General features: G+C 43.7%; 9 protein-coding genes and 3 pseudogenes across 9 annotated transcripts; 7 read left to right on the top strand and 5 right to left on the bottom strand.

Moving 5' to 3' along the window:
- Positions 1 to 16387: 16387 nt before the first annotated feature.
- Positions 16388 to 17320, bottom strand: LOC137153314 (olfactory receptor 5V1-like). Its single transcript, XM_067548503.1, has one exon. The coding sequence runs from the start codon at positions 17318 to 17320 to the stop codon at positions 16388 to 16390; it is 933 nt and encodes a 310-aa protein (XP_067404604.1).
- A 16339-nt stretch (positions 17321 to 33659) lies between these two features.
- LOC137153308 (olfactory receptor 14A16-like) lies at positions 33660 to 34617 on the bottom strand (annotated as a pseudogene).
- Positions 34618 to 53487: 18870 nt separating this feature from the next.
- On the top strand, positions 53488 to 54465 carry LOC137153300 (olfactory receptor 10A7-like; annotated as a pseudogene).
- Positions 54466 to 60300: 5835 nt separating this feature from the next.
- Positions 60301 to 61272, top strand: LOC137153270 (olfactory receptor 11A1-like). The gene has a single exon (XM_067548418.1). The coding sequence runs from the start codon at positions 60304 to 60306 to the stop codon at positions 61270 to 61272; it is 969 nt and encodes a 322-aa protein (XP_067404519.1). The 5' UTR covers positions 60301 to 60303.
- Positions 61273 to 70102: 8830 nt separating this feature from the next.
- On the top strand, positions 70103 to 71053 carry LOC137153294 (olfactory receptor 11A1-like). Its single transcript, XM_067548467.1, has one exon. The coding sequence runs from the start codon at positions 70103 to 70105 to the stop codon at positions 71051 to 71053; it is 951 nt and encodes a 316-aa protein (XP_067404568.1).
- Positions 71054 to 81483: 10430 nt separating this feature from the next.
- On the top strand, positions 81484 to 82440 carry LOC137153289 (olfactory receptor 11A1-like). Its single transcript, XM_067548453.1, has one exon. The coding sequence runs from the start codon at positions 81484 to 81486 to the stop codon at positions 82438 to 82440; it is 957 nt and encodes a 318-aa protein (XP_067404554.1).
- Positions 82441 to 91107: 8667 nt separating this feature from the next.
- On the bottom strand, positions 91108 to 95564 carry CCNB1IP1 (cyclin B1 interacting protein 1). The gene is made up of 3 exons (XM_067548445.1): positions 95268 to 95564; positions 92847 to 93180; positions 91108 to 91307 (listed from the first exon to the last, which is right to left on the bottom strand). The coding sequence occupies exons 1-3, from the start codon at positions 95562 to 95564 to the stop codon at positions 91108 to 91110; spliced, it is 831 nt and encodes a 276-aa protein (XP_067404546.1).
- A 14829-nt stretch (positions 95565 to 110393) lies between these two features.
- Positions 110394 to 111323, top strand: LOC137153261 (olfactory receptor 14A16-like). The gene has a single exon (XM_067548406.1). It carries the CDS (start codon positions 110394 to 110396, stop codon positions 111321 to 111323), a length of 930 nt encoding a protein of 309 aa, XP_067404507.1.
- Positions 111324 to 117449: 6126 nt separating this feature from the next.
- Positions 117450 to 118409, top strand: LOC137153278 (olfactory receptor 14A16-like). Its single transcript, XM_067548431.1, has one exon. The coding sequence runs from the start codon at positions 117450 to 117452 to the stop codon at positions 118407 to 118409; it is 960 nt and encodes a 319-aa protein (XP_067404532.1).
- Positions 118410 to 122683: 4274 nt separating this feature from the next.
- Positions 122684 to 123612, bottom strand: LOC137153254 (olfactory receptor 4D2-like; annotated as a pseudogene).
- A 2814-nt stretch (positions 123613 to 126426) lies between these two features.
- On the bottom strand, positions 126427 to 127356 carry LOC137153241 (olfactory receptor 5V1-like). Its single transcript, XM_067548388.1, has one exon. The coding sequence runs from the start codon at positions 127354 to 127356 to the stop codon at positions 126427 to 126429; it is 930 nt and encodes a 309-aa protein (XP_067404489.1).
- Positions 127357 to 137627: 10271 nt separating this feature from the next.
- LOC137153321 (olfactory receptor 13A1-like) lies at positions 137628 to 138566 on the top strand. Its single transcript, XM_067548516.1, has one exon. The coding sequence runs from the start codon at positions 137628 to 137630 to the stop codon at positions 138564 to 138566; it is 939 nt and encodes a 312-aa protein (XP_067404617.1).
- Positions 138567 to 144179: the final 5613 nt, after the last annotated feature.

Here is a 144179-nt window from a genome sequence, read left to right as displayed (position 1 = left end):
CTTTCCTTTAAGGATGTTAGAGGTCCCCTGCTCCAAATGGGATACAGCAGAAATAGAGAGAGTTCAGATTTGGATGGGGGAAAAACAGATGGAAAGAATGAAAAATTATGTGCTGAGCAGATAGATGGAAATAAAAGGGACTGTTAAGTACAGCTAGCTGGGAAGATATTTTCTACCTTTTTGGATTTTCCTTTTCTTTCCCCCCCCCCTTGTAAAAACGCTGTTGTTAGTGACCTTTCTGTTTGCTCAAAAAGCTATTTCCTATAAAAATACATATTTTAAAAAAAGGGTATCAATTTGGACTAAACAAAAAGCAAAACAACAACAAAGAAAAAATTACCTCTTGTGGAAACTGGCATATCATTCATTTTGTCTTTGAACAGTCATCAGACATATTCCACTGGCAACCCCCCTCTCTCTCTCTCATATAGCACATGGCATTCAACCATGTACCCAGCCATGTCTAAGACAAATACCTTTCTATCAGACAGAACAAAGTAAATCCTCAGAATGGTCCACTATCAGCATTCATTCAGGAAAGAATCTTTGGCTTTGAAGTACTGAGGCTTTTTATTGTTTATTTCAGATCAATACGAACCAAGGGATTCTTCTTCTTTCTCGGTCTCCTCCCACTTTCCACTCCCTCGCATTTCATGGTTATTACAAACATTGTTGCATGTACTACCAAAGGGATCTATTAATCTGTTTATGTACCTGTGACCATAGGCATTTTTTCCCATTTCACTGTGACCCCTGAGCAGTCAATCCAGGTATTTATCTCAGGTGGTAAATGAGATCTCTTCTGACCAAGCTGCTTTTGTCTTTCTTTGAAACTGAAACGGAGTTATCCAGAGATTGGGTTATTCTCACAGTTTATGGCTGCATTATCTAGAGGTATCTGAAGTCAGCCTTTAGTTATGTGCAGTTAGTGACCTGATCTTGAAAAAAATATCCATAATATGACCGAGAACCATTAGGTATGGTATTCTGGGAAGCCATTCAGCTGGGAATCTGTCCCAAAGCAATAAAAGTTATTATTCACTCAGTCCTTGCAATGCAGGTCTCCCTCACCCCATCTACAGACCAGTCAGCCTCACCTCAGTTGCTGGAAAAATCATGGAGTAGGTCCTCAAGGAATCCATTTTGAGGCACTTGGAAGAAAGGAAGGTGATCAAGAACAGTCAGCATGGTTTCACCAAGGGCAAGTCATTCCTGACCAATCTGATTGCCTTCTATGATGAGATACTGGAAGTGGGAAAAGTGGTGGATGTGATATACCTTGACCTGAGCAAAGTTTTTGATATGGTCGCCCACAGTATTCTTATCAGCAATTTCAAGAAGTATGGGTTGGATGAAGAGACTATAAGGCAGATAGAAAGCTGGCTGAATCGTTGGGCTCAATGGCTAGTGATCGATGGCTCAATGTCTAGTTGGTAGCCAGTCACAAGCGGAGTGCCCCAGGTGTCGGTGCTGGGGATAGTTTTGTTCAACATCTTCATCAATGATCTGGGGGATGGGGCGGATTGCACCATCAGCAAGTTTGCAGATGACTCTAAACTGGGGGGGGAAGAGTAGATACGCTGGAGGGCAGGAAAAGGCTACAGAGTGTCTTAGACAAATAGGAGGGTTCAAATTCATCTCATAAAAGTCCACTCAGTCCTACTTCTTGTTCATCCAATCACTAAAACAAACAAATTGGTTTACATTTATGGGAGATAATTCTACCTTCCTTCTTATTTCCAATGTCACCTGAAAGTGAGAACAGGCGTTCCCACTGTTGTAGCCGGGTTGCAAGGTATTTATGTGCCAGATAAGCTAAATATTCATATTTCAACTTGTAGGCTCTAAAATTTTGCATTGTTTTGTTTTTGAGTGCAGTTACTTAAAAAACAAATCTGCATTTGTAAGTTGCACTTTCATGAAGAGACTACACTACAGTACTTCTATGAGATGAATTGAAAAACACAATTACTTTTGTTTATCTTTTTACAGTACAAATATTTGTAATAAAAATAATAATATGAAGTAAGCACTGTCCACTTTGTATTGTGTGTTGTAACTGAAACCAATTTGAAAATATAGAAAAACATCCAAAAATATTTATAATAAATTTAAATGGGTATTCTATTATTGTTTAATAGTAGTAGTAAAACTGATTAATCATGACTATTTTTAAAAAAATCTTAGTTAATTTAATTTAAATTTAACTTAATGTAATTTTATTTACTTATTTTATTTAATTTTAAATATACCATTAAAATATGTCTATATAACTTTAAAAACCAAGTCCTGGTTACTTTTGAAAATAGGACTTAGGCTCCTAAGTAACTTAAGCACTTTTTAAAATGTTACCCTTAGTCTCTTCCCCAGTCTATATAATGGGTATAATAATAACTCCCTATCTCACAGTGGAGTGGTGAGGATAAATATGATACTGACTGTGAGATGCTCAGATACTATGATAATAGGGTAATGTAGGGAACAGTGTTAAGATAACTCTAAATGTTTTGAACACAGCAACAATGGACAATACAGAGTACAGATACCATGTTGTTTACCACAGGAACAGGAATAACAACACTTAAAGGTCCCAGTTCTAATAAGCAGTACGCCTGGAGGAAATCCAAAACAACATTATTCACTTCACTGGAATAAAATTCAATTTACATTGGTTTAAATTAGAGAAAAAGTTGTATTTTATTATAATATGTTTAGACTTGCTGGGATAAGATTTTTATCAGTAAATATCAATAAACATCCATTTCCTCATACACACATAAATCGACAAAACGTATTTTCATCAATAATAATAAAAATTTACAAATAGACAAAGAAAGAAAAATATTGCTTGAGAACTTACTAAACTTTGATTTTAGAATATTTACTTTGTCTATTTTGACATGTGATTGACAAATTTGTGTTTTAATGATTATAAAGCTTTAACTTTTTAATCTAACTGTCTTCTGCCATTAAATAATTATTGCCTGACCCTCCCCCAAAATTTCCCTCAATTGTGAAAATTTAAATCAATAAAATTTGAAAAAAAAAATGCTTAAAACCCATAATTCTGCACAAAATTTAAATCAATAACAATTGAAAAAATGTTTAAAAATAAACCTTGACATTACCCATTGAAATTATTTTAAAAATGAATTCTGCCAAGTGTAAATATGCTATATAATATATATGTTATATTTTCAAAGCTACTTGTGGGTACTGAAATCCCTAGTCATAGAATCATAGAAGATTAGGGTTGGAAGGGACCTCAGGAGGTCATCTAGTCCAACCCCGTGCTCAAAGCAAGACCAACCCCAACTAAACCATCCCAGCCAGTGCTTTGTCAAGCTGGGCCTTAAAAACCTCTGAGGATGGAGATTCCACCACCTCCCTAGGTAAAGCATGTCACTTCACCCAGAATTCCCCACCAGAAATTTTAGGCACATGATCATCCTCTCTCCTCTCTTTACATTCATAGTGAGAACATTTTATTCCATAATTTCTTCAGGGCTACTTTCATGGTTTGCATGGGAGAGATGGGACTACTCTCAAGTTAGAAATACTCACAGGAATAAAGTTTTTCATTAAGCTATTTGCAGAAGAATATTGCAAATATTCACAGGAATTTTTTCATGGGACTATTCGCTTGAGTAAGGAAAACTCAGGTGAATAACAGTTTGCCTGGGATATGCATCAGGGCATGTTTCCTAAATGTGCCTCTATCCTTTTTTGGTAGGACCACCTCCAAATCCCTGCCCACCTGATAACTCCTCATGATGAGGTTGACCTGGCACCTGAGCTGATGACCTGGTAGATTCTAAACATGGTTTGTGCCTGCATGTTTGCCTGGGATTCTCAAGGAGCCTAATGGGGTTAGGAACCCAGCTCCCACTGGTGTTGGGTAGAAACAAGGCTCCTGACTCTTTTTGCCCCTTTGAAAAGCCCAACCTCAGTTTTGAAAAGTGACAAGTGATTTTGGATGCTCTCCTGGAGCCACCTTCAAGAGGCCCGATCTATAGAAAGTCCTGAGCACCTCACCACTCTCAGGCTCAGGCCACTTTTGGGGTGTCTCACTGTGGGCTCCCCATAAATGCGGTACCCAGGCTCACTAGCTGCTTCTGAAAACCCAGGCCGATGGCAGCTAACATTGTGTCACTGCTGGCCAAGGTGCAGGCTGGCCAGTCCTTCTCCTCCTGCAGCTGATCTGCCACCCTGATTTAATGCAATGCACCAAGCATCCCTTAAATTAGCTGGTGTAGCTAATTTGTCCCATCTTCCTCCCTCCAGCAATCTGTACTAGGATATTGAATAGAGGTTAGGCCTATGCACTGATCTGTCTGTAGGTCCTCTGACATTTCCCCCCCACCCCCGCCTCAGTCATCGTGGAATAGCTGCCCTAGTTTTCCCAGAAAACACGGTCATAAACACAGTGGTGATGGCTGAAATATGGATGCAGAGAGGTTATGGTGACCGTACAATGGACGGCGTTCCAGAGTTGGAGGGGAGCTTCACTAATTAAACGCATGACTATTTAATTAGTGTTAACTGTGATGCCACTTTAGAGTGGGATTTTCCAAGTGGCATAAGGGAATTAAGCAACTGACATTAAAAAAATAATGGGAGGTGGACACTGAACTCCCTCAAGCCCCTTGGAAAAGCCTAGTTTTATTAATTTTCTTTCCATTATGAATGAGTGTGAGACCTGACAATTCATCTCACATCAGAGCTGGTCCAAACTTCACTCTGTATTGCTGCTGCCAAACTAATTTGCTTTCTCCAGAGCCTCAGAGACTGTGCCTTTAACTTTGCAGTCAGCTTGAAACTGGGATCATCGGATTGGAAAAGTGATCCGTATCTATTTACCTTAGGTATATCTAAGGTGCCCATCACCTTGGTATCTAAGCATCTGGATAGCTACCTGATCTAGTGTCCAGATGGACTTTTATTATCATAATGTTATTGATCTGTAATTTGTATTGATTTATCCCTTCCAAACGAAGCTCTGCTAATTAGCTACCAACTAAAGGAAGTTAAGGTTAATGGGTCCCACGGGGCATTATTAAAAAGTCTTTGCAATAATCACGAAAAAGAGTTTCAACTTCACACGGGTTGCAGAGGGGATCATTAAAATTCAGTGGTTTCTAATGGTGTAGCAACGTTACGCTGGCAACGCTACACTCAGGACGAATTTGGCCCATTGCACCAAATGCCTTTGTGCTTACAGACTTCTCAGTAGTGATTAAGGCTAAAACGAACTTGGTGTTAAATTATAGCAACTCAGTGAGACCTTGTGGGATTCAGCAAACGAGGAGCAAAACTTTCTGGGCCGGATTCTCAGCTGGTGTAAATTGACATCGCCACATGCAAGTCAGTGGAGCGCGGTTGATTTTCACCGGCTGCGGCTCTGGTTCCATGAATTGATGGATGACTTCATTCTCACAAGAGGAATATCCCCAGTGCACATCCCCACTGAGTCCCGAGTAGCAAGCCGTGGAAATGTCTTTGAGGCCAAGGCAATGCTTCCTCAGGAGAGACAAAACAGCTTTTAACGCCGAATTGCTTCAAGGGGGATCCAGCCAGTCCTGTGTAAACATCAGGGGGCCAGATTTGTTCTGGGAGTAATTGCATGGTAGGCAGTGGGATTACACCATGGGTAAGCATGGCCCATGTGCAGAACCATCAGAACAGGGCAGGGCAGCACAGCTCAGGGAATGGGACGCAGACTGTGCTTCAAGTCCACGTCACGTTGGTTAAAATCAGCCACCTGGGGTGCTAGTGACCAGTTCTGGGTGTTGAAAGGCAGCTTACAAAGCCCTTGGTCACATCAGTGAACAGTTACACACACGAACTGTCCCACTGAAGTCAAGGGAGCTATTAGTGACAGTAACTTTTCACCAGTACGTGTAAAGGATTCACATTCTGACCTTTACTAAGCACTCAAGCCTCTGGGAATTTAAAGGCCCAGTCTTCCTTCCTCACTCACATAAGGAAGCACCGTACTCTGTGATTAGTCCCACTGATTTCAATAGGTCTACTCATGAAGTAAAATATTAGTCCACTATTCAACATCTGGCTTGTCGGCCTTGTGTTAATTTAGATGGAATATATGGGCCAAAGATATTAACAGAACTCAATCACTGTCCAACATTAAACAGTGTTAAACGAGGTTCAGCGTTTGGTAGACAGAGACCTCAGCCTGCTTAGTACCATGGCAAACACACCATGAAAAATCCTTTTAACCCTTTATTAAAGATACAGAAAAGAAAGGAAAATGGTTAAAGCATTTGAAATGTAACGTATTAAGTCAGGCTTTCATTTTAGCAACATCCCTTGTTTCCTTTCCCTTTAGCTGGAGAGAGTTTTTAGAAGGCATAAAACCCTTGCTTGACAGTCTCTTACATGGTATCAAAGATGGTAAGAACTGTCCTTTGGGGGAAAAGAGAGGATGCTGTTGCTGTTAAAGTCTGAACCCATTTCGTCCCAGATGGAATCCACCTGGAGCCAGTAGAGGGGCAATGTCACTTGGATCCCTCTCTGACCCAGGCTAGTGAAGACATCTTTCAGGATCAGGATGAAGAAGGCCTGGGGTTCCGGGAGATGATGGGGGTAGCAGCCATGATGGTGAAGTCAATTTCTATCCAAAGTCTCTTCCCTTAAGGACTCCAAAAGGGAGTGGAGAGTAGAATAGCCACTCCCCTCATTATTTTGTCCACCAGTTAGGCCTAGTTTCCCTCACACCAGTGTTGGTTCACTGATTTCTGGTTCACTTTTCTTGTTTACTAGGCATGATCTTAACACAGTAATTGAATTAGGCCTTTTTGTTTAGACTAATTCAAGTCTTTCTGTCTCTGTTTTGTACCCTTCCCCCTCGACGTTTGTTGTTCTAGGTTATTGTGGCATCTTTCACTCACTTCCCACAGTTAAACTCATGATTAGGGTAAAATTGTAGGCCCAGTTCTCACAAGAGTCTGGCACCAGAATCTGGCTCCTGCTTTGTTGTCCTGTGCAGAATGGATTGTGGGATGGGAAATTGAGGTGTTCTTGTGGGCCATTTAGTTCCCAGTCGAGCTGAGTGACAATTATATGGATGAACAGTTTATTTGCTGGAAAATGTTGTGTTGGGTCAATCTAAACTATTTGTGAATTTGTGCTGAATTTGCCAAATAGTTTTGTGAACATAAGAATGGCCAGAATCAGTCAGATCAATGGTCTATCTAGCCCGGTATCCTGTCTTCCAACAGTGGCCAGTGCCAGGTGCTTTAAAGGGAATGAACAGAACAGGGCAATAATCAAGTGATCCATCCCCTATCGTCCAGTCCCAGCATCTGGCAGTCAGAGGCTTAGGGACACCCTTTGCTAATAGCCATTGATGGAGCTTATCTAATCCTTTTTGAACCCTGTTATACTTGTGGCCTTCACCACAACCCCGGCAACAAGTTCCATAGGTTGACTGTGCATTATATGAAGAGGTACTTCCTTTTGGTTTGTTTTAAACCTGCTGCTTATTAATTTCATTGTGTGACCCCTGGTTTGTGTGTCATGTGAAGAGGTAAATAACACTTCCTTACTCACTTTCTCCACAACATGCATGACTTTATAGACTTCTATCATATTCCCTCTCAGTCATCTTTTTTCCAAGCTGAAAAGTCCCAGTCTTTCTAATCTATTCCATATCCTTTGTGACCCATATGTGCCTAGGGTAGCCAACTGAAAATGCCACGGTCAGGGCAGGCTGCAAAAGGAGAACAGATTCTCCCAGCACTGGTGGGTGACACTGAAGTCAGACTTCCCAACCAGCCACAAACAGTGCTTCTGATTCCCCACACAGGTTATCAAGAAGCCAAAATAAAATACACACAGCCCCCTTTACTGCATTTCAGTCTCTGGTTTCCAATCAGCCACTAGGTCCAGTAAAGAGACAAGTCTATGCTCTTTATCAAAAAGGTTTTTCCTGACCCCAAAGGGTCAGCCACAGCACCAGATCAATATAAGTTGAGATCTTACCCAAAATACCACGCTGCCAGCCAATCCTTTAGTAACTAAAACTAAAGGTTTATTACAAAAAGGAAAGAGTCAAACTATAAGAGAAATGTTAAAGGATTAAAGCAATCAGACACATACAATTGGTTTTAAAGTCTATATATACCAGGTTTCTAATAGAATTGTGGAGTTTGCAAGCTTGTATAATCCCTCTGGTGTACATCCAGTACCTGGATGGGTCTCAGTCCTTTGTTTCACAGCTTTAGTTCAGTTGTAGAGGAGTTGATCCAGAGGTAGGCTGAAGACTGAAGACAAAATGGATGTGGTGCGGCTGCCTTTTATGTCCTTTGGCCTTTGCCATGCTGCTTGTGGAAATTTACAGGGAAAAATGAGTCCAGGGTCACATGAGTGACTGGTGACTCATCAGGTGTATCCCTGGCTTCTCCCCTTGCCCCATTGTACCTGTGAGTTTCCTTAATGGGCCATTAAGCAGGCTAGTGCTGCAGCCATCCTGTCTGGGGTGTCGCCCAGAAACACAGTACAAATTGAAACACAGATACATCAAACATATCCATAACTTCCATTACACACAAGACATATGAACATAAACATGATCATCTTACTTAGTGCATTACAGCACTGGTCCTAGTACAGATCCCTGGGGGACACCACTATTTACCTCTCTCCATTCTGAAAAATGACCATTTATTCCTACCCTTTGTTTCCTGGCTTTTAACCAGTTATTGATCCATGAAAGGACCTTCTCTCTTATTCCATGACTGCTCAGTTTGCTTAAGAGCCTTTGGTGAGGGATCTTGTCAAAGGCTTTTGGGAAGTCCAAATATACTATAGCCACTGGATCACCCTTGTCCATCTGTTTGTTGACCCTCTCAAAGAATTCAAGTGGATTGGTGACACATGATTTCACTTTACAAAAGCCATGTTGACTCTTCCCCAACAAATCATGTTCATCTATGTGTTTGATAATTATGTGCTTTACTGTAGTTTCAACCAGTTGGCCTGGTTCTGAAGTTAGGCTTATTGGCCTGTAATTGCCAGGATCACCCCTGGAGCCCTTTTTGAAAAATTGGCATCACATTAGCTATCCTCCAGTCATCTGAAGCCCAAAGGAGTTAGGCACTCAAATCACAGGAAACTGGGAGTAGGGCACCTATTTGCCCTAGGGGCCTTGGAAAATTTTACCCCAAACACTTATCTCTGCAGACCCAAGGAGTCATTTACACCCCTGATTCTACTGTCACTGACTGTAAAGCTGGTGCAATTCCATTGGTGTCTCTGGATCTGCTCTTGATACAACAATGTATTTGATAGCCATTGACTGCACCAGAGTCACTCTTGATTTACAATGGAGTGAGTTGAGAATCAACCCAATTGGCTCCAGTGGGGTTACTCCTGATTTACATTTCACTGGGAGAGGCCCCTTCAACATTCAAAGTGAAATTCTAAATCAATTTCTATAAACCATAGCAAATGTCTATATGTAAACACTTGTATTTTGGGCTAAGAGTGGTTTATTATAGTTTATTTTAAGTGAATTATGAACAGGTTTAAGATACTCCAGCATAAACTATACACATTCTTGCACTGGTTTAACTAAAAGGCTATATTTAAACTGGTGCAAGTTTATGTGTAGACAAGACTTAAGAAAAGAATCAGGCCTACGGCTTTAGTGGCTTTCCTACTGATTTACATTGGAATGAGTGAGAGAAAACTAAGCTTCATTGATCCAACTGAGTTACTACTAATTTAAGCAGGGGTGAGTGACAGGAGAATCAGCCCATTAATTCCAGGGGAGTTATTTCTAATTTACACCAGTGAGATGGGAATCAGGCTTATTGACTTGAATGAGATACTCCTGATTTACACAGGATTGAATGAGAGGAGAATAAGGCCCATTGACTTCAATAGAGTTAATTCAGATTTACACAGGGGTAAATGAGAGGCTTTCTCCACCGGCTCCTCCCATCTCACCATGACCATCTTGTTCCACGGCTCTACCTGTGCCATGTACCTGCAGCCCAAGTCCAGCCACGAAGGCAATGTGGTTTATACAGTCTTCACCCTCACCTTAAACCCCTTGGTCTACAGCCTGAGGAACAAGGATGTGAAGGAGGCTCTGAGGAGATTGAGAAGGAGGAAAATATTTTCATAAACAATGGGACTGTGTTGGGTTCAGGGTGTCCCGTGGGAGTCAGTTTACTATGAATAAAGAACCATAGCCAAACTTCATTGAATCTCACAGACTGTACTCAGAGGTTTCAGTGCAATTGGTTGTATTAACTGACGGTTAAGGAATTTGGGCCAGACTTTTGAAAAATATTTGGGCACTTAGTGAGATTTTGAAAAGCAGCTGGTGTCTAACACAAATGAACTTCAGTGGGTGTTACGTACTAAGCGCTAGGTTCACAAAGAGTCTTAGTCTCCTACCAGCCACCTGAATCACCTGAATCCCAGAACCAGGACCCACTGGGATTCACAAAACCACAGTTCATCCACTCCCGAATCTTAAAGGCATTTAAATTCGGTCCTAGATGTTTGCAGTAAAAGTTCCCAAGCCGCCTATATTTCTGCAGTTGAGCATGCACACTGCAGACTCACTGTAGGTGAGGCACATAAGGCCCAGAGCACTGCATCACTGGGGAGAGGACAAGAACTCCTCCAGCTAATTACAAAGGAAGCCTGAACACCAAACTCAACTTGTCCCTTTGTGAATCTAGCCCCAATGGGAGTTAGGTGCCTAAAAGCCTCAAGCGTCTGGGCCTTAGTCCCTCTGAGTGCTTCCCACAAAATGATCGCTGCTGATTATTCCCAAAAAATATCTTCTGTACCCCTCTGTGTATTAGGGCAGACCCAAGGCAAGATACTACGGCCAGAAGGGACCATTTACAGGCTGCAGAAGGATTTATTTCCCCAAGGTATGTCGCTACACAGAGCCTATTTATTGGAAGTTTCACCAGAAGATGACAATTTACCCATTAATCCTTACAGAATTTCTATTCACAGTTTTTATTTTATGGCTAATTTTACTATGTACATGCCTTTAAACAGTTTTTAAATTATTATTTAAATATCAACTTTTTCTTTACAGACCCAAAAGTGAGGAGATCTCATTGATACTGGCACGTTGTTTATTTTAATCGAGTACACACTGTATTTCCATGTATTTACCCAAGGCAAGAAACTAAGGCCAGAAGGGACCATTGTGATAATCTAGTCTGACCTCCTGCACAACACAGGCCAGAGAACTCCCCCAAAATAGAGCAGATCTTTTAGGGGGAAAAATCCAGTCTTGATTTAAAGATTGCCAATGATGGAGAATCCACCCCCACCCCGGGCAAATTCTTCCATGGTTAGTTACCCTCACGGTTAAACATTTACACCTTATTTTCCAGTCTGAATTTGTTCACTTTGAACTTCCAGCCATTGGATCATGTCGTACCGTTGTCTGCCAGATTGTAGAGCCCGTTATCAAATATATTTTCAAAGAATATATCTGAGATTTTCAGTGCTGCCTAGGGGATTTGAATGCCAAGTTTTATTGACTATGGTGTGATGGATTTGGAGCTGCCTGTAATGATTTATGAATATCGTGTCTTGACTAGGTTCTTACATTTACTCCATGACTACACTGAGTTAATTCACTAGCAGGATTGTCCGGAAGTGCATCCAAGAAGAGGGATGGAAGTGGATCCTGATATACATCCCCCAGCAGACTTTTAGAAAATGCAAGAGCCATTCTCTGTGAAGCGCTGGCTCACCTACACTCTTGGGCCTACCAGACCAGATTCCCCATGAGTGACTCAGTCCCAGGTGGGAGAGGGATCAAAAGAATTGGGAGAGTCTAAAGAGACACACACTCCCCCAAGGAGAAGCAGAGAGGCCAGTGCTTGCTATGAGTCTATGAAACATTAATATGGCCCCCTGGTGCATATGTGTTATGACATAGACTTTAATTACACGTTCACTTTTTATTTTTTCAATCTCCATGTTTTACTGTAGGGTTTTCAGTTGGTTTTTTTTTTTTTTTTTTTTTGCATTTGTAATTTCCTAGGTTTCATAAAAAGCAAATTAAAACAAAAAAGAAAAGAAAGAAAAATAAAACAAGAATTGGATCATGTGGCACCATTGTGACTAGCACATGGTTCATCAGTAAGGTTACAACCTTCAGAATTAAAGCACAGACATCCATTATGGCAGTTAACACACTACGTGGTAGCAGTAGTAGGTTGTCATCCTATATGTGAGCCAGCCGCTAGAGGGAAATGAGCCATGCATCTTGCCAATGGGTATCACAGCTCTTTGCTGACAACAGAGGCAGGGCAAGATTCAGAAATCCTGCCTCTGTTTTCCCCAAGCCTGGTCCCTATAGCTCCTGTCCCCCCACAAGCATGAGCCCTTCTGTCCCAGCCATTACAGCCTATCCTTGACCCAGTTCCAATCCGTTTCTTCTGCCTTTAGCACCTGGACATAGTCCCAATCATCCCCCTTGGCTCTATGTTCCAGTCCAAATCCGCCACCTTGTCTTATTCTGCCTGCACCTCATCCCAGTCTCCCACCCAGCCCCATATAGCGGCGATCCCAGTCCCGGTCACACATCCCTGCATACCCCAAACTTTCTCTGACTCTCATCCCATTGACGTCAGTGTAATTACTTCTGATGTACATGAGGGTGAGTGAGTAGAGAAGTGGCTGGTTCATTTAATAAAGTTACTCCTGATTTACGCTGGGGTGAGTGAGATCAGATTCAATTCCAGATCTGCAGCAACACTGTACAGCACCTGGCACAATGGAGGCCCTAATCTCTGATTGAGGACTCTGAAGCCACTGCACTAGATAAATTAATAATAAGAGTGTCATTCACCTGTGCTCAGAGAGACAGCAAAATTCATACCTATCAATCTGCCACCAAATTCCAGTTTCACTGCTGTGAATCCAGATTCAATACACTTAGATGAGAGGTGCTTCTGCAGATGTACACTGGTGTAACTGAGAGCAGGATTTAGTCCCTTCTGACGCAGCCAATGCTCGAGCCATAGCTGTCTAATGACGATGTGTCAGAGGGTTAGCCTTACAGTCCTGCATGTGTAGTTACAAGAAGAAATTTTCATGGCGTGGGATTCAACCTGCAGGGCAGAAGATATGCAAGTTTAGAGTTCCTGGGGGACAGATCCTAAGCTGACATAAACTGACATAGTTCTATAGCCAGGGTCCAGCCCATTGATTTTCATGTCACTCAGTGATTTACATCAAAGAGGGATCTGGCCCTCTTGCCTCCAATGGAGCTAAGCTGAGGATCTGGCCCATTGTCTTCAATGAGCTATGCAGATTTACACCACCTAGGAGTCACGCCTACTGAGTTCAATACAGCCATATCAATTTAAAGCAGCTGGACGCACAGTCCAATAGTTGATTCTAGACATGTCTGTATTGCTTCAATTCATTCTCCTAAAGAGCCCAACGTGCCTTGGGGATCAGGTCCCTGAAGCCATGACTAGATGGAATTGAAAGATACCTGGTCAATTATCACCAGGAAGAAAAAAAAGCCCTTTGTTTCAGAGGAAGAGTAGAAACTTCCTGGCTTTGATTAGCCACACTAACAATTCTCTCTCTATTTAAAAGAGTCTTTAGATGGGTGCATTGTTACATCAAGTTGCAAATCTTTAAAAGTCTGGCATGAAACTACTATTTTTCCAAAATTAAGTGGAAATATATTGGAGGCAGGAGCAAATTACCTAGAACCGCAGTGAAAGAAAGCATAATGATAGAAATAATCAAACAGGTTGCCCCGGGGTTGGATTGGGGAGACGGAACCCTTTATTGCCTGCTCATTCCACCTCAACATTGCGAATGAGCAACAAGGGGGTTACTTTACAATTCTTTTATCCATACCAGTATGTAAATGTATACATTTCCAGCAACTCCCCATAGACCCATATTTGGTTACATCAACACCTATAAAATGAATATTAACAACTACATAATTAATATAATTATACCCGCCCCTGTTTGTTGTTTACAGGATGACCATACAGAGGTCAGGCACATCATCTTAAAGCCTATACATTTTACACTAACATTCTTTGAAGTAAAGGCATGCTGGGGGAAGAAGGAAGATATTGCTTTTTTCCCACCAAGGCCTTACTTAGAAGTAGAGATAATTATTTTATTAGCCTCATTCCCAGCACAGATGGCCAGGAAGGGAGGCAAAGAAGAAAAAGATAACAGACTAACTAAAATTCACACCAATTAACAGAAACAAGGTTTGCCCTTGCCTTGACCCCATTCCCTGTAATTTAGGCCTCACCACTTGTCCAGCTTTTAACTCTTTATTCTCCTACACATATTGAAAATATCTTTGACTATTTGCAAAGAGGAATAATTGGGAGAATAGGATCTATCCTATTCTATCCGACACCACACATATTTTTCTGCTTAAACAGAGAGATAGAGGAGGGGAGAGAGAGATAAAATATATATTTATGAGATAGGTAGATAGATAGATAGATACTTTGTGCTGGATGATAATAATGATATAATTTAAATAATATATTATTTATTTCCCCCTTATTTTAAATTATTCTGTTTTTGTAACCTTTGTACCTGTAGTACGATAGCTGGTCAGTTATTCTGGGAAGTAATATTCCTAATATTTTTCTAGATAAATTTTCAGTAACCATTCAAAGATTATAATGGTCCCCTCTGCCCTTAATAACACTCTGTCTATTGAGAGATTTTCAAAAGTACATGTAGACTTCTCGATGGGAGTCAGGAACCCAGCTACCATTTACGCCTTTGAATAGCTTCCTGTAAACGATCTATCTCACCCCCTTTCCGAATTCAGCCAGCTGTCTTGTCTATTTTTTCATCTAGGCACTTTTTGAAAACAAAGCAGCACATGCAATGCAGAGTATCAACCTCAGTGAGTTGAGCCCAGGTGAATAGTGCTGGATTGACATACCTGAAGGGAGAATCCCTTATTTAACCAATAACCACACTAGCAAGATAAGAAATGTCAGTGTTTGTTTTCTCTATTTTATACATACATACGTACATGTAAACTCCAAACAGCTTATCTTCTGGTTGTCGCAACAGGTACATTGTTGAAACGAGTGTTCCGTCACACACATAGTATCTCACAACCATGCAACACAAATACACACAAAAAGATACTCAAACACCCTGCAAATAAAGTGTTTCCTACTTTCTGTCAAAAGCAAGTTCTTCTTATATGCATCTACACAGCCACACAACATAAACACAGACACAGCTTCCAAACACTTTTCCTGCCAGTGGTTGTCATAAGGAAATCATAGCATCATATAAGTGTAGGACTGGAAGGAACCTCTATAGGTCCTTCCTCCCTTCCTCCCGTCTCTTCTCGCCCCCCTCTACAAACAACAAACCAGAAAACACTTAAGCATATGCCTAACTTTAAGCCCATAAATGTTCCCATTGAAGTTACTGGGACTATCCAGGTCCTTAAAGTTAAGTATATGCTTCAGTGTTTTGCTGGATCATGTCCAGAGAGAGAGAGAGAGATGTTTGTTTAGAAAGATAAATAGACAGAGCAGCAAGATGGGTAAGGTAATATATTTTATTGAGCCAATTTCTGTTGGTGAAAGAGAGTTTTAGCTATACAGAGCTTTTTCACATGTGTGGAAAAAATAGATACTCATTCTCTAAGCCGTGGTCTACACTTACCTGGAGATTTGGTGGCAGTCAAGAGAAGTTATGCAAGCTATTGCACTGCGCAGACGGGAACTGTGTTCCCATCAATGCAGCGCTACGCCACTTGAGGGGGTGGTTTACTAGCATCGACTTCCTGATCAACTGAGCACTGATTGCTCAATCGATCCAGAAAGATCGATCTGACGGCGGCAACTTTGCCACCATCATTATAGACATACCCTTAGATATTTACTCATCAACCTTCCTGCCCAGGTTTCCATCCGATGCCAGTTTTGGTGGTTGTTATTATTTCCGTATATGGACACAAGTCCAATAGCGGAAAAGAACATTTTTAGTTGTCATCTAAATTTTCAACAAAAACAATTTTCCTTTTAATCAAAAACTTGAATAATTTCAGTTTTCTGGAAAAAAAAAAAGACATTTGTTTTTGAGAAAAGCAAACACATTGTGTGAGAAATGGCTGGTGGTGGGTTTGTTTCTTTGTTTGTTTGAAACTGCAATTTTCCATTGAAAAAAGTTATGATGGAAAATTTTTGACCTCCCTATCCAAAATGTCTAGCAAATAGGAAGTACAACCAGAGGAATGATCCAACTACTAGTCAAAGTGATAGATGACATCAGAAGCTGGACCTTAATGTATTTCATTGCGGAGGAGAAAGAATTGAGCTGGAGATATTTACAATAAATCCATGTGCTTTATTCAACAGAACCTGCTTTTCCTCATCGTTCTCCAGAAGGCGCCTTTCACCTCCTTGTTCCTCAAGCTATAGATGACGGGGTTTAGCATGGGCGTGAGGACCGTGTAGGACAGAGAGAGAAACTTGTCTGTGGTTGGCGAGAAGGATGAATTGGGCTTCAGATACATAATGCCAGCAGAGCCATAGAAGAGTATCACCACCAAGAGGTGAGAGGAGCAGGTGGAGAAGGACTTTTGCCTGCCCTCCCCTGAATGCATCCTCAGGATGGTGGAGATTATGCAGATGTAGGACATAAGGATCAGCATGAAGGGGAAAGTGGCAAAGAGCAGAGCCATCATGAAGACGGCCATTTCTTTACTGGAGATGTCCCCGCAGGCCAGCTTTAGCAGTGGAGGGATGTCACAGAAGAAATGGTTAATATCATGGGATTGGCAGAAAGGGAGGGTGAACACCATGCTGGTGTGACCGAAGGACATGAGGAGACCACTGAGCCACGATCCGGCAGCCAGCCCTGAGGAAATCTTCCTATTCATAAGGACTAAGTAATGCAGGGGCTTGCATATTGCCACGTAGCGATCGTAGGCCATGGACAACAGGAGAAGACACTCTGACCCACCAAGGAAAAAGGTGAAAAAGGTTTGCACAGCACAGCCAATGAAAGAGATGGTTTTATCCCCAGAAAGCAGATTCTCAAGCATCTTAGGGACATTGACTGAGGTGTAGCAGATCTCCAGGAAGGACAGGTTCCTGAGGAAGAAGTACATGGGGGTGTGAAGGGCCGGGTCAGTCAATGTGAGAAGAATGATGAGAAGGTTTCCAACCAGGGTTACCATGTAGGTGAACAGAAGCACTGAAAAAAATACATGCTGAAGTCCAGGAACGTCAGAAAAACCCAGGAGAATGAATCCAGTGATTGTTGTGCTGTTTCTTCCCATTTTTTTCTGGGATATTCTTCATCCTGAAGAAGAAAGGAAACAATAATGTGTCACAGAATACTGTCCCACTCCCTCCATCATCAGCAGTCATATGATTTCTTCAGACAACCTTAGTCTTCCTGTGAATTTTAGGAAGCTAAGAAATTTGCACAATTTGCTGCAACCTCTGTCTCTAATTCACCATTGCTTTGAGCAGTCCTATGCATTAATTCTTAGAATCCAAAGGAATATCTAATAAGGTTTCAATTATTGGGTATTCTGTACTGGATTCTACAGCAGCTCACCAGCAATGCCGTGATGTATGTTTTATGTGGCTTTTATTATTACTTCTTTACTCCTTCCCCCCAGCTTTTTGTCTAAAACTATCATGAGGTCCAGCAGATTTTAAAACAAGGTTAATTTGGTAATTTGGAGGGGATGTGTCTCAAGAACCCCATAACCAAATGACTCCAATTGTGCAACATAATTTCCAAGCTGGTCCCTCCTTTTTTCAGCTAGGTCTGTCTATGCATGGGGATTTTGGAGCACTTTGTAAACTCACCCTTTAAACAGAGAACTCTATGAAATGTTAAGTTTGGCACAGCGTCAAAATGACCAAAAGTGCAGAAGTGACCAGGGATTTTGTGTGCTTTAATATCTTGAGAAAGGCAGGACCTGATTTTCAGGACTTCTGAGCATCCAAAACTAAAGTCAAAGCAAATGGGCCTAATCCTTCACTCTGCCACAAAGTCTATGAAAATTTTATTGCTTTGGGTGTGAGTCACCGCTGAGTTTCTATAGCTTTATGTCAATGTAGGTCCAATGGGCCAGAATCACCTGGTGTAAATCAATATGTGTATTTACACCAGATGAAGATCTGTCCCTTGAAATTCAAAGGTGCTACGATGGTCATAAACTGGTGTAGTGGAGTACAAGTAATCAAGACCTACAAGATTTCTGAAAATCAGACTACATTTTCCCAAGTTGGTCATCCAAACATTAAGGCATTCAGTATCTGTGGTAATTTGGGCCAAGGCTAATAAAGCAAGGGTTACACAATGCATAATAACTGATATATAATCAAGGGAAATTACCACTGTCCTGGATAGAAAAGGATGTGAATCAAACTCTGGATTACAAAAATCTCAGGATACAATTTGTTTGAAATTTGATCCTAAATTCAGGTTAGAATTTTTTAAGAGTCCTAATTCAACCTACATCTGAGATCCTACCATTCCCATATTTTGGGAATTCAAAGCCAATTTAAGATAAAAATTTTGCAACTGCCCCTGTCTTCAAATGACTGAAAAAGCAGCAGTTTTGTTCCGGGAACATGACCTGCTAATATGAACATTCTTATTATTTCTTGATGTATTTAAATACCAACAATATGCGTGGTGCTGTGCACAACTAAATTACCAATAAACCACTCCCTGGAAGAACAACTCAAAAACAGCAACAAGATAGATGACTGGAGATCACAGCATGGAATGATCATATTTGCAAACTGCCCACAGTGAAATGTGCAAAGATAAGGCTGACTTCTCACCAAATACAGAACTGAGGATCACAAACCAGCAGTGAAAATTGGGAGGCATAAAACAGTTTAAACTCAGAGAATAGAGATGAAAAATTGAAAAACAAAATATTTTAGATCAACCCAAAACAAAAAATTTCCAAAATTTTCTGTGAAATGAAAAAAAAATCAAAAGCTTTAATTTCAGATCGAATAAAACATTTAAGCTTCACCCAAATTGAAACATTTCATCGCCTTTCGAGGCTTCCTTTTTTTTAAAAAAAAAAATGGAAGTAAAATTTGAAATTAAGAGTTGTTTCAAATTGAAAAATCAAACTGTTTCATTTAGGAAACATCAACACTTTTTCAGAATTTTTTTTTCAGTCAGACAATTTGCTGTATGTAACATGAACTTGTGAAAATTTTGGTCAATTCTTACTGGAAAAAAAATTGCATCAAAAAAAAATAAATTTCACTCAGCTCTGGTAGTGATTATGCAGCCAAAGTGACAGAAGAGAGATTGTGATGGAGAGACATTTTTGTCTCCACTGCCCTTAATATGAGAAAGAGCAAGCGCCAGATTTCGCAAACTATCAGGAACCATAAAAGTCAGCCCACCAAAAGCAATGTGGAAAAATTGTTCCTAAACTCGGGGAGAAAGGCAGACACATTAACAGGCTACTTACCAGCCCACCAGTGGATCTGGAACAGATAGTTATAACAAAGCAGCACAAGGGATCATACCCCAAATGAAAGCTGATCTGAATATTTTTCTCCCCGGTGGAAAATTTAGATAAAAACAAAGAAAGACACTTTTATCTTAGACTAAGAGCATCTAAACTGGGAATTAATCAGAAATAGCTATTCCAGAATAAGTCTCTGTGTTTACAACTGTGTAAATCTTTATGGGAGTGTGTGAATGATTAAATCCCACTGAAGCCAATGGGATATCTTGTGATAGTTGGCTCCACCCTCAGAGGCAAGGGATTGCAGGACTTTCCTCTTACACTGTTCTTAGAAATAAGTGGCATTAAACAGTTGGAAGAAGAACAGAAATTTACAGTGGGAGAGTTGTCTACATACCGAAGTGCAGGAGTATAGAATCCTCGTCAACTAGCTGCACCAAGGACCAGTTCTTCATGCACCTCTGGAACAGAGGGCAGTGATCTCAACACACCCTGAAAAGGACGCCTTGGTTCGCCTGGCGGGAGGGCACGTCCTAGTACTTATCTGCACTGTCCCTTGGGGAGCTGATCTCCTAACCATTTCTTAATCTGAAGCCCTTAGGGCTCCAGTCATGGACCAAGTCCCCAGTGTGCTAGACACAGTATAAACACACAATAAAAAGACAGTCCCTGCCCCAAAACCTTGCAGTCTAAGTAATGTGTTAGTATAAGACTCTTCTACTTGGATTCAGCTCACAAAGGAACTCTCACAACAGAGCGTCATTTATTATCATTAACTCCCCATTATTAATGTGAATCACTTTTAATCATTAGGTATTATCGATTGCCCCACAACAGACGAGATCACGATTCAGTTTGTTCTCTGTGAGCTGCTCGGGGTGAGATAAGAACACTTTATCCCTGCTATGAAATTACACAAAATGGTTCTCCTCCTCATCTGGCTAGGCCAGCTCTTCCTGTGAGGGGTATGTAGTGTTGGCAGCAGGGCCGTAGACTCCCCTTACTTGCATTCAGAGTGTAAATGCAGCTGCATTCTGGCCCTAGGTGCACTGAGGTCAGGGCACGGCCATCACTCTTTGTAACTCAATTTTTTTTTAATCTCAGTCTTTAATGGACAGTGATTTCACTTGATGCTGTAAGTGTAAACTCCACTGTGACATTACCTAGGGTACAGGCTGGACTGATGAACAGTTGTGTCCCCTCAACTCTCCATCCTTTTACACTGCTTCGCTGTGGGAGCTACCACTCCTGGTCTGCTCACACACAATCTCCAGCATGTATGCTATACTATGTGAGTGCTATAACCAGCCACTCTTGAATTACAGCATAGACCAACACCAGCTTTCTCCTGGACAATAAAATTTCATATAAAGTCCGTCATTTTATTAATAGAAAATGATATGTCTGAATCCTATTATCCACTCTTATTATTATATAGTATCCAACCACTCTTGAGTTACACTGTAGAGCAACACCAGCAAATTCCCACTGCCAGATATCCCCCTGGAAATGTGTGTCTTGCATTGCCCAGCTTTCTCCTGGACAATACAAGCTCATATAAAGTCCATCGTTTTATTAATAGAAAATGGTATGCATGGATCCTTCTATCTCAAATGGAATTCCCCAAACACTTCAATTCAAATACACTGGTTTAGATAAAACCATAAAAGAAGTTTAAGTGCTTACAAGTAATGACGCATAAAAGTCAGAATTGGTTTCAAGAAAATAAAATCAATATGTAACTAATGCCTAATACAACAAGCTAAATAAATTCAAAGTGCAAGGACTAATAACAAGAACTTTTGCTATAAGCTGAGGATGCATCAATTGGAAGTGAAAAAGGAGAAGGACCTGGGTGTATTGGCTGATCACAGGATAACTATGAGCCACCAATGTAATGTGGCCATCAAAAAGGCTAATGTGGTCCTAGGATGCATCAGGCAAGGTATTTCCAGGAGAGATAGGGAGGTGTTAGTACCATTATACAAGGTGTTGGTCAGCCTTATCTGGAATACTATGTGCAGTTCTGGTCCCCCATGTTTAAGAAACATGAATTCAAACTGGAACATGTGCAGAGAACACCTACTGGGATGATCCAAGGAATGGAAAAGTTGCCTTATGAGAGGAGACTCAAAGAACTTGACTTGTCTAGCCTAACCAAAAGAAGGCAGAGGAGAGATATGATTGCTCTCTATCGATACGTCAGAGGGACAAATGTCAGGGAGGGACAGGATTTATTTAAGTTCAGCACCAGTGTGGACACAAGAACAAATGGATATAAACTGGCCATCAGGAAGTTTAGACTTGAAATTAAACAAAGATTTCTAACCATCAGAGGAGGGTCGTTCTGGAACAGCCTTCCAAAGGGAGCAGTGGGGGCAAGAAACCTAGTTGGCTTCAAGACTGAGCTTGATAAGTTTATTGAGGGGATGGTATAATGGGAGATCAGTGCTCCCCTCCTCCGGCTTTATCAGGGAGCATGGCAAAGTGCTCTGACTGGGTCCCTAGGCATTGGGGTCCCTGCTGGAACCACAGGGAGGGGAGCACTGATCTCCCATCCCCCTGGCTGGAGAAGGAAGCCACTGCCTAGGGACCCAGTTGGAGGGCACAGGGCTACATGACATGTGCAGTTTCCCTGCTGCAGCCTGGGGGACGGGAGATCAGCAAGGAGGCAGCCTCCTCGCTGAACTTCTTCTCTCTGGCTGCAGTGGGATGGGGGGCACTGCTGGTGGAGCATCCAGGACCCACCATGCTTGAGGAGGGGCAGGACACTATAAATCAGTGCCTTACGGTTTGGCCTGCACTTAGCAGGCCACCCACCATGACTTAGCTGCCAGGCCATGTGTAGTGACAGTCACTCATCTACACTAGTGATTTGTCTGTGAGTGTGTGACATACTGTGGGTGACTTGTAGGTGTAAAATAGTGAATGTAAAAATGAGAACAGAAGCATCAAAATGTTTCCTTTAAATATGTAGTGATTTGTAGTCCTTAATGATGCACATACTTCAATACATTTTTTTATGAGTTGATAGACTGGTGACCCTTCAGGGTTATAAAAATAATATTTGTGGCCCTCGAGCCAAAAGGGTTGGAAACCACTGCTCTATGTCATAGCAATAATACACTTATAAGCAACACCACATACTCATAACAGAATCAGGAGATACCGTCCCATCATGATATGACTCTGGAGGGGTAAGTAAAAACACTGACAAAGAAACCTCCAAAACCCCTTGTCTTTTATACACTATAATATAAAAGCGATGTTGTTCCTGGTTATCAGACCTTAGCTAAAGCCAGGGGAGGAAGTTAGGACTGAAATCTGTCCTCTGCCCCAGTCAATACAAGATTGATGACTGGGCCTCTTTCTTCAAGAGGTCTCCCACAGTATTCTTGCCATCAAGTTACAGAAGTATGGGTTGGATAAACGGACTGTAAGGTGGATAGAAAGCTGGCTATATCACCGGGCTCAACAGGTAGTGATTAATGGTTCGACATCTAGTTGGCAGCTGATATCAAGCAGAGTGCCCTAGGCCAGTTTTATTCAACATCTTCATTAATGATCTGGATGATGTGATGGATTGTACCCTCAGCAAGTTTGTAGATAACCCTAATGTTGGGGAATGGTCACTATGCTCGAGGGTAGGGATAGGATACAGAGTGACCTAGATAAATTGGAGGATTGGACCAAAAGAAATCTGATGAAGTTCAACAAGGACAAATGCAGAGTCCTGCACTTAGGATGGAAGAATCCCATGCATTGCTACAGACTGGGGACCGACTGGCTAGACAGCAGTTCTGTAGAAAGGGACCTGGGGGTTACAGTGGACAAGAAGCTGGATATGAGTCAACAGTGTGCCCTGGTTGCCAAGAAGGCTGAGGGAACTGGGCTTGTTTAGTCTGGAGAAGAGGAGACTGAGGGAGGATTTGATAGCAGCATTCAGCTATCTCAAAGGGTGTTCCAGGGAACATGATGCTAGGCTATTCTCAGTGGTGGCAGATGACAGAACAAGGAGCAATGGTCTCATGTTGGGGAGGTCTAGATTGGATCTTATGAAAAACTTTTTCACTAGGAGGGTGGTGAAGCACTGGAATGGGTTACCTAGGGAGGTGGTGAAATCTCCATCCTTAGAGGTTTTTAAGTTGTGGCTTGACAAAGCCCTGGCTGGCATGATTTAATTATGGTTGGTCCTGCTTTGACTAGATGACCTCCTGAGGTCCCTTCCAACCCTCATCTTCTATGATTCTATGAAGGTTTTCTTCTTATCTTACTTTGCCGTATTTCTTCCCAACTACTGGACTAAGCATTTTTTTCACACACCCATGTTTTAAACAAACTAACACTCGATTTCAAAGCTCACTACTAGTTTCACATAAATAACCTCTTTCTTTTCTCATTATCCCAGATTTTTTTTGGTCACATGATTTTGGGGCCTATTATCCATGTTAACATCCAAACTCAATTTAAAGCCATAGTTCATTCAGGCCCCGTGTAGGCCTACGGAGCCTTATCTCTGCCTTCTTGTGGGATGCAGTATTTGCGTGTAATTTTGTGGTAATTTTGCATGTAATTATGTGGTAGCGACCGCCTTGCATCCAAATTGACGTCTCTATGAATGCATCTGTTAATGTGAAAGCATTATAACCGACCCCACAGCAGGGTGCGGCATACTACACGCATCTGTAGAGTCTCCTATGGACTTGGAGGCACGTGCTGGAGGTAATCCAAGCACTCAGCTGTTTTGGCTGTTTCTTGTGGGAGGGTTGCTCACTTTGGTAACAGAGAGGATTGCACTAGCTATAGCTGCGAGAAATTAAGGTGCAGTTGCCCTCAGCACCGTGTCTGTACATTAGAACACAGATCGATAAACTCAGCACTCAATCCAGGCCCTACGGGCCACTGAGTACAAAGGTCTGATGGTGGGGATGCTTCAGCCTTGAGTTGGCGATGCTGACTTCAAGCCACCCTCTCCTGCAGAACCAACACACACTTCCCTGCAGATTGCCTGGGCAAAGTCCTTTCCTGTGGTCCGGGAACAAACCTACAGGTAAACCTGGTAAATAGCTGGGAACAAAACAGGGAAATAGCATTTCCCAGCCGGCTTGCTCTAATTTTTAAGTTACATCAAAGATGCCAGGAGCATGTGTATGGATTCCCTCTATAGCACTTCTACAAATTAAAAGATGAGAACGAAAGACTAGGTGATGCTCTCTCCCCACCCTCTGATGCCCCGGAAACTGCTCAGACCCACTTTCTTTTAGTTTCCCATCTATATTTTATTCCCAGCCATTCCACCAACCCAAGTACAGTGCAACATCAGCTGTTAACTCTCTACCCCTGTCAGCCCCTCTTTACCAGACTTCCAAGAGAAAGGAATCTCCCCATCTTGGCCACTCTTTCAGTCTAGCTTCAGTTAGCCCTATTCTTATTCCTCTTCCTCAGAACACTGTCTTCCTGGCTTTTATCAGGCTAGCCAGCTGAAGGCTAATTAGTTCCTTACTTCCCCCAGCCTCTCTTCATTAACAGTCTGCCATCCCTGGGAGAAGTAACTGAGGCTACAGTGATCAGAGTGCTGAACCATCTGTCAGTTATCAGCAGTCTGGCAAAGAAAGAAAGAAAGAAAGAAAGAAGCCTTCAGTGGACATGAAGAACAATTGATCACTGGCCTCTTTATGAAAGCCTTTAATATATTTAAAGATGTCATAAGGTCCACTCTGCCTTCTTTTCTCAAGACTAACCATGCCCGGTTTTTTCTAAACCTTTTATCATTTTTGTTGCTCTCTTCTGGACTCTCCCTAATTTAAACACGTTTCCTGAAGTGTGACGCCCAGAGTCATGCACAGTACTCCAGATGAGCTCAGAGCAAGACAACCACCTCGTTTTGTCTTACAGTTCTCCGTTTTTGCAATTCCATCATAGCAGGGAGTATGAGGCAGTCCTTGCTACAAAGAGTGCACGATCCAAACAGACAAGAGGCACAAAGGGTGGCAGGGGAAACAGGCTGGAAGTAACCAAGGTCCCAGAGCAGGTCATTGGTACAGCCAAAAATAGAAGGCTGCTTTCCAGAGTGCCCTCACCATGGGGCCACTCACAGATGACACCAACCCACCTTTGCAAAGTGCATTGTTATTCATGAGTGAATAGTGCTACAGAGCAGGTAACTGATAGTTCCTGCGGTACCCAGGCTCGTGAGATTTCTATAGAGAGATTAGATTTTTTTCTTTCTGACACAACTCACTACTGTCTGGCTTTAGCACGTGGAAACCTTATCTGTTCTTGCTAGTGGTCAGTGTCTCCACCTATCCAGCAACACCCAGGCCAGACAATCCCCTTCCTACCTACGCAGGCCCCACTCTATCTCTCTGTAGACTCATAGACTATAAAGTCAGAAGGGACCATTATGATCATCTAGTCTGACCTCCTGCACAACACAAGCCACAGAACCTCAGCCACCCAACTGCTGTAATAGATCCCCAACCTAAGACTGAATTACTGAGGTCCTCAAATAATGATTTAAAGACTTCAAAGTACAGAGAATCCACTAGCAAGTGACCTGTGTCCCATGCTACAGAGGAAGGTGAAAAAAGCCCAGGGCCTATGCCAATTTGTCCCGGGGGAAAATTCCTTCCCAACCCCAAATATGGCGATCAGCTAAACCCTGAGCATGTGAGCAAGATTCATCAGCCAGACATCCAGAAAGAATTCTTTGTAGTGACTCAGAATCCACCACATCTAACATCCCATGACAGGCCATTGGGCATATTTACCACCAGTAGTCAAAGATCAGTCAATTGCCAAATTAGGCTGACCCATCATACCATCCCCTCCATAAACTTATCAAGCTCAGTCTCGAAGCCAGCTAGGTTTCTTGCCCTGAATGCTCCCCTTGGCAGGCTGTTCCAAAACTTCACTCCTCTGATGGTTAGAAACCTGCATCTAACTTCAAGTCTAAACTTCCTGATGGCCAGTTTATATCCATTTGTTCTTGTGTCCACATTGGTGCTGAACTGAAATAACTCTTCTCCCTCCCTGGTATTTATTCCTCTGACGTGTTTACAGAGAGCGATCATATCTTCCCTCAGCCTTCTTTTGGTTAGGCTAAACAAGCCAAGCTCTTTGAGTCTCCTCTCATAAGGCAGGTTTTCTGTTCCTCGGATCATCCTAGGAGCCCTTCTCTGCACCTGTTCCAGTCTGAATTCATCTTTCTTAAACATAGGGGACCAGAACTGCACACAGTTTTCCAGATGAGGTTTCACCAGCGCCTTGTATAACGGTACTAACATCTCTCCAGCGCACTGAGTGTCCCTTTGCAGCGCCCAGCCCCTCTTCCACTGGATACTCAAAGAATTCACAGATTGACTGCTCGCGGAGACCAGCACACCCCAGCTTCCCTTCGGATCGCCATTCCCTTTAAAACACAGAATTTAGATATAGTTATAAAACAAGCAAAAGTTTATTTAACAAAGAGTGGAGGTTTAAATGATAGCAGGTAGAAATGTTGGAAACAAAGAGTTACACATGCAATAAAATCATAACACACCTTCTACAATCTAGCCTGACTTAGTTAGTTACTGCCAGGTCTTACAGTATTGCTCGCCCACGTTTTTCAGCCAGGTAGGCTGTGATCCATTTTTCATGAGACAGGCCGGACTCTCACCTACTCTCTTCAGAGAAGACTACCATCTCTCGCCTTGCAACTCCAGACAAATCATAACAGTCCTTAGATCTTCATTCATAATCCAGACCCCTCTTGCTGTGGTTTCCATTCTGTAGTTGTCACAATCTCATGCCACTTTTGCAACCTGGATTATTTTGTGGTTCTCTCTGCAAACAGACTTCCTTTGCAAGACAGTGATCTGCTTTGTGACTTTGGTCATTTGCAGGGTCTTCCCCTGCCACCATTTGCCTGTCTTCTCTATTTGGATTGTAGCAAGAACTAGCTCTTCGTATATGCTAAGATACACACCTAACCAGACAAAGATAAGCATCTCCTACTCCTTATCTGAACAGAAGCTGTCCAAACCCTGTCACTGCCTGGTGACCTGCTTTTAATTTGAAGGTTGAAGAAGGTAGTTTCCGGGATAGATGCAGAATTTCTTAAATATTATCCAGATGACCCGTACGCTACTGAATCTTGGTAGAGAGTTTACCCACCACCCTTTGGTTTATTGTTTGGGAAATAACAGGTCCATGGGATCCCTGTAAACCACCATACTCCTCCCCAAACTAGATGGCGCCCTGAGGTCCCTGGGTCTCAGTAAGCATTTGAGATTTATTTCCATATAAACCGGTGTGACCTCTTCAATTTAACCTAGCTAACTATTGGCCTGAATGTTATTGTGTGGCAGACAGTTCCACAAGAAAGTTATGAATTCTGAAGGGGGGAAAAGGTATTTCCTTGAACATTGATTAAAAGTGGTGGACAGAACAATGAATCGGGTCAAATATCTTTCATCTTTCCAATGCACTTAATCCTCATCCTATATTTAATACCAGCATCTGGCCCTCATAGTCCCCTGTGCTCTGCATAGAACAAATATTTTCTCAGTCTCCAATCCACTCCATTTGCCCTGAGAGCCCAGTCTGATGCATTTACTCAGGATGACTGACTAGTACCTTACTCCACAAGCAGTCAGCCCCAGTAGCAGCCTAAAGGTGCCAGGCAGCTTGAGCAAGGGTAGCAGAAGCAGGCTTTGTCCCTGGGTCAGCTAATGACCCCGCCAACCTCCATTTCTCTCCCCGCAGATGACAACTGCCACTTAAGCTCCAAGACTAGCCTAATGTACTTCATTTTCCTCAGGTTTTCTCACTGCTAAGACATGCAGATTCTCCTCTTCTCCCTGTTATTCACCTTCTACGTGTTGACTTTAGTCGGGAATAGCCTCATTGTTCTCATCACGATGGTAGACCCGGCCCTCCACTCCCCCATGGATTTCTTTATCAGGAACCCGTCCTTCGTGGAGAGCTGCTACACCTTGGTCACCCTGCCCAAGATGCTGGCCAACCTCCTCTTGGAAGATAAATCCATCTCCTTTGCTGGCTGTGCAGCCGAGACGCCACTACGGAGCAGGCGTCTGTAGTCCAGAACCAAAGCCAGGAGTCAAGCTGGACGGCAGGAGCTGGAGCAAGTAGGGCAGTAGGCAAGGAGGTGCTCGAGGCAGGGGCAGCTAGAACAAGGGAACACAGGATCAGGCAGAGTAGTGGACACAAGCATGACAAAGCTGCTGCAGCTGCTGGGTCAGGTGCCAGCCTGCCGGCCTCGGCAGCTCAACAGGAAACGTGGCTAATCAGACAGCTGCTGCCGGCCAGGTGTGCTGAGGAGACTTCCTGGGGATTTGCTCTGCTGCAGCCCAGATTCCTGACCCCCGGGTTCTCTTCCTGGCTGTGCGAGATAACCCAGATCCAAGGGCCGGGGCTGAGGGATCAGGATTTCTTGGGGTTCTGCCAGGCCCAGGAAGTGAGCTGGGGGTAGCGGGGAGAACCAGGGGCAGATGACAATACTGATGTGCTTTTGATGAGCTTGGACTGGCAGGTCAGGTTCAGATTTGGTCTCATTTTGGACTCAGCAGCCAATCAGCGTCCCCAGATTTCCACATCCCAGCTCCACAGCAACATGGGAAGTGATTGTGGCAGGGAGGGACCTGCTATAAACATCTCAATTAGAATATTCTGTTTCCTAACGTCACTGGGTAGTTCAGTATCAAGAGTCATGAGATCCTTATTTGTGCTTCACGGAATAGAATAAAATAGAATAGAATAGAATTCTAAGAATGTTTTTAGGTGAGTTCCAGAAAACCTCCCTTCACTTTTGAATTGCCTTCCATGTTTCCCACCAGAATCTAAACTGGTTGATTTTGTGGACCTTGACACCAGCTTTGCTTTTCTTCCAGGCTCTTTAGATTCCCCCTGCCCTGTTCAGGTGTTTCCTCTAGGGCCACTATCGCTACAGCAGATAAATATGGACTTTCGAAAGCACTCAAGGTTATAGGAGCACAAGTTCTCTTGAAAGTCTTTGATACCCATGGACTGCTGATCTGTTGAGCAACAAGAGGCGTTTTCTTGATTAATTAATTACCCCTGTGCAAAGCAATCACAGAGCTGATGTAAAATGCTATCAGAGAAGAATGATAGGGCCTGATTCTTCTCTGACTGACACCAGTGTAAATCAGAAGCAACTGCATTGACATCAGAGACATAAGTCAGAGGAGAAATAGGTCCTGAACATGTATATTCTCATTCAGAGGGGTGAATGATTGAAGAAGCTGCAAAACAGTGAACATTTATACTTCCCTCTCCTTCATAGAACTGGTCCATATAGAGTAGGCCAGTTGGCTGGTTGGTCTCCAATTTCTCTGTTCTAGGTACACTACAAAGACAATTTTCCCACAGACCCTTTGGCCAACTCCTGAGTCTCTCAATCCTGTTAGGGAAGGAGCCAAAATCAAAGTAGAGACTCCCGTTAAAGTCCATGAGCTTTTGAGCAGGCCCTGAGTTCTGAAAGGGTGAAACTCATGGCTGTTCAGAAGATCAATGCAAGGCCTGTGCACCACTTGCCTGCCAGCTAAGTCCTCAAAACATGGCTGAAGTGTCGTGCAGATGTTGCCTGATTTCTGGGTGTTTAGTCATTTGAATGGGGTTATAGGCTCGCCAATTGAACTGATCAGAAGATAATTAAGGTCTTGTTCCAGAATAGGGCTCCTATAGGGGCCCCGGGGTGCACGACTGATAGCCAAATTTGTATAATTTTATAAGCTTTTATTAAGATAACATAATATAATAGATAAATGACTGTTTAAAGGAAATGAATAATCAAATGGATAATGGATAGGATTACAGTCTTATTCTGAAGACATATGTAATATATATATTTATACGGTATGCTTTGGATTAATATACTCACACCCATTCCTGATGACCTGGTTGAGAGACATGTTTGGTTCCTCAGTTCTTGAGTGGAGGGGTGGAGGCGATCCACGAGAGCTAAGAGCTATAAGGCTAAGACTAAGACTACAAATAATACTCAGTATAAACTAAGAACAAAAGATTCTAACAAATACTAACTAAAAGAAGCTTAAAGAAGGAGTATCTGGTGATCACGCCCAAATAACACGGTTTGACCCTTTTTATACCCTAAACAATACGGGTCCTCCTTCGAAGTCTAAACTGGGCTTCTTCCCCTAAATTATTAGGGTACACTTATTCTACAGGCTGGCAGGTTCGTGCATATTAATGACATATCCATATCCTTTCCAGACGGTTCCAGATGGATCACTTATCTCACCTTTGTTATTTTTGGCCCTTTTGTGGGTTTTGTGGTGTATTTGTGAAGTTTACTTGGGGAATCACCTGAGACATGACCTGATGCCTCCAGACTTATCTAGGATAAAGGTTATAACCATGTATGTCTTATCCTTTAACTTATCATTATTAATCTGGGCCAAAGGTCCCGAACATATGTATGTTAACCACCTTAGCCTTCATACAGGACATGGCCTGTAAGGTACCTTGCACTGCAGTTATAATACATTAATATGAATCTATGACTCTAGTATAATAAAACAACAATACTAAAATCTATAAGGAAAGGTATATATATGTGCAAGCAAGCAGGCTAGTCCTATAGGCTACATAGGCCTAATGCTGGCACGCTGGGGAGGGTAATATTTCACCCCACGTGATGCATTCTGGACCCATCACTGAGAGCTCGGTGTAGACCACTTGGCCCACAAACAACTCTTTGGCTATCGCTGCGCATGGGTCATGTTTACCTGACCCGATGCGGATCAGTAGCGGGCGGAGGATTGTTGAAGTGCACACTTGACCTGGTCTGTGAATGGGCAGAGGGTCCCAGCTCCTTCTGGGGATAGTGTAAAAGAGAAGAACAGCTGGAGGCTTCTGGAGCAAGCTACACTATCATGGCTGCCGCCCTCACCATCTCCTGGGACCACAGGCCTTCATCATTCTGCCCCTGGGCAAGAGAAAGGGACCCAGATGACATTGTCACCCTTACCAGCTCCAGCTGAACTCCAGCCACCACCTGGGGTAACAGTTATTTCCGCCTTTGATACCATTTAAGAGACTGCCAAGCAAGGCAAGCCAAGCTTTTGCTTCTCAGACTGGGCAGTAATAACAACAACAGAAACAACGTTCCCTGCCCATCTCAACTAATTTTCTCTCTTTTCCCCCAAAGGATAGTTATTATTCTCTTTGATACCTCTAAGAGACTGTCAAATAACAGGGGCTTTTCCTTCTAAAAACAGCCTCCAGATAACAGGAAAGGGAACGAGGGGTGTTGCTAAAATGAGAGCCTGATTTAATACTTTACCTTGCAAATGCTTTAGCTGTTTTTCCTTCTTTTCTGTATCTTTAATACAAGGTTAAAAGGATTTTAATGGTGTGTAGCATGCTGAGGTCTCTGTACACGAAGTTCCAGACTTTCTTTAACACTGTTTATTGTAGGACTGTGCCTGGGTTATATTAACACATTTAGCCCATTTATTCCATCTAAATGAATACATTAGACTGTGGCTGTAGTTTTGTGTTAGGTTTAAAATGATTTAAAAGACACCTATCCAAGGCTCGAAGTCCTCTAACATATCATTACTAGTACAATAATATCCCAACAGCATCAAAATGATCCTTACAAAAGGAACTCAGCCACCCAGAGAGCTACAGAAACTCCTTTCCATCCCTTGATCATTGTGGAAAGCAAACCTTCAGCTCACTCAGAAAAACACATCGAGGAGTCGACACTTTGGCCTCCCAAACACAAGACAAACTATTGAAGTCCCCGACGTAACAAACATTTCCCGCTCCTGCGCAAAATAGAAAAAAAGAGGTAAAACCAAATTGTCCAACTGATAAAATGAAACAACACAAAAGGCAGATAAGCAAGGTGTGGCCCTTTATCCAGCTGGACAGTCACCTGTGTCAAGAGGACTCAGTCAATGGGAGCCTAGTACTTCCAAGATAACTGCATCTGGATAGTTTCGTTGTTTCTACCTCTGGGGCTCCAGGAAGCACTCCCCAGCTCAGATACTCTTCCTTTGGCCATAGGAGGCCACTCTCCCACTGCCTTAGATCTCAAAACCAGTGTCCAAGTTCTTTCAAGCCCCAGTCACATACACATGCTTTGCCAGAGCTTCACCAAGGCTGTGCTCACTTTTGGCTTCTAGCTGAACCCCTTTAAGAGGAACGTGGCAGGAAGGCAAGGAACACGGTTTTAGCAAAGGGAAACTTTATGCAGTCAGCCCTCGACAGACACAGGTCTTTAAAACAAGACAGTTCTGAGACACCCCCTCTCCTGGACTGATCTGACTGTTTCTGTGAGTCCAAGGTTCATCTGTATTTTAAGCTGGGCAGAGTCCCGTCTGCCATCTTGCTCCTGAAAGCCTTTTCTACACCTGGCCATGATTGGCCCCACGAGGCCCCAACAGTGGAATCGCACTGTTAAGTAGGCCCCAGTCTCTGGGCCGTGGGTTCAAACTGTGAAGTTCCATCTCTGACATTCATGCCTGTGGGCCCCCGCAACACAAAAACCCTTTTTTTCAGGAGGTGGGCAAGTAGCTGAGACCCCATAAAACTAAATGGCCCCAGACTCTAGTCTTGATGCTCTATCAATGACCGTCTTGAGTGAGATGTCAAACACCAGTTCCAGAGAGGTTAGCTGTCTGCACTGCAGCACAGTAGGCTGCCATTGATCTAGACCAGACTTGTGCAGTCACTGTGCCAATATTTCCACACATCCTACAACAGAGTTCACAAAGTGAAACCATCACACCCTACTCTGTCATACAAGCAAATAATTAACCAAATGCCATGGTACCCTGAGCAGAGATTGTACCCCAAAAAGGGTCAGAGACCTCATCAAGTCCACTGGGAACCTGATTATGGCTATTTATTTTAAGTGGAAGGTGCTCAGATAGTGTGATGGTGGGGGGCAATACAGAAAAAATGCTAGATAGATAGATAGATAGATAGAGAGATATGATTCTGCTCTTATTTATACTGGTGTACATATACAGTAAGTCCATTGACTTGAGTTTTTACCAGTAAAAATTCCCCTTTCTGCATTAACAGATTTCAAAACAGGTTCTCAAGGAGACAATAATGCAATCTGCTGATTATATTTAAAAAAAACAGAATGAAATCATGATCAAAGATGAAAGACGGACATTGTATTTTTTGGCAAATAACTTCCACCCTATCAGTTTCTTCAATGCAGCTTTGATCTCCTTGTTCCTCATGCTGTAGATGATCGGATTCATCAGTGGAGGCACCACGGAATACAGAACAGCCACTGTGAGATCCAGCCCTGACAGGGAGCTGGAGGTGGGTTTCAGGTAAGCAAAGGTTGCAGTGCAAAAGAACAAGGAGAATACAATGAGGTGAGGGAGGCAGGTGGAGAAGGCTTTATGCCGGCCCTGCTCAGAAGGGATTCTCAGCACCGTGGTGAAGATCTGAACATATGACACAATTATGAAAACAAAACAGCTTAAGCCTAAACACACACTAAAGGCAACAACTCCAGTTTCATAAAGATATGAATCAGAGCAGACGAGCTTGAGTAGCTGGGGGATTTCACAGAAGAACTGATCCACCCTGTTGCCTCCACAGAAGGATAGTGCAAATGTGTTCCCAGTGTGGAGAGTAGAGTAGACAACACAACTCATCCAGGCACTGGCTGCCATATGGATGCACACTTTCCTGTTCATCACTCTCTCATAGTGCAGTGGTTGGCAGATGGCGACATATCGGTCATATGCCATGATGGTGAGTAAGGCAAAATCAGCTTCAACAAATAACACAAAGAAAAAGAGTTGGGTGACACATCCACAATAGGAAATTGACCTCGTGTTCATAAGGGAGTTGGCCATGGATTTGGGGATGGTGACAGAGATGGAGCCGATGTCTATGATGGACAAATTCACCAGGAAGAAGAACATGGGGGTGTGAAGGTGGTGGTCAAAGGCAACAACTATGATGATGAGAAGATTCCCCAGGAAGGCTGCCAGATAAACCACTAGAAACACCACAAAGTGCAAAATCTGCAGCTCTCGCACGTCAGAGAATCCCAGGAGAAGGAACTCGGTCACGGTGGTTCGGTTGGACATTTCCTTCTCCATGCTTTGTGTCCTGCCTGTGGATGGAAGGATAAAGGCAATGGTCAAGATTAGAATGACAGAGAAAATGACCTAATTCTCTCTCCATAATATCTCATAATGGGAAAGTCAAGGGGGCACAACTCTCATCCCTTCCACTGACTAGGAGTGAGGAGTTCTCCTTACCCCATTAGTCAGCGCACTAATGAGATGCATTATCACCTCAGTGAATATTGGATTCTCTCCTCTAAACATAAGGGAGCTGGGTCAATTTACACCATCTGAGAATCTGGTCCATGGAGTGACTTGATAAAATGCACTATGGAGCCTGGAACAAAGGACAATCCAAATACAACAATTCTAGCCAATATGGTACCCAATTGTGACAAACAGCAGGCTGTAAATTTGGGCATGAAATTTAAATACTAGCATGGCTAATGCTGATAGTAACGCTCAAATATTGATTCCCACTTTCCAGAGAAATACATTGACTCACTCATCTTCTTACATGGCAGATCATATGTAATGATTCCACTCAACACCACTTAAATGGCCATCTATCTATTTACACATGGATGTGTGGCAAGACAAGTGCAAAAGCATAATTAGGCAGTCCAAAAAAAATATGAAAAGCAACTAACAAAGACACAAAATCTAAGAGCAATTTTTCTAAAGTGCTTCAAAAGCAGGAACCTTGCTAAATAATGAGTGGGTTTGCTGGATGGTCAAGCTGCTAAAGGAACAGTCAGGGAAGACAAGGTCATTTCAGAGAAGCTAAATTAATTCTTTGCATCTGTCTTCACTGCAGATGATGTGAAGAAGATTCCCACACATGAGCCATTTTTTTCAGGTGACAAATCTGAGGACTTGGCCCAGATTGAGGTGTCAACAAAGCAGGTTTTGAAACCAATTGATAAATTGAAGAGTAATAAGTCTCCAGAACCAGATGGTATCCACCCAAGAGTTCAGAAGGAATTCAGATATGAAACTGCAGAGCTACTAACTGTACTATGTGACCCATCATTTACATCAGTGTCTGGACCAGATGACTGCAGGATAGCTAATGTACTGCCAATTTTTAAAAAAAGATTCCAGAGGCGATCCTGACAACTACAGGCTGGTGAGCCTAACCTCGGTATGATGCAGACTGGATGACGCTATAGACATATAGCTATGAAATTAGGAAGGCCAACACAAAACTGGAGTTGCAGCTAGCAAGGGACATGAAGAGTAACAAGAAGGTTTTCTACAGGTATATTAGCAAAAAAGAAGAAGGTCAAGGGAAGTGTGGGCCCCTTACAGAATGGGGGAGGCAACCTAGTGACATGATGTGAAAAAAGCTGAAGTACTCAATGCTTTTTTGCCCTTCTTTTCACAGACAAGGTCAGCTTCCAGCCTACTGCATTGGGCAGTACAGCATGGCGAGGAGGTGAGCAGCCCTCAGTGCTGAAAGAACAGGTTCAGGACTATTTAGAAAGGCTGAATATGCACAGGTCCATGGGGCATGATGCAATGCATCCGACACTGCTGAGGGAGTTGACTGATATGATTGCAGAGCCATTGGCCATTTGAAAACTCATGGTGATTAGGGGAGCTCCCAGATGAATGAAAAAAGGCAAATATAGTGCCCATCTTCAGAAAAAGGAAGAGTAACCGGGGAATTATAGACCGATCCACCTCACCTCAAAAAAGTGATGTAGCAGGTCCTCAAGGAATCCATTTTAAGGCACTTGGAAAAGAGGAAGAAGATCAGGAGCAGTCAGCATGGATTCACCAAGGGAAAGTCATGCTTGACCAACCTGATTGCCTTCTAGGATGAGATGAATGACTCTGTGGATGTGCAGAAACCAGTGGACATGATATACCTTCACTTTAGCAAAGCTTTTGATACGGTCTCCCACAGTATTCTATTCAGCAAGTTAAAGAAGTATGGGTTGGATGAATGGACTATAAGATGGATAGAAAGCTAGTTAGATCTTCAGGCTCAATGGGTAGTAATCAATGGCTCGATGTCTAGTTGGTAGCTGGTAAAAAGTGGAATGCCCCAGGGGTCGGTGCTGGGGCTGGTTTTGTTCAACATCTTCATTAATGATCTGGAGGATGGGGTGGATTGAACCCTCAGCTAGTTTGCAAATGACACTAAGCTGAGGGGAGTGGTACATACCCTGGAGCAACGGGATATGATATAATTGTAGGAAAGTAAAGGCTTAAAAGCTGGATAAGTGGTCAGGCCTAAGCTACAGGGAATGAGGTCAAGGCAAGGGCAAACCTTGTTTCTATTAATTGGTGTGAATTTTAGTTAGAGTCTGGTATCTTTTTCTTCTTTTCCTCCCTTCCTGGCCATCTGTGCTGCAAATGAGGCTAATAAAATACCTATTGCTATTTCTGTGCAAGGCCTTTTGGTGGGAAGAAAACATTAAAATTAATAGGCTTCAAGGTGATGTGCCTGACCTCTGTATGGTCATCCTGTAAACAACAAACAGGGGCGGATATAATTATATTCATTATGTAGTTGTTAATATTCATTTTATAGGTGTCAATGTAACCAAATAAGGGTCTATGGGAAATTGTTGAAAATGTATACATTTACATACTGTTATAGATAAAAGGATTGTAAAGTAACCCCCTCGTTGCTCACTCACGGTGTCGAGTGGAACGAGCAGGCAATAAAGGGTTCTGTCTCCCCAGTCCACCCCCGGGACAACCTGTTTGGTTATTTCTAACAATAGTGACCTAGACAAATTGAAGGATTGGGCCAAAAGAAATCTGATGAGTTTCCAGAAGGCTAAGTGTAGAGTCCTGCACTTAGGACAGAAGAATCCCATGCACTGCTACAGATTGGGGACCAACTGGCTAGGCAGCAGTTCTGCAGAAAAGGAACTGGAAGTTACAGTGGACAAGAAGCTGGAGATTAGTCAACGGTGTGCCCTTGTTGCCAAGAAGCCTAATGGCATATTGGGCTGTATTAAAAGGAGCATTGCCAGCAGATCGAGGGAAGTGATTATTCCCCTATATTCAGCATTGGTGAGGCCAAATTTAGAGTATTGTGTCCATTTTTGGGCCCCCCCACTACAGGAAGGATGTGAACAAACTGAAGAGTTCAGCGGAGGGCAACAAAAACAATTAGGGGTCTGGGGCACATGACTTAAGAGGAGAGGCTGAGGGAAGTAGATTTGTTTAGTCTGCAGAAGAGAAGAATGAGGGGGGTTATGATAGCAGCCTTCAACTACCTGAGAGGTGGTTCCAGGGAGGATTGAGCTAGGCTGTTCTTAGTGGTAGTAGATGACAGAACTAGGAGCAATGGTCACAAGTTGCAGTGGGGGAGGTCTAGATTGGACATTAGGAAACACTTTTTCACTAGGAGGAGCTGAAGCACTGGAATGGGTTACCTAGGATGGTGGTGGAATCTCCATCCTTAGAGGTTTTTAAGGTGTGGCTTGACAAAGCCCTGACTGGGGTGATTTAGTTGGGGTTGGTCCTGCTCTGAACAGGGGGTTGGACTAGATGACCTCCTGACATCCCTTCCAACCCTAATCTTCTATGATTTTATGATTCTAGGATTCTCTAAATATGATATGTTGGGTAAGACTCAATATGGCTTTTATAAAGGGAAATCATGCATCATGAATGTACTAGAATCCTTTCAAGGAGTCATCAAGCATGTGGACAAGGGTGATCCAACTGACATAGTGTACTTGGACTTTCAGAAAGCTTTTGACAAAGTCCCACGACAACAGCTCTTAAACAAGATAAGCATTCAAGGGATAAGAGGGAAGGTTCTCTCATGGATTAGTAACTTGCTAAACGATAGGGAAGAAAGGGTAAGATTGAAAATTCAGTTTTCAAAATGGAGAGAGTAAATAGCTGGGTTCCCCACAGATCTGTACTGAGATCTTTGTGGTTCAACATATTCTTAAATTATCTTGGAGCGAACAATAGGATTTCAAAATTTGTAGACATTAAATATTACTTTGGATTCTTAAATCCAAAGCTGACAGAAAAAAGTCAGAAAGGGATCTCACAAAACTGAATGGGCAACAAATGGCAGATGGAATTCAATGTTGATAAATGCAAAGTAATGCACACTGGAAAGCATAATCCCAAAGATACATAGAAAATGATGGGGTCTAATTTAGCTATTACTAATCAAGAGAGAGATCTTGGAGTCATCTGTTCAATGTGCAGTAGCAGTGAAAAAATCTAACAGAATATTAGGAACATTAGGAAAGGGATAGATAATAAAACAGAAATATCATAATGCCAGTATATAAATTCATTGTACGCACACATCGTGAATCATAGAATCATAGAGTTGTAAGGGACCTCAGGAGGTCATCAAGTCCAACCCCCTGCTCAAAGCAGGACTAACCTCAGCTAAATAATACTGCATGCAGTTCTGGTTGCCCCATCTCAAAAAAAGGTATATTAGAATTGGAAAAGCTACAGAAAAGAGCAACAAAAATGGTTAGGTGTATGGAACTGTTTCCATATGAGGAGAGATTAAAAGACTGGGACTGTTCAGTTTAGAAAAGAGACAACTAAGGTAGGATATGATAAAGGTCTATAAAATCATGAATGTTGTTGAGAGAGTGAATGGGAAAGTGGTATTTACCCCTTAACATAACAGAAGGACCAGGGGTCACCCAATGAAATGAATAGGCAGCAGATTGAAAATAAATAAACAAAAGTACTTCTTCATACAATGCACAGTCAACCTGTGGAACTCATTGCGAGGGGTTTTGTGAAGGCCGAAAGTATAATTGGGTTAAAAAAAGAATGACCTAAAAGTTCACGGAGTTTAGGTCAATCAATGGCTGTTAGCCAAGATGGTCAGGAATGCAACCCCATGCTCTGGGTATTCCTAAACCTCTGACTGCCAGAAGATGGGATTGGACAAAAGGAGATGAATCACTTGATAATTGCCCTGTTCTATTCATTCTCTCTGAAGCATCTGTCAACAGCCACTGTCACAGACAGGACACTGGGCTGGATGGACCATTGGTCTGAGCCAATGTGTCATTCTTATGTTCTTGTTATTTAAGGCTCCAAATCCCACTGCATTTCCAGCTCTGCATAATGATGGGGTAGTAGCATCCCTCCGTTACTGCTGTGTTGTACCGTTTCCCTCTGGGACTTTATGTTTGTGTAGTGCGAGTAAGTGGCAGTCAGGAGACCTGGGTTCTGTTCTTGGCTCTGCCATTGACCTGCTAAGTGACCTCGCCTCCCTGTGCCTCTGTTTCCCTTTGCACCCTTTCTTCGTCTTGTCTACTAGGACTGGAAGCTTTTGGGAGGATGGACAGTGTCTTACTATGTGTCTGTTCTGTGTAGCTCTCAGAAGCATTGGCATTTAGCTGACAGCAGTGTGGGACAAGGGATACAATGGATATGTCCGAGGGCATGATTAAGATGGAAAGGTTTTGACTGGGAGCTTCAATGTTCTGTGTTTTAGCTTCAAGGTGTTAGTACGTTTAAAATACATTCTGGCTATCAACTTTGCTTCTCACTCATCTTAACCATCCTGCAACTACCCCTTTGTAACAGAAATAATAGAGGATGGAACAGAAGGGGTGTTGAAATTGAAATATTAATAGAAAATATTAATTTTCCGAACCCTTGCACCAAGTTAAGTTTCCAATTCGACGCAGTCAGACATTTGTGCTTTAATTATTGCAAAGGAAAATTGGGTTTTCAATTGAACACATGTTCATGGAAAGTCTCTGCTATCCTAGATATATATTTTGTTTTTCAGAGATAGCAGAGGCCAAAACTTCTTAGTTTTCAACAGCTTCTAGCTAAAATTGTCTTCTTCTCAGTTGCCAGAAAGAAAAAAAAATGTTTTTTTCCGAATTTCTATGAATTTTTTTTTCTGTTGCAAAATGAACAAATAAATAAGTCTGACTGGTGCCAAATTAAATTAACAGTAAAAGTCTCCATGAGTTCCTATTGTCATTCATATTTATGTTCTTAAATCTACCCTGTATATCAATACTCCAACATATTTAATTGAAAAAAGCAAACTTACCGTGTTGGTCTTTGTGGAATTTTTCACAGCTGGCGATGCGTTTGATCCTTTGGGTTCTGATTATTTTGTTGTTATTTATCTGTCTGTCTCTCATGCCCCCATCACTGTATTAGGTCACCGCCATTTCCATGTCCCTTAGCTGGAGTTGCTGGGCCCCTGCAGTTCCCAGGAGGCAGGGATCCACTCCACAGATGGGCACACCCTGCTCCCCTTTTAGGGCAGGCTGGGCTGAGAGGTGAAGAACTAAATGGGATGAGGAACTGAAAGCCCCGCCCAGCTGCAGATCTGAGCCTGGCTTGTGCAACCTTCAGACATGATCACAGCCGAGGACGTCCCTGCTCTGGGGCTTAAATATCTGAATCTCACCAGCTCTGATCTCACAACTGGAGCAAACCACCCTGGCAAGTTGCCCTAGCCAACCCTAGCCCCCCAGAGGTGAAACAGCACCTGCCCTGGATCTCATGTGGTGGCAACATCCCTGGAAGGATCCTTGGCTAATAACAAGGCAGGGCTGAGGCCCAAAGGGCATCCCAAGAGGGTTGCAGAATGGTTATAGTACCATCATGTGACCTGGAATAGGGTCACCAGAGAGAACAGTGGCACCAGAAGTTCAGCTGGCCTGGAATAGCCTGTTTCTTCATTAACTCCACATTATTCCCTCTGGGGGAGCAGATCTTTATTTCCCCCGGTGTTACATCAACAGCTCTAGGGATGCAGCCATGAGAGGAACTCACAGCTCTGGCTGCCCTGACTGGTTGAAGCAGGTCGCTAAGAGGTACCCAGAAGCAAACACTAAATATTAAGGGCCAAGTCCTCAGCTGGTGTATAGTGATACAGACCCACTGTCTTCATAGTACCTAGGGCTATTTTCACCCTGGGGATCTGGCCCTTTAGTTTCAATGGAGGAATGGCTAATTTACATCAGCGGGGCATCTTGCCTGTTACTCAGTTTTAAATCCATATTCTGTGCCTGTGAGTTTAAACCAAACATGAGACAAAAGTTCCGAACCCGTCTGCATGTTCTTAGCTCTTTGTCCCATGGGATTAATTACAAGAGTGTAACTTGAAAAGGTTATGTATGATTCATTCCCACTAGGGAAAGAACTTGGGAGGAATTCAGTGTTGCTAAGATTTTCTTTTTCTGATCTTCAATTTCTGTTACAGTGAATGATCTATGACTTGATGTCTTTCTTTCTTTCTTAGAAATTGCATTTTTTTGTACTTCAAATACTAAAATATAAGGCTTGTTTTACTGCAGATGCAATGCTCCATGACACTTAAAATGTTTAATTCACACTGGTTGTAGGTATGTCAGAGAGGTTGAACAAACATGATGGGCTACATCCCCAGATGGTGTAGATTGGCATATTGTGGTGAAATTGTGACAGTTTACATGAGCTGAATATCTGTACTGTGAAGCCTAGTTTTATGTTTATTCCTCCAACTGAGTTCTCATTGCTTAACACCACAATCCAATTTTAATATTCCAAGATTATGATTAATACAGAGAAATCTATTAAATGAGTACCCAGCTGGTAAATGAACCGATTAATATTATGGTGGATCATCAGCACCAGGATAATTAAAGGTGAGCCGTGACTCCTGTTTAAAAGTTGACCTTTCTAAGAACTCTAACATTGACATGCTTAGGTGGATTTCTTTGAAATTTGCTTGTCTTCAAGAAGGTTCAAGGTAGGGATATTGACTCAAATTTGGGATCATTAGAACTAGGGGCTGTGATGGATTTGTGGTGTAACAAAGAAGGATAAGATAAGGAATGAGTACATTCGAGGGACTCTGAAAGTGATAGAGGTAGCAACAAAGTTGAAGGAGAAGAGATTGAGATGGTATGGACATGTAATGCAAAGAGGCGAGGACCATGTGACGAGAAGAGTGGTGGAAATGGAGCCCCCTGGACCACGGAAGAGAGGAAGGCCAAAGACCCGTTAGAAGGATGTGCTGAAGACAGACATGGAAAGTGTTGGACTTAAGATAGAAGATACACAAGATCGTATCGGATGGAGAAGGACCATAATGAACCTGTTTGGCGACCCTGCTTAGTGCGGGAAAAGCTGTAAGAAGAAGAAGAAAAAGAACTAGGGGTTGTAGAGATAAGATCCCTAAAAACTAGCATTGTTTGTCATAAGTCATTGGAGCTCGGGGTTGCAGAGGTAAAATTTGGTGGCAAGGGTAGACATAGCCATAGACTCATCGACTTTAAGGTCAAAAGGGACCATTATGATCATCTAGTCTGACCTCCTGCACAACGGGTCAAAATGGTCTCAATCTGCCAAGTTTAATCACTCAGTCTTTGGGGGACCCTCACTGTATTTAAGAAAAGGTACACGTTTAACAGAGAAATAACTGGAGTTTTTCCATTCCAACCATTTTTTATGCTTCGAAGATTCACTCTTGTTAATGCTCTAAAATCCGACTGGTCCCACAGATTGTTTTGAAGTGTGGCGTGCCTCATAGGGGTATAGGCTAGTGTTAGTTATCCAAATCTGGGGTCTTTGGGCCACGGGTTCCTGAGTTATAGCCTTTCCCCACAGGTTCCTTTTGCTGCCTTGTACCATTAAATGGAGGGGTGCTAATGAGTGGATGAATCACAGAGCGTGCTGAGAAGGATGGCCGTGAATTCGCCCTTCAGTTAACGTAACTAAGGATCAGTTAATCACAAGCTCCCCTGAAGGGAGCTACTGTCTAAGTACGCAGGTGGAGCACATTGCAGGTGCAGGCTCCTTGCTGCAGCCAAGGGGATAGGAGATCAGTGTTCCCCTCCCCTTGGCTGTAACCGGAAGCATGGCAAAAGCCAGAGGGAGGGGAGCACTGATCTCCCGTCCCCCTGGCTGCAGAAGGGAGCCACTGCCTAGGGACCCAGATGGAGCACATGGTTTCCTTGCAGCAGCCAGAGGGACGGGAGATTTTCCTCACTCAACCCCTTCTCTCTGGCTGCAATGGGGGGGACGTGAGACAGGGCTGTTGGCAGAGACTGGCAACCCTGCAGGGTTGTAAAATTTATATTTGTGGCCCTTGAGCCAAAAAGGTTGGGAACTATTGCTATGGAGGGTAGCAGTGCTGCTGGCAGAGTCCTTGGCTATGTTACCTGTAGAGCCCTGCACTCCCTCCTTCCTTTCACACCTGCCCTCAGTGACCCTTCTGCATCCCTGACCCCTTCTCTCTCTGCTGCCAGGGACCCCAGCCGGATACCAGTGCGTTTTCAAAGTATTATTGCCAGAAATAGCATGTTTCAGCACAGTGTTGGTCAGGAGGTCTTAGAGGAGGTCAGATAATTTTAATTCGTTTTTGGATCTGCTCAGGAAGACTTGCCCATTTTTACCTAACTATTTTTCAGTGCAGAACAGCCTCTCAAACTTTGAAGACATGGAACTTGTTCAGAAAGAAAACAAGGAATCACCATCTTTATGGAAAATTTACAAAAATAGATTTTTTATTTTGAAATTTTTGTAAAGAACTGTTTTTTCTCTTATAGTAAAATTTCAAAAGCTTTTTTTCTTTTTACATAAATTTCAACTGCTTTCTTTCTTTCTGAGAAAAAAGGAGGAAATGTGAAAAAATCAAAATTTGTATATTATGAATGAACAGAATAATTTAAAAAATATCCATAAAAATGTTTCCCATTCTACTCCCATTCTATATCAGGATTGGCAGAAAAAGGGAACAAAGACAGTTTCAGTTTAACCTGTAAAGTTAAGGATAGAAATACAAATCTCATATAGAGAAAACTTAAACCGATTATTTTTGAAAGTAAGTTGTGAATATTATTAAAAGATTCTGAAGAGACTTCACATGATAAATGCAGAGAAGTCATTTATATATATAAGGGATAAAAGAATTAGCCATAAAGTAAAAGAATGATCTTATTGACGACTGGAATATTTGATAGTAATTTCTTCCTCACAATCAGTACATTAGTTATGATACATATTTTACACAACAGATTTTTTAGAAGATATTGATATTCATGGATTCTTTATTCGTTGAAGTCATTCTTAAAATAATTTTAACCAGCACTTGTCAGTGTCACAGCTGCAGCTGGGGGAAGCCATTTAGTGAGATGCCCCCATTTCCTCCTGGAGGGGATCTGGCCCATTTACCCACATAAAGCTTTGTCCTAGGCGACGGCTACACTGACGGTGGCAAAGTCTCCGCCGTCAGATCGATTGCTCTGGATCGACTGAGCAGTCAGTGAAGACCCGCTCAGTCAAGCCAGAAGTCGACGTAGTAAGACCACCTTCACAAGTGGCATAGCGCTGCGTCGATGGGAACATCGTTCCTGTTGGCGCAGTGCAGTGAAGACAGCGCGCAGAAGAGAAGCAGAGAAGTCGATGGGAGTTATGCAAGTTTTTTGCATAGCTTGCGTAACTCTCATCGACTGCCGCCGAATCTCCGAGGTAAGTGTACACAGGGTCTTATTTCCATTGATTGCTTTTCTTCTTTATATGAAGGTGTTGGGACGGTGCTGAATCACTATATAATATCACAATGGACAAGTTTGGTGAGCCTGAGTGCTAAAGGATTCTGGGAGCAGGGCCTCATAGCACTAGACTGTGGAAAATCACTGAGAAGGCCAAATTTGCACTTGGCATCAATAAGTGTGATAAATGTTTGTCCAGATCCTGTGTAAGCAGCTGTGCTGATGTGGAAGAACAATGGTCACCGTCAGCCAATGGCCAGTTCGCCTGGTGTGTACATGTGGAGGCATGTAATGGTGAATCTGGAGCAAGCTGACCTATGTCAATTGACCCTATGGAATGACGTGACATCAGGTGCCTGGAGGGGAGTAGTCCACGATAAGTGACTATCAGCCAATCCCTGCAGCCCCCTCCCAAATTATGAATTAATTGGGATATGCCACATAATTCGCTGGCAAGGCATATTTTGCATATTCTGGGGACATGTGACTTCTTTGAGAAGAGGGCATAAGTATTAGGAAGATCACCTGGTATCTAGCTTTTCTATCTGTATCTCGTATATCCAAGAGGGCCGGTGATACTGTTGGATAGAAGAAGGATTAAGACCCGAGGGCCCCGGGGTAACCTAGACCCTGCTCTGAGGGATCATAGATGAGAGGGCTTTGGGGTAGCCAAGACCCCACTATGAGGGACTCAGAAAATAGACCAAAGACCTGAGCGAACCTGAAGGAGGAAGAGACAACCGTCACCAAGAGTGGTAGCTATCCCACTTTCTTTACCAATCAGGATACTGTGTGGGGCCAGCATAGCTACTGAGGGTTTATGCTTGGGAAACTGAGGCTTACTAAGGAGAGGCATTGTATGGTCCCTTCTATTTGTCTGTGATATCTGCTTTTCAATAAACAATAGCTCTATATTGACGATATTGACGTTTGGTCTTCACTGGCATGATGACGGGGTGCTCATTTGTGGGCACATAAATTAATCTGTATTGGTCCCCGGCCCAACAGAAGGTTCTGACCCTCAGTCTATTATGCATCTGTGAGCTGAGATTCTCATGAGTTTTCAGGATTTGGTTTCTTTTGACCACACACACATTTCATGGGCCACATACATCTGCTCTCTGTTACGTCACTGAGATCAGGTTTTAACACAAATGGACAGTGAAAGATAAATGATGTCCCTCTTTCTTCCATGAGAAGAGCATTCTACTCATCAGTCTCCTGATGGCCTTCTTCATCTCAGTATTTCTCAGGGTGTAGATCATCGGGTTCAGCATGGGGGTGATTACAGTGTAAATGACTGAGACCACCTTATGCAGGGTGAACTGCATAAAGTGTGGATGAAGAGACTGGGTATGAACTGTAAACATGCCACGGTAATCTGGGTTCCACAGGTGGACAGAGCCGTGTGCTTCCCTTCTGTGACATGTGTCCTGATCTTGACTAAGATGATGGTAGAAGAAATAAGCAGAATGATGAATATTATTATGATCACCACCCCACTGTTGAAGACCATCTGCAGTTCAACCAAGCGAGTGTCAGTGCAGGCCAGTTTAATGAGCTGTGGGACATCACAGTAGAAATTGTCCAGGCTGTTTGGCTCACAGTACGGTAACTGGAGGAGCAGTCCAATCTGAACAGCAGAGGAGCCAATTCACCCAGCCAGGCCACTGCAACGATCCCCCGCACAGCCCTCGGTTCATGATGTTTAAGTACCGCAGTGGTTTATAGATGGAAATCAAGGACCTTTGACCCAGAGGTCTTTCCCAGGTAGTAATCTCAGAGTCCAGGGAAGAAAGAGGAAGGCGTTTGGTAAAACAATCAATAGTAGTGTGGGACTCCAGAGCCGCTGGGACAGGATAGTGGAGCTTTCTGCCAAAGGGAGACATCTGTCAATCACTACCATCCTCTGTTGAGGGTCAGATGACTTTTGTGTACAGTTTGTAAGTAAATAAACAACGCTGAGGATACGTCCACATTAGAAACGCAAGTTGACCTGTGTCAGGTCTACTTACAGCTACTGTGGTGGTTAATGTCCACACTCCCCTCCTTGGGGCGGTGGTGTGCGTGTCCTCCCCAAGAGCGCTTCCACCGACCGAAGAGGGGCAGTGTATGGAGCTGAGAGCCTGCCCACTGGCAGCTCCCTGCTGAGAGCCCGGCTGCCCCACAGGCTCCTGGCAGACTGCCCCCGCCCTGTTCCCTGTTGCCCACCAGGAGTGGGGGAAGATGCCTGGGGCTTCTCCCCTCCCCGTTCCCTGCTGGGAGCTGGGAGAAGCTACCCAGGGCTTCTCTCCCCCAGGGAGTAGGTCCAGCTACCCTGCTTCTCTCCCACCATCATGAAATTGAGAAGGCTCCTGGCAAGGAGTGGGATCCAAAGCCGCCCAGGCTTCTCACCCCGGCTCCCAGCCAGCAGTGGAGTTCAAAGCTCCCCAGGCTTCATGCCCTGGCTCCTGGCCAGGAGTGGGATCCATCTCTCCAGGGGCTCTTCCAGCCAACGACCGATGTAAGGGACACAGTGTCTACACAGACACTGCATCGTCCTAACTCCACCAACATAAGCCCTGCACCTCTCATGGAGGTGGCGTTATGATGTTGGTGTAGCAGGGAGCAAAGCTGTGGTGTTGTCACTGACATAATTAGGTTGACATAAGCGCTCTTATGTCGACCTACTTGTGTATTGTAGACCAGCCTTAAGAAACTACCCTGGGAACATGTCACTGATTTCCACTCCATGGGGAGAAGTGACCCGCTGTGCCTCAAAATCTGCTACCTCTCTACAAAGAGGCAACGCTAACAAATGCTTTGTCTACAAGGGAAATGTTTTGCCACTATGGATATGCTGACAGAGCCTCCTAATGTAGATAAAGCATATGGCACCAGGAGTTTTTCTGCCAGTATTAGATACATAGGGGAAACCGAGGCGTGCACACACTACTCAGAGAAAACATCAAGAATATCTCCACTGGGTTACAGGGGCTGAGCCGGGAAGGGCAGCCGGGGCTGGGTCCAGGAGACAAGGCTGGAGCCACTACACTGGGGGTGGGCAGGGCCAGAGCAGAGTTCGGGGCAAAGTGGGGTGGGGTGGCACTTCCTTCCCACCCCCCGTGGGGGCTGTCTGGCCCGGGCCCTGCCACATGTAGGGTGAACAGCTTGCAACAGTAAAATATGGGGACACATGGGGCAGGGTGGCAGACCGTATCATTAACGATAAGATTATGTCACAGAAGGCAGGGAAGTGACAGATTCTGCACTTCCAGAGACCTCCATGAAATGTCCTGCCTCAGCCCTGGGGCAGGGGGTTTGGAGCTCTCAAGAGTGGAGGGGGGCAACCTGGGGCTCCCTGCTGCTGCGGGGAGGGGGGGGATCTGGAGCTCCCAGCCTCCACGGGTGGTGGAGGGAACCGGATCTCCCAGCCACTGCAGGCAGATGGGGGACAGATTCAGTGTACCAAGCCCCTATGGGGGTCCCCCCAGTTCCAAGTCCTGGGGACAGCTGGGGCCCCCCAGACCCCAGCCCTCCTTGGATTTTTTTTTACCTGAATACTGAGTTAAATATCAGGACACCCCGATTTTATCAGGACGTCTGATCACCCTAGCTGCGGCCACCCAAAGTTCCGCCGTGCTCCGCTAGGGGGGTGAGCCCCACAGTTTGGGGGACCTCTGCCTTAGACACTCCAGCCTATATTACCACCCACACAAACTGGACTTAGTGGCGAAAGGTTATTAAAACCAAAAAATCATCACACATTGGTTACTACCCGCCCCAAAGGGCCAGTCACTTATCCCAGGTCAAAGTATACCCCAGGTCTCAGCAAGGACAAGGCTGACAGCCAATTTCTTTAGGAAACTAACTAAAGATTTATTAGCTAAGAAAAAGAAATGAGCGTTATTGAGAGGTGAAAGCAGATAAAATACATGACAGGTGATTCAAAGTTTGTAGTCCAAACACAGAGATGTAATGTCTGCGTTCTTCAGGGGTTCCCAAAATGGCTTTGGGATCCTCTGTCCAATCGCTTAGGGTTCCCCCCGTCAGATTCCAAGCGGCCCAGAGATGAAGGATTATTCCCTTAAACAAGTATTTATAGATCTTGTTCACAGCAAACCAGCTGAGAGGTGTCTCCACCCCCGTGAGTTTTGATGAGCAGCCACAGCCAATTGAGTTGTGAATGTCCATTGTTAACACAACAAGACACTTGCTTTGAAGTTAACATTCTAGTTTGTGTGCATGCACAAGTAATCCTGTCCCAGTGAGATACATAATGCAGCTGCAAAGCCATTCATTACAATAGTTGGTTTTGCATTCAGAAATAAATGGATATTGGCACTCTGCCGGACATTTTCTTCAGGGGAAGATGTCAAACTTGTACATCAGACTTCATGCTGAAGAAGCAATTTTAGAATCAAGTTGTAGAATGTACTGTAATACACACACATGAAATGATTATAAGACCATGAACTGGACAGTGTATAACATTATACAGTGTATAACATTATACAGTGTATAACTGCCAATGTATAACACTGTTGGCGACACGATGGAATCTGTACTTTTCTGTTGGTTGTCAAAGCCTCCAGTAGACCAGTGAGAGTCCTATAGGTCTGGTATAGGATTATCTCATGTCTATAACGGCTGTGGCACTGAAGATCCGTGTGACCCGGGCACTTTTCGGAGTTTTGGAAAGGAATTATTGGCACTTTTATAATTCAAGGTCACTGGCCTTCCATGCGTACATGCACTGCGCTTTTCCAAGAAGACTAAGGGAGTTCGCTCCAAAAGTCTCCTAGCAATGCCGTGGGAGCTGGGCGTGTGTTGTGTACATCGCCCCTCTTTGAAAATTCCAACAGAAATGGGCAAAGCACCTTGTTGTCCCCGCAATGCATCTGAGCAGCAATCGGGTGACATTTTCAAAAACACTTTGACTACCATCAAAAGTGACTTAGGAGTCAAAATCCTGTTGATTTTCAGTGAGACTCAGGCTGCTCAGACTTACTAACTGAGACACTTTTAAAAATGGGTCTTAGGCACCTAAATCACTTTAACCTGTTGAAAAATGTTACTGATGTTATTGGAGGGGGCCTGGATACATGTGAGGTTGCTGTTGGAGGCAATGGGAGGTTTGTTTAGAGCCCCTGCAAGCAGAGCTGGTGCTAGCCTATCAGGGGCCCTCAACAGGAATAGTTCCCTGCCCCCACATACTTCCATTTCGCTACCTCAAGCAATTGCTTAGTCTGCTCATGCCCAGCGCCTGCTCTGAATGCAAGCTGACACTTTCAAAAGTGCGTAAGGGAACTGAATGGGAACTCGGTGTCTAAACCACTCGGGCAGCTCTGAAAATCTCAGCTGTAAACATTGCTCCTAGAATTAGGGAGTTATTTCTCCCGCGTCAGAAAGAGCATTCACCCAGTAGACAGAGATTTGATTTCGGATGAAATGTTTTTTCTCTCTCCATGACCTTCCCTTTGAAACTAGAAGCTTGACTCTCCTGACATGGTCTGAAAATAAATCGAACGCCAGCATTTCCTTGCCTGTTACGTTCCCCATGCAGACGTGCCTTGGGAGACTGCTCCTTCTCAGAGAAGTCTATATAATGAATCAGAAAAGACTCGCCATTTGGCAGAGGGACTGAGACACAGGGCACATTGCCAGGCATGGCAACACAGCCTCCAAAGCTCTTCTGGCTTATGACATTCTATTTACTGGGCACATGGAAGTATGTGAATGCGGTGGGGAAAGAACGTGCACTGAATAACCTCGATCCTAGTCCCTGAAATCCTGAGTGAGTTGACAGCAGGCACTCTGGCTTGCGATAGACCTGCCTTAGAGGTAAATCAAACTTTTTTCCTCCTTCTTCCTTGAAACTCCAGGTTTTTGAGGCAATGTAAATTTGTTAGATAACTAATCCCATGTGAACCCGAGGGGAATTTGGTGAGGATCTCTCTCACACTCCCAATCCAACGCAACGTGACTGAATTTGAAAAAGGGTCAGGTCACTTCGAGTGTAGCTCCTCACCGGGCCCCCATCACCGTTGGTATCTATCCTCCCGTCTCCCTGTGAGGTGTTGTTATCCCTGCTTTACAGATGGGGCACCAACACACAGAGGGACATATTTATACAGGTATTTTTGCACCTAAATACACAGTCTCTCCCAGTGGGATTTGAAACCAATGGGTACTAGGTGCTGTCCCTACACAGACCCAATCTGCATGTTTAGGTACCTACCAGCCTTGAAAAATCTGAATGTCACACAAAGAGTTTGTGACGAAGCTGGAAATTGACCCAACCTCTCTCAAGTCTAAGGGGAGCTCTTCAAACGCTGGAGGGGTCTTCGTTCCACTTTAACTATGCACTCCCACTACTTGCAGGACTGTGTCCTTACTGGCAGCTCCCACCTCACTGGATGTTGAGAAGGGCAGTGAGATGATGTGGGTAAAGCAGAGCTGATATTTCCTGCCATGCTCAGTGTTCGGGGTTCAGACTTTGGCTAGAAATAGGCTTGGCAGAATTCGATTATTTTGGCCCTTTCACTGATTAATACTGGGGGAGGGGTATCTCTATGACTTTATACAATGTTACTCTATTTTAATTTTCACAGTTGGAGGAAATTCAGCAGCGGGTCAGGTTGGGGTCCTCAGGGTTAGGTCAATAGAACTGCGGGGATCCATTGGAACTGTGGGGGGGACACTGGTGGCTCCCTGCTGACCGCAGAGTCCAAGACAGCAGGGTGAAAGGAGCAGGGAAGGTGGGTGCTCTGGGCCCATGGAGCAGAGATCCATGCCCAGGAATGGGAGGGTGTCACTCCTGTGAAGCTGGATGCAGAGGGCCAAGCGATGGGCCGGTGACACCATCCCTGAGGCGCACAGCACGGGGGAGGCTGCACTAACGCAGACTGGTACTGGTATGTTTTAGTGTTAATTTCAGTCTGCCAGCTGATATAAAAGTTTATCGATATCTATAACTTGACATCGAACGCTGCCAAGTCTAGCTACAGCCTACAAAGAAGGCTAAAGGTGACAGTTGCTCACATCCCATTGAAAACACAAGGTCCCACCCTTGCAGTCAGTGGGAATTTTGTCTTAGACTTCAGGGAGAGAAGGCTGAGACTGAACAGAATTATTCCTGGGGTGTAAAATTAACTTTACCCATACCTCTACCCAGACTTGGGTCCTTATTTAACAGTTAAAAAGAGTTAGTCATGGCAGACTAGACAGCCACAAACAGAGAGGGAGAGAGAATTAATAGTTTTTAACCACTGATAAAGAATAAAATGTAGATCTTTAAAAAAATGTCGCATGGATAATTTTTCCATCAGAAAATGTCAGTTAATCGAGATCAAAATGTTCCATGGGTACATATCAGTTTCTACAAAAATGTGTTGAGAAAAATATTATTGTATGTAAAATAACATAAAATGAAATAAAATAATAGAAAAATAAATGGAAAATAAATGGAAATGATTATAAAAGAATATAATTCAAATAAAGGACAATAAAATATAAAATAACATAAAAATAATGTAAAATAAAAATAACCTAGGACTAAAGTTAAACACAGATAAATATATTTTTAAAAAGTCAATTTTGGAATGAAAACCAACATTTTAAATCATGGAATTGCTGAGGAAATGGAAATTTGGGTTCCATACCACCCATAGCATGAAAATAACACATTTTTTTTTACAAATTTCACATTTTATACTAATTTTTTTTGTAATAGAGGATAAGTTTCTAGCTAAAATCATGGTTTATAGCTGAACATTTTGGTTTTTGTTTATTCTTGATGAAGATTGGGTCTCTGTGTAGAATGTCCCACTGCCAGATAATGAAATATTCTCCTAGGAAAGACAGTATTTGTCTGTTTAGAATAAAAACATTCAAATGGCTTTGCTTGTTAACCTGCCCATTTCTCCTACAATTGACATGAAGTTAACCGCCCACCCTTTGCAATTTCCAGCTCTATCTGCTTGGTTTGTTTCTTTGTTGTGGCTAACCTTGAAATAAAACCTCCTGACACATGTCAGCCATGGAGCTGCACCCCAGAAAAGGACATTGCTTGGCTCTGATACACAAGAAAGTGAAAGGCGTGACTATCTGATCCAATATCTTTCTGGTGTTTCTCTATTCTTGTATCTGAGCCCACCACTATAGTGTTTGAGTGCGGTTTGCGATCTGTCCAGTTACTACAGGTGTTTCAAGAGCAACTAACATTTTGTTTAACCTGCCATCTGCTCAGATATTAAATCTGTCCCAGGGGTCAAGCGAGATTTCCCATTTCCCCATTTTCCCTCTCCTAGCCTCCACTCTCTCCTCAACTATTGTTCCGGTAGCCACTGGGAAGACAAGAAAATCATTTTATTGACGTTTTATTGAGTGACTCTTCTTCATTTATATCACAGGTTGAATTTCTTTCCTGTAGACACATGCCATGGGGAACCCAGAATAAGGAAATCAAACCACCATCACAGAATTCATTCTTCTGGGATTCGGATCTCTTCCTGAACTGCAAATCCTCCTTTTCCTGCTGTTTCTCTTGATCTACGCTGCCACGGTGGCTGGGAACATGCTCATCGTGGTGTTAGCTGTGGTGGATAAGCACCTTCACACCCCCATGTACTTTTTCCTGGGGAACTTGTCCTGCTTGGAGACCTGCTACTCCTCCACCATCCTGCCCAGGATGCTCACCAGCCTCCTCACTGAGGACAGAACTATTTCATTTACTGGGTGTCTCACACAATATTATTTCTTTAGTTCCCTGGCAGCTACGGAGTGCCTGTTCCTATCGATGATGTCCTATGATCGGTATGTAGCAATATGCAACCCAATGCACTATGCAGCCCGTATGAGTAGTGTGTCTTGCCTCCAACTTGCAGGTGGCTCTTGGGTAGGTGGCTTCCTATGTACTGGCATAATAACATTGTCAATATCACAGTTAACTTTCTGTGGCCCCCGGGGTATTGACCATTTCTTCTGCGATCTTATCCCGCTGATAAATCTCTCCTGCAATGACCCTCAGCTGACAGAAACGTTGGTTTTCGCACTCAGCCTGTTCTTCTTACTGGTCCCATTCCTACTGACCTTGATGTCCTACATCTCCATCATCGCCACCATCCTGAGAATCCCTTCCAGCACTGGGAGGCAAAAGGCCTTTTCCACCTGCTCCTCTCACCTCATCGTGGTGACCCTTTATTATGGAACTCTACTAACTGTCTATATGTTCCCGACGGCCAACATCCTGACAGACTTTAAGAAAGTTCTCTCTGTCGTCTACACAGTCCTGACTCCTCTGGCCAATCCCTTCATCTACAGCCTGAGAAACAAAGAGGTAAAGGAGGCCCTGAGGAAAGCTTGCAGGAAATTCATGTTTGGGCCGCACGAACCGATCAGTTGCCTCAGGTTAAAATGAGATGGATAGAACGTGGGTTGGGTTAGGGTCTCAGCAGAAGCCTGCTGTAGTCCCAGGGTCTGTTTCCATTAAGTTCACTGCGCTTCCTCATGTTATAGCTGGGGAAACTAAAGCGAAAAGAGGTGACGTTACCTGCCCACAGTCACTCAGTGGGCTAGTGGCAGGGCCAGGAATAGAAATCACTTAGGCAGAGTCCTAGTCTAGTGCACCGTCCACTCCACCAAGTCCACTTGTAATTGACAATGGGACCGAAAGCTGTGAGGCGCCCAACTCCCATTCACTGTCCATAGGATTCGGGTGCCTAACATCAGCCTTTTATGGGAAAACCCAGCCTGTACATGTCTAGCCAATCCAATCTGCTGAGAATTCCTTCCACTCCCAGGGGATGTTTTCCACCAGCTCCTCCCCATCTTTTACCTATTTCTAGGAGACCCTAAGAATTGTGGCTCTGTTATCAAAACATTGTGCAATAAAAGAACTAAACTAAGGCTTCTCTTCCTGTTGTCTTTCCTGTAATGCTTCCCACTAGCTCCCGCCTTCATGTTCAGAGTGAGGAATAAATGGGTCAAGGCTTGTCCACACGTAGAAGTTGCAACACTTTAACTATACCAGCCTATCAATGCCTGTGACAGGACCGCGGGCCCTTGAACTGGAGAGCCCGGGGCCACGCCAGCCCTGAGTAGAGAAGGAGCCGCAGCTGAGGGGAATCAGGCACTTTCCCATAAAGGGCAGAAGGGGGTTAGAGGAGGAAGCAAGCTCAGGAGGTGGAGGTGAGACTTGAGAGTGTGAGAGGCTCCTGCAGGATAGATCTTGAGATCGGGGAAATGCTCCAGCTGGGAAAAAGCTGCTAAGGTGGGCAGGACTCAGAACAGATGGCAGAGTTTGGGGTGATTGCAGCGGGAGAGAAGACTTCTGGGTTTAGTTTTGACCTTTAAGTTGAATTAAACCTAAAGGAGGGCTGTTGGGACTGGAGTGGAGAACACCTGTGTGGAGTTTATTGGGGGATGAAAAAGGGAAATCGAGGTGAGGGGGCTGCATTCCGGCTTGCCCTAAGGCCGCCAAGGGATGCCATCACCACTCATCTATTCTGACTGGATGCATTTATACTGGTGTAAAGCTGCTTATAGCCTAGGCAGGGTAAGGGGTGGCTATAGCATGTAAAGGGCACTAGGGGAAGCAGAGGGTAAGGGTGGGGGAGGGGTGGCTATACTGTATAATGGCCACTAGGGGCAGCAGGGGGTGGGGTAGGGGCGGTTATACTGTATAATGGGCTCTATCGGGACGCCAATGTTAACATGGACAATGTTTTATGCATCCTCATTAATGTTCTCTAGATGGCAGGTGCCCACTGGGAATGATGAATGGACAGTAATAAAGATGAAACCCGTGTTTTCCGTAAAAAAAAATTATTACTTAAGTGATTCAGAGTCAATAAATTTGGAATACAAAAATGAAGGCACAGTGTGAGAAGATTCAGATTTAGCCCTGTATTAAAGCCAATTTTTAGTTTCCATCTGTATCCTTCAAAGAGTTAGGCAATGGGATTTCATCCCTACCTGCAATATTTTTGCCAGAGCTTAATTTAAAAACAATACAAAAAACTGATTTTTTTAAAATGCAAATATGTGAACCACAGATATTCAACATTAGGCATTATGAAAACAAAGCTTCGGCAAAACAAAATTATTCACAGAGGTGATAAATTGGCCTGACACCTTATTAGGTGGTTAGGAAGCAAATTATGCTAAAAGAGGAGTGGGACTAACAATCTTTTAGTTTATTTTGCATTCAGAAATAAGTGGCTATTTGTATTCTTCCATAAAGGCTGGAACAAACCTTTCCTTCCGAGGAAGAAGTGACAGCCTGTCAAAAACGTCACGCTGAAAAAGAACAGTTTTGGGGTCAAGTTGCAGACTATGTTGCAATACGCACAAATGAAATGATCACATTCACTGTACCCAAATGGGACCATGAACTGTCTAGTGTGACTGTAGGAGACACTACTATACAGGACTGAATTAGTAATGTTCTCATAGCTATCATACACTCCAGCAGACCAGCGAGGGGCCTAGAGTTCTGGCACAAGATTATCTAATCTGATTAATTGTGGCCCTGTAGATCCCTGAAGCTTTTCAGGAACATGTGAAGAAACTATTTGCACTTTCGTAACCTTAGGTTGCTAGCAGTTCAGTGGGAGTTGTGTGTTTGTTGTATATATTGCCTGCCTTGAAAATCCCAACTGAAATGTGTAAAGCACCGTTTTGCACCTGCATGTTATCTGAGCAACAATCTTAATTTCCTCTTTTCAGCAATGTCTGACCAGGAGGCCTACAATTAAGGGTAAAATTTGGAAAAATACTTGACCACATTTCAAAAGTGATTTAGGCACCTAAGACCCATTGACTTTCAGTTACATTTAGGCTGCTAAACCTTCATAACTGGGACACTTTTGAAGATTGTGCTCTTAACGGCAGCACCCTGAATTCACCGGGGTATTGAGAGAGGTAGTGAGAGGATGTGGGTAACGCAGAGCTGACATTTCTGCTGCTGTACTCAGTTCTAGGGTTGGGACATTGGTTGAAGAAGATTAAAGGCGTTCAGTGTCCAATCCCATTGAAATCAGCGGGGATTTTTTATTTGAGCTCAGCAAAAGAAGGCTAAGTCTCAACAGAGTTATTCCCAGGAGTAAAATTAACTTTGCATAACTGCATTCAGGATCACGTCCTTACTTAGCAGTTAAGGGGGATTAGTAATGGCTGGCTGACAGACAGAATGTAGTAGCAGAGAGGACATCCACAAAGAAAAGGAGAGAGAGAATTAATATGTTTTTAACCAAAGAAAATGAAGAAAATATAAAGCTGATCAATAATGTCCTAATGGAAAGATTTTCCAACAGAAAATGCCAAATTGTCAAGATCAAAAAATTCCATGGGAAAAATTTGCTTAGGGAAAAAATCAATACGGTTTATTATTTTATAAAATAATACAAAATGAAATATAGTATACAAATGAAACAGTAGAATAGAATAGAAAATAAAATTAACATAAAAAGTAATAAAAATGAAATAAAACAATCTCATGATAAAATATAAAATAAATACACTTTATTTATCAATTCAATCCACCCCATCCTCCAGATCATTAATGAAGATGATGAACAAAATCAGCCCTCGGACCAACCCCTGGGGCACTCCACTTGCCAGCTGGACATTGAGCCAATGATCACTATTTCTTCAGGTTGATGAACTAGCCAGCTTTCTATCCACCTTAGAGTCCATTCATCCAACCCAGACTTCTTTAACTTGCTGATAAGAATACGCTGGGAGACCACATAAAGAGCTTTGCTGAAAACAGGGGTATATCACGTCCAACGCTTTCTCCACATCCACAGAGCCAGTCATCTCATTACAGAAGGCAAGCAATAATGAAATAATAGAATAAATTAAAGTAATCACTTCATTACTTTTGGGATAAGATGATCACCTGCCTGGGTCTCTGTATGTAGTCAGCCTTTTGGTGGAATAAGGAAACACTGTCTAAGGGAAGGACAGATGTGTGTATGTAGTCCCATAACACTTCTCTGCCTACATGCCATGAGCCAACCAGGAGGAAATGGGACAAAAGAGATTTTAGACATCAGTTCTGCCATACTTGAAATTAGACACAGATTTCTAACCACCAAAGGAGTGAAGTTCTGGAACAGCCTCCCAAGGAGAGCAGGGGGGCCAAAAAACCTAACTGGCTTCAAAACTGAGCTTGATAAATTTATGGAGGGGATGGTCTGATGGGACAGCCTAATTTGGCAATGGACTGATCTTTGACTACTGGTGGTAGATATGCCAATGGCCTGGGAAGAGATGTTAGGTGGGGTAGGTTCTGAGTTATTACAGAGAATTTTTTCGTGGATGTCTGGCTGATGAGTCTTGCCCACATGCTCAGGGTTTAACTGATCACCATATTTGGGATTGGGAAGGAATTTTCCCCAAGGGCAGATTGGCAAAGGCTCTGGGGGTTTTTCTACTTCCTGTGTAGCATGGGGTCACTTACTGGTGGATTCTCTGTACCTTAAAGTCTTTAAACAATGGTTTGAGGACTTTAATAACTCAGTCATAGGTCAGGGATCTATTACAGGAGTGGGTGGGTGGCCTGTGGCCTGTGTTGCGCAGGTCAGACTAGATGATCATATTGGTCCCTTCTGACCTTAGAGTCTATGAGTCTATACTTGTCTGTCCCTTACACAGCATATGCCCCAAAGTTGTCCATTGAGCTCAGTTCTGGACCTACAACTGGCACAATTTGGTCCAAAGTGTTGGTGCCTGTGGCCTAGAGCAGATGGCGAATCCTGCAACCGTAACTCTGCACTCCTTGAGTAGTGACCCAATGTGCCATAAACTCCAGGCTCACACTCTGCCTTTGCAGAGCGTCAGGCATAGGGCCCGGGACAGTTCTAGGACAGAGCTGGGACATGGAGGAGGAGTATGAAATAACAAAATATTCAGTGGCGCAAGAGGACTGGAGCTTGGGTATCCCACTTCCTACACGAGTGCCCTAGTCACAGGATTTCAGAGTAATTGTAAGTCTCTCTTTCTTTGGCCCGACGGATTTTTAACTATTTCACACAAAGCTTCAACAGGCCAGAGTGAGGGAGACCTAGGTCAGGGTCCATCTTTTTGTTCTGTGCTTGTACAGTGCTTAACACAATGAGGCCCTGGTCCATGTCTAGGGCTTCAAATAATAAAGTCTTTTTAGCACTGAAGCTTTTCCTTCTCTGTTCCATTCCCTTTTTGGCCAGAAGATGTATGGTTCTATTAACATATTGTCTACCCTCAACACACAAACAAAACATTGGATTAACTTTTTCTTCCCTGTAATTTAAAATGTTTGTTAGCAGAAGTCTCTAGAGAGCATTCACTTGTGGTGTTTGCAGGAAAAATAATTACTCCGGAGAGACATACATTTTCTGGTGAGAAATACAAAGCAAAGCAAAGGAAGAGTCTTGGCACAACTAGAGAATCCAGTCAGGACCACGCAGGTTTCATTACTGCTTTTTACTGTGGTATGTAGCTACAGATCCCCTACACATCAGTAGTCTGCAGGGGAGACGTACCTTGCGACAACCAAAATACATCAAGGGAGTGCAGATGTGAAACGGACAGCAGAACCAGGATGCTGTGCTCTGAAACACTGAGGGAAGAGGTCAAGTAACATCTTCCTCAATACTAGCCTTAAGGTAAGCAAACCTTTCAATCTTAACGTCATTAAAAAAAAATCATTCAGGAAAGGGAAGCAAATGTCACCTTGTCCATCCACACGTCCCGATGTAGTTTCATTCCGGCTGACCATATATCTTTTGTCAGGGCCAATGAAAGAACTGGGTGATAATAGAAGCTGAAGGATCCAAATAAGGGTTGAGGTACTAGAAAATTTGCCTTTAGAGTCTTGGTTCTTCACTGAACCCATTGGATGAGGGGCCTTATGGAACAGATATGGAGCCAAATTGGTGCTGCCACTGCTTGATAAAAATGAATCATAGAAGAGGAGGTTTGGAAGGCATCTCAGGAGATCATGTCGTCCAACCCCGCACTCAATACAGGAACAACCCCAATTAAATCATCCCAGCCAGGGCTCTGTCAAACCAGGCCCTAAAAAGCTCTAAGGACGGAGATTCTACCACCTCCTAGGTAACCCATTCCAGTGCTTCACCACCCTCCGAGTGAAAAGGTTTTTCCTAATATCCAACCTAGACCTCCACACTGCAACTTCAGACCATTTCTCCTTGTTCTGGCGTCTTCACATTATAGTGTACGTTTTGTTTTTTATTTCCTCTAGTTGCACCTCATGGCGAACCCAGAGCAGGGGAATCAAACGGTTCTCATGGAATTCACCCTGCTAGGATTTGGGAATCTCCAGGAGCTGCAAATTCTTCTCTTCCTGTTGTTTCTGGTCATCTACATTGTGACTGTGGCCGGGAACATTCTCATCATTGCGCTAGTCGTGGCGGATCAGCGCCTTCACACCCCCATGTACTTCTTTCTGGGGAACTTGTCCTGCTTGGAGTCCTGCTACTCCTCCACCATCCTGCCCAGGATGCTGGCCAGTTTCCTGACTGGGGACCGAACCATTTCCGTTAGCAGCTGCCTCACACAATATTATTTCTTTGGTTTCCTGGCAGCTGCAGAGTGTTATCTCCTAGCTGCGATGTCTTATGATCGGTATTTAGCGATATGCAGACCACTGCACTATGCAACTCTCATGAACAGCAGGTCTTGCCTCCAGCTAGCAGCTGGTTCTTGGATAAGTAGTTCTCTGGCTATTGACATAACAATATATTTAATGCAACAAGTAACTTTCTGTGGCTCTAGTGAAATTGACCATTTCTTTTGTGACTTCATCCAAGTAATAAAACTCTCCTGCAGTGACACAGGGATGATGGAGCTAGTCACCACCATGCTGGCTGCTATATGCACTCTGCCACCATTTCTACTAACCCTGGCAACCTACGTCTGCATCATCACCACCATCCTGCGAATGCCTTCCTCCACTGGGAAGAGAAAAGCCTTCTCCACCTGCTCCTCTCACCTCATCGTGGTGTCAATTTTCTATGGGACCATAATGATCGTCTATATCTTACCGAAAACTGACACACTGAGAGAGCTGAACAAAGTGTTCTCCGTCTTCTACACTGTCCTGACTCCCCTGCTCAATCCCCTCATCTACAGCCTGAGGAACAGAGAAGTCAGAGAGGCCCTGGGGAAAGTTGTCAGTAAATTCTCTGCTGTCAAAAGGATTCCCACCTTTCTCCTGTAGTTTGTTCAGTGCACGTCCAATAGGAATAAGCTGGTTTGTTGTAATATGTCCGAGTCACCGCTCTCACTGGCCGTCTGGCTTCTTAGGTGAGGTCAGTGACTGCTCTGCTCGCACTCAATATTGGGGCTGATATGTGTGCTGTCTGGGCTTAGGGATGCAAGTCTTTGTGGTTTGATTAGTCTGATTTTTGTCACTGTGCTGCTGTGCTGCTGTGCTGCTGTGGGTTGCTTTAAAAAACATTGTCAAGGAGACACCAAAACCTAGAGATGGCATCCTGTGCCCCTCCATTACTGTACTGCCTGTATTTACGTGAGCACGCGCTGTGTTTTATACTGGGCCCATTTATCATGGATTGCACCAGAGGCTCAATATTTCTTTTCATCCCTCTCCTTCAATGGGCAAAGCTAATGTGAGATGAGAATCGGGGCCCGTCGCCCAATAGCTTGGTAAGAACTGGAGCACTGAGGTGGGACAATAAGGAGGAAAGGTTGTTACTGTGATAATGGCACAGAAAGACCTGACTTCTATTCCTTGATTTATTACTGGAGTCCAGGAAAGCTGACTTCACCTCTCTGGACCTCAGTGTCCTCATCTGTACAATGGAGTTTCTCGAGATCCTTGTGTGAACGGCTGTTTTGATACCAGGATACCCTTGTTTTGCAGAGGTCCAATCTTCAAAGCTCTGACATCTGATCTGTCAATTATATAGCAGAGAAAGCACATGATGTCCACTCATTCCAGGTGTTGGGCATTTCCTGTGAAATGCTGAGCACCCACAGCTCTCCGTGAAACCAGCGGGAAGTGAGGCACTCAGCGTCCTGGAATGTCAAACCCAAGGTGAGCATGATTGTAGGTGAACACAGCCTGGTCTGTGCCAGCATCTGGCAGATACATCTTATTTCCCCAGAACTCCATCAGTTTCTGCATCAGCAGTTCATTGACGCCCATTAGTGTCTTTGTGACAGCAGAATATGCAGGGAGCCAGCACTGCTTAATTAGGCTTGGCAGGACTTGATTTTTATCAACGTCGGTAAACATCGATATCCCCATACGTCCACAAACCGACAACAAATATTTCTACACATAATAATCACAACGTGCAGGTAGGCAAAGTATGAAAAATGCTGCTTTAGAACTTACTGGAGTTTGATTTCAGGATATTTACTTTGTATATTTTGACATGTGATGTTGACAACTTATGTTTTAATGGTTATAAATGTTCACGTTGTAAATCTCAGTGTCTCCTGTCATTAAACAATTGTCTGACCCCCCCATAATGTTGCGCCACTGTCAAAATAAAAAATACACAATACTGTTTAAAAATGAATATCATTATCCATCAAATTATTTTAAAGGAATTCTGCCCAGCCTTGCTATAATTAGGATTGAGCTTCACTTTCTCTTTAAAGAAGAATCATTTTAAGTACTTATAAATTTGCCCTATCTCAGAGGTACCTAGGTAACATTCGTGTCTCAAATTTGAACCACATGTTCCTGAGACACAAACTTCCCTTCCTCCCCATGCAACAGCATTTGCAAAATCAAGCTGTTCTTCTAAGGATTTTTTTTTCCCAAGCCACTGGGGCTCTAACTATGGCTTGTATCTGCCCCAAACTTATCGCAGTCACTCAGGATCTATCTGCACAGCACCCACTGCCCCTTTGGGGTTGCATTCAAGAAGCTATTGTGACCCAGAGACCCCGGGGTGTGAATTGGCAGATGGCTCAAGTGCTCCATAGACTTCTACAGGGATCCTCTAAGTCACTTATATGCATAAGTGGGGAGAAGAGGGGTATATTAGGGACCCCCAGGTGCCACCCTGCATGAGGCTCTCCGTGAATCCGTCGAGGTTCTAGCAGATGCCCCGGGCAGGTCGATTCCCTGTCCGCAACTCGCTTCAAAGGGTGAAGAATGGGCCTCTTCACCTTGTGCTGGTAAGTGCTTTCTTCCGTGTTTGAGTAGACTGGAGTGTAACCATAATACCCCTCAGTCTGTAGCTTCAGCACTATTGGGCCCTCAGGTTATCACTGTGATAGGCATTCTCCTGGTGGGCTTATTCCCTGCCCTTCTAATTGCTAAATGCTGTTGCTGCTCAGATAACACTAACTATTGTGGACACTTTCCCCTTGTCTAGAATGCTTATTCCTATCTTCCTTGTGGATAGTGCCCTTTTTATACTTCTAACAGCATGGGTAATAGTAATATGGCTCTTATGCAAAGCTTGTGAAGATCTGTAACCTTCTATCTCAGTTTCTACCTCAACCTTAATATATATATATATATATATCTCTAAATAAATCTTTGTTTGGGTATTCCTTTGTCCGGTTGTTTCTTCTCGGCACTGAGATCCCAAAATACAAACTCTCTGCCCCTGCGGAGCACATTTGACTAAGGGGAGTGTTTGTATTGCCTATGGCCGGCAGGGTTGGGAAGATGACCTCCAGCAGGCACAGATGAGAGTTCTTCACACTCTGGGCAGGTGGTAACGGGGTGCTGCACAGCCCTGGGTACCACCAGGAGGCATCACAGCTATTGAGGGTTAAGTTAGGAACTCCAGGTCAGTGCATCAGCAAAGCAGGCCAAAGGGACTGAAATGTGCATGTGCAGCAAGATTAAATGTCTGTTGTCAGCTCAAACATTTGTGGGCAGTCTGCTGTCCCAGGAATCCGAATGGTGAAGGTGACACGCGAGGGTGGTTGTACCAAGATTACGCCCATGCACTGTGAGTTTCAGCCCTGTCCTTGGTAGTTCTCGGAGAACGGGCCCTGTGCACTGCCCTCCACCCCCGTTCTGAAGATTTCCTTTGGGAAGTTTTGCCTTGAAGCCAAAATTTCTGGTTTGATAGCATTATTTCACAGGGCTCTAAAATCCACATGTAGCCTCTGGTTTTAATTCAGCAGCATTGTCAAGTACATTAGCATTAATTAAACAGAGGGAAATTGAAAGACTCTACTAATGTGTTAGTAACTCAGCTCTCCGGCGCAATGGAACTGAATTTAATCTAAGACAAGCAAGTTGTCGTGTCAGTTGGTCAAGGGGTTTCTGACACACACTGCCTCTAATGTGTGCTGCTTCTTGTATTTCAAGATCCTTATTCCAGAGGCAGAGCTAGGAAATATTAGATGGTCAGGAGGGAGGGGGACTGTGTGGGGGCAGAGGGAATAGGAGATTGGTTTAGGGCTGTGGCAAGGGGAGGGAGGAATGAGGGAAATAAGGTTGTTGCAATATTCAAAAAAGGCAAGCAGGGTGATGGAGTAACTAAAGGCCAGTTGTCCTGAGATCAATCCAAGGCAAACTACTGGAAAAGTTGATACTGGGTTCAACTGATAAAGAATTAAAGGATAGGAATACAATTAATGCCAGTCAACATGGTCTGTGTAGTAAGGAGTGAGAGCTTAAGGCCTGCAACCTAGCAGAACAGGCTAAGACATAAGGCCTAAGTGGAAAAAGCCAAGTTAACAGGAGTGTAAGTGGAAAAAAACCAAGTTAACTGAAACCACCCTATGAGCTTACGACCTGACTGAAACTGGCACGTTGGTACTGCAAGCATACACATTTCCAAAATATTACTAATATTACTAAAAATACATAGCAGGTGCAGAAGGCACCAAGACATCCTGACACCAAAGAGATCACTGACTCCCTGAAATGACACTTTGATGGATAGCAATGTCTAATAAGGTGATAAATGGAGTTGTGTTGCCCAAATCATTTAATTTACGGTAAAGGATGGTTTTAGACTATGTCAAGAGGGTGGCAACTACCTACGTTGAAGGGAGACAGAACAAAATTGTCTGTAACAGTGTATAAAAGAGGGTGTCAGAGGGAAATACTTTGTTCGGCCTAGGGGATAACAGAAAGTCCCGCTGTTGGGCCGTGTCCATTGTTACACTGCACTAATATGGGGAGTAGACCCGTAGATACTCTATAGGTCGCTTCTCATTGTGTCTCAAGTGCAATAAAACCTTCCCCAGGTGCCTTTGTTGCTCAGCTAATCCGTGGTCATGTCGATTCATTCAATTGCAAGTGACATCCCGGTCACCTGTGCAGAGCTGGGACAGCACCTACACGGGGACACACGCATGCAGCCTACACTGACAAGCACTAGCAACAAGCAACACCGACAACAGTCTGATGGAAAACACATCTTGTCAAACTCACCTGATTTCATTCTCTGATTCCAACTTTGGTTGGCAATTGTAACTGTATAGAGGTAACAGACTTAGAGCTATGCAAGGTGTTTGATTGAATACCACATGATATTCTGATTTTTAAAAATAACATTAATCAATATCAGTAAAAGTAGCAGAGAAAGGCAGGACAAGAACCAGTGGCTAGAAGTTGAAGCCAGGCAAATTCAAATGAGAAATACGGCCCATGTTTTGAACAGTGTGGATGGTTAACCATTGGAACAAACTCCCAAGGGCCGTGGTGAATTCTCCATCTCTTCATATCTTCAGACCTAGACCGGCTGCTGGTCTGGAAGATGCTTTAGCCACACATGAGTTATTGGGTTCAAAACATGGGTAACTGAGTGAAATGGCCTGTGCTAGGCAGGAATCAGACTCAATGACCTAATCGTAGAATCATAGAATCAGGAGGTCATTTACTCCAACCCCCTGCTCAGAGCAGGACCAACCACAATTAAATCATCCCAGGCAGGGTTCAAGCTACACCTTAAAATCCCCTAAGGATGGAGATTCCACCACCTCCCTAGGTAACCAATTCCAGTGCTTAACCTCCCTCCTACTGAAAACGTTTTTCCTAATATCCAACCCTGACATCCCGCACTGCAACTTGAGATCATTGCTCCTAGTTCTGCCATCTACCACCACTGATAACAGCCTAGCTTCATCCTCCCTTAAATCCCCTTTCAGGTAGTTAAGGCTGCTATCAAATCCTCCCTCATTCTTCTCTCTGCAGACTAAGTAAGCCCAGTTCCCTCAGCCTCTCCTCATAAGTCATGTGCTCCAGCCCCCTAATCATTTTTCTTGCTCTATATCCTTTCTGTAACAAAGGTCCCAAAACTGGACACTATACTCGAGATGTGGCCTCACCAGTGTCGAATACAGGGGAATAATCACTTCCCTTGGTCTGCTGGCAATGCTCCTACTAATGCAGTCCAATATGCCGTTAGCCTTCTTGGCAAGAAGGGCACACTGTTGACTCATATCCAGATTCTTGTCCACTGTAACCTCCAGGTCCTTTTCCACAGAACTGCTGCCTAGCCCGTCGGTCCCCAGTCTGTAGCAGTGCATGGGATTCTTCCATCCAAAGTGCAGGACTCTGCACTTGTCCTTGTTGAACCTCATCATATTTCTTTTGGCCCAATCCTCTAATTTGTCTAGATCTCTCTGTATCCTATCCCTGCCCTCCAGCATATCTACCACTTCTCCCAGTTTAGTGTCATCTGCAAACTTGCTGAGGGTGCAATCTACCCCATCCTCGAGATCATTAATGAAGATGTTGAACAAAACCGACCCCAGCACAGACCCATGGAGGACTCCACTTCTTACCGGCTGCCATCCAGACAGCTAATGGTCTCTTCAGGCCTTAAATTCCATGAATTGCTGATAAATGGGGATGGATGGTACGGGAGAGGATTGAGGGTGGGGGAGTGTCCAGGGGAGTGTATGTTGGCCTGGAGGAAGGAAGAAACATGGGAAGGGGGACAAGGGTGCGGACGGTAGTTTTAAGGAGGTAGGGCTGGTCAGCTCCACATTTCCCTTTCTGGTGTGAAGCCAGCACCTCTTCCTCCTCCCCTCCCTTGCTCCTGTCCAACCTGGGTGGTATGGGGAGAGGTAAGGAGAAATGCATCTTATTCACAGCTCCATCACTCAGGGCAATCGTCAGGAGACAGAGGGACGAAGGGGGTAATTGGGCAGCAGCGGCCCCAGCCCCAGTCAAGATCCGGGGGTGGCCGTGCTTCTCTGGGGGTTGTTGGAGGCCCAGTACAATTTGAGTTGCTTGACCACTGTCCTACAGGCTTAGCATAGCTTCAGTTGCTTGCTTGGCTATTCTGACCCCTGTAGCATGACATCTTCCAGTAGGTAGAGACTGAATAATTTTATAGATGTCTCCGTTTCTGCAGAGCACATAACAAGACAAAATACAGATACTGTCTGCTTGCAACTGCACATAGATAACGGTGATGGGAACAACAAGTTACCCTTGAACGTTGCGGGGTACACTGTTTCATTGCCAAGGGGCACACTTTTACTCCGCCCCTCCTATCACCAGATGTTGTTTTGACAACCCCAATTATATTGGTGAGAATGGAATGTAGTTAAGGGTGGAAACCCAATGTAGATAATTAGCATACATGATAATGAGAGAGAGATAATTAGGTGCAGGTTGTTTATAAAGGGTATAAGTAGTCACCACTTAGACAAAGGGGTGTGCTCCATCAACACCTGACTCAGTGGGAGGTGCTGCCCATTGGACCAGAGGCCATTGACTCCCTGGCAGGGCCCCTGAAGAAAGCCGTTCCTGTATACAGCCTTCTGAGTGACTGCTTAGCTCTCCAGGCTTAGTGAGTATGATATACTGTAGTTAATTTTAGACTTTGTAACTAACTAGTATATTATAGAAAACTTTGCACATTAAACCTTATTGATCTGCAAATTGGGCGTCCCGTGTCTCACTGGTATCCACACTGATCACAAAGAGTTCAGAATCAACAGGGTTGTTTGATCACCTGTTCCTGCCCCGCATGGCTGGGCCTGGTCCACACACTTTCACTGACCCCCGCCTGCAGGACTCAGTGCTCAAATGAGGTATCCTCGATCTTTCAAACTGCATCTGCACCTATCCTCATCTCACAGCAACAGCCCTTCGCAAGCTGCCCCCACGAATCCCTGAACCACTCAACACAACTACGTCAGATGGAGTGAATCTGCTTGGAGCACATGCAGACTAATGGAACACACACCAACAATTCTCTTAGCCCTTCCTCGTACCTACCAACTCTGGATTCATAGATTTTAGGGCCAGAGGGAACCAACAGGATAACAAGCCAGAGAATTTCACCAGTCGCTTTTGCATTGAGTCTAATAACTTATGTTTGACTAATGCATCTTCCAGTCTTGATTTAGAGACGTCAAGCGCTAGTGGATCCACCACATCCGTTGGTAGTTTAACCTTTGCACCCCAGTGCTGACTCATACGCAGCGGCTAGGTCAGCTCTCGGAATCAGCGTTAAAGTCAGGTTGCGGTGGCAAGGGTGTATTTTAACTCTTTATTTCCTGGCTTTCAGAGGTTTAAGTTTAATGACTTTCCCTATTCTGGAAGGGCATGAAGTACCTCTGGGCAACCTTAACTCTGCTTTAACAAAGTTTTGGGGCATTCAGTATATCAGATAAGGAGACAAAGAATGGAGAAATGTTTTTTTCTTTGAGGTTAGAAGTTCTCTACGCCCTCCAATCATTCCCTCTGAGGTTAAAAGTTTGACACTCTTAACAGTGCCCCAGTTTTCCCACACATTGATTTAAAACCCCATCTGCAAAAATGTCCCGGGAGATTTCACCATTTGGCATGAAGGATAAATAAGCAGACAACAAAGACAGTCACTTTTATACAAGGCACAGCGTACACCAAACAGGCAGCAAAACCAGGAAATCCAGACTGGAATCTACTCACTGAGAAATTCAAATACAGGGAGAGGTGTTGTTAGAAGATGGATCCTGACCCTTGACATGAAGAACGAAGGGCTCATATCAAACAAGTCCAACGTGAAATAGACCTGATTTAGAGGTGATTTTACCTTCATTACGCTTTTCAGTTAAATCAGAATTGCACATGAACAAAAGTGGGCAGCTGGTAACTTCCATCCTCTCTGCTCACTGCTGTATTTTACCTTTCAGGAGGGGATCTGCCGCACTGAGTTGTTGAGAAACTTAGTGATAGATAGATGCTAACAATTTTTAGCTGCATGGGCTGAGATTTTCATTGCCTCTTTACAGGGCACCCAGCTCTCCTAGGCAGCTTTGGAAATCTCTGACTGAATAGTAAACTTTGGAACCATAGAAATGGCTACATCGGATCAGATTACTGATCCACCCAATGCAGTGTCTTATCTCCAGTGGTTACATGCACAAGCTAGGTGTACAGAGCAACTTTCTCCCAAGCCACCCATTTAATTTGCCATTTAATTGGCTTATACTCTAAAGGTAGGGGGATTTATTTCCCTTCCAAAACTCTGAATCTTATCTTTGGTTTGTTTTTGAATTCTCAATAGTGTAACTCTGGCCATTTCAGTTATCCTTAAGCTCAGTGCTCTTAAATCCTGGTGTGCTGCTCATGGCTTGCATTCTTCAGCCCACTACTGCATGGGGTTTGAACAAACAAAACACCATCATAGAGAATACATTTAAGGGGCCTTCCAAATATTTTAATGTTCTAGAATCTGAGGAATTCATGCAGATCCATGAAGCTGATCGGTTTTTTAAAAGCAAACACAAAAATCAAATAAAAGATTGTTGTTGTCCATTACAAAGGGCTTCCAGCGCTTTCCAGGCAGTTATTAATGCTGATATAACCAGCTGATATAACCTAGCCTGACACTTCACGTCATTAAGCTCAGTGTCCATACAGAATGACAGTTTCTTTAAGCTGCTTTTCCAGAAGATCAATAATCTGTTACAGAAATTGAGTTGTCTGTCAATTTACACCTGGGATTGTATTCTCCACCCAACCATTCATCTAGTAACCTTCAGGAGAAGACGTTACAAAAAAGAAATGTATGACCTTATTTGCTGACAATACATGAATCTTTAGATATATTTTTCATGTTCTCTTCCAGGGTATGTTGAATTTTCTCTAGATACTTCTCATGGCCAACGCAGACTGGAGCAATAAAACAGCTACAGCATTCATTCTCCTTGGATTCGGGAATTTTCCTGAACTGCAAGTTCTTCTCTTCTTTCTCTTTTCAGTGATCTACATTGTGACCATGGCCGGGAACATGCTCATCATTATGCTCGTTGTAATTGATCAGCACCTTCACACCCCCATGTACTTCTTCTTGGGGAACTTGTCCTGCCTGGAGACTTGCTACACCTCCACCATCCTGCCCAGGATGCTGGCCAGTCTCCTGACGGGGGACAGAACCATCTCATTCAGAGGCTGTATTGTGCAGTTTTATATTTTTGGAGTGCTAGTTACTACAGAGTGTTTTCTCTTATCTGCGATGTCTTATGATCGGTATTTAGCAATATGCAAACCCCTGCACTATGGAGTCCGTATGAATGGAAGATTCTGTGTCCTGCTAGTGGCTGGGTCTTGGATAAATGGCTTTTTGGCTATTACCATGACAACATCTTTGATGTCACAGTTGCCTTTCTGTGGCACCGGTAACATCGATCACTTCTTTTGTGATTTCACCCCTGTGGTAAAGCTCTCCTGCAGTGACACACGCCTAGTAGAATTTTGGGGTTTTGTCCTATCAGCTGTATGTTCACTGCCCCCATTTCTACTAACTGTAACATCCTACATTTGTATCATCACCTCCATCCTGAGAATCACTTCCGCCACTGAGAGGCAAAAGGCATTTTCCACCTGCTCCTCGCACCTCATTGTGGTCACAACTTTCTATGGGACCCTGATCATTGTTTATCTCCTACCCAAAACGAAGATACTGAGAGACTTGAACAAAGTGTTCTCCGTCTTCTACACAGTCCTGACTCCCCTGGTCAACCCCCTCATATACAGCCTGAGAAACAAAGAGGTAAAAAAGGCCCTAAGAAAAGCAGTCAGTAAATGTATGGGTTTTGCAAGAATTTAGAGAATATAAGGCATTGTTTTAGCTGTCAATGAAATGGCAATAAACTGCAAAGATTTACTGAATGCGGTTAACAGATTTTTCTTTTTGGTGTTGTATGGTTGTGACACCGAGACAGAAAGGATTAACTCACAAGCAGGCTTAATGACCAAATTAAATCTTTAAAGACATTTTAGAAAAGTATTGAAATAGTAATAAGGGCCATTCCTTGTTGATAATTCCTGAGCTATGTTAAATAAGCCATAGTGTTTGAAATGCAAACCTGCATTGTAGAGAAATAGAAGTAAATACTAATGATATTTGCCTATGTTTGCCTATATCTTTTTAGATATTAACAATGTGATTTCATTAGCTTGCAGATGAGAAACTTCTTTTCCTGCCGGTTACTATGTTCTGTTGATTCAGAGATCAAAAGGGAATATCAATATTTCAATGAAACTTGGGTGTAATAATATCATTGTCTTTATTTCTTTTTGAAGTTTGTAGTAAACTACGAATGGCTTGAAATGGATAAGTACCTTATGCTAATCAATGCAACTAATTACCTATGTACACATAGGAAATGGGAGGTTTTACTGCAAAACGACGATGTACATTACCTATTCTTCATTCAAGGAAAGTGATATATCAAGAGGCTATGGTAGCCTGGCAGAAACCTATAAAAGACTTCAGGGCCTCAATCCTGTCATCTCAGATCTGCTTAAGCATCAGCAGAGGAAGTTCAAGTCGCAAAACTGAGATCTCAGTGCATGCCCTGGATTACCCTGCTATTTCTCATGGAAGAATGTAAACTCTTTACACATGGCCTGCCTATCGGACTATAATCTATGGAATTGATTCTGATTCTGAAAGAACTTTTCTCAAGTCAACAGCTCAACATCCCTACTGTAAAACTGACCTAAGAACTTTATTCTTATCTGTATGTATAATGATCTTTAATCACAATACTCCCTTTCTTTTCTTTTTTAATATATCTTAGATTAGTTAATAAGAATTGGCTGTAAGAGTTCATTTGGGTAAGATCTGAAATATTCATTGACCTGGTGGGTAATATGTCTGATCTCTTGGGATTGGCAAAACTTTATATATAATGAACACGATTTTAAAATAATTGTCATCATATTTGACTTGGCTATCTGGATTGAAGCCCAGAGCTGGATTGCTTTAAGGGAACTGTATTTTTGGCTTGTGGGTAACCAGTAAGGTATTGCAGAAGTTGTTTTGTTGCTGGATTGGAGAATCTACTTATTAGAAACAGCCACAAGTTTGGGGGATCGTCTGCCCTATTCTTTGCAGTTTGCCCTGATTAATCAATCTCAGCGTGTGCCCCCTCATCCCCATCGAGCTACCACGGTCACAATGGTAGTTTCTTCAGAATAGTTAATGATGACGTGTAGCAAAGAAGAATGAAGCTGCTAAACTCAATAGAGCGAGATAATCAATATTTGTCCAGGGTCAAAATCATTGTAAAATATCTTAATCCTGCTGAAATGAATGGCAAAATTCCTATGGACATCACTGAAGCAAGATTTCACTCATTAAAATAACATGCCATTCACATGTAATTTATCCATTGTGCCTGCTTTGTATTGTACTTAACAAGTGTTAAATAAACAGCTTGGAAGGATTACATTTTAATTGGTAAATATCAGTAAACATTGATTTCACAAACTGAAAAAAATATTTCCATCAAAAATCACAGAAATCTACAGACAGGCAGACAAAGAAAAATGTGGCTTGAGAACTTACTAGAGTTCAATTTAAGGCTATTTAATTTGTATATTTTTGCAAGTGATGTTTACGATCTGTGTTTTAGTGGTTATAAAGCTTTAGCTTTTTTAATCTTAGTGTCTCGAGACATTAAATAATTATGGTCTAGTTTTGTTCAACCCAAAACCATTCATGAATATGAAGTAAATTCACTGAGTAGCCCCAGGTCTTTTTGTTTGTTCAGGATAGATGCACAAGGGGATTTAGGAATCCTTCACAAACAGCTGAAGGATGAGGTGCTCCCTAGAATCTTTATCCTAGAGGTTAGGTCACTCCCCTGGAAAATAGGTGACCAAGGGTCTGAGACCCACTCTGCCTGATGTGGATAATGGATTTGAACTTGGACTCCCGTGTCTCAGGTGAGTGCCCTAGCCGCTGCCTGGGGGCTTGGGTGGGGGTCGGAATGGATGTGTCTCAGTCTCTCCTGGTGAAATTCTTGCACTTTGTGCAAGCAATTAAATAATCATTGGAGTAGGGACTTAAATGTGGTTTTTGCACCTCCCAGGCAAATGTTCTAACCACCAGGCTATGGAACCACACTTCCTCTCTCTCTCTGGCCCAATGACCGTTCAAGTGCTCTCTCATCACAGACCACAAAGAGATCTGAAACAAGCCAGAGAAACCACCAGAGAATTCTTCCTGTGGAGGGGCAATCCCCAGTCAGGGCAATGTCAATGGGCTGTCTGATGGGGATAACAACCCTAGTGCTATCACCAGAGAACTGAGTATCAGAGTATAACAGCTTCATGTTGCTATCAGCTAGATGAATTGCTCCTTTAGGTCAAATTGCACATGTCTGGCCTGCGTATGAAGGTGTCATGTTCAAAACCTAAGGCTGTTAAGTGTGATAAGTTGTTATAGTTACACATAACAGAAATTGTGTGTGTGTGCACGCAAGCGAGAGAGAGACCCTTCTACCATGAATTATGGCTGATGAGCCAAGTGTCCTTTATACAACCAATGAAATTGTTGCATGCAATTTAACTGTAGAGTAAGAGTGGTGATTGGTGGAGTTACTCTGATATCACAACAGTCTAGGTCTCTCAGCATGGCATAGATACACACCTTGCTGTCACACAGCAGTAATTTGTGAAGTCGTAACAGCTAAAAACTTACACATTGGATGGTAACAGACTGTCAGTTTCAGCAATGATTGAACCTAGTGATATTCTGAACAAAAAGATCTGGTTCCATCACTTCACACTGACTCAACAGACGCTCCAGGCTGCAGTATGACACAAAGATAGAGTAACGATCATGGCAATCTATCTATCTATCTATCCACCTACCTATCTATCTCTCTATCTATTCCCATATACACCATCTATCTATCTATCTATGTGTCTGTCTGTCTGTCTGTCTGTCTACATATACATATATACATTAAATTCAAATAAAATCACATCAAATAAATAAAATACTCTAGGGAATTCCATTTAAAAACCTCTATGTTGAGGCTGGAATTTTCTAACGGGCTTAAGGAAATCCAGCACCCAAATCCTATGGAATATCCTTGTGAGTTGGACCCCAACATATCTTTGTCTGTTTTGAAAATCCCATCCCATTATATGCTCTTTGGCTGAAGTTTTAATGCAGCCACTGAGCTATCCAGTTCTTTCAGGCAGCTCTGAAAATCGCCATCCTGCACCCCTCGACCTGTGACTGTGTGCATCTCTCTCATCTGTTTCAGCACAGAAGAGAAAATGGCAGCTGATTCCCACAGAATAGATCCTTAGCTCCAAGCTTTGTGAGTCCATGGTCCCCTTCCCAACCTAGGTCCCAAATCTGGACCCTGCCTTAATCCAGCCCCGGTTACAGAGCCACATACACCCTGACAACACTGGAACATCTGCCTGAGTCAAAACTGAGGGTTTCATACCCAAATTACCTAAGGGAATGGTAAATTTCCCAGACCTGAATTCCATAAACACGTTCATTCTGGCAGTGTGAAGAGACTTTAAAATGGGTATAAATTGCATTATACCCACTTAATACCTCCTGTAGCTGCTGAATGGTGTAAGAGATCTATAGTGTGAATGAGTGCCTAATTTCCTTCACCTCCTTTGAACATCCCAGGCTAAATCAAGATTGGGTGTCTTTCTAAAAGACTTGCTCTAATTCTGTGCAAGCTATTGGCCTTCATTCATAGATTCCAAGGCCAGCGGGGACAATTGTGATCATCTAGTCTGACCGTCTGTATAACACAGGCCAGAGAACGTCAGAAATCACAAGGTGAAATTCTCTGGCCAGTGCCATGCTGGTGGTGAGACTAGCTGGCCTTTAAATCTCTGATTCTCCATCAGAATGCATTTCCATTGGAAAATGCCAACTGGTCAAACGTGAAATGTTTCTTGCAAACACGTTGATGTTTTCGGTGCACTGAGCATTGATCTCTGCTGGACTCATGGCTGAGGCCAGCACCTCTGAACACCAGGCCCAAAGTGTCTGAAATTGGGCTCCTGAAAACTGGCTGCACCCAAACTCAAGGGCCGATTATACCTTAGTGTAATGCAAAAATGTGACTATGAAGAACATTCTAGACATGGATAATTAATTGAGTCAGACAAACCAGATTATTCGTGTTGCTCAAAAATTTTCCATTAAATTTTTTTTCAGAGAATTGAGAGTTTGATTAAATGAAATTTTCCATGGAAAGTAAAGGTTTCCCTTGCAAATTACTGGTTTTTCATCAGCAAACAAACCTGAAAAACAAAAAATAAAATTTTGGAAGGTTGCCATTTTTTTCTGAAAATGTTTTAGTTTTCAGCTATTTTGGGCCAAAAATTGTTCAGTTTTCAACTGAAATTTTTTAGATTTTTGATTGTTGAAAACTGAAAAAAATATTTGGTTGGGGAGGTGTCAATGTTTTCTTGACAAGAAGTCAAAATTTTCCCTTGGGAAAAAAACAAAAATCTATTCTGACCAGCTGTATAGCTTCTTTGTTTGTCAAAACCTGTTGCGACCTGGTGAGTAATGAGAGGTTGATACTGAGTGATTGTTCTGTATTTCCAAAGTCTCATATATGATATTCCAATATTTTCTTCTGTCAGACCATCATGCCAGCATGCAGAAGGCTGAGATTTTTCTTAGGTCCCTAGAATATTTGGATGCCTCAATTCCCATCAGTTTTGACCACTGGGCTTCCAAATTTCTTAGGCAGCTTCAATAATTTCATATTGCTATGAGTGTAGCTGAGTTCACAGTTAAAGTGGTACACCTTTTGTGTGTAGAAAATGACTTCTCCACAATGGGATTTGCAGCCATTTAACTGAATCAGGACTTGCTTTGGAAATTTAATCTGATTTATTTCAAGCAATGCACACCCCATTAATGGGCACTTTTATTTTCTTTTAAGAGTGGCTTGCTTTGGTTTAATTTAAGTCAATTAGGAACAAATTTAAGCTAAACAAAATGAAAATTGTTCAGAGAAGAGCTACAAGAATATGTCAAGGTCCAGAAAACCTGCCTTAGAGTGAGAGATTGAGGAAGCTCCATCTATTTACTTTAACCAAGAAAAGATTAAGAGTAGAGCTGATCAGGAATTTTTCTGCAAAACTTTTTTCCGGTCGTAAAATGCCAACTCATCAAAATCAAAACTTTTCACTGGAACTTATCAGTTCCAATGACAATGTTTCTCACGCCGCAAACGAGAGCCTAGAGTACCCAGTAGTGGATGTTGGCAATGTTGGTTCAAGATCTTACTATAAGGCAATTATTTTTACCAAGGATATGGACCCTGGACTTCAGAAAACCACTTTGACTCTCTCAGGGAGCTGATGGGCAGGATCCCCTCAGAGGCTAATATGAGGGGGAAAGGAGTCCAAGAAAGCTGGCTATACTTATAAAAAACCTTATTGAGGGTGCAGGAACAAACCATCCCGATGTGCAGAAAGAATAACAAATATAGCAGGCAATCAGCTTGACATAAGAAAGAAGTCTTCAGTAAGCTTAAACACAAAAAGATAGCTTACAAGAAGTGGAAGCTTAGCTAGATGACTAGGAAGGAGTATAAAAATACTGCTTGATCATTCAGGAGTGAAATCAGGAAGACCAAAGCACAATTGTGGTAGTAGATGACAGAACTAGGAACAATGGTCTCAAGTTGCAGTGGGGGAGGTCTAGGTTGGATATTAGGAAAAACTTTTTCACTAGGAGGGTGGTGAAGCACTGGAACGGGTTACCTAGAGAGGAGGTGGAATCTAGATCCTGAGGCTTTTAAGGTGCAGCTTGACAAGGCCCTGGCTGGGATGATTTAGTTGGGGTTGGTCCTATTTTGAATGGAGGTTAGACTAGATGACCTCCTGAGGTCCTATCCAACCCTAATCTTCTATGATTTCATAAATGAGCATAATTAATTATTAGAACATCTTATCCAGTGATATGGTGAATTCCCCATCGCTTGGAGTCTTTAAATCGTGACTGATTTTTTGTCTTTCTAAAAGAAATGCTCTAGCTCATACCAAATTTATGACTTGATACTGGAGTATCAAGATCATTGCCCTGTGATTTTCAGGAGGTCAGAGTTCATTTATGAATGGACCCTTCTGCCCTGACAATATATGAATTTATGTATAAGCCACTTATAGCCTGCAGTAAGTGTGTCCACACTGGGGTTTGCACCAGTCAAGCTAAACTGGTTTAATTAAAATGCTATACATTTGTGTGTAGAGAAGGCCTCAGTTTAAAAACTACAATTTAAGTTAAACTCAGCTCTATTTCTGTGTGTGGAGAAGGCTTGGAAAAGAGACAGAGAGAATATCATGCTCTTAAAAACATTTAATGTCAGTACAAGTAGGAATGATTCTTTCCCGTTCCCAAGAGACATAAAGATGATTTAATAAACCCATCTGAGATCCAAAGCTCTTAGCAATTCAGGGACTCTGTCCTCAAAGGCCATGATTTCAAATATAAAGAGCATACCCTGCAACCAATACATGTTGTCATAACACAATCCATCTGCACACCAGAGTGTTAGACTTTTCTCTCTCCCGCAGGCAGTAGATTTGGTTCTAGTACTTGGAACTAGCTCTGATTTCAATTGGACCTATTTGTTTCATGAAAATAGATTTAATTAAAAGTTTGCTTGCTGATATTCATACCTGAATTGTTCTCTTTTTTAACCTATTTTTCTATCTTTGAATAAAATAGGAGAGGAAAGTGACTCAATGATGCCAAAACCCTGAAACCTGCCTGGGATTGATCAGGTAACTGTATGCTATTTATATTGTATTGCACCTTGTGAGATATGCAAGAAGGAAATTACTACAAAAGCGACAATATTAAAATGTTGCCATTTTCCAAAGTGGCCTATAATTTTGGGTTCCTTGCAATTTGTGTGCCCAACTTTTGACCAGTGTCAAAGCTGATTGGAGTAATTCCATTGGCTTCTTTGTAGAATCTGACCAGGAATTGTCTAATTGAGGAACCAGTGCAAAATATGAATCTATGGCCGATTTACTGAATTATAATGGATTCTAATTCTGATCTTAATTTTACCAGTTTTACATTAGTATAACTTCATTGTTGGTCACAGCCGCATCTTCCTCTATGAACTCCCGGACACATGCATTGACCCCTATACAAAATGCTGCCCCGAAACACCTCTTTCTTTCCTATCTCTCTTATCATGTTATTTCCCTTGGAATCCTTCCATTGGCTTTCCAACCAATATTGTATCATATTTAAGCTTCTTTTCGCTACCTTCGAAGCTCTACATAGCTCTGTACCTCCTTACTGATCTCTTTGTCAAGCCTCCGGCCCCTTCCACTAATCCATCCAACCTCACCCACACTTTTGACAGTCACTCAGTCACCTCCGTGCCATCTTCCACTCAAGTCACCTCTTTATAGTCCAGCCTCCCTGAGTGCCTCCTGTTCTGTCCACATGTGAATCCTTCAACACGCAGTTCTGCCACTCTGGTTTTGCTGAATCTTGTTGATGTAGCTGCATAAATGAGGGTAAATTGTATATATGTTGCCTCTGGTTATTCCCTTTCACCTGACTTCTGTCTATTTGTCTATCCTTAAATTGGGCAGGGACTGTTCTTCTTAAGAGTTTGGAAAGTACCTAACACATTGAGAGACATACTCTTCTTAAAAAAAGGATGATATATTATTAGATATCATTATATAAAGTATCATATTCCAATTGTTACAGTAATTATTATAACTACAATGAACTTGAAAGGAGTTTCTCCTCCGTGGGTGTTGATCAGCATAACTCCACTGACTTCATGAGAACAACTTTGCTTTATACCAGCTACAGACTCACCCCTGCTATCTTCCTATCTACCTCTATCTGCCTGTCATACCACAGCCTTTGACATCTGCAGAGCTACGGTGGTGTGAGATCAAAATCAGGCTCAGAACGCTTTATCTTAAAATATATTTTCTAGAGAAAAATAGTCCAGTCCTACTCATGCTGAAGTCAATGGGAGTTTTGTAATGGACATCAGTGGGAGCATATAGAGTGCAAATATCAGTTAACTACAGAGAACAAGAAAAGCTGTCTCCTGTACATCTTGATTCAAGTTGCTGGTGGGAGAACAGTCAGAAATCTGTTAATCTTGGGATAACATTAAATAGAACAGGAGTCCTTCAGGCTTGGGAGCACCTCCTCGCAGTCGTGGTGTTTAACAGTAATTTCTGTTTTAATAATATCATCGAGATATAAGGGCCCTCATTCTCCACTGCCTTGCACTTTGTGTCATCCTTATCCTTTGCACAAAGAGAGTGTACAAAATAATTGATGATGGTTATTGTTTCCAAGATGCCTATCTGCTCTTCTAGTTTCCTAATACCTTTAAAATCTGGTCTTTTGATTCTTTTGAACATTTCATCCACTCTCTAGACATCTGATGATAACACAGACTTCAGTGAAAATCATCTCTGATCCAGCTGTACATTTTCTCCTATTTAGAGTCCTCCCTCTGCCAGCATTGGATGCTGCCCCTCGATCTCACCCAGACCAGATTTTCCACTAAATACCTTCTAACTGAGAGGTGAGTGTTGACAGAAGTACGTTTGACTGGCGTGTTTTGGGAAGGGGTTTTCAGAGGAACCAAAGAGAGTTAGGCATCTAAATCCCACTGGTTTGGGCACCTGAATTCCATAGGCTTAATTTCTCCAGCTTCCCCACTGGCTTATTTCTCTTTTATTTTATTTTAAAGAAAATGATCAGAAATGAAGTGCTGCATAGAGAGCACCTTTGGCGATGGAAAGGAGCAAGAAGAGCTAATAGAATTTGTTCTCGTGATTGTCATATATTCATAGATTTTTAACGCCAGCCGGGACCGTGATGATTGTCTAGTCTGACCTCCTCCATCACACAGTTTTGGTGTAAAACGGTGCTGCTCCAGTTACAGCACAATGGAGCTGGGGTGATTTTCACCATCTCAGGGTCTTGTCCTGGGTTTAATGCTGATGTTTTACTGTTATCTTTTGTCTGGTACAAAAAGTAAAAAGTACTGGGCGCCCTGATACAAATCTGGGCAATGCAGCTCATTATCCTCAGCCATGGGATTTGGAGAGCTCCTGGATGTTGCTCTGGATTTTCACTCCTCTTCCCAAAGTTTTAGGGAGCAAGGGATCAGGTCTCAGGTTCTGCTAAAATTTTCTCTCTCTGCCTCCTCCTGTCCAGTTCTTAACTCCAACACCTCAATCGGAGACCCATTTCGAATCACTCTCTCTGTCACCTCTTTCTCGCTTCCGATATGTCTTCATTTTAAAGCTGTGCTCCCCCCACACACACACACTTGGGCAGGCTGTACCCCGGCGGCTGTATTGCCTCAGGCTCTGAAAGGCTAAATGCAATAACAATTTCAATTCAGTGAGACTTCATCAGCACCACACAGAACTTCATCTTGTTTCATTTCTGGTGTGAAAAGGGGTTATTTAAAAATAGTTCCTTTGCAGAGATAAAATAGATTTAGGTATTACGGGCCAATGGGATTTAGGCACTTAAACTGATTAAATGCTGTTGTCAATCCCACTAGGCAACTATCTGCATCTTAGATGTCTAAATACTTCTGGAAATCTGAACCCAATTTTTTTATTTAAGATAAAGAGAATTATTGACAATTCAAACTATATTCTCACATAAATATTCAAAGTCATTGGCAACTAATAAAAAGATCTGGGGAACCAGCAAAACTGAGACAGTACAGATTGTAATACTCTGTGAGTTACAGGTGGGATTTTTGTAGTTTAATGGGAATTGCATGACAAACTCCCATATGCCCACAGCAGGTAAACATATAGGTGGGAATATTCAAAGCATCCTAATAGACTTGGATGCTCAGTTCCCGCTAAAATTAATGGGAATTTGACATCCAAATCCCCTAGGCAGCTCTGGAAAATCCCATCCAACATTTTTGTGACAGTTACATGAGCAATTGTTCTTATTTCATTCCATTTGGCCCATCTTTCCTTGAATACTTCCATGATTCATCTAATACAGGCAGTAAGACATTTCATTTCTCTCAATTCGTTGTTGGTGGTCAACCATCTTTCAGTAGAGGATTTTGGTTTTGCAACCATAGGAATGAAAGCCATTTATTGATGTAGGACTCCACTTTAAAGGCTGGGTCTAGTCCCAGAAGCTTTCTGGTTTATTGTCTGGCTGTGCTTGATTTGTTCACTGGGCTTTCTCTAGACGCTGCACACATGGCAGATGTTGAGAGAGGAAATCAAAGTGATGTTACAGAATTCATCCTCCGTGGCTTCAGGATCCTCTACCCATTCCAAATAGGTCCCTTTGTGCTGGTTCTGCTAACGTACATCATCACCGTGGCTGGGAACACCCTGATCATTGTCACAGTGCTGGTTGACCGTGGACTTCACACCCCCATGTATTTCTTCCTAGGGAACTTGTCCTGCTTGGATATCTGGTACACGTCCAACATAGTCCCCAAAATGCTGCAAGGCTTCCTGGATGAGAAAGGCGTGGCCATCTCCTTCAGCAGCTGTGTCACACAGCTTTATATCTTTGGCTCCCAGGCAGCCACTGAAAGCTTCCTGCTAACGGTGATGGCATACGATCGCTACTTAGCAATATGCAACCCACTGCGCTACACGGCCCTCATGAATGGGAGGGTGTGCATCGAGCTGGCTTCGTGCTCTTGGCTGGGGGGCTTCCTCTTCAACCCGATGATAATGGCCTGGATCTATAGGCTACGTTTCTGTGGCCCAAATGAAATCGATCATTTCTTCTGTGACTTCATGCCCCTAGTAAAGCTGTCGTGCAGTGACACCCATCTGATCACCTTAGTGGCCTTCTTGCTCTCAGCTACAGCCACCTTGATCCCCTTCCTCCTGACCCTGGTATCCTACACCTTCATTATCGCAGTGATAGTGAAAAACCCTTCCAGCACCGGGAGGAAGAAGGCGTTCTCCACCTGCACCTCCCACCTTATCGTGGTCAGCACTTTCTACGGGGCTCTGTCCATTGTCTATGTGGTACCGACGGCTAGTGCAGCTGTAAATCTAAACAAAACATTCTCCCTTCTCTACAGTCTTGTCACCCCCTTGCTCAACCCCCTGATCTACTCCCTGAGAAACAAGGATGTGAATGACGCCCTGAAGACAAGGGCCTCTAGACTGATGGATTTTCTAAGACGATAGACAAAAAAAGGGAGTATGGAGGAGTAAAAATGAAAAATACTGGGCTGCATTCCCTTCTGGTGTAAATTGGCAAAACTCCATTCCAGTGGAGCCGTGCAAATTTGTATTAGCTCTCGATCTGGTCCAAGCCCTGCCAGATTTAACAGACAAGGAAATCCAATGTTGTACTCACCAATGCATATATATCGTAGAATCCTTGTTCAGGAAATTCTGGTCTAGATCTGCCCAGTACCTATCACTCCACATGCTCCATTTGCCAGCGGAGGCTGCATCCTAGCTGGAGACCTCCATGGACCACAGCAACCTGGGGTTTGTTGTCCATCAGGACATACTAAAAGCAATGTTTATGGGACTGATTTTTAAAGATCTTTAGATGCCTGAGGATGCAGGTAAGACACCTAGAGTGATTTTTCAGAAGCGCCAAGTAACCTAGAGTCTATTGATTTTCAATGGGAGTTAGACATCTAGGCACATAGTGTGTCCACACCAGGAGTTTTACAGGTATAGTTAAAATAATTGAATCATAGAAATGGGATGGGACCCCAAGAGGTCATCAAGTCTTGCCCCCCTGTGCTGAGGCAGGACCAATAAACCTATCCCATCCCTAACAGGTGTTTGTACAGCCTGTTCTTAAAGAACTCCAGTGACGGGGATTCCACAACCTCCCTTGGAAGGCTGTTATAGAGTTTCACTGCCCTTAGAGTTGGAAAGTTTTTTCTTAATAACTAACCTAAATCTCCCTTGCAACAGATTAAGCCCATTACTTCTTGTCTTACCTTCAGTGGACATGGAGAACAATTGATCACCATCCTCTTTATGACAGCCCTTAAAATATTTGAAAACTGTTATCACATCCCTCCACCCCTAACCTTCTAGTCTCAAGACTAAACATGCAGTTTTCTAACTTGTTTTACTCCGCTGGTGTAAAACAGCACCACTGCCTTGAAGTCAATAGAACTATGATGATTTACAGCAGCGGAATATCTGGCTTGTAATTCACATTGTGGTTAATATTTTCAAAGCTGTGTCAAGGATTTTGATGCCCAATTTCCATTAAAATTGTTCCCTACAGCTATTTACCTTATTTATTTAATCAACTTTTTAATTATGCAAACTTAGATAGATAGATATATAGAATTTAATTAAGACTTTTATTAATAATAGATCAGGATGAATATCATAAACAGTTTCCCAGAAATATTTTCTCAAATACTGAACTGAATTCACATTCACACTTGCGTGAATAAACATTCATTTGGAATTAATTATTGCTGTTGTTTTCCTTTATTTTTATGATAGCTAACAAAGGTGCTGTCATAACTGGGGCCTTGTTTTGCTAAGTGCTATCCACAGTCTCTTCCCCGAAAGAGCATACAATTGAAAAAGACTTGAGTTTGCCCATAAACAGCTGGTGGAAGGACGGTACAGTGGTTGGCGTCCTACCTGCAGAGGCAGGAAACCCAGTTTCAATGTATTGCTCTACCACTTTGTGTGTAACCTTGGAAAAATTGCTTTGTCTCGGTGGGCCAGATTTTCATAGCTATTTAGGTGTATAAATTACATAGATGCTTATTGAAATCCCACCAGGAGCTAGATCTGCAAAGGAATTTAGGCACCTAACTGCCACAGTAGGTGCCTAAATCCCAGAATAAGGCCCCTAAGGAATTCTGCTGCCAGACCCTGAAGATGCTTAACCAAAAGCTATGAGGGAGCTCCTCCGCTCCATTTAAGGCAAGTTGCATGCAGGGACTGCTCACGAATTCGGCAGAAGAACCTATGTCTGCCCCAACTTCATGCATTGCACCTGTGCTTAGGCGTCCGGATGCCTAAAGTGGAGCAGCAGGGTGCATGATCACAGACAGAAATATCCATGTGTAGGACATGTTCACTGCAAAAATGAAGGTGTTGTGGCATTCCCTCCGAGACCTTTTCCACTCGGCTTATCCAGAACACCTTTCCCAGTTCTGGGAGAACACTTCACCCAGTTCTCTGGGATCCAAAACACTCAGTTCAACTCTGGATTTCATCACTCATATTCCTTTATTTGGCACGCGGCAAAGCTTCACTGGTTTGATCAGATTCAAGCATAGAGGATGGGTATAGGGTGTACCAAAGTTACACAGACAACCTCCTCCTTTATATACATTTACTCATGACATTGCATTTCCTATACATTGCACCACACAGTTTTGGCTTGATTGGTTACCTGCAGGAATCCAGTTCCAGTGCCCATGTGGGGGCCTGCGCACGCAAACAATTGATAGTGATGGTTGTCTCTGGATTGGAGGAGGATGTCTGCTGCGGAAAAGTCACTGATGAGACTTCAGATGGCTGAGGAGTCCAATCCATGCTCTACAGGTTTTCCCACATATGTGACAGATGGTTGCATGGAGAGAGCCCAACTGCTGGCCGAGATGCTGTACACTTTCCTTACTCCTCTGCCGTTCTGAGCCTCTTGAGCAAGGTGATGCTCTTCCAAACAGGCTGAGGCTTGATGTAGGATGCAATGGCATTGCAGTCTATTGCCAGCCAGCTCTTCTTTTTCATGCTCTCTCTGTTTTTCTTTCTGTTCTAGCTCTTTCAGTCGCAGCTTTATTCCAACCGCCTCGCATCCAAGGGGGACATGGCTGTGAAGACCCCTTCCTGGCTGGGGATGTGCGCCTTCAGGATTCCTGGCTGCCGCTCCGGCTGCTCCCAGCCCCCCTGGAAATCCCATTTGGGTGAGAGCCTGGATCTCAAGACTAGTCACTCTCCTCCAGCAGGGCAATCAGCTATGCCCTGGTGACCCTTCCAATATGTAGACCTCTCTCTCTGCTCAGCTCTACAATGTCCTTCTTAAAGAGACTGTGGTACTCCATCTCCCGCTCTTTCCTCTTAACTTCTCCTTAGACCGACTTGTGACCCGTCCGTGCCTAGGGTAGCCACCTGAAAATGCCAAGGTCAGCGCAGGCTGTAAAAGGAGAGCAGATTCTCCCAGCACTGGTGGGTGACACTGAAGTCTTCTCAACCAGCCACAAACTGATTCTGATTCCCCACACAGGTTATCAAGAAGCCAATATACAAATACACACAGCCCCCTTTACTGCATTTCAGTCTCTGGCTCCCAATCAGCCACTAGGTCCAGTAAAGAAATCAGTTATTTAAACTCTATGCTCTTTACCAAAAAGGTTTTTCCTGACCCCAAAGGGTCAACCACAGCACCAGATCAATATAAGTTTGAATCTCACCCAAAAAACCACACTGCCAGCCAATCCTTTAGTAACTAAAACTAAAGGTTTATTATAAAAAGAAAAAAACAAACTATAAGAGAAATGTTAAAGGATTAAAGCAATCAGACACATACAATTGATTTGAAAGTCCATATATATCAGGTTTCTAGTAGATTTGTGGAGTTTGCAGGTTTGTATAGTCCCTCCGGTGTACATCCAGTACCTGGATGGGTCTCAGTCCTTTGTTTCACAGCTTTAGTTCAGTTGTAGATGAGATGATTCAGAGGTAGGTAAAGACTGAAAGACAGATTGAAGACAAAATGGATCCCGGGCCTCTGCCTTTTATGTCCTCTGGCCCTTGCCATGCTGCTTGTGGAATTTCACAGGAACCAAAATGGAGTCCAGAGTCACATGAGCAAGTCCTGATGACTCATCAGATATATCCCTGGCTTCTCCCCCTGGGCCCCTTGCACCTGTGAATGTCTTAATGGGCCATTAAGCAGGCTATTGTTATAGCCATCCTGTCTGAGGTGTTACCCAAGCACAGCACAATTTGAAATACAGCTATATCAAACATATCCATAACTTCCATTACACATATAACACCTGAATATAAACATTATCATCTTACTTAGCAAATTACAGCCTTTCTAACAGTACCTGGCATGGCATATCTCACATGAATTACTATGATTTTGACATATTGGTGTTAAATAACTTAATAAATGCCCCCCCCCAATCCAGCCAGCGTGACACCACTGTTCCCGAATCACTCACTGCCAGACACTCTCATCCGCAGGGTGCATCTGACCATCCTCTGGCTAGCACATGCGCCGGAGTCCGCCTGGAACCATGCTCTGGAACCAGTCAGGACGCAGCCAGTCAGGACTCTAGTGCTTCAGACTCTGCCCCCTCGGGTCTACACGCACCTGTGCAGCTGCCTCCTGAATCTGGCCTCGGAGGGTTCAGCCCCCCTGCTCTGCCTGAGCTCCACCTGTGGATCCCTCTGGATGGGACCCTGGGGAGCTCCTGCACACCCCCAAAGAGGCCATGCACCTGCCTTGCCATCAGAAGCGATTCACAGCCAGTGTGGAAGTCAGAAGGGTTTATTAGTTCCCAGGATCACAGCGTAGAAAGACCTTGTTAGCAGCTTAATTACAAGTTTCAGCAGCCCAACTGGAGAGCCCATAGTCTTGGGCTCTACACCCACAACACAGGGGACTGACCTCTTCCAGCCAGCCACCTCCCAGACCCGTCCTCTTGCCCCTCCCTTTGACTCCTTCTCGGGCAAGGTGGCCACTCCTCCTGGTCTCCACATGCCACAACCTGTTGCAGCTGGTTGAGGAAGGGCAGCGTTCCTGGCCAGGTCTGCGCACGTGTGGCTGGGGAAGGCTCTTCTGCCCTCTAGTGGCCTGTGTAATGATCACACACCTGAGTCCCATCGCCAAAATACATGAGTAACATACGTGGGAAAGTGAGGCACACCCACAGCACTTAGAGAAAACCCCAAGAATATCTCCTCTTCAGCACAGACACTCCCTCCCCGATTCCTCCCTGCTTGGTACTGGCCCAAGTCCCCTGAATGTTCCAGAGAGGCACACCCCACAATTTGAAAACCTCTGGTTTAAATACTTCAAGTTACAGAGAATTCACCATTTACACCAATTTAACCCTGGAAGTGACCCATGCCCCATGCTGCAGAGGAAGGCAAAAAAAACCCCAAGGTCTCTGCCAAACTGAGCTGGGGGAAAGTCTTTCTGTGATGCTGGCTGGATTAGGGGGACAATTTACGATACTATTTAACATCAATATTTCAAAATTATAATAATTCATATGAGATATGCCATGTCAGGTAATGTTAGAGAGGTTATAATTTGTTAAATATGATATTGTTTATGTGCATGGGTCATATTTGTATTGGAAATTATTGATGTATCTGTATTTCAACTTGTGCTGTGTTTCTGGGTGACACCCCAGCCAGGATGGCTGCAGCAATGAGCTGCTCAATGGCCCAATAAGGAAATTCACAGGTACAATGGGCTCAGGGAGAGAACCCACGGGCTACACCTGATGTGTCACCAGGACTTACTCATGTGACCCGGAACACCATCTTATTTCTGTAAATTTCCACAAGCAGTATGGCAAAGACCAAGGGACATAAAAGGCAGCCCCAGGCTCCATAAAGCCCTCTTCCCTGGGTAACCCAGCTGGGGCTAATTCAAGACAATTGGGCCAATTAGGCCACCTGGAGTCTATCAAAGAAGCTGCCCCAGCAGTTAAAAGCCTCCATTTCAGGCAGGCCAGGAGGCCTGAAAGGGAGTTAACAGCCAGAGGAGAGGAGGCAGAGCAAAATGAAACAACACAGAGCAAAGAGGAGCGGAGTGGAGCGGAGCTGCCTTGCTGCAGCTGCAGCTGCAGCTGCAGCTGCAGGGCTTGGGGCTATCATCCACTGCCACTACCATACCGAGACAGAGAGGCTCTAGCTGGGGAAGACACCACAACCCTTCATGCCGGTACGAGGGAGCAGGTTACAGACCAGGGGGCCATGGACAGGCGACCCAGGGAAGGTAGTCGGTCTCAGGGACTAAGCAGGGTGAGACCACTCCTCACAGGGTCCCTGGGTCGGGGGCCCGGGGCAGAGGATGGGACGGGTCCCCCCTTCAATCCCCTCCCCGCTGCACCACTGGCATAGCCGCTGAAGCGCAGGATCCACAGGGTGGGACAGGTGCACCCCGCCACAGTGTGTATATGTGCAGGGATCAGTGTGTGTGTATCGCTGTGTGTTTAATATGCAGGGATCAGTGTGTTTATGTGTGCATCACTGCGTGTGCAGTCGTGTGTGCAGGGCTTACAGACCACAGGAGCTGGCAGATGCAGGGTTAGCCCCCCTGGCCTGATGGTTTCCTTCTCCCTCCTCAGCCATGATCGCCTAGCTCCTGCCATGCTCACTGGGAGCACAGCTGGACAGCGCAGGCATCTAGGGGGTGGGTGGGAAATACTGAGCTGTTTCGCTCCTCCCCCTCTCCCCTCCCCTGCCCCATGACAAGACAGTGCCTGTGCCTGCATTGCTCTACACGCACACACAACCATCTCCAGTACAGCACACCCAGCCTGCCTGATCGCCCCCACACACAGCCCCTGCATCGCAAACCTGCATTCCTCCCCCACAGCTCCTGCATTGACCCCCACACCTCCCACCATTTACCAGCCCCTAAAGCCTGGCCTTTGCTCCCCACACTGCCCACTTCTCCCTCTCCTGAGATCCCTTTTTAATTCCATGGCCTCCTAGGGTTGCCACCTGTCCAGGTTTTGCCAGGATTGTCTCTTTGTTGCGGTTGCTGTCCTTGGAAGTCTATCTGGGAGGTGGGCACATGCTGCCTTGCCAGCTGTTCAGTGTGATGGGCTGAGGAACATCCCGGTCATCCTGTGGTTTTGTAGCTCAGAAGTGGCAGCCCTATAGACCTCCCAACAATCCTGGGTCCCACTTTGACCCCAATCCTCCTGTCACAATTGAAGCTGCTACTGGCCTGTGAGACTGGCTGGACTCAGCTCCCCACTCCAGACATTACGCCCTGACTCCTGGTGCATGCAGTTGAAGCATTGTTCATATTTGAACTGGCCTGGCTGAGTGCGGAGGCGGGGCATGGCTGGGCCAAACATGAGCGCTGCTGTGACCTGGGGCAGAAAGCGGGGAGCCAAGCCCAGCCAGCCCTGCAGAACAGGAGCTGCCAATGTAGGGTATCTAGGAGACCGGCTCTCTCTGCAAATCCTGCCCCAGCCACCAACCATGGGGTCAACATCTGGACCCCCAGGGCCTCCCACACCCAGGAAGCACCTGGCCCCCACATTTCCAGGCTTCCTTTTCCTTGGGGGCTGCACCCAGCCCACTTTAGCCGCTTGAAATATTGGGATGTATGACCCTACCCCAGCCTGTGCTGCCCACCCCCTCCGTGGGTTGTGCACACCCTGCCATCCACCTCCCCTGATTTACATCCACAGCCCTGCAACCTGGCATGTGCTCCCCACACTGCCCACCTCCCTCTTTGTTGGGATTCCTTTGTGTTTTCACCCCCCTGGCCAGGACTCCCTGCACTGTCCACACTGCCCACCTCCAACCTGGCCTGTGTTCCCCGCACCACCATCTTCTCTGATGCTGGGATCCCTCCCCAATTCCTATTCCTTGCCTGCATGCCCCACCCTAGCTATCTCTCCTATTGCTGGGATCGCTCCCCAGTTTACCACTCCCCACCCACCTGGCCAGTGCTCCCCTCGCCAACTGACTCCATCACTCCTAGAATCCTTCCTTGATCTCACACATCCACACCTAACCTGCCCTCCCCACCTTTTGCCCAGCCCCCTACTCCCAGTGCAGAGATGCTCTATCAAACAAGAACTAGAAACCAAGATGCAAAAAATCAATTTTTTTCCTTTCTCTTTTTGCTAATCTTCATTCTGACAGGATGAATGACCTATTTACAAACGTCACTTTATACAGTGCACAACTCCTGCAAGATGGCAAAACCGACCCGGCTTCTCCCATTGCGTGGCCCAAAGTTTATAAATCCTGGTGAAAGTAAGGAGTAAATTAATAATAGTGAAATTAACACAGCTGAACTTTCAGTGGAGGGAAAATAACTGTAAAGGTATAATGGGGTGGAATGTACCCAGGGGAATACAGTGGATAACACTGAGAAACACATACAGACACATATGAACACAAGCATAGACATAGAAGCAAAAACACACCTACACAGAACTATGTGTACACAGACATAGAGCTATGCACCCTCCTCCATTCAGAGATAAATGCACACAGCAAGAGGCACCTATCCACATGCATATCTGTGTGCGTACACAAGAGAGAAAGACACACTAAAACACACACAGACTTAAACACACTTATTGACTTACACACACAGAGAACACACAACTATCAAGATTTATGCATCCATGTATACAGACAAATATACCCATGCAAAGATTGACCAATAGACATGCAGAAACAAACACACACATATTTTTTCACACACATGAACAACAATAAATGTGTAACCCATTAAGCAGAGTACAATGGCTGAGATCTTCAAAGGTATTGAGGTGCCTATGAGGATCTTGGCCCAAGTGGGATGGGACACTACAGTCAGAGGGTGTCAGTTTTACAACCTGAGAGGGACACTCCAAGGGTGAGAGAGGTTTTACAGTCTGAGGGTGACAGTCTGCTGATGACAGGCTGTGACAATGAAATTGACAATCAGAGGGGACAGGGCAATACAGACTAGGATGAGAGGAGTAAAACAATCTGCAGCTGACAATCAGCGAGTGATTACATTACAATACCTAAAAGAAATATCCAATACTGATGAGAATCCCAGCCCCAGAAAATAAGCATTTTTGCTCTTTCTCCCACTGATGAATGGGCTGAATTTCCAAGAGGCAGATGTGGAAGGCACATTACCGGTTACATCCTCTTCATCTTGTAGGCCCTGCTGCCTCCAGGATGTGGCTCTAGCTCATTGCTGGGAGAGGCGAAGGTGAAGAAACTGTTGCTGGATTCGCCCAAGGGTGGGGATGTGGCAAAGAAGGGTTTGAAGTGGAAGTCTCCCTCCCCACACCTGCCCCGAACTGGCGTGGTGTCCCCAGGGAACTTGGCAGCATTACCTAGGAAGGGAGAGATACAGGGTCAGTTAGATGCTGGATTCTCCATCACAATGTTTCCCAACCTGGAGTGCAGGACCCCCTTGGGAGGATGCCAAAGATTAGAGGGGGTCCATGAGGCTTCAGTAATATTGAGGTCATTTAGCACCCATGAGCTCTGGCCAGAGCGAAAGAGCAGTGCCCCCAAGCGCCACGCCTGCTGGAGCAAAGAAGCAGCTGCGAGAAAGCAGCAGCCCCGAGCTACACTCCAGCTGACACAGAGGAGCAGCCCCCCATAGCCCACCCAGCCAAAGAGGAGCAGCCCCACACCAGTGGGGGCCTGGAGCAGCCCCAGCCAACCCACCAAGGCCCACTTGTATTACCCTCAGTTAGGGATGGGAAAAGGTGGGGCCACATAGTGTGTGTGGAAGCAGCTGTGCCAGGGAAGGCTTAGCTTCTGACTCAGGTAAGAGTAATTTATTATTTATGTATGTTAGTCTTGTTATTATTATTAACATTATATATGTTTATGGCCAGTGAGTGAGTGGAGGGGGAGGCAAGTGTTTTACCTCGTGTTAAATAGTGGGGCTTTCACTTAAAAACGTTGGGAACCACTGATCTATCAGGATAGACATTAGTGACTACATTGATGTGACAATCTAGGGACTGAACGAAAAATCTCCAAATACAAGACCATGAGTGACCACAGCTTGATTTAAAGGCAAGGGCTAAGGTTGGGATTGTCACAGGAAATGGTGGGATTTGAAGGTTTGAATCCCTTAGGCCTAAATCCATTAGCCAGGATTCGTAAACCTTTAGATAATGAGATACCAGCTGCTAGACAGAGACAAATGCCAATGCTCAAGAGTCCAACCCCCAAAATTCATGAGATTTGCTTATAAAATCATGAGGTCCTTAATATTCTATTATATAAAAAATTTCCTTCTGGTTCTGTAGCAATTATTGGTCACAGCTTCTCTCTTTTCTCTGCAACCATGAGGTCTAGAAACGTACCCTTTTTTAAGTACACCAATACCCAGAGACTCACAGTAAAATCTGTGAGTTGGTGATACCGCACAGCTAACTAAGCTTGGAGAAATTACAAGGGATGTTCAAACCTTTGGGATTCAGGATGTGGATTAACCCATGTTCTGAAGGAATCCTCTCTAAATAGGGAGACAGGAGCTTAATCTCCCTGGCCCATTAAGTTCTTGGCTGAGGTTGAGGCTGCCAAGGAAGGGGACAGTCAGTGCTTTGTAAGGTAGACAACTGTCCCAGCTGAGGACCTATCAACTTGTCTCACACAGGAGTCTCCAACCAGATATTTCACAGCGGTTGGATGTTGCTGATATGGCAGCACTTGGAGAGTGGCTGCTCTGTGTGGAGCCCTCCCACTCCAAACACACACGTGTGTACCTCCTCCTGCCCTATGTAGAAGGAGATTTCAGTCTCTATAGCCCACTAAATCCTTGTCCCCTCCACTAACAGTGTTAGTGTAGTGACTGTATGCCAACGTTTGTAACCTCTGTGAGAAGTGGAATGAGACTCCCCCAAGGGTCTTACCCAATGGAAAGCCAAAGACAGCAGGCTGAGGCATCATTGGAGGTTCGTGGGCAGCCTCCTGATTAGCCACGGCAATGTTGCGCAGACGAAGGCTGTCATAGAGGCCCTGGAGCTTCTGGTACTGGCGGTTGCGCTCCATAAGCTTCTCAGAGAGCTCGCTGAACTTCTTCTTGTACTCTTCCAGCACCTTTTTCAGGGAGGAGACCTCACCCTTCATGGAGGTCAATTCCATGTCCTTGCTCTGCAGCTGCTGGGTGTATACCTTCTCCATCTGCTTCAGATGTCCCTCGGCCTTGCTGTAGGTGTATTCCTGGTATAGGCGCTCCTGGTGAACCTGCCATGTGGAGATTATGGAAGGTGTGACAGACTTCTTTGACCACTGATTGTCAAAGGAATGTCAAGTCACTCCATTTGAGATATAGTAGCAAGATTATAGTATACCAAAGGAAGGATGGTCTGGTGTTAAGGCACTGGACTAGGACTTAGGAGACATGGGTTCAGTTCCCACTTTTGCCCCAGTGACTTTGGGTAAGTTACTTAGGTCAATATTTTCAAGAGGAACCACTAATTTAAGATGGTCAATGTAAGACACCAATAGACTGATTTTCAAACGTGCTGAGCACTCCACACTCTAGATGAAGTTGATAAGAGCTGTGGGATGCACAGCATCTCTGAAAATCAGGTCATATGGATCTCATGTTGATCACTCAAATGTGAGGCACCTAAAATTAGTGGATGCTTAAAAGTGTTGCTTTAATATCTGTACCTCAATTCCTTATGTGTAAAATGGAGATAGTACTGCTGACCTATTGCTCATAGGGGTTGAGGAGAATTCATGAATGTTTGTGAGGTGCTTTGATACTGTTGTGATGTGAGGAAAGAAAGAAAGAATGTGTAACAAAGATAGCAAAGATGGAGAGAACCTTCCATGGTGACAGACAAGGAAGAGAGGAATGGTTAAAAGAGCAATAACGTTTTACACGGACAGTTGGATAGAGAGGGAGGGAGCGAGGGAGACGTGCAAATGCCACATTCTGGTGATTTTTGAACCAGAGGTGAGGGGCAACCTTCTCAGTGATCCCAAAGCCACACAATGAAATCACAAAATGGGATTTCTTAATCCTATTCCATTCCTTTTGGCTTCTTTCCACAGTTTTCAGGCCAAAAAATATAGCATGGTGGCCCTTTAGAGTCAGCTATGACTCTCTGCCCTCCATGTATAAGGTATAGGTAGCCATAAAGACTGACTTTTGGATCTTTCATTCCTTTAGCAAACAAAATCTCTTCCCAACTGTATTTTCAAAGATGCTTTTGAAGGTGTCTGACTATCTTAAGTAGGTGTGACACACTGCACCCCATGCCCACCCTTACAGTCTAATTGTCTTGTTTAATGCAAAGTATGTCATGTAAGGTGCTTTTGGAACGATCATGACATACTGATCATTATTGTTATAGTAGTATGTTTTTTCCAATGTCATATGTATGGTTATGAAGCTCTGCTATGTAATATTCCCAAATATGTGCCTCATGGCTTGAGGCGGATCTAGGCAAACACTAACAGCACAGAGGTAGTTCACGCTTCACTAAGGCATGCATAAAACGACCCAGATCTTCCAGGAACAGTGGATTAGCCTAAGCATTTGATAAGGGGATGCTGATGACTTAGGAGGAGGAGAAAACTATGCAGGAATACTGTTGGTCACCTGATCCTGAACGGGGGGAGGGGTCGGGGGAGGGAGTGAGGACCCACAGGGAGGGGGAAGGGACATGTTGAAAAGGGGGACATTTTGGATGCTAGCTCTCTCTCTTGCAATCCAGCTACAAACAACATAAAGCAACTGAAGCATTGACTATGGGGAGATGGCCTAGTTGGACGCCGACCAAGCAGCCTGTGGCGAGAACCATCTAAAACTGTAAGGTTGCTGAAAGTGTTAAGCCTAATTTAGACTGCAATTTGCTTTTATTTCATCCTGATCAAATCTGTCTTATAATCACTTAAAATCTTTCTGTACTTAATAAATGTATTTGTTTTATCTAAACCAATGCATGCAGTTTGAGTGTGTGCAGAGACTTCATTTAAAGTGACAAAGCCGGTGCATATCAATTTGTTTGATAAATTGACGAACTACTTTGAGCTTGTAAGGTTCAGTGGGCAGCACTGAACTTTGCAAGACAGAGGTTCCTAGGGTTGCATCTGGGACTAGGGGTATTTGCTGGGGTCATTCAATTGCATAATCCCATAAATGGCTGGCCAGAAGAACTCACTCACTAAATTAAGAGCCGCTTGCTTGCAGGAGGCTGTGCGTGGGCTGGCCCAGGAGTGGGGGTTCACACAGCGGAGCAAGTGCAAGATGGGCCCCAGGAGTAAGAGACTGGGGTGACACAGCTATAGACCAGTCCAGATTGTCACAGTGGGTTTACCTGATATGTCCAGAAGGCCAGTGCACGGGAGCTGATGTCCAGCACAATCTCTGGCCGCAATCCAGCCAACACCATGGCCTTGTATTCCTCAGAAGGGCTAAGCTCGGTGCGGACAATGTCTAGCTTGCCAGACAGGGCGCTGTTGCAGGCGGGACAGACTGCTGGTGAACGGCTGAATTCCCCACTGCCGTGCTGGTCACAGAAGATGTGTGAACAAGCTGTGACCCAGGCATAGCCCGAGAGCTTGACACGGCACTTGCGGTAATTGCACAGTAACATGTCCTCACACATGGACATTTTAACGAAGCCAACAGCAAGGGTCTTGCCTCCGAAACAAACGCCCCCTGGTGGAAGGAAATCTCAGCACACCAAACCTATAGAACAAAACAAACATGCAGGCTGTGATTCTCAAAGTGGCCTAAGGGAGTTGGGCATCAACTCCCATTGAATTATGGGATTCAGGCATCTAACTCCCCTTATGCTGCTTTGAAAATTCCACTCTAAAGGCCAAAGTGGAAACACTGACACTTTTATGCAGCATCAAAATAACCGGTTGGATATTTTTCTTCAGAAGCCTCTTGTCTCTGTGAAGGAAAAATGGCCCAATTTTCAAAAGTGGTGGCAACCAAAATCCCACATTTGGTCACTAAAATGGCCACAGAGTTTCCCCAAATAGCCTTTAAAGTAACCTAATTGTCACCCCTCATCCCCATTTTGGGGTTCTGGATAACCCATGTGTGAAACTGGCCATGTCCCTTCACAAGATGACGTTTCTTCCAGTCTAGTTAATATTTTTGAAGGGGCAAGTTTAATTCTTTTAATAGTGTCCAAAAGCCACATTGGGGGAGTCATGCATATCAATGGTGGTAAAGGAGCACAATTCTCAGAGGTGCTCAGCTTTTGGGCATGTGCTGATCCAGCCTTTTACTTCTGCAAGTGCACATGGAGACTGTGGTATACCAATGCAGGTTTAGCCTATACTAACACGAAGGTGTTAGAGAAAGGTGAGGTTGGGAGTTAGGAATCCTGGGTTCTGTTCCAGCTGTGGGAGAGAAATGGTGTTTAGTGGCTAGGAGTCAGGACTCCTGGTTTCTATCCCCTCTTCTGTGAAGGCAATAGGGTCTAAGGTGCTGACAGGCTGCACTCCTGAGTTCTATTCCCAATTATGGGAGAAGACTGTTATCTAGTGGTAAGAACATGTAGGACTGAAATAAAGGCTCCTGATGTTGCTTCCCAACACTGCCATAGATTCACTTTGAAGTGCTGTTTTAGCCAGAGATTTGTGCTTTATTGTCTCAATGGCCAAAAAGAATGTTGAAGTCGAGGTTTGCAGGAAAAACCTAAAAAGGGGTTTAAAAATTCTAAGATTGATGGATTGAATATTTGGGTAATTAAAAAGAGTGGTGTCAGTATCACGACTTTTTGTAACATTTAGAATATGTTGATCAGTTTTAAGAATAGGATTTTTAAATAAAGATTAGTAATGAGTAAAATCCAGTAAGTGACAGTTAAGAATGGCAGTTGGAAGGGAGATTCACGCCTCTTACTGTCACCCCCCTTCTCTATTCTGATGCAAACCCCTCCTAATCTTAGCATATTAGGAGGGCACTTTACATAACCCCCTCTCTTTTCCTCCGTACATAAACCCTCCCTTCCAGGTGATCTTTAAGCTGATTGGTTAAGCTTGGGTGACCAAACGCTATATAAAGCTCACAGCTAGCAGGCTAAAGCATTGTATAGAGCTGACCACCTGGAGAGAAATAAAGAGATGAACTCACAGATTGAGCTGAACACCAGGAAGAACTTGTGGTGAACAAGGAGCTGCGTGGTGGACTATGGACAACCAGAAAAAAGACTTCAGTGGAAGCTTAACAACTAAGCAGCGGAAAGCATCACCAAAGCAAAGGTGTACCTTAGGCTTTAGGCAACCGGGCTAACTGAGTCCCCACTCTGTGTCTGAGCCTAACGTTATCCTTGTGTTGGTTTTTGGACATAGCAGAAGGGTCTTCTCTGACAAACAGAGGGATGTTTTTAAAGGTTGTCTGCATGTCAATAAAGTTAGAGAATCTCACTCAGACCACAAGCATCCATCTCAACCCATCCAGTAACTGCCTGGCCTAAAGCTTGCTGGATGATAGATGTTTAAGTATAGATTGTTAAGGATTATTAGTATAGAGTATAAGTATTAAGTAGTATATTAGCAGATTAATAGTATTATGCTATATAGTGTTAAGAATACAGATGTATTATTGTTATAGTATTTATTTCTATCTCTATTTCTTTTAATGTAACCCTCACTTCCCAATAAATATTGTATCTGTTTTCAAAGTATCACAGCTTTTGTATCCTATCTTGATTGGCAGGCTGTATCCCTGTCCTTTCAAGGGAAGGCAGGTTGTCTCCCTGGAAATTCCAATAGGGCAGACCACCACACCAGCAGTTTTAGGGTAGCCCTATACTCTACAATCTCCTGGTAACAATATTGGTGCCAGGCTATTAGAGAAACAAGATCGGTGACGTGGTATCTTTTATTGAACCAACTTCTGTTGGTGAAAGAGACAAGTTTTTGAGTTTGGTCCAGGTCTGGTCCTGAAAAGCTCTGTGTATCTCAAAAGTTTGTCTCTTTCACCAATGGAAGTTAGGCCAGTAATCGACACCATGTGTCACACCCTGTCTCTCTGTAGATTCATTATTTGATCTCAGTCTAGCCAATTGCATGTGGAAGTTTTGAAGGGAAAATATATGGCTATTGTTAGGATTAGTGTATATAATTTAGGTTTATATAAGTATTTAAGCCTGTGTATCTGCCTGAGATGGTATTCTGGGCCCGTTTTGTGTCCGCTTGCCCGCCTGAAAACTGAGATCTTCAAGATACACATAGTGTGTTACTCTTGCCTACCCAGAACCTGATGTCTTTATTACTGTGAGAAGAGATGTATGTTTCGAAGTGTATTGGGGAATTGATAGATGAACATTCAAATGAAGGAAAGCTCTGACTCCTCTTCAAGACAGATGCCACAGCAAGGTCAAACAACCAGTTGGGAGGAGCAAGGGCGGGTAAAAGGAGGTGTCAGAAAGAAACACTGAAGGGCCATAAGGTGACCATGGCCAAAATGTAACCTCGCTCCCTACCCCTCTCATGGGGTACAAAAGAGGTGGTACCAAAGTCCCCAGACTCAAGACCCTCCAAAATAGAATATAACCATAAATTCTAAGGGGTGATATCAGGGGCAGGCACAACAAGTATAATTAAGCCTACCAAGAAGAAGGAGGGGAGAGGGAGCTCTATCGGCGTATAGAGCTACTATTAAAGGGGAAGGAAACTCTATTGGCAGATAAAGATATGGTTATGGGAAAGGAAGCCCAACTGGTGGGAAGGGTTATGGTTTTATGCTTGCTTGTTTAGCCCCAATAAACATCACATTGCCCACAGTTTGGACTCTGGACTGCTGCTTTCTGTCTTCAACCGTGTCTGAGAACTGAGAGATGGGGCAGAGGAGCCCTACCATCTATTAAGGCAACTATTTCTAAAATTCATCTGTAGTTATCTGCAAGACTTCCAGGGCAGGTTTGGGGTACACTAATAGCAGTGTCACAGGTGTCAGTAGGGGGATTATTTGCATCTGCCATTACAGGCTATTACATTGGCTAACACAGATTTCTGTTGATCCACTATTATGAGTTTAGTGAATACCAATGGTGTCTGGTCACACATCAACACAGGATTCCTTGCTTTAGACAATGCACCTTTTGACAATGCAACTATGCATTGTTTTCCTGCCACTGAGCATTTGGTGTTTACCAATAAAGTACTGACATGAGTTCATATGGTGGATTTTGATATGTCCAAATCGGCAGATGCCAGCAGGATTTCATCCCATGGCAATATTGGGACTTTGTTTTTGTTACTGTGAGTCTGGCTGTGTGTTTTTTGGTCCTTAAAGTGGCTTTTTTGGGGCATCCACCCCCATTGGCTTGGCATCAGGTTACCACCTTTGAAATGCAAAAAAACTGGCACCCACCCAGGCAAGTCCACTACAACCCCAACCAGAAAGCAACTCTGCAACCCCTTCTTCAACAGCCACTTATAGTATCTAGAGAGATAATACATCTATATGTATATAAGATTGATAACATTATTGTTATTAGTGTTATTGGGTGTTTGTTTTATCAGCACATTTTGCCAGCCAGTCTTTGTAGTCTGTTTCATTTAGTCATTGGTCATTGAATGTGTAGTTTCTGATGCGAGGGGTTTTTTTTGGGTGGTATAGTAGGATCACTAGTACCATCACCCTGATCTTCCATTATTTAATATGCCTCGCATATCTCCTCATTCTTGCGTGACTCAAACCCTCTCACACACACGTGTGGTGCACATGCGGGTTGGTAAGCAGACAGCTGCTGTATTTTCAACAGTTTTGATCCTTTAAACTGTGGAAGTGGGAACACTACAGCATCTTTAGCTGGATACAGAAATGTTTTACATTCGATATTCCCATATAGTGATAAAAATGCAAATCTTTAGACACACGGGGGGAAAGAAAAAACCCAGCAGATGAAATTATTTTTCTGGCAATTGGCAAATCATTAAAAAAAATGGGCAGGCGGGTCAAACACCAGCCAGGTGATAACCCTAGCTTGGCATGAACTAACAGCACTGGCATTGGCACAGCGTTAAGCCCGCCAGGCGCCAAAACAGGTGCCTCGCAGCCTTGACATGACCCAAAGGGGATTAGCAGGCAAGCACCCCTGGCATTTTTAAGAGCGGGTGCGTGTCTGGGAGGGGGTTTGGCTGTGACAAACGGTGTGAGGTGAAGTTGACGCACATTTATATTGGTCGGGTCAAGAATGATATGGGGTGTGGGGAGGCGCTGGTATCCCCAAACATAATAAATAATAATAATAATAATTAATAATATTAACCAGTGGTTAAACAAACAAAAAAAAAACCATGGGGGGAAGGGGCAGAGAAAGGGCGGGAAAATGAGCAACCGCCTCTGGGAGTAAATTGTCTCTGCGCATGCGCCGCTGCTGCTTCCCTGAGGAGCATCCCGGCCCCGCGCTCCCGCCCGCTCGCGCCCGCCTCCAACGGCCGCGGCGCGCGCGGCAACTCCGGCACCTCTCAGCGTCTCGCGCCCCGCTGCCTTTTTAGGCGCACGAGGCGGCGGCGGCGGCGGCGGGAAGGGCGGGGGAGGAGAGACCAGCGTGGGACGTACCATTAGAGAGAAGGGGGAGGAGAGGCGGCGCAAAAAGCCATCGAGCTCCTGCTGGTTAAAGAGAGAATTAGCGACTAAAACGTTTCGAGGAGAGGCTTGTTGTATCCCGAAACGCGCCACCCCAAAAGCGTTTCGGCTCGCTGTTGAAACAAAATAGTCCCCTTCTACCGAAATGGTTCAGTCCTAAAGTCCCTCCCTGGCTTCTTTCCACGGCCAGGGTTGGAAGTAATTTGGGGAGTGGGGGAAGGGAGCAGTGAGAGGAGGGGGGGGTCACAACATGGCACACTGGGCCACCAGATGCCTGCATCAGCAGGGCCCCCCCCCTACCCACTCCTGTCCTGATCCACCTCCAAATGGCACCCGTGGGTTCCCAGTGTAAACAGCACCCCTGTGCCCACGCCACAGCAGGGCCCCCAGCCACCCACCCAACGTCAAAATGGCACCCACACGCTCGCTCCTGGTCCACCTGAAAATGGCACCCAGGGGACCCCAGTGAAAACAGCACACACACCCAGTCCTGCACCAAAATGGCACACCACAGGTCCCCCTAAAAACCACGTCTGAAAGGCACACTGAATCCGAATGTGTATCAAAATAGCAGCCATATGCTGCCCCCCCCTTCCCCATCTCAGATCAAAATGGCACCCATGGTCTCCCCATAAAACCCACGTCAAAACGGCCCCTTTGCAGGGATTCTCAAACTTATTTTGCTGAGACCCCCTTTGAAAATATGTCAGGCTAAGATGACTCCCCCCAAAAAGTGATGACCCCCCGATGCCATGCCACCCTTACCAGCATGCATTGGGGCAGCCAGCTCATAACCTCTTGAGACATCATGACCCCCAGTTTGAGAACCCCTGCCCTATAGGATCCCAGTAACAGCCATGTCAAAATGCTACTCATCTGCACGATGTGGACAAGACATGATCAACCATCTCTTTATTGACAATTGTCATGGAAAAGAATCACACAGCTACATTTTAGAGTTGGATCGGGTGCAGCTTTAATTGTGACACACACACAATCACATAACCATAGCTATGCGGAATACGATAGCCATAGGGAAAACCCAGGTGGCTATAGAGAAGTCAAGCAGCATGTTTGGATGCTGGGCAAATGTACTTCCCCTGGCTACCAGAAACAAAAGCCTTATACAGGGGTTGCTTAAGTTCATATACATGTTGACTGTATAATGGAATTTGATTAACAGTTTATACTTAACAGGAAAGACAATTATATGTACAAGGGGGTACGCCAGATGTTTTCACAGGAAAGAGTCATTTGATTATACAATGTGGTTTTCAGGTACCCTGGCTATCACCCGAAGATGGGTGGCTACACAATACATGTTAAAATGCTAATTTGTATGGAGTAAGTTCCTATAGGGCCAGGAAGATGGGGGGCACTTAACCGATACTTATCAGAACAGGAGATGTCTGTTCACAGACTTTGACAGGCCTAAGGCTTCCAACAGAGAATTAGCATTTAGAATGTGGTTTCAGAGACATCCTGTGGGATTTTAGCATCTTTATCTTAGTTTCAGTTGGGGGCATCCTGTTAATGGTTCAACCCCAGGTTGAACTTCAAGCCAGGCCTTCTATGATCAATTTCAGGCCAGGCATCCTATTAATCAATTCTATGATTAAGTATTTAACTCCACACTCTCTACCCTGCCTCCAACACTGATGGGATGGGAGTTGCTGCTGCTAGAAGGGGCCAGCTCTGAACTTGTGATAGGTGATGATTTTTTACTCCATTACCCTGAATGCTAAAAGACATCCCCATTTCTACTAGTCTCACCCACTCCTCCAGAGTAGCCATGCCGTAAAATACCCATATGGATTCAATCTATCACCCACCCACCCTCAGAACTGCAAATCTTACCATCTGATTTTGGGGTGGGGGCACTCAAGACTGTTACATTTGGATTATTTTGTTAATTCGGATTTAACTGGGTGGCTTGCACATTTCATATCTTCAGTAGGCTGAGTTTATTGCACACACCAGGGACTCCTTGCATCCCTTCATGAGCAACCTGTGTGCCACTCTCCCATCCCTCTCTAATTGAGGGAATCCCTGCTCCTCCCATCCATGCCAGCATCTGTGTGCGCCCCCATTCCCACTTACCCCCATCCCAAGGTCCCCAAAGTTATCCTGTGGCAGGGATTCTGTATGCCCTCATTTTCACATCACTCTGTACCAGGGTCCCCTACTTTCTTCTCTCCCTCCCCCCCACACTGACAGAAGCTGTGTGTGCCCCGGTTCCCCATTCTCTCCCCCATGTCAGGGGTCTATGTGCACCCTATTCCCCTCTATGCTATGCCAGGAGCTATGTACTCTTTTCCTGCAAACCAGATTTCCTCCCACTAGGTTTTATGCTTTCCCAATTCCCCTTCCTTCCCCCCATGCCAGGGACTGTGTGTGTGCCCCATTTCCCTTCCCCCCATTATTTGTCTAGGAGAAGCTATTCAGGGTGCCACATGTTAAATTCTGTTGGTAGGATACATAAATGAGCTAGGGGTTTTGTTATAGTGGAAGGGGTTAATGGCTGCCATCAACTAGTCTTTAGTCTACAGACAATTGCAATTACTTGAAGCTGCTAAACAGCTAGCAAGGGCTCCATGTGTCCATCTGTCCCTCCTTCCCCCACTTTCCCTTTCAGTTTTCCAGGTTGTTGGCCCTCAGCACCTCAAACATTCCCCAAAAAGTTGGAAATGATTGCATGCAGTGTTCAAAAGCTATCGCATTAAACTCTAAACTCAAAACCACCGATTGCTGAATTGGGTTCACACAACACTGCCTCTCAGCTCCATCTCTCTTGCTGCCTCCCAGCTGTTCAGCACAAGAGCTGCAAGATGGAGCAGGACTGCAGTGATGACTGCTGGCTCAATGGGAAAGGATCCACATCTGTTTATTTGGGGTGAAGAGTAAGCAGGATGATAGAGGATGCCAACATTTGGAACACAAAATAAAGGTCTGAGCTGGTGTGAGGGGAGTGAGAGTCCACCTGTAGGGTGGGGAGACCTGGTTTAAATACATTAAGGTTAAGATTTTAAAATCTTTGGGATTTGCCTGTTAAATTCCCATTAATTTTTTAAAATGGGAACAGAATATCCAAATCCTGAAAATTGCAGCCTAACCTAAATGGTGTTGGTAGTAGAAAACAGACAGTGGACATGGTAGAGTAAATTCACAGAGGAGTAATTTTGTACACAGCTGTAAATAGACCAACGTTCATTGACCATCCTGATCCTTGATTTTGTACTAGTCCATAGATACTACTATGACGAGGAGCTTTAAAAATACCTGTATATTGTATCTCAGACATGACGTCAAACCCAACTCATTTCACTGAAAGGGCAGCTGAAAAGCCTTCAGATAGCGATGATTAAGGATAGGATTTTCAAAGGAGTTTAAAGCAGCATGGCATCTAACTCCTTTAAGTCTCCTGTGAAAATCCCAACCACAGCCACTACTGACTTGGGCTGAATTCACACCAGTGGATTAGAGTTGAGAAAGCTCCATTTCCCCCTCAGTTCTACCATTACCGTTTTGTATGAAAAAACACCCAACGTTTACACATCCATTCAATCTAGTTTTATTATTTATCCTGTTTTTAGTATAGCCTTTCCTGGACATAGCTTCAAAGAGTCCTTGTAATGCAGATTGGAGACGGGGCAAATCTTTTAATCTTCAGGCCCCCAATTCTCTCTTACAGTTGATACTGGTGGAGAAAAATATAAATTTTCCTTTCCTTTAAGGCTCATTTCAAATCATTCCTGTAAAGATAAAGAATTTCAGTATTAAAAATGCAGACTGCAGCACACAGTTGACTATTGGAAAACTAGTTGGTGCAGTTAAGCTAACTCCTCCCAGTGGAGGCCAGCATAGCTCCAACTGCCTCAGCATAGGCAATCTTTCAGCTCATATTATAAAATTACTACCTTGTTACTATAGCCCGTTGCTTAAAGTTTACAGAGCAATATATACAGAGCAGGTTGTTTTTAAACCCCATTTCTGTCCCCTGAGTCCAGTCCAGTTTGAGTGCCGGACCCTGTTAGGTGCAAACGGACAGCCAAATCCATCCAAGAGTACCCAGAGTGAAGAAAGGCCAAATTTAATCTGCGATGAACACAAAATCCCACTGACCATCGCTCGTGGCAGCAAGAGGAACAGTAATTGTGGCCATTCTCCCTTAAATGAACAGCTCTGAAAGGATCGGAATGGCCCTTTTTGGCTTTAAAATTGATGAGTCTATCAGGTTTTGCCTCTGGACCTCTGCTTCTGAGCTGTTCAGGTCTCTCGGGAGTGAGTCCCACAAGCCCTTAGGAAATAAACAAGGATAAATCACCTTCCTGCAGCATCGCTCCTTTAATGCCAGTGATGCTCAAAGCCAGCTGCACACTGCTCAGCTGCAGAGAGCAACCAGTCTGAGTCTAGTTCTGTCAGGTCATGCTCAGAGTGAGGGGTGAGACGACTCTTGTCTCACTTTTCTCCTTGGCATCTAGATAGATAGAGGTGGAGGTGGAGGACTGAATCCGTCACTTGTTGGGAAAAAATCCACAGCAGCCAGTACAGTAAGTGTGATATGTCAATTAAATACGTGTGGGGGTTAAGATACAAGGGAAATTTAAAGAACACAGATCAGATTTCCTGTCAGAACTCATATAAGGATTTTGCTATTAAATTAGTCAAACAAAGAGAGATAGTCAGAAGAAAAAAAACTCCTCCTGTAGAAAATGTGAATTTTTCATCAGAAACCCCAAACCCATTTTTTTTCAGCTTTAGGCGGCTGAAAGCATTTAGCTGAAATTTGTAGATTTTAGATGAAAACCAAACAAGATTGCTTTTTGAGTATTCAGCTTTCCAACAAAACAACAGATTTTCAAGGAAAGCAGATACATTGTGTGAAAAATTTTGGTTTGCTAAAAACCCAATTTTCCATCCGAAAAAGCAACCAAACACCCAAAATTCAACTGAAATTGTCCAATGAGATTTAAACTTTAAGCAAGGGTGGGAAACTTTAACACTGTCTAATAACTCCATAAATGGAAACCCACTGATTCTGTTGGCTCGGTTTTGATTTCTGTAAAACTGTGTGAATGGCAAAGCTGATACCCACAGGATATGTTTTCCATGGATTAGGACTTTTGAACCCAGTTTCAGAGTTCAGCCCAGCAGCCAAATCTATCTATCCTGACATGGAGCTTAGATAGACAAGGAGGAGGTCAATGGAGTTAGAAATAACCAAACAGGTTGTCCCTGGGGCGGATTCGGGAGACGGAAACCTTTATTGCCTGCTCGTTCTACCTCGACACCGCGAGTGAGCAATGAGGGGATTACTTTACAATCCTTTTATTCATAACAGTGTGTAAATGTATGCATTTCCAGCAACTCCTCATAGACCCTTATTTGGTTACATTGACTCCTATAAAATGAATGTTAACAGCTATATGATGAATATGTTTGTTGTTTACAGAATTACCTCACAGAGTGCAGGCACATTACCTGAAAAAACTAACGTTCTTTAAGATATGCAAAGGAGGGAAAGAAGATAATACTCTTTTCCCACCAGAGGCCTTGTGCAGGAGGGGAGATAGTTATTTCGTTAGCCTCATCCCCTGAGCAGATGGCCGGGAAAGGAGGGAAAGAAGAGAGATAACACGACTCTAACTAGAATTCCCACCAGATACCAGCAACAAGGTTTGCCCATGCCATGACCCCGTTCCCTATAATTTAGACCTGATCATTTGTCCAGCTTTAACTCTTTACTCTCCTACAAATGGGACTAGAAACCTCTTTGTCTAGCACCATATCCAGGCTCCATCACTGTTGGCAGCTGAGCACAACTATTGTAACGAGGTGCACAGAATAGACATATCATAAGGCATAGCCCATCCCTCAAAGAGCTCAGAATCCTAGTAGACAAGGCAGAGGAGGGGAGAGAGGGAAGGAAAGTCCCAGGGAGGACAAGTGACTGGCCCAAGGTCACACAGCAGGTCAGAGGCAGAGCCAAGAACAGAACCCAGGTCTCCTGACTGCCACTGAACCTCACCGCACAGACATAAAGTCACAAAAGGAAATGATACAACACAGAAGTAACTGAGCCGTGCTACTAACCCATCGTGACATAGCTATGTAAACGTGGGTGGCACTGGGGGGCCATAAATCCATGTGTGACTAGACTGCAGGCTGTCTATATGGTATTGGGGTAGAATCAATACAGCAGAGCTGCCATGTAGGACGCTGGGTGCGTCTATGTCGTATTTCCCCTGGCAATGGGGCTCATGCTGTGTTGGTGTTTTAGAATTTCAGTTCCAGGCCCAAGCTTTGAGCCTGCTTTTGGTCACAATAGAAGGACTTTCTTTCTCTGCTAGGAATGTAGGATTCAACTTGTACTTTGTTCCACCTTCTGAACAAGCCAGGTCTTGACTTAAATCTTCATATGGTGTGAACAGACCCAGCTTCAAAAACTTGTGCGGATTGACATTAGTGGGATAACACACTGGACTAGTGGTCTCATTGTCCACAGCAAGGAGTTCTCACTGCCCCTGCTCAGTGGAAGTGATCAGTGCTGTGTGTAGGAGAGTAAAGAATTAAAAGCTAGACAAGTAAACAGGCCTAAGCTACAGGGAATGGAGTCATGGCACAGGCAAAACCTTGTTTCTGTTAGTTGGTGTGAATTCTAGCTACAGTCTGTTATCTCTCTTCTTTCCCTCCCTTCCTAGCCATTTGTGCAAGGAATGAGACTAACAAATAACTATTCCCCCTCTTGCTCAAGGCCTTTGGTGGGAACAGAGCATTATCTTCTTTCCCTCCCTTGCATACAGTATATTTGTAGGTTTCAAGGTGATGTGCCTGTGCTCTGTGCAATAATCCCGTAAACAACAAACAGGGGTGGGTATAGTTATATTCATTATGTAGTTGTTAATATTCATTTTATAGGTGTCACTGTAACCAAATAAGGGTCTATGGGGAGTTGCTGGAAATGTATACATTTACATACTGTTACAGATAAAATAATTGTAAACTAACCCCCTCGTTGCTCACACGCGGCGTCGAAGTGGAAAGAGCAGGCAATAAAGGATTCCATCTCCCCAATCCACCCCCGGGACAACCTGTTTGATTATGTCTAACATCTGGCGTCACAAACAGGATACCGGGGTAGAGAAGTGCCTGATCACCACTCCTCGCTGTGGATATGGGTATGTTGGATGGGCCCTTTATAGTAACCACGGTTATGGAATATATTTAGTTGGTAGGGAAGTTTGGGGTTAGGGTTACTGTATCATTCTACCTCTGCATCTGACGAAGTGAGCTGAGTCTCACGAAAGCTTATGCCTACAAAAATTAAATTTGTTAGTCTTTAAAGTGCCACAGAACTCTCATTATTTTTACAAAATAAAATGGAGCATGTTGGGAGGGGATGTGATATGTCTGTTTGTGAATGGAAATTCTCACAAGGTGTTGGGGGGGGGCTAAGGTATCGATTTGCCCAGTTATTGCAGTGGAAGGAAAGGGCTAGTGGGAACAATGGAAATCATCAGGCAGGGTGGGGGTGATAATTCAGGGTAATAATACACTCAGTTTTGCTTGGTATTGGGAATCACAATTCCACAAAAGTGCGGGGAAGTAGTGGTTAAGGGGAGGGGTTACCCAAATGCTACTCTCCAACCCCCCCGGAAATAAAGTATAAAGCCTCAAATGGCATGTAGCTGCAAAATGGATGAGTATAGTGTGTAAGGGGAGGGTGCAACATAATTTACCAGAGTAGGAAAAAATGCTGCTGTGGGCAATTACAAACTCAGCAGGGGTTAATCTCCAAAAACAACAGGATGTTATAAACTATTTGTGGAAAGGGTGGAACTCTTTACAGGAATCTAACTCAACAGCTAAAGTCCAATGCCTGGAACATGCCCTCGGGCTGCTGAAAAGAGGGGGGATATTGCAAGGATCTGCACTTAAGCTCCACTAACCACCTGCTGGAAATAGTTATTTTAACCCTTAAAAACCTCATCTAAAGCCTTATAACAGATTTAGTAATAAAGTGTCAAAACATTTTTATAAAAAAAGGGCTTGTGACCAAGTCCAGCAAACTAACAAATCATTTTGTAAACCTCTTACGGGATGCCTGTTTGGGGGTATGGCCTTCTAGACTGAAAAGTACCAATGTAGCAAAGCAATTAAAAAGCTATTGGCCTTTCAGAGCCACCTGGCGAGCAACCCTTAGGGACTGTACTGTAGCTCAGTGCACTCTCAATATCAAAGGAGTAGCTAGAGGGAGTTAGACCTCTGCCAGCCTACTGCAAGCAGGTTTCGGAGATAAGTGCAAATGGGGATAGTCCCAAAAGCCGGTTAAAACAAATAACACAGTTTCTGGTTGGGCCAGAGGTATACTATCTGCATATGGGACTAATATGGGCAGGACAATGTAACACTGGTAAGGGATGGTCACAAAAACCACCACCTTTACAATGTATAGAACCGGTATCCCCTCAGCACTGGGTGGAACAGGGAAATAAAATCTGCTGGGAGGAATCAGCCGTGCTAAATAGTCAGGGGTTAAAGGATGGAAGGTGTGTGGAACGGGTGGGGTTTGGACCAGAAACCTTTTACCTGAAACTAAAAAACTCCACCTATCACATCCACATACCAGCCATAAAACATCTTAATATAATAGGATACCCAACAATTCCAATGAACTGGATTAAGGCTGTACCTGAACCCTCCTGGATCAATTGGGACTGCCTAACACTGCTCTTAAAACAACTCCAGGCTGAGCAATGCAGAATGCAGGTTTTAAAAGCCCAGGCCCTCTGAGGAACCAATGCCTTCCAACTAGCCACTAAACTGCCCGCTGACTGTGCTTGGACTGATGTAGCTTGTGCACTTCAAAGAGGCTTAACAGACTCTCATTCGCTTCTTGGCCGTATTACTCGTGTTGTGAAAACATTAATCATATTAGTTCTTTTTTTTAATTATGTTTATGGAATGTTTAAAATTTTGCACCATCCTAGCCTCTCCCCAAAAGCCGTACCTGTAATTTTAGGCATAATTATCCAATCAATAACCCGCCTCCCTCGTCTCCCTGTAGCATAACCAGTAAATCAAGGCACTGGGCCATTTGAAGCCAGGGCCTCCTGGACCAGTGCCCCACCGGCCAGTGTGCAGGAAGGATAGTGCCTGGGTCTTTCTTTGAAAGAGACTGGGGGAGGGTAGGAGAGTAAAGAGTTAAAAGCTGGACAAGTTGTCAGGCCTAAGCTACAGGGAACGGGGTCATGGCACAGGCAAAATCTTCTTTCTGTTACTTGGTGTGAATTTTAGCTAGAGTTTGTTATCTCTTTTCTTTACCTCCCTTCCCAGCCATTTGTGCAAGGAATGAGACTAACAAATAACTATTCTCCCTTCTGTTCAAGGTCTTCGGTGGGCATTATCTTCTTTCCCTCCCTTCCATACAGTATATTTTAAAGAATATTAGTAAGTTTCAAGGTGATGTGCCTGCGCTCTGTGCAATAATCCTGTAAACAACAAACAGGGGCGGGTATAATTGTATTCATTATGTAGTTGTTAATATTCATTTTATAGGTGTCATTGTAACCAAATAAGGGTCTTTGGGGAGTTGCTGGAAATGTATACATTTACATACTGTTACGGATAAAAGAATTGTAAAGTAACCCCCTTGTTACTCACTCGCGGTGTGCAGGTGGAAAGAGCAGGCAATAAAGGGTTCAGTCTCCCCAATCTGCCCCAGGGACAACCTGTTTGGTTATTTCTAACAGTATGCTCTGACATTCACATTGTCAGTTATTATGGAAAGAGGAATCAGGGTCATTCCCACTGTCCCTCTTAATCCTGACCGTTGCCCTTCTCCTTCCCTCCATAGGCAGGACACAATGTGCTGAGGAAGAAAATGTCCAACCAAACCACTGTAACCAAGTTCCTTCTCCTGGGATTCTCTGACGTGCGGGAGCTGCAGATTTTACATGTTGTGGTGTTTCTAGTGCTTTACCTGTCAGCTCTGATGGGGAATCTTCTCATTGTCACAGCCATAGTGCTGGACCTCCACCTTCACACCCCTATGTACTTTTTCCTGATCAATCTGTCCATCCTAGACATTGGCACCATCTCTGTCACCGTCCCCAAATCCATGGCCAATTCCCTCATGAACACCAGGTCCATTTCTTATGCTGGATGTGTCGCCCAAGTCTTTTCCCTCATTTTCTTTGCGGAAGCAGATATTTTCCTTCTCACTGTCATGGCATACGATCGCTATGTTGCCATCTGCCAGCCACTGCACTATGAGAGAGTGATGAACAGGGGAGCTTGTGTCCAAATGGCAGCCGGGGCCTGGGCCAGCGGTGCTCTCTGTGCTGCACTGCACACTGGGAACACATTTGCATTATCCTTCTGTAGAGGCAGCAAGGTGGATCAGTTCTTCTGTGAAGTTCCTCAGCTACTCAAGATCACCTGCTCTTATTCCTCTGAAACTAGGCTTATTCTCTTTAGTGTCAGCTTATTGTTAAGTTGCTTTGTTTTGATTATTGTGTCGTATGTTCAGATCATCAGCACAGTGCTGAGAATCCCCTCTAAGCAGGGTCGGCACAAAGCCTTCTCCACCTGCCTGCCTCACCTCATTGTGCTCTCCTTGCTAGTTTGCACTGGTTTCTTTGCCTACCTGAAACCCGTTTCCAGCACGATGTCACGACTGGATCTCGTGATGGCTGTTTTCTATTCCGTGCTGCCTCCAATGATGAATCCCATCATCTACAGCATGAGAAATGAGGAGATCAAAGCTTCCCTGAGGAAACTGACAGGGTGGACATTATTCACTAAGGATTAAAGGTCCATCTTCCTCCTTTGAGTGTGATTTCATTCTGCGTCTGTATAGAAATGTAATCAATAGGTGACAGAAGTGTCTCTGTGAGAACATGTTTTGCAATCTCCTTCCATGCAAAGGGGTATTTACACTGACAAAACTGCAGAAAAACTCAAGTCACTGGAGTTACTGTAAATTTACACAAGTGTAAATAAAATCAGAATCTATTTATCTATCTACATGTCTATCTTAGTCTGGGGATGGGTGGCAGTACAAAAACCTATCTGAACACCTTCCACATAAATCAGTAGCCAGATCAAAGACTAGTGGACTTCGTGAGATCTCTGGGTCTTCTCCTTTTGGGTGTATAATGTGTGCTTGAGGTATGATGGCTGTTGGTTTAGTGTTTGCTCATGTAACTCAGTGGGCTATGACAGTATGAAATGTCATATCTGTGGATTTATTGGCAAGCTGACGGCACAAATCCACTCTTTCTCAATGGCAGCGTGTTGTGCTGTATTCCAGACAGCTGCCCTGCCTGGGACAGGTGTTTGACACCTTGCTGAAGAACCACCACTGACAGCCATCAAGACTAGTCTTTGGGGTCATTGATTTTTATGGTCTCTGAATTATTTCCTTTCCCCCCTCCAGGGAAAATGATCAGATAGCGGATAGAACATCACAGTTTGAACCCATGTCACAGAGACAAGGGCCTGGTGAATAGGACATTTTTGCTTTGTGCAGGGAGGGTCTGAGTGTAAGGGGATTTTTGGCCCCTTACTGAAACTTAGTGGGTCGTCTTAGTGGGCCATCTCTCAGTACCAAAGGACAGGGGAAGGGAGGGTGAGAAATCAGGGCTCTGAGATGGACAGGCCCCAAGGCCAGTGCAGAAAGACCAATGTTCCAGATCATCCTGATCAACAGGGTGGGCAGGCCAATGTGTGTGTGGGGGGATGTCCTCTGTGTGAGCTGCAGCTGCCTGCAGAAAGTGGGGCCAAGCAGAGAACAAAACAGCACTGAGACACGGGAGCCAGCACCTGGCAGGTTAGAGAAGAAGCCAAGGGAGCTGAGCTGAGCAGACCCACAGCAGCAGAGGGGCCCAAGGTGCAGCCCAGAGAGCCAAGCTGAGCTGAGCCAAGTTGAAGCAGGGCAGGGCTGGAGCTGGGATTGGAGCCGTCTGGAACCTGGTACGGTGAGCATCTGGAGAGAACGAGGGGGATACTGGGCACAACTGAGAACTGAAGCCAATTCTCCTGAGTCTCAAACCACTGTGCCAGCCATGAGATAAATGCCAGTGGAGAGAAGAAAATTATAGGGCCTGGGATTGTCAAAAGGGGCTGAAGGGAGAGATGAAATTCCAGGGCATCTGGGCACCCAAATCCTTTCAGCCCCTTTGAAAATTCCACCCATAAGAGAGGGGATGTTTGATCAGCTTTATTTTTGAAAAAAAAAAAAATTTTACAAAGGACAAATCTCTGCCCTGTTGCTTTCCTGCATGTATTCCCGCAGTGCAGAATACAGGCAAAAAGCTCAGAAGGGGATGGATGCAGGCTGACAATCTGATGGAAGTCTCTATTCGGGGCATGGTGAACCAAGTATGTGGGGGTGTTGACTTCAGGGGAATTCCCACGCCTTGTGGAAAAGCACTGAAATGCTCTGTGATGTTCTCATTGGCTGCAAAAGTTCAAGGAGTCCATTAGGCCATATTCATCCTCAGTCTAAATCCATGGACTTTAGTCATCATGGCTGGATAACTGGCCATCAGGTCCCTAAATCACTTTTGAAAATGGGAACCTTTTAGGGGAAGATTTTTAAAGGTCGTTAGGTACCTAAAAATGCAGATGGGCACCTCAATGGGGTTTTCAAAAGAACTTAAAAGCTCTTAATTCTCCTTTAAATCAATGGGATTTGGGTGTTTAACCTTACTTAGGCACTTTTGAAAATCTCACTAGGCACCTAGGTGTTTTCAAACACTTACATAGCTTTTAACAATGACCCTTAGGCCAGGTCTGCACTGCAGTATAAGCCTCAGTTTTGAATTTAGGCTCAAGAGTAATCCTTCATCCATCTGCACACAAGCATTGGGAAACCAGGACTTGGACTCAGGGCCGCAGAACCCCATGGGGTGGAGGGTCCAAATCTGAGTGAATCCAGGAGCCAGAGTTCAAGCCCTATTGCTTTAAAGTCTAGATACAGCCCCCCACTGGATTTGTAGTCTGGGAGTCCGCCAAAAGTATCCCACAATCCCAAGAGCCAATTTCTTTTGTCTGCTGGACAGTCCAGTTTGGTTGACCACTCAAGTTTTCCTTTGAGATATAATACGTAAATGAAAACCCTAAAGAAAAGACAGGTCATTTTGGATAAATGTTTTCCCACATGCACCATGAAACATAGGGCTAGAGTGGCTCCATTTTGAAAGGGTGCTAGAAAGTCTGGGATATGGGCAGTTGAATTCAGGCACAGATAATGCACGGTAGATCCTGAAAGCCACAGTTTGGGACCAGCGTTCGACAAACTAAACCTGGAGCTGCAAATGAATGTAGATGCTCAAGCCCTAGGTTAATTATAACCCAGGGTCTGCTAACTCAAGTTCTGCTATCCCTGAGTTTACACTGTAGTGTAGACAGACCCTCAGTGACTTTAGCAAATTTTAACAACCAGGAGTTATGAAGAAAACTTTCATCTTTGGTTAATTAATCCATAATTTTCCATTACAGAGATTCTATCCTTTCCTCTGGCCACCATCCAAGCCAGGACAACAGATTTTATGGACTGAGAATGTGAAGGGCTTAACAGTGAAAAGGACATTTACAGCTAGTTCAAAAGTTGCTCCAAGCTCAGGTTAGCTAAAGCCCTTCTCGCTTTAAGGGTTGCTTATAATGTGAAAAAGAGAATATAAACCAGCATTGTTTCCTAATACATGAAGCCTGACATCATCATCCACGTTTCCCCTGGACTCTCTTTCTAGATGTCGAAAAAAAAAAGCTTTTTAAAATGATTTGATATAACCCTTAATATGGTGGCCTGGTGTACTCTACAGAGTCAAGTCAGCACAAGGCAGCTAACAGCAACATAACGAGGGAAGTGTCTACACTTAAACTTGGTTCCTCCTAATGTAACTGGCCCACTATGCCAATTCAATAACTTCACCTTCATGAGCAGCGTAGAGCCATGATCGATGTTGTTAGGTCGACGCAGTGTCAGTGTAGACACGGTGTTGCTTACGTTGACTGTTACTGGCTTTGAGGAGCCATCTCCCAATTCCCCACACTGACAGTACAATCGGTACAAGCGCTTCTGGTGAGAACTTATGGAGCAAAGTGTAGACATGCCCAGGCAATGTAATTTCAGCGGCAGCTAGGCAGTTAGGGCAACTTAATTTTGTAGCAAAAACAACGAGAGTCCTGTAGCACTTTAAAGACAAACAAATGTAAATTCTGCAGGCATAAGCTTTCATGGGCTGTAACCCACTTCGTCAGATATAAGGAATGGAAATCACATAGGAGATATAGATACACATATCCAAGGGTGAGGAACAACAATGGGGAAGGTAAATATAAGCAAAGTCCATTCAGTTAGAGTAGCTGAGGCCTCATCACAACTGTTGATTAGAAGGTGAGAATGTGTGAACAGTGACAATTACTTCTTGTAATGAGATAACCATTCCAAGTCTCTATTCAGACCCAGTTTGATTGTGTCAGGTTTGCAGATAAGTTCCAGCTCTGCAGTTTCTCACTGAAGTCTGTTTTGAAGTTTTTTTGTAGAAGTATGTCAACTTTCAAGTCAGCTACAGAGTGTTCTGGGAGATTGAAGTGTTCTCCAACTGGTTTATGGATGTTATTATTTTTTATGTCTGATTTGTGTCCATTTATTCTTTTGCGTAGTGACAGACTGGTTTGGCCAATGTACCTGGCAGAGGGGCATTGCTGGCACATGATGGCATATATTACATTAGTAGATGTGCAGGTGAATGAGCTCCTGATGGCGTGGCTGATGTGGTTAGGACCTGTGATGCTGTCACTAGAGTCGATGTGCGGGCAGAGCTGGCAATGGGATTTGTTGCAGGGTTTGTTGTTCCTGGGTTAGTGTTCTTGTATGGCGTATGGTTGCTGGTGAGTATTTGCTTCAGGTTGGGGGAGTGTGTAAGCAAGGAGCTTCTGAGCCGTGCCGGGCTCCAGGGAGTGAGTCCCACTAGCCCTTAGCAAACAGACATGGATAAATTGCCTTCCCACAGCATCGCTCCTTTAATGTCAGTGCAGCTCACAGCCAGCTACACACAGCTCATCTGTGGAGAGTGGCAGATCTGAGTCTGGTTCTGTCAGGACAGTCTTAGAATGAGGGGAAAGGATTCTCAGATAGCTGTGCCTTCAGCTTCTAGATTCTGGTATAGAGATAGATATTGATCAGAGAATCCCAGTGCTGGATGACTGGATGCATCACCTGTTGTGGAAAAATCCACAAAGACCAGTACAGTAAGTTCACTATTTCAATTAAATATGTTCAAAATACAGGGGGAAATTAAGATGATAAATATGAATTGCTATGTGAACTCATTAAGACTTTTACTCTCAGTTTAATCAGATACCTACTGCTGATTGGAATTTTTCCACCCTTCTGGAAAATTTTGATTTTTCATTGAGAACCCAAAATCCTTTCCTTTTTCTTTTAAGTTTTAGCAACTGAAAACTTTCTGCCGAAAAATGTGGTTTTTTTTTAAATCACGAAACCAAAACAATTTTAGTTTTCAGTTTTTAAGTTTCTTTACAAAACAATCCCAAAAAGTTGGAGAGAAGTAGACAGATCCTGAGATTTGTTGTTTAGCTGAAAACCCAATCCTCATTAAGAACAATGCAGCGAAAATTTCCACCCAACCTTAAACTTTAAATAAAATTGGGGAACGTTAAGATTTCTTGATTTCAAACCCATTTATTCTATTGCATCTGTGTGATTTCTCTTTCAAAGGATAGTTGCCAGGAGCTAACAACTGAATAACTAGTAAAATTGATAGAGCACACAGAATATTTTATACGGACTAGCCCCTTTAAACGCTGGGTTACAGCGGAACCCAGCAGCAAACACCTGTCTATCCTGACCCCTTTCAACGACAAATAGGAGCTCATAGGGAAGAGAATTAGCTCTTAGTTGAGCTCCTGACTGTTGCTGGCTGAGCGTAGATGGGTGTGTAGAACGTACACATAACCAGACGTGGTGATGTTTCCAAAGTTATTTAAGCACCTAGTGAGGTTATCAGAAGCACCTAGGAGCATAAACTTCATTGATTTCAAGGGTTGTTCAGTGCATAGATGGTTCTGAAAATCCCAGTAGGGGCCACAATACATTTTAAATTATGGACCAGGCCCCTCACCAAAAGATCTTGAAGTCTTAGTTGATAAGGCAGAGAAAGGGAGGGAGGGGAACAGTCACCAAGAGGGGAAATGACTGGTCCAAAGTCACATAACAGGTCACTGGCAGCAACAAGAACAGAGCCCAGGTGTACTGGCAACCACCGCACCACACAGCACAGAGCAAACAATGCAACAGAGCGGTAATGGAGGGATGATATTGGCCCATTGTTACATGCAGACAGAAGTGCAGCTGGGATCTGGTGCTGTAAATCAGTTGGGAAGCAGGCAGCAGGCCATTTAGGCACAGAGCTGGGGGGAGAAAAGCTGCCACTTACCATGCTGGAGGGATCCATATCATGTTGCCCTGCAGTGTGGGAATCAGGCGGTACTGGCGTTTTAATCTATCAGCTTCATGGCCAAGGTGTGAGGTCGGTGATGGTCATGATGGAAGGCCCTTCTTGCGAGGATTGTTGGATTTGAATTTTACTTTGTTCTATCCTTCACTCTGCATTTGAACAAGCTTCTCCTTGAGACACAGCCTCAGATGAGGTCAAGTAACAAAGCTCCATTGATTTTAAAGGAGCCGATCCAATGTACACCAGTGTGACAACACCGCTTGATTGATTGTCAGTCTGACGAGCCCTGACAACAGCTAGTCGTAAACGAAGAGGGCTCTGCACCTTTGACATTCATACAATCAGATCTCAGGGAAAGGGAATCTGGCTCATTCCCTTTGTAGCTCTAATCCTAACCATCGCCCGTCTCATTCCCTCCACAGCCATCACACATTGGACTGAGGAAAAAAATGTCCAACCAAACCATCGTGACTGAGTTCCTTCTCCTGGGATTCTCTGATGTTCGGGAGCTGCAGATTTTACACTTTGTGGTGTTTCTCGTGCTCTACCTGGCATCCTTGGTGGGGAACCTTCTGATCGTCACAGCAATAGCCCTGGACCATCATCTTCACACTCCCATGTACTTCTTCTTGATGAATCTGTCCATCCTAGACCTTGCCTCCGTCTCGGTCATCATCCCCAAATCCATGGTCAATTCCCTCATGAACACCAGGTCCATTTCTTATTCTGGATGTGTCGCCCAAGTCTTTTTTTTCTTATTCTTTGCTTCAGCAAGTTTTGCCTTATTGACTATCATGGCGTACGACCGATACGTTGCCATCTGCCAACCACTGCCCTATGAGATGGTGATGAACAGGGAAGCTTGTGTCCAAATGGCTGCCGGTGCCTGGATCAGTGGTATTCTCATCTCCACGCTACACACTGGAAACACTTTCACAATCTCCTTCTGTGGGGGCAACACGGTGGATCAGTTCTTCTGTGAAGTCCCCCAGCTCCTCAAGCTGGCCTGGTCTGACTCTTACCTCAGGGAAGTTGGAGTTATTGTCTTTAATGTGTGCTTAGACTTAGGCTGCTTTGTTTTCATAATTGTGTCATACGTTCAGATCTTCACCACAGTGCTGAGAATCCCCTGTGAGCAGGGCCGGCACAAAGCCTTCTCCACCTGCCTCCCTCACCTCACTGTGATCTCCTTGTTACTTTGCACTTCCTCCTTTGCCCACCTGAAGACCACCTCCAGCTCAGCCACAGATCTGAATTTCTTAGTGGCTGTTCTCTATTCCGTATTGCCACCGATGATGAATCCCATCATCTACAGCATGAGGAACAAGGAGATCAACAGTGCAGTGAGTAAATGGATGTGTTGGAGGTTATTCAGGAAGAATAAAATGTCCATATGTCTCCTTCGGTAGCAATTTCAGTTGGTGTTTCTTTATAAATGTAATCATCTGATGACATTATTGCCTCCATGAGAGCATACTCTGCAATCTATTTATGAAGAATTGGTTTTTTAACACGAGTAAAAATCCAGGAAAACGTAACTCAAGAAAAAAAGTAATTACTATAGGTTTACGTTAATGCTGTTAAGACTGGAATCTATCTATCTATCTATCTATCTATCTATCTATCATGTACTGCTACCCATCACCATAGTATCCGATCACCTTGCTCATACGAACCATAGCAATATCCTTTGTGTGGTCTGTGGCTCTTCTAATTTTAAGGATAAAATCTCTCACAGAGATATGAGCACTTTTGTTCTTTGTGTTTTTTGTTTGTTAGTCACAGTTTTAGTTTATCTTTCCTTAGTTGTTTGTTATTTTTCTTTCTATATGTGTTCTAGGTGGGTTTGGAAGGGGGAATGTCTGGAGAGATGGTAAGTGTTTGGTTAGACAGGATTTTCAATATTTGACTTCTCTTAAGAGTGCACATATGTCTTCTCTTTAATGGGGTTTTCTGAGAGAGCTGTAGGTTTTCTCCCCACAATGATAAAAGGGTGCAAAAGAGGTTTCTTCATGGCCAGTTTCCTCCTGAAATGATTATACTGTTGGGATATCATTGTGTTATTGAGGATGTGTTGAGGGACAAAGAAACTCAGGTGGTGTCTATTTCTTATTTTAACCGTCAATGAATATGTCAAAGCTGTATGCAGTGTATCTCTGTCAGTCCCAGGATATTATAGTGACAAGGTGGGTGAGGTAATATTTTTACTGGACCAACTTCTGCTGATAAGAGAGATTAGCTTTCGAGCTACACAGAACTCTTCTTTCCCAGACCCTACCAGCTCTGTGTGGCTCAAAACCTCATCTCTCTCATCTAGAGAAACTGGTCCAAGAAAAGATTTTACTTCACCCACATTCTCTGTGTAAATCTGTGGTGAAAAGACTGCTTTGGAGAGAAACTTTTCCCAGTGTTTTCTAAAGAAAATCTAACTCATTGAATCATGGAATCATAGAAGATGAGGGTTGGAAGGGACCTCAGGAGGTCATCTAGTCCTACCCCCTGCTCAAAGCAGGACCAACTCCAACTAAATCATCCCGGGCAGGGTTTTGTCAAGCCAGGCCTTAAAAACCTCTAAGGATGGAGACTCCACCACTCAGTGTAATGAGACCAAAATTGGATTCCATGGAAGTCACTGGGGTTTAGCCCGTCACTTTAAAGTGATTAGGATTTAGCCAATAGCCTATATACACAAATCATCCAGATTTGGCTGAGAGCTCCCTGGAGAAAGTGAGTGTGATGGAGATGTAAGGGTCTGATTTCCCAATTCGTCTAGATCACCACCAACGTAGACTAGACCCACTGCAATCATCAGTTTAATACTCATGAGGTTCTGGCCCAAAGTTTCTGCACTCAGTAAAGACCTAAACACTGGTGTAAGTTACTTGCCTGGGATCATTTTGTTCTAGCCTGGGTTTAGGTGGAAAAGTGCCATCATAAGCTCTGATCTGTTATTCCATACACCATCGTGAGTCGATCTACTCACTTCCAAGCTGAGAAAGAGTCTTAGAGGTTGGTCTGTTAGTAGTATTAGGATACCATCTTTGTGTATGGTTGTGTACATTACAAATATGACAGAGAAAGCAGGTGATTAGATAGGGATACAGGCAGATAGGACCATTCCTTGTCCTAACACACAACCTCATAATGATAGCTTTCTATTTGATTGTGGATTATGTTAGCTAGGTAGCTAGATAACAATTATTCTATGCAAATTATTGTGCTTCTTTTCCTGTTAATGATTGTCTATGTTCAGATCATGAGTTTCTTATAAGTACTTCTTATTAAATATTATTTAACAAGGATTTTTTTATGACTATATCTTACTCCATTGCTCATTTACAAAGAGCTCATCATAAGGACTCGGTGTTTGAACTTTGAGCTGTTTACACTGGATACATTTTAAATATGCTCTGGTTTGCTTCTCTAAATAAATGGAAGTATTACACTCAGGTTACTGAAAAATCATGGGGCCAATTCTCAACTGGTTTAATTTGTCCTAGCTCTATTGACGTCAATAGATCTGTGAGAATTTACACGTAATTTGGACAATGTGGTCCAAGGACCTGTGATTATGAATTTAACAATCACTTTGAGTATCCTGTGCAAAGGCCCTGATCCCACAAGCCACTTCAGCCCATTCTTCACTTTAAACATCAGATTGGCCCCATTCAAGGTTTAAAGATGAACTCATGTTTAAATCCCAGCTGGTTATGGGCTAGGGTTATGGATATGGCTTAAGGCTAACACCAAACTGGTATCAGAAGCTGATGCTGTCCCCATTTCTCTCCTTTCCCAGTCAAATAAAACTACAATTGTTGCACTGGAATTACTCTCTCCTTCTGTGGTCTGAATCCTTTACATAAAATAACAAGCTTATTGCAAAGGCAGAATCTCTGGGCCTTCTTCTGCAGACTCACCAGCCCATTATGTCCCTTCATCCCCAACCTCCTGGAGGTCCCGCTCACCAGCAATGTCATCCCCAAGATGTTGACCAATGTGGCAAGCAATCGGGAGACCATTTCTTTCCTAGTTTCCACACCTAACCCTACTTCTGTTTCCTGGTGGGCTTCATGGACTTCTTCCACCTCGTTGTCATGTCCTTCAACTGCTATGTGATCATCTGAGACCTGCTGCAATATGCCTCTGGCTGCTGGTTGTCACTTAGTGAGGACCACCTTTTACAAAAGCACATCAATGACTAAGCCATGGTCTACACTTACTTGGAAATTTGGCGGCAGTCGACAGGAACATGGATTTCAATGGGTTTTAAGCACCTGGGTGCTTTTGATAATCTCCCTTACGTACCTAAATACCTATACAAATCTGGGCGTTTTATATTTATATGTGCCAAAGTCACATTTGAAAATGAGATTTAGGTACCTAAATCACTTGGGAACTTAATAATTTTACCCAATAGCAGGAAACAGGGGAGAATATGTGTATGATGTGTGTGTGTTTATATGAGAGCAAAAGAGAGAGAATGTAGAACGAGACATCTGACGAAGTGGGTTACAGCCCATGAAAGCTTTAATTTTGTTAGTCTTTAAAGTGCTACAGAACTCTCGTTGTTTTTGCTATAACCAGACAATGAATAGCCAGTTCTACCCTAGAAAAACTTTCCCGATATTGCAATACAAACAAAATTTCCCAGTGTATATGTACTAGTAGTTCTGCTGGTATAGCTTATACTGGTTCTCTAAGATAAACAAGCCACACCACAGAAGCATTTTTAAGCTAGTTTAACCATAATTCCACTAAGGGTTTTACCGGTATAGAAATGTTGCAAAAAAAAAAAAAAATCACACTTCCTAAGCGACAAGGCTCTGCTAGGGAAAGTTTCCAGTGTGGTTCTCACTTGTGGGTTTTTTTGTGAGATTACATTGTAAGTAGTGAGTTTTACAGGCCTGTGTGCATCCTTTGGTTCCTACCTCCGTGATGCAAATGTCCAATATCATGTGTTTGTTACTGAAAAATAGCATGTGAGTTTTGTGTGATTGTCAGCACTTGTTCCGGAGAGGGAGTGTGTTTCTGAGTGTGCATTACTGTGCGTGTTTGTGAATATACAACATATAATATCCATATTGCTAATTTAGAAGATTCTATAATAACAGCATCATGGCATTTAGAAAATTACTTATGCTATATAAACTATTCTTCATTTGAAAGGGTTTTTTTTTTCTTCCTAAGAAGACTGATTTCCTTGATTTTTTTTTTTCCATTTTTGAAATTATGCATAGAATAATTTTAGCAAAAATGATCAGGCTCATATCCACAGCTCATGGAAGACATTCAGTAAGTGACATCAAATTGCATTAGCGAAGGATCTGGCTAATGGCTCTTGTAGAGCTATGTTGAATTACACCAGTTAGGGATGTGGCTATTAACTACAATGGATCCATGACCATTTACACTGTCTAGGGAACTTGCTTTCTAAGTCCAATGGAGCTAGGCTGATTTACACGAAGTGTGGTCCTGGTCTATTGTTTCCAGTGGAGTTCTGCTGATTTACACCTATTGGCCCCATAGACTTCATTAATGATTCTGGACCTTGGTCTGTGATTTATTTGTGAATCCAATTTTTTCACCATTGAGAAGCATTTGATCTGTTTTCACATGGCATGTATATCCCTTGTCTGACATATTGAGATCTGGTTTCTAGTACAAATGATCATTCAAGAATAAATTATGTCTCTGTTTTCCTCCCTGATAACAGCATTCTGCCCACCATTCTCCTAATGGCCTTTTTCATTTTGGCATTTCTCAGTGTGTAGATCATCAGATTCAATATCGAGGTGATTAGAGTGTAAAGGACAGATACCAACTTGCCCAGAGGGAATTTCCTGAAGGGACGAGCATAGATGAAAATGCCAGGAATTAATATTAAGCTCACAACAGTGATCTGCGTTCCACAAGTGGCCAAAGCCTTGTGCTTCCCCTCCGTGACATGTGTCCTTATCTTGACTAAGATGACGGTGTCTGAAGTGAGTAGAAAGATGAAGGCTATTATGAGGAGCAGTCCGCCGTTGAAGACCATCAGTAGTTCAATCAAGTAGGTCAATCAAACTGTGCAGGCCAATAGAAATTGTCTAGGATGTTAGAACCACAGAACAGTAATTGAAGGATCAGTTCAACCTCTACAACAGAATGAGCAAATCCACCCAGCCATGACGCTGCCACCAGCCCCACACACAACCCCTGGTTCATGATAGTCAAGTATCGTAGTGGTTTATAGATGGCCACATATTGATCAACTGCCATCATCACAGGTCAAAACGTCATTGCAGCCCCAATGAAATGAAAGAAGAACATCTGGAGGAGGCACTCATTGAATGAGATGATATTGCACTGGGAAAGGAGCCCTAACAGTAGTTTGGGAGCATTGGCTGAGTCGCTGCTGACATCCAGGAAAGCCAGGTTGGCCAGAAGGAAGTACATGTGGGTGTGCAGCTGGCGCTCAGTGATCACAGTAATGATGAAGGTGAAGTTTCCCACCCAGGTGGTCATGTACACTATGAAGAAGACCATGAAGAGAAAATACTGTAGCTCACGGTTCTCAATGAGGCCTAAGAGAACCAATTCTGTCACAGTGGTGGTGAGCTTCTGCCGGTCCATGCTGTGCCCTTAAAATATACCTGCAAGTTGAACAGAAATGATAATAATGAAAATGATCATGATTATTATTTTAATACTAACTAATTAGTTATGATTGTAGTGATTGTTATCAATATGTATTATTAACAATTATTAATAACATGATAATAAGGATTATTATTAATAGTGTTGATAATTATTCATTAGTAATATTAATACTTATTAACTGGTATTATTAATACTAATTATTATTATTAGTATTAATAATAATGATAATAATAATGATGATGTTTTTATAATCCCTCCCTTAAAGTTACGGATATGAAATTTATTTTAAATCCATATCAACAAACCAACTTGGTCTGGGGATATTTTTTTATTTTTCTAAATTAAATAGTATATCTTCATCCCCAGTTGAGGGTAATCCTGATACAGCAGATGCTCATAATTCTGCCAGTAGCGATCTTCACTCCCGGGGTGCTTGGAGTAAGGAGGGTTGGTCTGCCCCCCAAAAACGTCTTCTCGTAATCATTATATCCATTCATATCCCTGCAGCTCTGGTGCTCTAGACCTCCCAAATTTTCTTTTTCAGTGTTCATATTTGGGATCTTCAGTCTGTTTTCCCCTGTTCTTGTCTCTTTTTAAAAAATATTTCACTTTACCCCTTTTCTTCTACCATAGAACTGGGGAGGAAAATGTGAAAAAACCACGAGAACACCACAACGTTCTCTTCCATTTTACCAGTGGAAATGTAAGAAGCGAAAAGATTGCCCCCCGATGAAAGGAAAAGTTTCATTCTATTTTGACATTTTCTCAAGAAAATTTGAGAACATCCATCCAAAAAACCAAGGGATTTTTCCAATCAAAAATTTTGTTCCCAACAAATCCTCTTTTTGAGAGTGATTTTTTTTTCAGAGGAACATCAGCCAGCTCTAAAAATCTCCATGTCACTGCAAGTGTGAGCAGTGGGGAAGATGGCTTTGAGGGTTAGCCCTGGTTTGGACGGTGGGGAACTGGGTTCAGTTTCTGCCCTGCCATAGCAATCCTCTGTGCCCTAGGACAAGTCACATCCCCTCCCGCGCTGGGATTTTCCAAGGGGAATGAAGGACCTAGGGGCCCAGTTCTCATTGATCTTCACTGAGAATTGGTTTTCCCAATCCCCTTAGTATCCTTGGAAAATCACAGCCCTTTTGCCTCATTTTCCCTTTCTACAATAATGCGACAAGTTTCCCTTTCTTTGCAGGAGTGCTGTGAGGGTTCAGTAGTGATGACGCTGAGTGTTTGGGACCTTTGAAAATGGTGGGAGCAGAACTCTGACACTTTTCAGGGTTATCTGAGGTATAGCACGTATGTTCCTCTGCGGAAGAATAGATGCTTGAGCTGTGAAGCCCTAATGCACTTGCTTTGAAAATCGAATGCTTCAGCCCTAAACCTTTGTTCTTCTAAACACCACGTAATAGCTAAACAATTCTTCATTAAGTAAATTCACATCTAAATGCTAACCACATGCCTTTGATCTAATGACAATGGAGTATAGTTGCATACATAATGGGAAGGTAACATAGAGTTACAAGACATGAAAAGGATTTAGGAACTACAGGTTAATTTGGTTACACTTGTGTATGGCTAACAGGATATAGGTAAACACAATTAACATCCATTCTTGACTTTTATCAGCACAAGTGAATGGGCTTGTGTCTGCTAGACTAGTTGGCGTTCCTCTGTTACCCACACATCGTGAATTAACACCTCTTTGAGGTCATGCCCTGAGCTGGCTAGCTGTCAGTGCCTCAGGCTGTTTTGTAGGAGGTCACCTACAAGGTCTTGTCTGTTAGGCAGCCTCTGATCCCGCCTGCCAGATCAGGACCTGCCAGTGAGTGAGGCATCCAAATTCCTGTCTTTCCCCCGGCTTATGAACAGCTCTGGGGATTGGACGGGCGACAGGCGTTCAGATGCCAGCCGTGCACAGATTCTGAGGCAGAAACACAGGGCATTGTGGGAAGGGGAAGGACAGTGACCACTGCAGAAACTGAGGAACCAAGTGAGTTTAGGCCCCTGCAGGGTTAGGTGGGAATTGTGTGAATCGCAGTGGGGCCTACAACTGGCAATTTTAGGCATATAATCCCAGATTTAGGTACGTAAATCTGGGGTTTAGGCACCTGTTCATGAAACTGGGCTGGACTGATTTAGGGCCAGATTTTCAAAGGTGTTTAGGTGCCTGGTTGGGTTTTCAAAAGCACCTCGGCGCTTGAAGTACCTGGAAGCGTTTGAAAATCCCACTCGGTGCCTAATACCTTTGAAAATCTGGCCCTTGGCCATCTTAAAGAGTTTCTCAGGCATTTAAAGACTTAAGACCCACTGATTTTCTAAAGGGCATTTTTTCTGATGTCATTAATGCGCTAAAATATGCAGATAGGCCCCTAGTGGGATTTTCCAAAAAACACCAGGCGCTGGATTTGTACTGCTATTTAGGTGACTAGTGGGATTTTCAGAAGCACCTTAAAAGCCATTGAAATCGATGGGAGTTAGACGCCTACCTACTTTTGAAAATCCCCATTGGGCACCTAAATACCTTTGCAAATCTGGATATAGAGGTTTAATGGCATTGATTTAGGCTCCTAAATCCCCTACATGTTTTTGAAAAATGTACCCATTGTCTTCAGGCTAAGATTTTTAAAAAGCAGCTCAAGGGAGTTAGATGTGCAACTCCCATGTAATGTCAATGGCATTTAAGTGCCTAAGCCCCTTAGTTGCTTTGGAAAATGCCAGTTGTAAAGCTTCAACTTTTTGTAAAGCATTTAGGTGCCTAAAGGAGGGCAAGTGGCAGGACACTTTTTAAGAAGCACATTTGCCATGCATCACTTGCCTCAGGGCCCTTTTCATTTCCTTGTTTCTCAGGCTGTAGATGAGAGGATTCAGAGTTGGAGTCAGCACAGAGTAAACCACGGAGACCAGCCTGTCTCTCTGCAGTGAGTAGCTGGAAGCAGGCCGCATGTACACGAAGGCAAGCGTGCCAAAGAACAAGATGAACACAGCCAGGTGGGAGCCACAGGTGGAGAAGGCCCTGTGCCTCCCACCATCCGCATGGGTCTTGATAACAGTTGAGAAGATGTGGCCGTAGGAGATGAGCACCAACAGGAAGGTGCTCAGTCCAATCAACATGCCACCAACAAATATCGCAGCTTCGTTGGCTGACGTGTTGCTGCAGGACAGAGCCAACAGTGGTGGGAGGTCGCAGAAGAAATGTTGAATTTCATTGGCGCTGCAGAACGAAAGCTGAGAAGCCAGGACTAGATGCAACGTGGAATACAGACACCCACCCATCCAGGAGCCAGCCACCAACCCAACACAGACATAACGGTTCATGATGGTAGCATAACGCAATGGCTCACAGATGGCGCAGTAACGGTCGAAAGCCATGGCTGTGAGCAGAAAGCATTCAGTTGCCAACAAAGCCACAAAGAAATACAGCTGTGCCATGCAGCCACCAAAGGAAATGTTTCTGCTGTCAGCAATGAAGTTGGACAACATTTTGGGCACCGTGCAAGAGACATAGCAGATGTCCACCAAGGCCAGGTTGCTGAGGAAGAAGTACATGGGGGTGTGGAGCGGTGGGTTGGTACGTATGGCTGCAATGATTGTGGAGTTACCCAACAGTGTTAAAAGGTAGATGATTAAAAACAGCCCAAAGGCAAGGACCTGGTGCTCCTGGAGGTTGGAAAGTCCCAAAAAAACAAATTCAGTCACTTTGCTTCTGTTGTTCATTTCTTGTGTAATAAACATGACTAGTGATTAGGAAATCTAATGTATTGTCTTCTTTTCTCTTGTTTTCTTCATTTGCTTTCCAGCTGCCACTCTCCTGTATTCCTGTCATCTTTCATTCTCTTTTCCTTTTTCCATTCCTCAGGCTTTATTCATCTCTTTCTCCTTCCATCTTTTTCGTCTCTCTCTTTTACCCTATATGTCCCACATGTGAAGTGATTACCCTGTAGGTACAATACCAAGAAAAGCTGTCAGAATAGAAAAATGGGAACAATCTTTCCTTTCTCTGTGTCTTTCTATCTACCTGCCTACCAATACCTCTAGACTTTTATACTGGCGCCTATCTCCATAATATCAGTGCTTCTTCAATTACTTAGAATGATTATTCTATACAGAGACAAATGAATTTAAACAGGACTTGTTCTCATAGGTTATTCTTACCTCTCAGTGCTTACATTTGGATTTAGGGTCTAAGATCCTATTTTTGCAAATGTTGACCATGTTCATGAATTCCGCTGTACTTGACAACAAAGAGGTTAGAAAGCCAACGGGATTAGGATATCTAACTGTCATTTGTGCCTTTGAAAATCTCTTCTTAGACAGCAAAATCAAGGTCTTACTCTATTTCACATAACCTACACGAAGGCAAGTTTACCCCTTGTGTAGGTAGCAATAACTATTTTTGATCTCAGCAAGAGTTACATTTGATTAGACCAAGGATGATGTTAGCCCTGTAACATCTATCTATCTATCTATGTATCTATGTATCTATCTATGTATCTATCTATCTATCTATCCCCATACACATGAGGAGCATGTGGCTAGTTTAGTATAGTATAGTATAGTATAGTATAGTATAGTATAGTATAGTATAATATACTAAAATAGCTGTATCTAGGGTACACATGTCCTAAGTGTTAGAAGAATCAGGCATGCAGAATGGCAACAATCTGGACAATGATCCAGGGCTGGTTGAAAACGTTCCATCGAATCGTTTTTTCCTATGGCAAATTGAGGTTTCAACATAACAGAAGCTTTCCTGAAAAGTGTCAGCACTCCACAGAAAATGTTGAGTTTTTCTCAACAAGCTGAATTCCTCCAAAGGTGTAAAAATTCAGTTTTCTGCAGGAGGCCAGGCACAAATCAAAGTATTTTGGTTCTGAAATGCTGACGTGGAGCCTCATGGGAGTTTTAGCTCAGATGTCTCACGCTCCCAATCTCCAATATGAGCTGAGTGCCCCAGCTGGACTTTACCTCCTATGATGGACCCATGGGTGACCCAGCCCTGTCAGGGAATCCAGCCTACAGAGGAGGAATGGGGACACGAGACCCTCAAACTACTACTTCCATGTGGGATGTTGGTGACACTTCAAAAATACAATTCTTCTGGGTTTGGCCAAAATGTGTCAATTTTTGGCTAAAATAGTTCAGATTTCTTTTTAAAGAAAACTCAAAATTTTCAGTGGAAAAATTCCACAAGAACCAAAAACATTTAAAAAAAAATTCAGTATTTTCTGAAGATAAAAACTTTCTGACCTGCTCTAATGGGATCATCTGTGATGACACCGAAATAAATTATGAATCTCCAACTGACTTCAACATGCCAGGAAATAAGGGTCCTGATCATCCAGACTCTCACTACCAGGAAAACGCTTGCCATCACAGACAGCAACCAAAGACAGGATTATCTTGGTGTTTTCCCTACTTTAAACACAAACCAGCCCACAATTCAGACAACCTAGAAAGTTTTAAAACAAGTTTCAAAACCAGTTTGGGTTAAACAGGTACAAGCCACCCAAACTCATGACATTCTTTAAAATAACACATTTTGGGTTCTGTTTCTTTAACTTCTGTTTTTTGTTCTTTTTTTTTTTTTGAGCATTTACATTACACTGCTGTCAAGTTTCTCAGCTTTTTCTCTGAAACCACGAAGGCTAGAAAATTATTAATTTTTTGTAATTAAAACACTATTCCAATTACTCCAGGAGCTGGTGCTTCAGGAAAACAAGAAACAATGGTAGATTCATTATTAAATCATGGCAGCTGGCAAAACTGCTTCTATGTATAGACAAGACCTTAAAGGGAGATTTTAAAAGACACAAGGAGGTGTTAGATATCCATTGACTTCAGTGAAAGTCTGACATTTAAGTTTTCTTTGTGCCTTTAAAATGTTCTTCCTTAAGGTGTTGTTAAACTGTGGTTCTATTCTGGAAAATGATTTGGTAATCACACCATTCATTACAGTAACAATCTAGGAGGCAGATTCCCAATTCATGTAAATTAGAATATCTGTCTTGAAATAATTGAAGCAACTGTAATTTACACAACATGAGGACCTGAAGCAAAGTTTCTCCAACCACGAGAAATCAAATAGGATATTTTCCACTCCTATCCTCCTTCAAAAATGTAAAGGTTACTTTTGTTTTCATTTCCCTCTTCATACGTGCAACATACGTGAGGCAATTTTAAAAGTGCTGGCAGAATTCTTCAGTCTAAGCACAAAGAATATATGTGGAAAATATAACATCTCTGTAACTGGAATAAATATTCTGTGCGTGTTCATTTTACCACGTGCACCATGTGCAATGAAGATCATTTGATTTCGTTTTATATAACTAACATTTGCAACTTCATGAATTCAATGTTACATCTATCTATCTATCTATCTATCTATCTATCTGCACTGAAGCTCACCAATTGTCAAATGTAAAACGGGAACATACTTTTACATAGCAACATGGTTGTCTCAATACAGTACCTGGCAAAATGGAGGGCCCTGATCTCAGTCAGTTTCTAAGAGGACTAAAGATAAGAAAAAGGAGACAGTCTGAATTAGTTTAGCGCTATATAATGGGGCAAAATCTGTTCTAACAGATCTTAATGACAACATTTTCATTGACATCAATATGAATCACACATTTAGCTCAATTCCTTATCAACAGATTAAATAGCAAAGACATTTGGCAATCATATAAATACTTACACACTAGTTCAGGTTGTTGCTCCTCTTCTCCACCACCACGTGTATTGCTAGAGGAAGATTCTACTTAGTAATCCTATGCAATTGTTGATTAGATAAATAATAACAATAATATTAATACTAGGGGCATTTCCCGTTCTAGCATGGTCTGCACATCTCTAATTCATCCATTATGTCAATCACAACTCATCTGCAGCGTGCATAAGAGTGGTTAGGCGAAGATGCGTTTCCAGGATAATATATAGATAGACATGGGGATATGTATCCGCAGAGCAATTCAGAATAATTACTCCAATGTGTCCCCTGTAGGGAAAACAAACATATATATAAATAAATAAAAGTCTGTTTTGATTGGGTGTTGGTAAAAGATGATCCAAGGTTATTTACATGTTCAACAGTTCTTTTGGTTGGTAATATCATTCTTTAAAAATAGGTCTATTAATAATAATAATTAGCCTTAATAAAGGGCTTTTCATCTATAGATCTTGCACAGCATTACCAAGGATGGGCAGGGTCATTATTCCAATTCTATCGACAGGGAAACTAAAGTACACAATGACTTGAAAGGTCCATTGTGGAATGAGTCCTGGAACAAGATCTGATGATTCTTAGGTCAGGCATCAGTGCCCTATTCACTGGACCATGCTGCCTTCCACGGTTGGGCCAAACTCTCAGTTTTTTTAAATCACCCACTAATCTTAAGTGTCTATCTTTAGGGGAAAGAACTGACCAACTCGTAAGGCTGGATTATTCCAAGGTCTTGAGCCTCTACTGCTCCCACTGATTTCAAGTTGTAGGTGCTTGGTGTTGCTCCAGCACAAATTCTGGGTATCTCAAGGCAGTTACTGAAAAAATGTACCATGCTAAATTGAAACCTGACTCCATGTGATGTTGACTTTAGCAAAGCTTTTGATACAATCTCCCACAGTATTCTTATCAGCAAGTTAAAGAAGTATGGGTTGGATGAATGGACTATAAAATGGATATAGAACTGGCTAGATAATCGGGCTCAACGAGTAGTGATCAATGTCTCCATGTCTAGCTGGCAGCTGATAACAGGGGAGTGCCCCAGGGGTCGGTCCTGGGGACAGTTTTGTTCAAAATCTTTATTAATGACCTGGAAGATGGGGTGGATTGCACCCTCAGCAAGTTTGCAGATGACACTAAGATGGGGGCAGTGGTAGATACCCTGATAGGTAGGGATAGGATACAGAGTGACCTAGACAAATTGGAGGAAAGGGCCAAAAGAAATCTGATGAGGTTCAACAAGGACAAGTACAGAGTCCTGAACTTAGGATGGAAGAATCCCATGCGCAGCTACAGACTGGGGACCGATGGGATAGGCAACAGTTCTGAAGAAAAGGACCTGGGGGTTACAGTGGATAAGAAGCTGGATATAAGTCAGCAGTGTGCCTTGGTTGCCAAGAAGGCGAACGGCATACTGGGCTGCATTAGTAGGAGCAATGCCAGCAGATCAAGGGAAGTGATTATTCCCCTCTATTCGGCATTGGTGAGGCCGCATTTGGAGTACCGTGTCCAGTTTTGGGCTCCCCATTACAAAAAGGATGTGGACAAATTGGAGAGAGTCCAGTGGAGGGCAACAAAAATGTTTAGGGGCTGGAGCACAAGACTTATGAGGAGAGGCTGAGGGAACTAGGCTTGTTTAGTCTGCAGAAGAGAAGAATGAGGGGAGATTTGTTAGCAGCCTTTAACTACCTGAAAGGGGGTTCCAGGGAGGATGGAGCTAGGCTATTTTCAGTGGTGGTAGATGACAGAACAAGGAGCAATGGTCTCAAGTTGCAGTGGGGGATGTCTAGGTTGGATATTAGGAAAAAGTTTTTCCCTAGGAGGGTAGTGAAGCACTGGAATGGGTTACCTAGGGAGGCGGTGGAATCTCCATCCTTAGAGGTTTTTAAGCTGAGGCTTGACAAAGCCTTGGCTGGGATGATTTAGCTGGGGTTGGTCCTGCTTTGAGCAGGGGATTGGACTACATGCCCACCTAGGTCCCTTCCAATACGAATCTTCTATGATTCTATGAACCTAGGATGTGAAAGAATTAGTATCCTTGCCTTCTCCGCCAGTGATTTAAAAAAATATATTTATCCACAGTGAACAGTTTAAACAGGAAAGATTGAGGGAGTCCAACATCAGAATATCCCATATGCCATTGGCTAGTACATTCACATAAGAAGAACCATTTTGATAATCTGGTCTGACCTCCTGAGTTTTCATAGGATCATAGAGTAAAAAGCCAGAAGGGACCATTAGATTAGCTACTCTGACCTCCCGTTTAGCATAGCCTATTAAATTTCACCCAACAAGCCCAGTAGCATTTTGTAGGCTGGTGACATGGCCCAGCAGGGGCATTGAGACCCTTCCTTGGGCCTAACCTCCGAGAAAGGCCACAGTGCCTTGCTCTATGGGAAAAAGCTGGCGGGAAACAAGTCTTTAGCCCCGGGCTATCTATGCAGTCTGTAGCCCCAGCCCCCAAGTGGGCGGGGCAGTTAAGCAATCTGTTGCCCCTGGCCCTCAGGCTGAGTAGGGCAGGCAGGTTCAGAGGAGACAAGCACTCCCAGGGTGGCTGGGGTGGGGGCGGAGAGGGACGCAGGCCCACCCGATTCCACTGCATCCCAGCCCAGGGCCCTAGCAGTGGCAAAAAGATTCTGCCACTGGGACATCAGGGTTCCAGCCACAACACGCTGACGGGTTCGACCACAGACTGAGCCAAACTGTAGTTGGCTGCCCCTGGGCTACTTCCTCCCACCCTGAACCCGGGTACCTGGAGCCAGGGTTCTTCCTCTGAGTCGCTGGGGTAGACAGCGAGCGGGAGTCCCACGAGTCCCTCGCTGTCAGCCGGCAGCAGGTCCGGGAACTCCTCGAGGCCATCAGCGGATGGCAGCTTGTCCAGGTCATGAGGGTCCCGGTGGGTCCTGTAAGCTGATTTTTAGTTGCTTGACTATAGTTACTCCATTTTTGCAGCTTCTTTGTTTATAAGGCAAGGCCGTTCCACCCTGTGCACAGATCATGGAAAGTTCTTAGGAATGCAGAAGGAGATAAGCCTCGGCTGGATTCAGCAAGCTATGAAACCTTGATAGATAAATTGTAGTTAGCTGCAAAACAACTGTAAAAGTATTTTATAAATAATGTATGCCAAATAATATAGACCAATAGTTATAGAGAAAATAGGTTTGTGCCCTTGTAAGGGGATATGTATGGTTTTGTCATGAATGTTTAAGTAGCAATAAGGTATAAAACAGTCTGTAATCCTTTGTTCGGGGTCTTTTTCCACTGTCCACTTGTGGGCTTGGGAATTGACCTTCTGCAGAATAAACTCTTTTGGAGACTGTTCAGCCTGAAATCCTGTGTGGGTCTCTTATAGGTGCAGGGTAACGAACCACACTTGGAATCTTTTTCCAACAGTCCTCCAGCAAACTGGGCTCAGGCAGCGCCGGTGGGTCCCCGATGATCGACAACTCCTCTAGGTCAGGGCAGGCCTCGGGGGGTTTCTCTCAGTCAGCGGTCTCTGGTAGATCTTCCAAGATACTAGGACCTGGCGGCCCTTCCTAGTCCCTAGGGCCTGGCAGCCCGATCCAGGCACCAGGGCCCGGCACCCCAGATAGTCCTCGGAGGCTCCGGTTGATGGGGTGTTTGCTTTGCATGGCTGCAGGGCCTGGGTCAGATCCAGACCGCAGCCTCAGGGAAGGCATGTCCTTCTCCAGCAGCAGCTTCCCCCTGACTGAACGGCTAGGCCGGCCTTTTATACTTCCCCTTCCTGTCCTGACTCTGCCCCTCCGCTCCTGGGGTATTTGGCCTGCAGGTCCCTAATCTGCCCAGTGGGGGCGTCGCAGCCCTTCCTCGGGCCCAGGCTCCAGCGCCTTGCTACAATTTGTTTTGCTAAAGCATAACCCTTGACTAGCTAAAGCATGTCCTCCAGAAAGACATCCATCTTGATTTGAAGACAGCAAGAGATGGAGAACCTATCAGCTCCCTTGATACTTTGTTAATCACCCTAATTTACCAATTCATGCCTCATATCTAATTCGAATTTATCCAGCATCTGCTTCCAACTGTTAGTTCTTATTTTACGTGTGGTGGGTCAGTATGCCTTTTGGTCTCCATGGAAATTTACTGCCTACTTATCATTTAATGACACATTTATTGGAATAGAAACCATAAAGATACCTTATATATAATATTGGGTCATATGACTGCTGTAACTTGGATTAAAAACATCAGCCTTAAGCCTCTCCATGAGGGTTTGACCAAGTGAACCCTGATGAATGATTGGGTGAGACCTGAAAAAGGTCCTCAGAGTTTGCCCACTAATCTCTGTTGGAGATATGTGGTAGTAATGACTGGATCAGGCCTTCGAGGTCTCACTGCATATTAATCATAATTTTGGACTAAAACCTGCCACTTAAGCCAGTGGGAGTTGCTGGAAATTGGCTTTTGGCGTGTCTCAAGCTGGGCCGCCCAAAAAGGAATCACCCAAACTTAGCGGTCACTTTTTAGACTCATAGACTCATAGACTTCAAGGTCAGAAGGGATAATTATGATCATCTAGTCTGACCTCCTGTACAATGCAGGCTACAGAACCTCACCCACCCACTCCTGTAATAGACTCTAACCTATGATTAAGTTACTGAAGTCCTCAAATCATGATTTAAAGACTTCAAGTTACAGAGAATCCACCAGCAAGTGACCCATACCCTACTCTGCGAAGGAAGGCGAAACTTTGCCGTGCATAACTCCATTCTCTGCTCCAAGCTTGAGTAGCCAGGCTGCCTTCTGGGACTATCCATAGAGTCTGGAGTGTTAAAGCAAATGAGGTTTAGTGTTTCATATGGTACCATTGGTGTCACGCCTCCTTTTCCATCCTGACCTAATGAGCTGCCAGGGCACTGTGTCATGCAAGGTGTGCCGATATGGGATCCCAGCTGCCTGACTCCACTGGCCTTATACTGGGCTCTCTGCAGAAAGCAGCTATGAGCATCCAGGCTCATGGGCAGGTCCATATCTTAAATAAATCAGCACAGCTCCTTTGATTTCCTGAGGCACAAATCACAGGGAGGGTGTTGAACCGGTGGAACAAACTAGCAAGGGAAATGGTGGATTCTCCACCTCTTGACGTCTTCCAATGCAGACTGGCTGCCAATCAGGAAGACGCTTCAGTCAGACTCAAGCTACTGGGCTCAATATGGGGGTTGGTGGGTGAGATGTAATGGCACGTGACGTACAGGAGGTAAGAGGAAACAATGTGATGGTCCCTTGTGGTCTGAAACTCTCTCTCTTTCCCCTCACACCCCATTATTGCAGTATCTCTCCAAGGACTTTGTTATATTGTTCATGACGCCAAAGGGAACATAAACAGAGCACAAGATCAGTGCCTTCTTTAGATAATTAACTTCTAGAGGATATAAAAGATGTCCTCCCCATAGCAGTGAGAGGTGATTTAAGAAGCATTGCGATGACGGTCATTAATTAACTAAACTGATGGGGTGACCATAGTAATTTTGGAGACATTCCCTGGCCTGTGTTATGCAGGAGTTCAGACTAGATGATTGTAATGGGTCCTCTGGCCTTGGAAACTATGAATCTATAAAAGGTCTGTGACAGCAGTAAAGACAAATATTTATTTCCAGCCATCAGCCTAATAGAAGTACAAGAATGTTCTTCCCAGCTGTGGTGATTTTAAATGGCTCAAGAGACTAACAGAGCTAAGAAGATTGAATTTAAAGGGCACGGTCACTTCTAAATTTTCAGTACATAAAAGGTAAATTATCATTCATTGGACAGCCATACATGAATTGAAAGAGAGATTTCTTTTTCTTTTTCTTTCTTTCTTTCTTTCTTTCTTTCTTTCTTTCTTTCTTTCTTTCTTTCTTCTACTAATCTAATTACAGCAGCATTTGAACTTTTTCTATCTATCTATCTATCCCCGTACACAACCATCTATCTATCTATCTATCTATCTATCTATCTATCTATCTATCGCTGCATGGCTATCATGTAATACCTATATATCTGTTATATCTAAAGATGTTATAGCTGTCTCATATTACCTATACTTGTTTGCTTTTGTGTGTCTGGACATGTTATTTAGATATTGTGGGACTCAATTATTTGTAAAATAGTTTTTAATTGTTCACTTTAAATACATGGAGCAAAAGCATGCAATAGATAGCCTTCTTCTGCAGCATGGATCACTTGTTGGTGGATTCTCTGTATCTTGAAGTCTTTAAATCATGATTTGAGGACTTCAATAACTCAGTCTTAGGTTAGGGGTCTATTACAGGAGTGGGTGGGTGAGGTTCTGTGCCCTGCGTTGTGCAGGAGATCAGACTAGATGATCATAATGGTCCCTTCTGACCTAATAGTCTATGAGATGATAGCTAGATAGATAGCTAGATAGATAGGAGGCGTAGAAAGACTCAGCTAACATGCAGAGTCAATTTGTGTGGACTGGGATTTCTTATCTAAAGGACGTGGTGCATAACTGCTTAGACTTTCTCAAAAATCCTAGCTTATATCTCTAGCTCTTATAATTGCCCTGTCTAGACCCAATATTGCTGTTCACCCTTCTCAGTGGCATGGGCCCTGCTATTCCTCTCACTCACCGTGGCATGAAGCATGAATTACTCCACACTGAAGTGGATGGAAATCACTGGTTTAAAACTAAGAAAAAAAGGTGCAATTTTTTGACAGTGATGGTGATAAACACAGGAACAATTTACCCAGAGTCAGAGTGGATTTTCCATCACTGGTAATTTTTAAATCAAGACTTTTTTCCCCTAAAAGTTTTGCTTAATGAAATATTTTGGGGACATTCTGTGGCCTGTGATATACAAGAGATCAGACTCGATGTTCCCAGCGGTCCCACAAAGTGCTACTTGTAACTCGCTCTAGTCCCTCCCTGGTCATGTGGCTACTTTTTAAATTTGTGATGTGATGTGCCTCGTTCTTATCTCCCCTCTGCTGACTTCACACTAGTGAAACTCCATTAATTTCACGGGAGTTACTTTTGATTTAGGCTGGGTCCTTCAAAGTCAATGGGCCAGCTGCCCAGCTGTTATGAATCGGTGTACGGTATTGAAATCAATTAGCCAGAACCCCCACTGGTGTAAACTGACATAGCTTCATTGGAGTCAATTGACCAGATCAACAGCGAGTGCGAATCAACGGCTTTTCCTTCCCCTTCTGAGTTTCATTAGAGCTACACTCCTTTGCATCAGCTGAATATCTGACCGAGTGAGTTGATTTATGTTGACAGAAGCGGAGCAGTGGAGATTCAGGAATGAAGAACCAATCGTCTGTCACAGAATTCTACTTGGTGGGTCTGTCCAGCCGCCCTGAACACCAGATGTTCCTCTTTGTGGTATTCATCTTCATCTACATGGCAGCCCTAGCTGGAAACATCCTCATTATCCTCACAGTTACTGCCAACGGCAGCCTCCACACTCCTATGTATTTTTTGCTCATCAACTTGTCCTTGATAAATATTTTATCCATCTCAGTGTCCGTCCCCAAAATGCTGCTCAATCTTCTGGAGCACAGGAAGACCATTTCCTTCTTGGGTTGCATTGCGCAGATCTGTCTCTTCACTTGGACTCTGGGAAGTGAGGCTCTGGTCCTTGCTGCTATGGCTTTTGACCGTTACGCTGCTATCTGCCACCCTTTGCATTACACCCTCATCATGAGGAGAGAGGTTTGTGTTGGGTTAATCGCTGGCGTATGGATAGCTGGGGTGACCAATTCCGCAGTCCATACAGGACTTGTGCTCCAGCTGTCTTTCCGCTGCTCAACCATCATCAACCATTTCTTCTGTGAATTGCCACCAGTGCTAAGACTTTCCTCCTCAGACACCAGCCTCAATGAAGCTCTGGCTTCTTTGTCTGACACAATCTTTGGGATAGGGGGCTGTGCGATAACTCTAATGTCCTATTACTTCATCCTGAGAACTATCCTGAAGATTCACTCCCCAGAAGGCAAGAAAAAAGCCTTCTCCACCTGCTCCTCCCACCTCATAGTGGTCAGCTTGTACTACTCCACAGCCATTTATACCTATGTACACCCCTCCTCGCCCTACTCGCCAGACAGAGACAAAGTGATCACTGTCCTATATTCAGTTATAACTCCAGCACTCAACCCTATCATATATTCTCTGAGAAACAAAGAGGTCAGAGAGGCTCTCAGGAAACTGATAAGACGACTTGGGCTATTTCAAAGGCAATAACATTATCTATCTATCTATCTATCTATCTATCGTACTTATTAGTATAGTATTTGTGCACTAAAAAGATTGTTCTTGAAAGTTCCTGCAGTTGTATTTACTTTTCAAATAGAATAATTTTTTTTTTTTTACTGTTGATGATTAGTTGGATATCCCTGTAACACATCTGGGAACAAAGAATGCAAAAGTTGGGAGATGTTTTTTTAGAAATCAGTGACTCAGAGAATGCTTTAGGGATTATCATAGGAAATTGCCTCAACATGAGCTTCCATTGTGATGCTTTGGCAAAAAGGGCTAATGTGATCCTTGGGTGTATACAAAGTGGAATATCATGTGTGGATGTGATCTTGCCTCTGTACATAGCATACTGAGACTGCTACTGGAATATTGTGTCCAATTTGGAAAGACAAGGCTAAATGAATTCTTCACATCCGTCTTCACTACAGAGGATGTGACGTGAGCCATTTTTTTTAGGTAACAAATCCGAGGAACTGTCCCAGATTGAAGTGCCATTAGAAAAGGTTTTGGAATAAATTGATAAATTAAATAGCAATAAGTCCCCAGGAGCAGATGGTATTCACCCAAGGGTTCTGAAGGAACTCAAATGTGAAACTGAAGAACTACTAACTGTGGTATGTAACCGATCACTTAAATCAGCTCCCGTACCAGATGACTGGAGAAAGCTAATGTGACACCAATTTTTTAAAAAGGCTCCAGAGGTGATCCTGGCAATTGCAGGCCGGTAAGCCTAACTTCAATGCTAGGCAAATTGGTTGAAGCTACATAATAAAGAACAGAATGATCAGACACATAGATGAACACAATACCTTGAGGAAGAGTCAACACAGCTTTTGTAAAGGAAAACATGGCTCACCAATCCATTAGAATTCTTTAAGGGGATCAAAAAACATATGGACAAAGGTGAAACAGTGGATACAGTGTACTTAGACTTTCAGAAAGCCTTTGACAAGGTCCCTCACCAAAGGGTCCTAAGCAAAGTAAGCTGTCATGGGATAAGAGGGAAGGTCCTCTCCTGGATCAGTAACTGCTTAAAAGATAGGAAACAAAGGATAGGAATAAATGTTCAATTTTCAGAATGGCGAGATGTAAATAGTGGTGTCCCCCAGGGGTCTGTACTGGGACCAGTACTGTTCAATGTATTCATACATGATCTGGAAAAAGGGGTATACAGTGAAGTGGCAACGTTTGCAGACAATGCAAAATTATTCAAGATAGTTAAGTCCAAAGCAAACTGTGAAGAGTTACAAAGAGATCTCATAAAATTGGGTGTGCGGGCAAGAAAATGGCAGCTGAAATTCAATGTTGATAAATGCAAAGTAATGCACATTGAAAACCTAATCCCAACTATACATACAAAATGATGGGGTCTAAATTAGCTCTTGAGACTCAAGAAAGAGATCTTGGAGTCACTGTGGATAGTTCTCTGAAAACATCCACTCAATATGCAATGGCAGTCAAAAAAGCTAACAAAATGTTAGGGAACATGAGGAAAGGGACAGATAATAAGACAGAAAATATCATAATGCCTCTCTAGAAATACATGGTACGCCCACATCTTGAATGCTGTATACAGATCTAGTCACCCCATCTCAAAAAAGATATATTAGAATTGGAAAAGGGCAACAAAATGATTAGGGGTAGGGAACAGCTTTCATACGAGGAGAGATTTAAAAAATTGGGACGTTCAGGTTGGAAAAGAGATGACTAAGAGGGGATATGATAAAGGTCTATAAAATCTTGACTGTTGTGGAGAAAGTGAATAAGGAAATGTTATTTGTTAGAAATAGCCAAACAGGTTGTCCCGGGGGTGGATTGGGGAGACGGAACCCTTTATTGCCTGCTCGTTCCACCTCGACACCGCGAGTGAGCAACGAGGGGGTTACTTTACAATTCTTTTATCCATACCAGCATGTAAATGTAAATGTATACATTTCCTGCAACTCCCCATAGACCCTTATTTGGTTACATTGACATCTATAAAATAAATATTAACAAGTACATGATGAATATAATTATACCTGCCCCTGTTTGTTGTTTACAGGATTATTGCACAGAGCGCAGGCACATTACCTGGAAACCTACTAACATTCTTTAAAATATACAACATGCAAGGTAGGGAAAGAAGATAACGCTCTGTTCCCACTAAAGGCCTTGTGCAGGAGTGGCGATAGTTATCCTCAGTCTCGTCCCCTGCGCAGAAAGGCAGGAATGGAGGAGAAGGAGATAACAGACTCTAACTAGAATTCATACCAATTAGCAGAAACAAGGTTTGCCCGTGCCTTGACCCCGCTCCCTGTAACTTCGGCCTGACCATTTGTCCAGCTTTTAACTCTTTACTCTCCTACATTATTTATTCCTTCACACAACATGAAAACCAAGGGTCACCAAATGAAATTAATAGGCAGCAGGTTTAAAAGAAACAGAAAGAAGTACCTCACCCAACGCGCAGTCAACCTGTGGAACTCCTTGCCAGAGGATGTTGAGAAGGACGAAACTATAACAATGTTCAAAAAAGAACTAGATAAGTTCATGGACGATAGCTCCATCAGTGGCTATTAGCCAGAATGGTCAGGGATGCAAACCCATTCTCTGAAGTGTCCCCAACATTTGTTTGCCAGAAACTGGGAGTGGCTGACAGGTGATGGATCACTCGATGATTACCTGTTCATTCCCTCTGAAGCACCTGGCATTAGCCACTGTTGGAAGACAGGATACTGGGCTAGATGGACCATTGGTCTGACCCAGTGTGGCCGTTCTTATGTTCTTATGCCCACACTTTAGGAGGGAAGTAGAAATAATGGAGAGAGCTCAAAAGAGGGCCAGAAAACTGAGAAGTTATGTATTTATACTGGAAATTATGTTCTTAAAGCCTTGAAGCTAAAGGCAGAGCAGCAGGAAGTGACATATCTTGGATAGGTTCTTTTCAAGCAGGGGGTAGTGGCCACTTGGCCTTTACATCTGGTCATTGTGTATTATGTGCCTCACAGCTCAAGTCTAATTGAAAACGGGGCTCCCAGCTGATGAAGACCAAGAAATGAGCAATGGATCACACAGTCTGCAGGAAGGGACACACAGAAGGAGGGTGTCCTGTTTATGACTAAGATCAAAGAATTAGTCTGGCACAGGAGGAAAATGCAAGGAGACACATGGAATCCTTCACCGAGAGAACAAGTGGGCAGCGTGGTTTGTCCATGGAAAAGGGATCACAGCCTGCCTGATTGATTAGCACTGGAGAGCAATGCTCTATTACGGATAAGGGGATCTTGTGAAGTAAGTCTAGGTTCGAGAATATGTGGTATGATTTTATTTCATATATTACTCTTTGTTTCCAATAGATCTTCTTGAAATCTCTCACACCTGTGCACTTTGTTAAATAAACTTTCACTTGCGTTCACTATAAACATATCTCAGTGCTGCGTGTTACAATGAGCGCTTGATCTAAGCTGTAACTAGGAATGTGAATATCGCGGGTGCCCGGTCCACCAGGGGGTTGCTCAGATGACTCTAGGGCTGGAGTGTGTCTTTTGCGAACTTGCAGAGGGACAGTGGAGCCCACGTACGCTGATTGGGCAGTGCTTGTGGTGCCCCCAGCCAGTGCAATCGAGGAGTTGACCCATGGTGGGGACAGACAGTCTTCTTCATGCTTGGGTCAGGTGGTAGCGAGGTGCCTCAGAGCCCTGGGTACCATGAGAAGCATCTCAATCTTCTGAGGCTTGTAAAGTTTTAGCCTAATTGAAATCTCATTACAGGGGCATCTGGGTGACGTTTAACGGCCTGTGATATACAGGATTATCTAACGGTCCCTTCTGGCCCACAAATCTAAGAATCCATGACTTTCCCCATCACTTCTCCTGTGTTTAAATGACTCCATCATACTCACAAGAGCACAGTTAACTTCTCTAGGTCTCCCACAGTTGGTCTATGTCTCCAGCTATTCTCTGGGGGTATGGATTGTTTCCCACTGTGTGTTCCTACAGTACAGAGCACAATGGGACCCTGGTATTCATTGGGACCTGCAGTTGCCATAGCAATCACGTAAACATGCTGGTTAATTTTCATTCCAGGTTACCATCCTGTTTGAAACTTTTCCCTTCTCCTAAAATGTGAGCAGGGAGCCCTGGGTTCTGTTCCTGGCTCTGCCACGGACCTGCTGTGTGAACTTCAGTTTCCACTCCCACACTTTGTCCATCTTCTTTATTTAGGTTGTAAGCCCTTTGGTGGAGGGTGGGTTCTCTTACTTTATTTCTGTACTATGTATAGATCCCTGATCTTGGGTGGGGCCTTTATGTGCTATAATAACAGTAATAACAATAGATATGCTGAGACCAGGAGCTGAGACCTGTTGCCACAGCTGTTAAAAGGCAATGTAGACGTACCCCCCTAGGCTGATGTGGCAGACTAGTACGCTGTCAGGGCTGCATGTAGGCACACCCAGGGCTGGAATACCAGGGAGAGGGGAGCTGCAGGTCCCAGTTGTGGTGTATTGAGAGAGCTCTGTGTGGGGAGGGGGCGGTCAGAGGGGCAGGGAGAAAGGTGATTAGCACAGGGTCAGGATCCAGAGGATCTGTCAGCATTGTGTGTTTGAGGCAGGGCAGTCAGGACAGAGGGGTTGTAGTTCAGTATTGAGGTGTATTGGCAGAGCTGAGAAGTAGTTTGGGGTCAGGAAGAGGAGAGGTATTATAGGACTGTGAAGAGAGCCCAGGGCTGGGATAGCAGGGGGCTGCAGGTCAGGACTAGAGAACATTGGCAGAGGTGTTGGGGGGAGCCAAGGACTGGGACAGAAGGATAGAGGGGCTCTGTGTGCATACGTGCATGTGTGCGCTTGTGACAGAGCAGGCATTTTTCAGAATGTTTTGGATGAATGGTGTGCATGCCTCAGTTTCCCCTCTATGGTGCATAGTTAACCAGGGGGTGGGAAAAGGCGGTTTACTCTAGGCAGACACACAGGAATGACCGATACCTGTGCCCATAGAGAGTTTGAGAGACAATGGCCACTCCAATTGCCCGGACATTTAACAACACCCCTTGTTCCCTTTCCCTTTTGCTGGTGAGAATTTTTAGAAGGCAAAACCCCTCACCTCACAGTTTCTTAGATGGTATCAAAGATGGTAATAACTCTCCTTTGGGGTAAAAGAGAAGTTAGATGAGAGGCGCTAAAGAGGCTGCTGGTCCTGTTGTTAAAATCTGGTCCTGTTTGACCTCAGGATCGAGCTGGAGCTGGTAGGGGTGGCGATGTCCTCTGGTCTGATAAGAACATCCCTCAGGACTAGGACAAAGAAGTCCTGGGGTCCCAGGTGACCATGGCAGCCGTGGAAACTCGCTCCAATATTTTCTGTCTCTTTGATTTTTTCCCCAAAGTCTCTTTCTTGAAGAATAGCCCACCCCTCATTATTTTGTCGATTAATTCGGCCTAAAGTCCAACACACCCATTCTGGTTTATTAATTTCCAGTTCCACATCTTCTGTTTTTACCAGCCATGATTTCATCACAAGCCTCGAACAATAGACAATAGACCCTTTTTGTTTCGACTAAGTTTTTTTGTCTCCCTTTTGTATTTTTTCCCCCATCAATGTTTGTTACAATAGGTTACTGGGA

Source organism: Emydura macquarii, unplaced genomic scaffold, assembly GCF_026122565.2.
Source record: "Emydura macquarii macquarii isolate MOO-44397 ecotype Brisbane River unplaced genomic scaffold, CSIRO-AGI_Emac_v2 contig_227, whole genome shotgun sequence".
NCBI classification, from domain to species: domain Eukaryota; kingdom Metazoa; phylum Chordata; order Testudines; family Chelidae; genus Emydura; species Emydura macquarii.
The sequence above is the reverse complement of the archived record's forward strand: the minus strand, read 5'-3'. Positions and strand labels throughout refer to the sequence as shown.

Coding starts and splice junctions, on each gene's coding strand:
- LOC137153314 (XM_067548503.1), bottom strand. CDS start 17,320: ATGGGAAGAAACAGCACAACAATCACTGGATTCATTCTCCTGGGTTTT.
- LOC137153270 (XM_067548418.1), top strand. CDS start 60,304: ATGGCGAACCCAGAGCAGGGGAATCAAACGGTTCTCATGGAATTCACC.
- LOC137153294 (XM_067548467.1), top strand. CDS start 70,103: ATGGCCAACGCAGACTGGAGCAATAAAACAGCTACAGCATTCATTCTC.
- LOC137153289 (XM_067548453.1), top strand. CDS start 81,484: ATGGCAGATGTTGAGAGAGGAAATCAAAGTGATGTTACAGAATTCATC.
- CCNB1IP1 (XM_067548445.1), bottom strand. CDS start 95,564: ATGTCCATGTGTGAGGACATGTTACTGTGCAATTACCGCAAGTGCCGT. Junction 93,181..95,267: donor TGGCCTTCTGGACATATCAG/GTAAACCCACTG, acceptor TCCACATGGCAG/GTTCACCAGGAGCGCCTATA. Junction 91,308..92,846: donor TGTCTTTGGCTTTCCATTGG/GTAAGACCCTTG, acceptor CTCCCTTCCTAG/GTAATGCTGCCAAGTTCCCT.
- LOC137153261 (XM_067548406.1), top strand. CDS start 110,394: ATGTCCAACCAAACCACTGTAACCAAGTTCCTTCTCCTGGGATTCTCT.
- LOC137153278 (XM_067548431.1), top strand. CDS start 117,450: ATGTCCAACCAAACCATCGTGACTGAGTTCCTTCTCCTGGGATTCTCT.
- LOC137153241 (XM_067548388.1), bottom strand. CDS start 127,356: ATGAACAACAGAAGCAAAGTGACTGAATTTGTTTTTTTGGGACTTTCC.
- LOC137153321 (XM_067548516.1), top strand. CDS start 137,628: ATGAAGAACCAATCGTCTGTCACAGAATTCTACTTGGTGGGTCTGTCC.